Source organism: Schistocerca cancellata, chromosome 12, assembly GCF_023864275.1.
Source record: "Schistocerca cancellata isolate TAMUIC-IGC-003103 chromosome 12, iqSchCanc2.1, whole genome shotgun sequence".
Lineage (NCBI taxonomy): Eukaryota > Metazoa > Arthropoda > Insecta > Orthoptera > Acrididae > Schistocerca > Schistocerca cancellata.
The window spans coordinates 67,326,967-67,471,145 of NC_064637.1; positions in this window are offsets into that span (position 1 = coordinate 67,326,967).

Here is a 144,179-nt window from a genome sequence, read left to right on the forward strand (position 1 = left end):
ACTACATGGAAGAGAAACGGCAAGAGCTGCTGACGTCAGTATCAGCATGAATTCTTTTTTCCAGAATCACTAACATCAGCGTCGGCGCTGGGACACTGACATTATTCCCGGAATTCACCTCTACCCCTTCGGCCAGTGGGCAATGGCGTTAGGGATAGTGCCGCCCGGTGTGGCCGTGCGGTTCTAAGCGCGTCAGTTTGGAACCGCGTGACCGCTACGGTCGCAGGTTCGAATCCTGCCTCGGGCATGGATGTGTGTGATGTCCTTAGGTTAGTTAGGCTTAATTAGTTCTAAGTTCTAGGGGACTGATGACCTCAATAGTTAAGTCCCATAGTGCTCAGAGCCATTTGAACCATTTTTTGCGTTAGGGATATCGCAAAAATGCGGGGTGGCCCATATCATGCAAACTCGATCCGCCACCATTCAAGAAATTATAATTTTACCATCCATCCATCCATCCATCCACCGATCCACCATGAAGCGGCAGCAAGAGCAGCCAGCTGGGAATATGAATGCTATTAGTAAGCCTTTGTGAATTCCTTCGCTATAACAGTTTGGTAACTTTGGTTGCACACATTACAGCAATCCAACGTTATGCTGTCTCATGCATGTGTATTTTACAGATGCTCTGTGATAAATTAATAACGTTTATACTTTTTTGGTGGTATTGTTACATTAGGACACGCAGACATCCTGTGGAGAGAGAGGGCTGCTCCTCTGGTTCAGGCAGGAACTTCATACTGTCCTCGTCTGAAACAGTAACAACAAATACCTAAGTGTAAACGTTATTAATTGATCACAGAGTCTCTGTGAAATACACATGCCTCGAAGCAGTATAACGTTGGTGTGCTGTGACGCGCACACGCTACATAACCAGATTGTTACATCCAAAAGAACTGACGGATACTTACTGGAAGGCTTCACCTTCCTAGCTGACTGCTGCTGCTGCAGCTGCTGGAAGCTGTGTTTCATGCTGGAAGGAGATAACGGAAGAAAAGTCGAGCTCTCAATCATTACATCCATCGTCTTCATCACGTGCTAATTGCTGTCGTAAGTTCAGCTGTAGAAGCCTTTTTATAACAAATAATCCGCCTGCGATTGGCAGAACGAGTCATCATCGCGTAATGTTAACGTTTGTAATGTTACTGGTGTTCCAAAGAGGGTTATTGCATCACTAGACTGCTTAGAAAATACAGGCAAGTGATTAAAATTACACACAACAAAAAATGTTTTGCATCACCCCGGTTCCCAGAACTTCTGAACGTAAACGTTGACTGTAGATATTGTACCACAGAGACAGTCCCTTTGACTGTTCATAGATGTCACTAAACCCGCCCAAAGACGTTAACAACCATGTGTAAGCAGCGCCTATTAGACGGTGGGGGGAGGGGGGTCCAACAGCCAATCAGTTCCAGTCATTCCACCAGGAAGGAGGTACACGGCTCGTGTTGTCTGTAGTTCAACCATGCCTAGAAGTTCAACAACGCGGTTTAGATAGCGTCCGCGTTGTTTCTTTGTGCCAGGAAGGACTTTCAACGAAGGAAGTGTCCAGGCGTCTCGGAGTGAACCAAAGCGATGTTGTTCGAACATGGAGGAGATACAGAGAGACAGGAACTGTCTCCGGAACCGCGGGACTGCTACGGTCGCAGGTTCGAATCCTGCCTCGGGCATGGGTGTGTGTGATGTCCTTAGGTTAGTTAGGTTTAAGTAGTTCTAAGTTCTAGGGGACTTATGACCTAAGATGTTGAGACCCATAGTGCTCAGAGCCATTTGAACCATTTGAACAGGAACTGTCGATGACATGACTCGCTCAGGCCACCCAAAGGCTACTACTGCAGTGGATGACCGCTACCTACGGATTATGGCTCGAAGGAACCCTGACAGCAACGCCACCATGTTGAACGATACTTTCGTGCAGCCCCAGGACGTCGTGTTACGACTCAAACTTTGCGTAATAGGCTGCATGATGCGCACTGTCATTCCCGACGTCCATGGCGAGGTCCATCTGTGCAACCACGACACCAAGCAGCGCATTACAGATGGGCCCAACAACATGCCAAATGGCCCACTCAGGATTGGCATCACGTTCCCTTCACCCATGAGTGCCGCATACGACTTCAACCAGATAGCTTCGGAGACGTGTCTGGAGGCCACCCGGTCAGGCTAAACGCCTTAGACACACTGTCCAGCGAATGCAGTGAGGTGTGTTTTGGGGTGGGCTTGTGTGGGTTCGCCGTATGCTCTTGGTGGTCATGGAAGGCGCCGTAACGGCGGTAGATACGTGAATGCCTACCTCTGACCGATAGTGCAACCATATCGATAGCATCTCGTCTAGGCATTCGTCTTCATGGATGACAATTCACGCCCCCATTGTGCACATCTTGTGAATGACTTCCTTCATGATAACGACATCACTCCACTAGAGTGGCAAGCATGTGCTCCAGACATGGACCCTATTGAACATGCCTGAGAAAGATTGAAAAGGGCTGTTTATGGACGACCTGACCCATCAACCAATCTAGGGATCTACGCCGAACAGCCGTTGAGATGTCTGATAATCTGGACCAACAGTGCCTTGATGAACTTGTGGATGATATGCCACGACGAATACAGGCATGCATCAATGCAAGAGCACGTGCTACGGGGTATTAGAGGTACTGGTGTGTACAGCAATCTGGACCATTGCCTCTGATGGTCTCGTTATATGGTGGTACAACATGCTATGTGTAGTTTTCATGAGTAATGAAAAGTGCGGAAATGATGTTTATGTTGATCTCTAATCTAATTTTCTTTATAGGTACCGGAACTGTCCGAACCGAAATGATGCAAAACTTTTTCTAATGTGTGTACTACACCGCTTCATGAAATGGAATGTACTCATCACAGATTTGCCTAGAATCAATTATTTGTGTATAGGGTAGTGTATAAGTACGTCACAAGCATCTCACAAGGCCAGTTTCAAAATATTTTATACAACAATAGGGAGCAGTATTTCTAGAATGTGTAGTAATATTTTGATATCATGCAAACAAGCATCCCTGGTATAATTTCAGTTGCTACTCCCAAATTTCACAGCAATTAACACCCATTCGCCTGGATGGACAAAACTGATTGCCCCAATATAAATTACTGGCAGCGGTAATTAAATTTGTAAATTAATGCCGAGGTCAATTTAGAACTTCCGATGTATTTTTCACGGGGTGGAGCAGGAGTGTAAAAGAAAAAAAAATTACAGACATGAGCTCATTTGGCGAAAAGCGCAGCACGTTACTCCTTGTTATTACGGAAGACCCGAAATTTCATGAGTAGAGAAGAGCGAAAAATATGTAGTAATGTAGGGGGGCAGACGAGACGAGAGATAGCACAGCCAAACAATGGCGGCAGAAGCAGGCCGCATACCGTCACGAGAGCAGAGGCCGGGGAAAGACCGGCAAGAAACAAATGACCGGCACTGGCGGGGCTGCCAACCTCGAGGCAACGAAAATCACCTCGGCGTGTTTGCGAGCTCGCCTCATTTAGCAGGCAGAATGGCCTCCGGTACTGGAAACAGCGCAGAAACTCGCGTTCGGGGGACAAATGGAGGGTGGGAGGGGGAGGTAGGGGTGGATAGCGACGGAGAAATGGCGCCAGCGATGGGTGCAGTCCCGCTGGATGGGAATCCGGGAGCTCGCGCAGTCACCGTGCTCAAGCTTGCCAACCGGGCTGCACTCGTTTCGATTCCACTCCACGTGCTCCTTGTTTCAGAGATAGTAACTCTCCCTCAAACACGCAGAAGATTTGCAATGTTGTTGCTGTTGAGTCTTCGGTTCAAATAGTGGTTTTTATGTCACTCTCCATGTGCAAGTCCGTTCATCCCGAGTCAGTTCAGATACGAGGCAATCAGCAGACATTAAAACAGCTTTCATTATGTAGCAGACAAAAGGACAGATACGTGATGAAAAATAGGACACAATTTATTTTATTAATAAGAATCGTAGAGGTACTCAGACTAGTAGAGAAAGTTGTAGATGAGGATAAGAAAGGGGGACCAGAAGTTATGGAGCACATCTAAACAATTGTTTCCTGAAGGTAGAACAGAAAGTGCCAATGACTAAAAAAAATGGAGTATTTGACGATCTCGAGAGAGAGGGGGGCCAGAAGTTATGGAGCACATCTGAACAATTGTTTCCTGAAGGTAGAACAGAAAGTGCCAATGACTAAAAAAAATGGAGTATTTGACGATCTCGAGAGAGAGGGGGGCCAGAAGTTATGGAGCACATCTGAACAATTGTTTCCTGAAGGTAGAACAGAAAGTGCCAATGACTAAAAAAAAAATGGAGTATTTGACGATCTCGAGAGAAACGCAAGAAACGTGGGAAAATGAAAATAGGACTAGAAAATAGGAAAAAAATTTAAAATTGTAAATGTTTGGTAAGACAGATAATATAAGAGTTTCAGAAAGGAAATGGTCTGTGTAAGAGATGCAAGGAGAACCGAGAAAACAGATCAAGGACTGCGGAAAATGTAAAGCTTACTTTGCTCGCGACCTCGACCGCGAGATAAGCTTATGGTTTCACATATTGCATGAATTCAGATCAGTCCCTAATGGATCATTTTATTTTACTACTTTCAAAGTAGTGCTCACTTCCAGATAAAAGTAACATCTTAGTCTTTCATTCCCTTTGTCGGTGTTATTTCCTGGTGTGCACGCGCGATATATATACTCCTGGAAATGGAAAAAAGAACACGTTGACACCGGTGTGTCAGACCCACCATACTTGCTCCGGACACTGCGAGAGGGCTGTACAAGCAATGATCACACGCACGGCACAGCGGACACACCAGGAACCGCGGTGTTGGCCGTCGAATGGCGCTAGCTGCGCAGCATTTGTGCACCGCCGCCGTCAGTGTCAGCCAGTTTGCCGTGGCATATGGAGCTCCATCGCAGTCTTTAACACTGGTAGCATGCCACGACAGCGTGGACGTGAACCGTATGTGCAGTTGACGGACTTTGAGCGAGGGCGTATAGTGGGCATGCGGGAGGCCGGGTGGACGTACCGCCGAATTGCTCAACACGTGGGGCGTGAGGTCTCCACAGTACATCGATGTTGTCGCCAGTGGTCGGCGGAAGGTGCACGTGCCCGTCGACCTGGGACCGGAACGCAGCGACGCACGGATGCACGCCAAGACCGTAGGATCCTACGCAGTGCCGTAGGGGACCGCACCGCCACTTCCCAGCAAATTAGGGACACTGTTGCTCCTGGGGTATCGGCGAGGACCATTCGCAACCGTCTCCATGAAGCTGGGCTACGGTCCCGCACACCGTTAGGCCGTCTTCCGCTCACGCCCCAACATCGTGCAACCCGCCTCCAGTGGTGTCGCGACAGGCGTGAATGGAGGGACGAATGGAGACGTGTCGTCTTCAGCGATGAGAGTCGCTTCTGCCTTGGTGCCAATGATGGTCGTATGCGTGTTTGGCGCCGTGCAGGTGAGCGCCACAAGCAGGACTGCATACGACTGAGGCACACAGGGCCAACTCCCGGCATCATGGTGTGGGGAGCGATCTCCTACACTGGCCGTACACCACTGGTGATCGTCGAGGGGACACTGAATAGTGCACGGTACATCCAAACCGTCATCAAACCCATCTTTCTACCATTCCTAGACCGGCAAGGGAACTTGCTGTTCCAACAGGACAATGCACGTCCGCATGTATCCCGTGCCACCCAACGTGCTCTAGAAGGTGTAAGTCAACTACCCTGGCCAGCAAGATCTCCGGATCTGTCCCCCATTGAGCATGTTTGGGACTGGATGAAGCGTCGTCTCACGCTGTCTGCACGTCAAGCACGAACGCTGGTCCAACTGAGGCGCCAGGTGGAAATGGCATGGCAAGTCGTTCCACAGGACTACATCCAGCATCTCTACGATCGTCTCCATGGGAGAATAGCAGCCTGCATTGCTGCGAAAGGTGGATATACACTGTACTAGTGCCGACATTGTGCATGTGCATGCTCTGTTGCCTGTGTCTATGTGCCTGTGGTTCTGTCAGTGTGATCATGTGATGTATCTGACCCCAGGAATGTGTCAATAAAGTTTCCCCTTCCTGGGACAATGAATTCACGGTGTTCTTATTTCAATTTCCAGGAGTATATATATATATATATATATATATATATATATATATATATATATATATCCTCCCATGAACCATGGACCTTGCTGCTGGTGGGGAGGCTTGCGTGCCTCAGCGATACAGATGACCGTACCGTAGGTGCAACCACAACGGAGGGGTATCTGTTGAGAGGCCAGACAAATATGTGGTTCCTGAAGAGGGGCAGCAGTCTTTTCAGTAGTTGCAGGGGCAACAGTCTGGATGATTGACTGATCTCGCCTTGTAACATTAACCAAAACGGCCTTGTTGTGCTGGTACTGCGAACGGCTGAAAGCAAGGGGAATCTACAGCCGTAATTTTTCCCGAGGACATGCAGCTCTACTGTATGATTAAATGATGATGGCGTCCTCTTGGGTAAAATATTCTGGAGGTAAAATAGTCCCCCATTCGGATCTCCGGGCGGGGACTACTCAGGAGGACGTCGTTATCAGGAGAAAGAAAACTGGCGTTCTACGTATCGGAGCGTGGAATGTCAGATCCCTTAATCGGGCAGGTAGGTTAGAAAATTTAAAAAGGGAAATGGATAGGTTAAAGTTAGATATAGTGGGAATTAGTGAAGTTCGGTGGCAGGAGGAACAAGACTTTTGGTCAGGTGATTACAGGGTTATAAATACAAAATCAAATAGGGGTAATGCAGGAGTAGGTTTAATAATGAATAAAAAAATAGGAGTGCGGGTTAGCTACTACAAACAGCATAGTGAACGCATTATTGTGGCCAATATAGACACAAAGCCCATGCCTACTACAGTAGTACAAGTTTATATGCCAACTACCTCTGCAGATGATGAAGAAATAGATGAAATGTATGACGAGATAAAAGAAATTATTCAGGTAGTGAAGGCAGACGAAAATTTAATAGTCATGGGTGACTGGAATTCGTCAGTAGGAAAAGGGAGAGAAGGAAACATAGTAGGCGAATATGGATTGGGGGGAAGGAATGAAAGAGGAAGCCGCCTTGTAGAATTTTGCACAGAGCATAACTTAATCATAGCCAACACTTGGTTCAAGAATCATAAAAGAAGGTTGTATACCTGGAAGAATCCTGGAGATACTAAAAGGTATCAGATAGATTATATAATGGTAAGACAGAGATTTAGGAACCAGGTTTTAAATTGTAAGACATTTCCTGGGGCAGATGTGTATTCTGACCACAATCTATTGGTTATGAACTGCAGATTGAAACTGAAGAAACTACAAAAAGGTGGGAATTTAAGGAGATGGGACCTGGATAAACTGAAAGAACCAGAGGTTGTACAGAGTTTCAGGAAGAGCATAAGGGAACAATTGACAGGAAGGGGGGAAAGAAATACAGTAGAAGAAGAATGGGTAGCTCTGAGGGATGAAGTAGTGAAGGCAGCAGAGGATCAAGTAGGTAAAAAGACGAGGTCTAATAGAAATCCTTGGGTAACAGAAGAAATATTGAATTTAATTGATGAAAGGAGAAAATATAAAAATGCAGTAAATGAAGCAGGCAAAAAGGAATACAAACGTCTCAAAAATGATATCGACAGGAAGTGCAAAATGGATAAGCAGGGATGGCTAGAGGACAAATGTAAGGATGTAGAGGCTTGTCTCACTAGGGGTAAGATAGATACTGCCTACAGGAAAATTAAAGAGACGTTTGGAGAGAAGAGAACCACTTGTATGAATATCAAGAGCTCAGATGGAAACCCAGTTCTAAGCAAAGAAGGGAAAGGAGAAAGGTGGTGGGAGTATATAGAGGGTCTATACAAGGGCGATGTACTTGACAATATTATGGAAATGGAAGAGGATGTAGATGAAGATGAAATGGGAGATACGATACTGCGTGAAGAGTTTGACAGAGCACTGAAAGACCTGAGTCGAAACAAGGCCCCGGGAGTAGACAACATTCCATTTGAACTACTGATGGCCTCGGGAGAGCCAGTCATGACAAAACTCTACCATCTGGTGAGCACGATTAATGAGACAGGAGAAATACCCTCAGACTACAAGAAGAATATAATAATTCCAATCCCAAAGAGAGCATGTGAAAATTACCGAACTATCAGTTTAATAAGTCACAGCTGCAAAATACTAACGCGAATTCTTTACAGACGAATGGAAAAACTGGTAGAAGCCGACCTCGGGGAAGATCAGTTTGGATTCCGTAGAAATGTTGGAACACGTGGGGCAATACTGACCTTACGACTTATCTTAGAAGAAAGATTAAGAAAAGAAAAACCTACGTTTCTAGCATTTGTAGACTTAGAGAGAGCTTTTGACAATGTTAACTGGAATACTCTCTTTCAAATTCTGAAGGTGGCAGGGGTAAAACACAGGGAGCGAAAGGCTATTTACAATTTGTACAGAAAGCAAATGGCAGTTATAAGAGTCGAGGGGCATGAAAGGGAAGCAGTGGTTGGGAAAGGAGTAAGACAGGGTTGTAGCCTCTCCCCGATGTTATTCAATCTGTATATTGAGCAAGCAGTAAAGGAAACAAAAGAAAAATTCGGATTAGGTATTAAAATTCATGGAGAAGAAGTAAAAACTTTGAGGTTCGCCGATGACATTGTAATTCTGTCAGAGACAGCAAAGGACTTGGAAGAGCAGTTGAATGGAATGGACACTGTCGTGAAAGGAGGATATAAGATGAACATCAACAAAAGCAAAACGAGGATAATGGAATGTAGTCAAATTAAGTCGGGTGATGCTGAGGTAATTAGATTAGGAAATGAGACACTTAAAGTAGTAAAGGAGTTTTGCTATTTAGGGAGTAAAATAACCGATGATGGTCGAAGTAGAGAGGATATAAAATGTAGACTGGCAATGGCAAGGAAAGCGTTTCTGAAGAAGAGGAATTTGTTAACATCGAGTATAGATTCAAGTGTCAGGAAGTCATTTCTGAAAGTATTTGTATAAAGTGTAGCTATGTATGGAAGTGAAACATGGACGATAACTAGTTTGGACAAGAAGAGAGTAGAAGCTTTCGAAATGTGGTGCTACAGAAGAATGCTGAAGATAAGGTGGGTAGATCACGTAACTAATGAGGAGGTATTGAATAGGATTGGGGAGAAGAGAAGATTGTGGCACAACTTGACTAGAAGAAGGGATCGGTTGGTAGGACATGTTTTGAGGCATCAAGGGATCACAAATTTAGCATTGGAGGGCAGTGTGGAGGGTAAAAATCGTAGAGGGAGACCAAGAGATGAATACACTAAGCAGATTCAGAAGGATGTAGGTTGCAGTAGATACTGGGAGATGAAGAAGCTTGCACAGGATAGAGTAGCATGGAGAGCTGCATCAAACCAGTGTCAGGACTGAAGACCACAACAACAACAACATTATATATATATATATATATATATATATATATATATATATATATAGAGAGAGAGAGAGAGAGAGAGAGAGAGAGAGAGGGGGGGGGAGGGAGAGAGAGAGAGAGAGTGAGAGGGGTGGGGGGCGGGGAGGTAGAGAGAGAGGGGGGCAAGAGCACAAGCAATTTTTTCCCTAGTAATGACAATGAAAAAACAACGAAATACGAGCACAGTTTGAAGATGATTCCTCGCACACCACACATCCCGCCTAAACCCGACAAACTGATATTACTCTCTAAAGTGTATTGGTTCATGAGACAAATGGAACCAGGTGATCACCAGTAAGAGTCCGAAAGAGAAAGCAGCAACGCCCTCGTGTGAGATTTGTATGCAGAAACTCTGACTGGTAGGCCAACTACACACATCAAATTAAGCTTAGCGTCACACCAGTTCCTAGAACTCCTGAATATAGATGTTAACTGTGGATATCTTATCATAGACACAGTCCCTTTGACTTTTCAGAGGTGTCACTAAACCCACCCAAAGATGTAAACAGCTATGCACGAGCAGCGCCTATCAAATGGAAGGGGTCTGCAGCTGATCAGTTCCAGTCATTCCACCAGGAACGAGGTACACGGCTCGTGTTATCTGTAGTTCAAACATGCCTAGACGGTCAATACCGCGGTTCGATCGCGTCCGCGTTGTTAATTTGTGGTAGGAAGGGCTCTCAACAAGGGAACTGTCCAGGCGTCTCGGACTGAACCAAAGTGATGTTCTTGGGACATGTAGGAGATACAGAGAGACAGGAACGGTCGATGACATGTCTCGTTCAGACCGCCCCAGAGCTGCTACTGCAGCAGATCACCGCTAACAACGGATTAAGGCTCGGAGGAACATTGACAGCAACGCCACCATGTTGAATGATGCTTTTCGTGCAGGGACAGGACGGCGTGTTACGACTCAAACTGTGCGCAATGGGCTGCACGATGCGCAACTTCATTCGCGACGTCCATGGCGATGTCCATCTTTGCAACCACGACACCATGCAGCGCTGTACAGATGGGTCCAACAACATGCCGAACGTGATGACTGGGTGTTGTGTGCTGTCCTTAGGTTAGTTAGGTTTAAGTAGTTCTAGGGGATTGATGACCATAGATGTTAAGTCCCATAGTGCTCAGAGCCATTAAAAAAAAAACCATGCCGAATGGACCACTCAGGACTGGTATCACGTTCTCTTCACCGATGAGTGTCGAATATGCCTTCAACCAGAAAATCGTTAGAGACGAGTCTGGAGGCAACTCCATCAGGCCGAACGCCTTAGATACAGTCCGGCGAGTGCAGCAAGGTGGGGGTTCCCTGTTATTTTGGGGTGGCATTATGTGGGGCGGACGTACGCGAGTGGTGGTCATGGAAGGCGCCGTAACAGTTGTACGATACGTGAATGCCATCCTCCAACCGATAGTGCAACCATATCGGCAGCATATTGGCGAGGCATTCGTCTTCTTGGATGACAGTTCGCGCCTCCATAGCGCACATCTTGTGACTGACTTCCTTCAGGATAACAACATCGCTCAACTATAGTGTCCAGCATGTTCTCCAGACATTAACCCTATCGCACATGCCTGAGATAGATTGAAAAGGGCTGATTATAGACGACGTGACCCACCAACCACTCTGAGGGATGTACGCCGAACCGCCATTGAGGAGTGGGACGATCTGGACCAACAGTGCCTTGATCAACTTGTGGATAGTATGCCACGACGAATACTGGCATGCATCAATGCAAGAGGACGTGCTACTGGGTATTACGAGGTGCATTCAAGTTCTAAGGCCTCCGATTTTTTTTCTAATTAACTACTCACTCGAAATCGATGAAACTGGCGTTACTTCTCGACGTAATCTCCCTGCAGACGTACACATTTTTCACAACGCTGACGCCATGATTCCATGGCAGCGGCGAAGGCTTCTTTACGAGTCTGTTTTGACCGCTGGAAAATCGCTGAGGCAGTAGCAGCACGACTGGTGAATGTGCGGCCACGGAGAGTGTCTTTCATTGTTGGAAAAAGCCAAAAGTCACTAGGAGCCATGTCAGGTGAGTAGGGAGCATGAGGAATCACTTCAAAGTTGTTAGCACGAAGAAACTGTTGCGTAATGTTAGCTCGATATGCGGGTGCGTTGTCTTGGTGAAACAGCACACGTGCAGCCCTTCCCGGACGTTTTTGTTGCAGTGCAGGAAGGAATTTGTTCTTCAAAACATTTTCGTAGGATGCACCTGTTACCGTAGTGCCCTTTGGAACGCAATGGGTAAGGATTACGCCCTCGCTGTCCCATAACATGGACACCATCACTTTTTCAGCACTGGCGGTTACCCGAAATTTTTTTGGTGGCGGTGAATCTGTGTGCTTCTATTGAGCTGACTGGCGCTTTGTTTCTGGATTGAAAAATGGCATCCACGTCTCATCCATTGTCACGACCAACGAAAAGAAAGTCCCATTCATGCTGTCGTTGCGCGTCAACATTGCTCGGCAACATGCCACACGGGCAGCCCAGTGGGCGTCCGTCAGCATTCGTGGCACCCACCTGGATGACACTTTTCGCATTTTCAGGTCGTCATGCAGGATTGCGTGCACAGAACCCACAGAAATGCCAACTCTGGAGGCGATCTGTTCAACAGTCATTCGGCGATCCCCCAAAACAATTCTCTCCACTTTCTCGATCATGTCATCAGACCTGCTTGTGCGAGCCCGAGGTTGTTTCGGTTTGTTGTCACACAATGTTCTGCCTTCATTAAACTGTCGCACCCATGAATGTACTTTCGACACATCCACAACTCCATCATCACATGTCTCCTTCAACTGTCGATGAATTTCAATTGGTTTCACACCACACAAATTCAGAAAACGAATGATTGCATGCTGTTCAAGTAAGGAAATCGTCGCCATTTTAAGTATTTAAAACAGTTCTCATTCTCGCCGCTGGCGGTAAAATTCCTTCTGCCGTATGGTGCTGCCATCTCTGGGACGTATTGACATTGAACGCGGCCTCATTTTAAAACAATGCGCATGTTTCTTTCTCTTTCCAGTCCAGAGAAAAAAAATCGGAGGCCTTGGAACTTGAATGAACCTCGTAGAGGTACTGGTGTGTACAGCAATCTTTACCACCATATCTGAAGGTCTCGCTGTATGGTGGTACAATACGCAATGTGTGGTTTTCATGAGCAACAAAACGGGAGGAAATGATGTTTATGTCGATCTCTATTCCAGTTTTCTGTACAGGTTCCGGAACACTCGGAATCGAGGTGGAGCGAAGTTTTTTTTTATGTGTGTACAGGAATAGTTTAGTATCGAAAGTATAGACTAGTAATTATCTGTACAATTATTACAATTTTTATTTATTAATACTCTACGCTGTCCGACGAGTCTCGGAACGCCCAAAAGTACCGACCGACCGCCATGTCATTCTCAGTCGATAGGCTCTCACGGTCGTTGTCAGTCTTCGTGAAGGCGTAAGACGTGTATATTTCTATTCTCTATTGTCCAACCACAATTTATGAAAGATGTTTATATTCTATTAATAGGATTAAGTAGGAATAATTAATATTTGTCATTTTAGAAATAACTGTAGTAGCAGGGAATGTCTGCACCAATGTATTGTTGGCAGGAGAGACCGCACATTGGTATAATTTTAAAAAGAGCGGGAGAGACCGCGTTTTGATACATTTTAAGAAAAGAGCGGGAAAGACGGTGCAGTGATACATTTTGTAATGGTAGCAGGGATTGCCTGCACCATAAAGCATTGTTGCCGGGAGAGAGACCGCACTTTAGCGTTCGTAGGTAGTCAGTAGTAAGCGAGGTGTGAAGCGAGTCGGTAGCAGGTCTGAAGCGAGAGGTTGAGAGGAGCGGTGTGCCTGCCAGCCACCAGCTACGATTTACAAGAGATCAAAATTGATGTACAGAGACATCAGCTAACGGTTATCATAAGAGGAACTAATATTACTGAATTATTTTTTTGAGAAACTCAAGACTACTGAAGGTATGTTTGCGCAATGCTAGTTGTAAGATTATTGTAAAAAGTAAGTCCCATTTCAACGTTTGTAAAATTATTTCATTCAGAATATAATTAATTTTTGCCAGCAATATTGCATTACTGATTATAATCCATCCCAAAAACCATCAACGTAAAACTTTGCAAAATTTTATTGTTGTCAAGAAAAACTTTAACTATGAATTACCTAACTTCAGTCAAATTAATTAAAGAATAACGACATCTTTGCTATTAGAGAATAACGTCAGCTTTGGTAATAAATACAGCCACTTATTATGAAAGCCCACCAGCAGTAAGGAGTAAGTATATTCATGTTGCAGTTCGATGTACAGTCAGATGGCGATCCAGTAACAGTAAAAGAAGGTAAGGAACAGTTTTGGGTTATTGCAGATAACGACTGAGGGCCACTCGACGGCCGACACATTCTATATTTCGTCGAAATAATCCGAAAATAACTTTTAAAAAGCAGCATTTAAATTTGTATGCGAAGATTGAGAAAGATAATTAATTTCAAAGGGAAGATTTCATTTGTTATTATTAAGCAAGAGATAGAAATCCTAAGGGATGGTTTCATAGGTTATTGTAGAAGGGAAGATTGCGTAACAATATAGATATAGAGGAGACGGGAAGGTTTCAAAGGGAGCTGCTACTACTCAGTTAAGTAGCTCCTCAATTGCCCCCACGACGGGTGAGTGCATCCACTTGCCACCACCGCTCGTTTGACCCAGATGGTCACCCATCCTAATGCTATCCAAGTCCAACAACGCTTAACTACAACGTTCTTACTGGAACGGGTGTTACCACTTGCAAACCTATTGGTGCAGTTTTTATTTATTGTCTGATGGTTCGTCGCAATTCACTAGCTGATAACATATCGCTGATAGAATTTCATGCCTCATTTGTTTTATCAATACGTTCGAACCTTTTACACTATCACTGTATCTATCCTGGGCGTCACATTATCGACTGCTCTGTCTAACTGAATATATCATATGAATATTATTAGATTTTGACGTTCAGAAGGGGTAGTGTTCAATGTAATGTCAGATGTACATGTTATTAACCTTGGAGAATCATTAAAGGAAAGAGGTAAAGTTCAACTTTAGTGTTATTCATTTGTGACCCGTAGTAAACCTGTCTCATTGTTAGCCCAGATATTTCGTGTTGTAGTGTATTTCATTTTGTTGCAGTTTTCTACGAGCTATAGGATTAGCTTCTGTGTGACCGAACTGGTAACTGATAACGTTTACTTTCTCACAGACTGCATTGTTGGAATCTTAAACATGCCGCCATCATTGTACGGCCTCTATTTATTGATGACATCACAGTTTGTGTCAACTGCTTTCAATATTCTTGATTTACATGAGTTTAATGAATTTATTACTTAATAGTTTTCTAAGAAAGTTAAACTAATTCATGAAATTGTGTTTCTTAATATTGCAATAATTTTCTTTAGTCGCGGACGCGGAAATGGCGACCGTTCAAAGGACAAATATTGACCGTATACTAATATTTGTGGTCTTTCTCCGTTGTACGAGGGTGAGTCAAATGAAAACAAATATTTTTTAAATATTATTTATTGTGCAGAAGTGGTACAAAGCTGTATCACTTTTCGAGATAATCTCCCCCACGCTCAATGCAAGTCCTCCAGTGCTTACAAAGTGCATAAATTCCTTTAGAAAAAAATTTCTTTTGGTAGTCTGCCCAACCACTCATGCACCACGTGGCGTACCTCTTCATCAGAATGTTACTTCTTTCCTCCCATTGCGTCTTTGAGTCGTCCAAACATATGGAAATCACTTGGGGCAAGGTCTGGTGAGTATGGTGGATGAGGAACACACTCAAAATGCAGGTCTGTGATTGTTGCAACTGTGGTACGGGCAGTGTGGGGCCTTGCTTTGTCATGTTGCAAAAGGACACCCGCTGACAGAAATCCACGTCTCCTTTTTTTATTGCAGGCCGCAGATGATTTTTTAGGAGATCTGTGCATGATACGCTGGTGACAGTGGTCCCTCTACGCATGTAATGCTCCAAAATGACGCCTTCTTCGTCCCAAAAGAGAGTCAGCATAACCTTCCCTAATGATGGTTCTGTCCGAAACTTCTTTCGTTTTGGTGATGAGGAATGGCGCCATTCCTTGCTCGCTCTCTTCGTTTCCGGTTGGTGGAAGTGAACCCAGGTTTCGTCCCTAGTAACGATTATTGCGTGGAAGCCATCACCTTCTCATTCAAAGCGCCGAAGAAGTTCTTCACAAGCATCAACATGTCGTTCTCTCATTTCAGGAGTCAGCTGCCGTGGCACCCATCTTGCAAACACTTTGTGAAACTGGAGCACATCACGCACAATGTGATGTGCTGACCCATGACTAATCTGTAAACATGCTGCAATGTCATTCAGTGTCACTGGGCGGTTTTCCTTCACTATGGCTTCAACTGCTGCAATGTTCTGTGGAGTCACAACTCGTTGTGCCTGACATGGACGAGGAGCATCTTCCACTGAAGTCACACCATATGCAAACTTCCTACTCCATTCGTAGACTTGCTGACCTGACAAACATGTATCACCATACTAAACCTTAATTCGTCAATGAATTTCAATAGGTTTCACACCTTCACTACGCAAAAACCTAACAACAGAACGCTGTTCTTCCCTGGTGCAAGTCGCAAGTGGGGCGGCCATCTTTATACTGATACTGCTACAGTATGTGAGCATCTGCACTATGCTGCCACCTACACGCAATCTGCACGCTGTTTGTAGCACGCTTACCAACTTTCAGGATAACGGCGCGAAATTTCGATTTGTTATTACAAATTTAAGGTTTTCATTTGACTCACCCTCTATGTAATAAACTCTCACCAAACTCAGAGAAGGAAATATATCAGACATGGCGAAATGTCGATAACTAGCGAGGCGAAGTGCTCCCGTCGGCGGAAATTATAAAAGAGAGAATTTTCATTTTGTCAGTCGTTGGCTCCCTCAGTGTAGTAGCCGCAATTGCAGAATTTTTTATGTGCAAGAATTTTTCAAAAGACGATCTATTGTGAAATGTCATTCGCCGTAATGAGAATAATAGTGGTAGTCTTTGCGCAGAGTCCTGTGAGCAAGAAGCTGTTGCTAGACTGTTTTCAACACTGGCAACCATTACATGGCATTGGATAAAAATAGAAGTTTTGTCAATAGTATTAATGAATTTGTAAACATGAAAATCAGTATATTTATTTGTGAGTTGGCAATTACATTTAGAATTGAATTAAAATGGAACCTGGTAGTGTAGAACACTCACCCGTGAATCATGTCAATGAGACATGCTTAAAAATGCTTAAAAAATTAGAAAGCTTTACTTTGCAATGAAAACCCGGTTTCCAAGGTGAAACTACAAAAGAATTATTAGGAAAATTAAGGATGTTTCTCGGGCACAGAAGGTGTCCTCCCGCGCAGGGAAACAATCATCTAGCTACCAGGAATAAACTAAAGCCAATACCGAAAATGTTTCGAAACAGCGAGAGAGAATTAGCTCCGGCTATTCTGGCCGCAAAAAAAAAATCTTTAAAAGATGATGTGGCCTAATGGCTTCATCCTTCCTGCAGTCGCCGTAACTGGCGGAAGTCGGGGAGACTGGTACGGCAACTCCCAGAATAAGCAGGTTGCGCCCTAATTAGTAACGAGGAGCGTAACAACGGGATGTTCCCAGAGCTCATACCTCGAGTTCTATTGGTGATGGAAACGTAGGAACAAGTGGTTTGGATAGGCCTTGGGCTCGGAACGAAGGGTACACTCGACAGAAGGATCGTGTTGGCGTCACTATCCTGCAGTACAGGATAAAAGTATGAATATTACAGACTTCTATTGCTTAAGCAAATAGAGCAAACAGGTTGGCTCTTTTTGCGTTTGGTGTGATCTACAGTGGGCTCAATGAAATTTATAGAGGCGCCATTAGTTCACGGGCGCTTCCTCCGGAAACTGCAAAAGATGATTTTTCTGCTACATTTTAGCCGTCATCCGAGCATATGCCAATAACCAACAGCAGCAAATCGCTCAAATTTTAACGACATATTATCTACGCAATTATCTAGAACTAACATCTCCCCGCGTTCTATTTTACGTTTAAAAAATCTTTGCGCGTTATAGATAAGCACCGCAAAACATGATTTTTTGGGGAACAAAAACCGAGGCATGGATTCCAAGACGGCTACGCACAGCAAATGGCTGAAACTCTTACGATATGTACCTAAGATCCCAACCTCGAAAGACTTGAAAATGGTTCAAATGGCTCTGAGCACTATGGGACTCAACTTCTGAGGTCATCAGTCCCCTAGAACTTAGAATTACTTAACCTAACTAACCTAAGGACATCACACACATCCATACCCGAGGCAGGATTCGAACCTGCGACCGTAGCCGTGTGCGGCTCCAGACTGAAGCGCCTAGAACCGCTCGGTCACCCCGGCCGGCTCGAAAGACTTCCAAAATAATCATTTCTTTAACCGTTTCGGCAATGCGGAAGTTCGAAGTTACCCCACTTGCCCACGTAAAAAAAAAAAAAAAATCGTAATATTCGGTGTAAGATGAAAATATAGTTTATAAAATTATGGAGCACGGAGAAATATGCTTTTAAATCCCTGTGTTATTATCAGATGGATTCTGCGAACCCATAGTTGTATTACAGAAGCACGTTCAAAATTTGTGTGTTCATGAAATCCGATCTGAGGTGAAAAGTTAGCACATAATTAAACTATAGTAATTTTACTGGCCCATAAAGTTCTTTTGATATTATTGACATGCCCGGGGAATCAGCTAAAAAATGATCCTATTGGAGCGCAAAACACGAGAATGTACTTCCGTTTTACAGGTGACTGAATAGTGAGATACCAGCGGCTTATTCTACTTTTCTCACCAGCTTTGAAAATTTTCCCAGAAATTTTGCCATGCGAACATTTTCACACTATTTATGTTCAGAGAGGAGAAGACAGTGGCTGTGGTAAAGAGGTGGGAAAATAATAAATACTGGGAGATAGTAGACATTGGTGGTGGTGTAGGAATAGTGAAGGAGACAATGAGAATGGAAATGCCGTGTGGCTAGGGCCACCCGTCGAGTAGACCGTTCGCCTGGTACAGGTCTTTCGAGTTGTCGCCACTTCGGCGACTTGCATTTCGATGGGGATGAAATGATGATGATAAGAACAACACAACACCCAGTCCCTGGGCGGAGAAAATCCCCGACCCAGCTGGGAGTCGAACCCGGGCCGTTGGGTATGACATTCCGTCGCGCTGACCACTCAGCTACTAGGGGCGGAGAGGAGACAATGACAGTGTGAGAGAAAGAGAGGGACACGTTGGCAGTTGAACGTGGTTGACAGTGACAGGACAGCGCTAAAAGAAGAGTGAAGGAGAAAGTGCTAGCGGGAGAGAATTAAAGAGGAGGAGGAAGCGGAAGTGGGTGACAGCCAGTTATAATGAGGAGCAGAGTGTATGTCAAGGTCCACGAGGAAGAGAGAGAGATAGTGACAGTGAGAAGAGAGAGAATCAGAGGGACTGAATGAATGATATATTAGCAGTAAGAGAGATCAAGTCGGAGACAGTCACAATGAGACAAGACTGGCTGTGACACAGGAGAAAATGACAGTGTGATACAAAGAGATAACGGGATTGGGTTGGGCTAAATGAGTGATTAAGAAAGGGCAACTGGGAGTGGACGTGTAAGAGCGATGGACTAGTGGATATGAGCGAATTAGAGGAGCTTGTGGGGGTTTGATGTGAGATCCAGGTTTAAAATAAGCGCGAATAAGTTCACATGCCAAATTTTTTGGGAAAAAGTTTTAAAGGTGCTGAGGAAGGTAGAATGAGGCAGCTGGGACCCCACTTTTTAGACTTTTTATAAACAGGGTCATATTCGCCTTTTTCTACTGGTAGAACACTGCTTCAGTACGTTACTTGTTTCAACTATCAGTACACTCATAGCTGTTACAGAAGGTGTTCTACGTCCTTGTCCTTGCATTGTCATGGAAGAGTCGTCATTTATCTGCAGTGGATGACGAATAACGTCACCAACACCCTCGGATCAACTCGTAAATTTTGACAAGACTGTGCCATACAGTGAGTCAGATTTTAACCGTATCAAACAGCGCGCTGTGTTCTTTGCTCTCGAGATGGCCACAGAAAACGCGCTGCCGCAGCTCATACTTCCCACCTTGGACCATGCTGGTGGATTCAACGCAGTCTTACCTCAACAGAAAAATGTGCCGGCAGACCACCATACACCCGCCACGTTCCCCAAACATGGACTGCGGAGTGCGATATGAACCCAGTTTCATCGGGACTTCTTTGAGAGACGGATAGTTCTTGTACGCTCTTGTTTGGCTCCTATTTTGCACCAACGTGCTCATTTTATATGAATTCACATTTAAAGAAGCACAGAACAAAGAAAGTCAACAAGATTTGAAGGTCCTGCGTCAGCCGGCCGATGTGGCCGAGCGGTTCTAGGCGCTTCAGTCTGGAACCGCGCGGCCGCTACGGACTCAGGTTCGAATCCTGCCTCGGGCATGGATGTGTGTGATGTCCTTAGGTTACAGTAGTTCTAGTGCTCTGAGCACTATGCGACTCAATTTCTGAGGTCTTCAGTCGCCTAGAACTTAGAACTAATTAAACCTAACTAACCTAAGGACATCACACACATCCATGCCCGAGGCAGGATTCCAACCTGCGATCGTAGCGGACGCTCGGTTCCAGACTGCAGCATCTAGAACCGTACGGCCACTTCGGCCGACACTAACACGAATTCTTTACAGACGATTGGAAAAACTGGTAGAAACCCACCTCGTGGAAAATCAGTTTGGATTCCGTAGAAATGTTGGAACACGTGAGGCAATACCGACCTTTCGACTTATCTTAGAAGAAAGATTAAAGAAAGGCAAACCTACATTTCTAGCATTTGTAGACTTAAAGAAAGCTTTTGACAATGTTGACTGGAATACTCTCTTTCAAATTCTGAAGGTGGCAGGGGTAAAATACAAGGACCGAAAGGCTATTTACAATTTGTACAAAAACCAGATGGCAGTTACAAGAGTCGGGGGGCATGAAAGGGAAGCAGTGGTTGTGAAGGGAGCGAGACAGGGTTGTAGCCTCTCCCCGATGTTATTCAATCTGTATATTGAGCAAGCAGTAAAGGAAACAAAAGAAAAATTCGGAGTAGGTATTAAAATCCATGGAGAAGAAAAAAAAAAGCTTTAAGGTTCTCTGATGGCATTGTAATTCTGTCAGACACGGCAAAGGATCTGAAAGAGCAGTTGAACGGTATGGACAGTGTCTTGCAAGGAGGATATAAGATGAACATCGACAAAAGCAAAACGAGGATAAGGGAATGTAGTCGAATTAAATCGGGTGATGCTGCGGGAATTAGATTAGGAAATGAGATGCTTAAAGCAGTAAATGAGTTTTGCTGTTTGGAGAGCAAAATAACTAATGATGGTCGAAGTAGAGAGGATATAAAATGTAGACTGGCAATGGCAAGGAAAGCGTTTCTGAAGAAGAGAAATTTGTTAACATCGAGTATTGATTTCAGTGTCAGGAAATCGTTTCTGAAAGTACTTGTATGGAGTGTATCCATGAATGGAAGTGAAACGTGGACGGTAAATAGTTTTGACAAGAAGAGAATAGAAGCTTTCGAAATGTGGTGCTACAGAAGAATGCTGAAGATTATATGAGTAGATTACATAACTAGTGAGGAGGTATTGAATAGACTTTGGGAGAAGAGGAGTTTGTGGCACAACTTGACTAGAAGAAGGGATCGGTTGATAGGACTTGTCTGAGGCATCAAGGGATCAAAAATTTAGTATGGAGGGTAAATGTCGTAGAGGGACACCAAGAGATGAATACACTAAGCAGATTCAGAAGGATGTAGGCTGCAGTAGGTACTGGGAGATGAAGCAGCTTGCACAGGATAGAGTAGCATGGAGAGCTGCATCAAACCAGTCTCAGGACTGAAGACTACCACCACAACAACGACAACAAGGCGAAGTGTCCAGGAGAACAGCGACAAGGGCAGCTGCTGCTTCTGACAACGCGCTAACCCGTATCGCAAATGTCGTAACGCAGAAGCTACACCAGCTGAAGCGGGAGAAACTCAAGCACTCGGCCTGCAGTCCTGGTGTCTCCCCAGGTGAGTTATCACTCCTTAAATTCAAAAATGGTTCAAATGGCTCTGAGCACTATGGGACTTAACTTCTCAGGTCATCAGTCCCCTAGAACTTAGAACTACTTAAACCTAACTAACCTAAGAACATCACACACATCCCTGCGCGAGGCATGATTCGAACCTGCGACCGTAGCAGTCGCGCGGTTCCGGACTGAGCGCCTAGAACCGCTAGACCACCGCGGCCGGCACTCCTTAAATTCCTTAAAGAATGCCTCGAAGGGTCGACGATTTCTGTCGGATGAGGATGTGCAGCATGCAGTTCAGGACTTTTTCACACAGCAGGACAGTGTTTTATCAAACTGGTATTTTCAACCTGATGCATCTAAGGGATAACTGCTTAAACCCTCTCGGCGATTTTATCTGATTACCTGCCGATTCTGGACGGTATGGCTGTCGAATAGAAACTTTTTGATCGCCCCTCTCAAAAACAGTATCTATCCGGTCACTAAATTGGAAGATTTTTTTAATTTATTTATTTACTGTAGCAATATGTGTCAGATGCTTTTCCCCATTATAAGGTGGCAGATCCTATGTTTAGGTAAAATGCATTGTTCCTGCAAATCTAGCAGTATCCAAATACGAGCAAGTCTGCGCTTCTTTGTTATGTACTGCACTGAAGCTTAATGCAGTGTGCACTTACAAACTTCTAAATTTGTCCCCAAAACGCGTCGTAAACAGAAAGGCACTTCAGATTTAGTGGGTCGTTTCTTTGTGTCTTTTAATACGATTTCCTTTTATGTCAGAACATAACTGTTAAGAGTTGGAAGGAGGTGATTAAACGTCCATCAGAGACAGTAATGGCCCTAGCACGAACCCCTGAGGAACACCTCTACGTTGTAGATACTAGCGCAGTGGTACTCATAGCGGTGATAGTGAGGTGTCCAGATAATGCTCACAGTTTCCACTGTGGGGAATGTGTTTGGGCTCCAAGTCCGGGGGCAAAACGCGCCCTTCTGCCCAGTCCCATAACGCTCCATTCCATAGAAACGCGCCGCACCTGTTCTGCTTCTTGCCGCTAGGGCGCTCTGGCGGTGGAGCGGTCATTAGCGCTCTTCCCCCCCACCCCCCACCACACACCCTGACCACCACCCCTTCCCCCGCCCCCGCAGCCAAGCGCTAACAACAAACCGCGAACCGCCACGACAGCTGGCGCTTCCGCTGACAGATGAACATCGCCCGCACCGCCTTTCTTTTGTCGGCGCCATCTGCAGCCGCAGGCAGGGCAGCCAACTGCGCGGCGAGAAACTGCCGGCCGCTGCCGCTAATGGCTTCTGTCCAGCAGGGCCGTTCCAAGCGCTCCAGCCTGGACAACGTCTTGGTTTTTCTTTTATCTCTCTTTTCACTTCAACAGCTATCAGCTACCTTCTCAATATACGACTTAGTTTCAGTATCAATTGCAGCTCGCAACTACCATCCTCTTTTTAGCCACGCAGTTGCAGTAAAATAATTGTTCCTGTCATGAAAATACAATTGAAAACTGACATTTTCCAGCGAAGGCTGCTACGAATGCGTGAATGAATTAAAGAATTCCAAATTTGATTATTCAACATGGTACGACGTGTACGAAATTTAGTATTTCATCTACAGGTACATAGTATGTACATCATCAGGACTTCTTTCCACTGACAGACTGACAATCCTTCCGTAATTTACATCGCCCAGGTGGGTGCTATCTCTGACATCAGCACAATATACACGCTCAAAATTTTAAATAGTTTTCACATTAATATCGTTCAGATGGACATCAGTTCTGATACTTTTCACCAGGTATGCCTTAAGGTGGGGTGTGAATTCTCAAAGCGCGTCAGTACCAGCCGCATCGAAATGGACACCAACTCCGATATGTTTCTTTTCGTTCGTCTATTTGGCCTATCTGTGACGCAGTTTATGCTCGGTAAAGTAAATTTAGCGATTATTAAGGTTGTCAGCTCCAAAATTAGAACAGCCGGACTCGTTGTTCTATTTAGCCGGACTACCTACTTTAAATGGAAATAGAGTCACGTGGGTACTTTCAGTCGTTATAAGTAATCAATTACATCACATCAATTAGATCAACCTTAACCGTGCTTAAATTATAAAACAATCGGAAGACAGACTTATGCTTTCGTAATTACGATAGTAAATAAGTGCTGCGTTTCATGGCTTTGTTCATAAGATATTATCTCAAAATAAACTAAAAGTTTTTTATTAAAGAAAAAAAAGAATTGTCTATTCTTCTGGGACAGAAAACAAGAAGACACTGCGTAAGTGCGGTCATTTCAGTTAGATTTATAGTCAAATAACAATACTCTGTATTTAAGAATTAATATACCTCATTTGAGCCCACTTCACGACATCATTATTTTGGTGATTGTATCGGTGCGTTTCTTTGTCCATTGCACGTTTATAAGACAGAATATCCTTTCGACGTTGAAATTATTGCCAGCAACTTGAAAGTAATATTTTGCCATTTTCAATAATACCAAATAAAATTCATCACGATTTGATTTGATATTAGCTGTCGACTTTTCAAGAGCCAAAGGTTTTTAAATGCAGAAGCATCTTTTATTCCGCGAATTTCATGAAATTTGGCCAGTGATAAAATAATTTAGTCTCACTGAACTTTACATTTTTCCTAGAATGCCCTTTGTTGGTTTATCTGTATATCCTTATGAGATCCCTCCCCATTCTTCCTTAGACTTACTTTTCGCTCTACGTCATCAACGTGGAACGGGCTTTAGTTGTGCTCTCTGTACTTTATCGCTAGAAAGCCGAACAAAAGCCAGGCAGGCCGGACATGCATGTATTTGTCCGGACGCGAATGTAAAAAGTGGGGCACGTCCGACAACAGTTAGACGCCTGACAACCCTAGCCATTACTGCAGTTATTGAAGTCGTTTACACATGATACGCATTTCAAAACATTCTTCTTATACAGGGTGAACTTCACCTCCCTCGACGAAATTTCGGAAATTGTTGAGGGTTATTTTCTGAGCAATCCGGTACGGCGGTATACAAATGAGGGAACTAGTTTCGAAGTTTCTGCCAGTTTGGCCGACATAACAACCTTCGCAGCAGATTTTACATAGAGGTTCTTGACAATTCTTATTAGAGGTTTCTAGGAGTTGTAGAAGGGAACTGAGAGAGAAATTATGTCCGGAAATAAAATATAAAGTAAGATTGAAGATCGGATCACTTTCAAATTTCACACTTCACGGTACACACACGGGGGGGACAATGGAAATCTGGCCGATGTGCTCTAAGCATCTCATGGCAGGGGCAATGATTGGAGTAGTCTTCATCGGGTTCTCTTCTGTGTGGAGAAGGACATCCTCTTCACAAGAGACAGTGCAGGCCGTTCATGGAGCACCACAAACGAACCTGTTAGTTACGAACGTCTCTTGCGGCCGTTTTTATAGCCAGACGGAAATGGTATGTCACGTCATAATTACAATCGCGACTGACGACGCCGTCCTCTTCTCGGTTTGTGTACGTAGTGTGAAGTGGGAGATTTGAAAGTGATCCAGTCTTCAAACCTGCCGGCCGGTGTGGCCGTGCGGTTCTAGGCGCTTCAGTCTGGAACCGCATGACCGCTACAGTCGCAGGTTAAAATCCTGCCTCGGGCATGGATGTGTGTGATGTCCTTAGGTTAGTTAGGTTTAAGTAGTTCTAAGTTCTAGGGGACTGATGACCACAGATGTTAAGTCCCATAGTACTCAGAGCCATTTGAACCATTTCTTCAAACCTGTTACATGTCCAAACGGTGCATTTCCCGACTGGATTCCTTTTCAGAAATCTGTCTCGTTGGGCCCTCCTACAACTCGTAGAAGCCTGTAATAGGAATTTTCACTGCTGGGGGACCAAAAAAGGTCCTGGGGGACCAAAAAAGGTACTGGGGGACCAAAAAAGGTACTGGGGGACAAAAAAAGGTACTGGGGGACAAAAGAAAGTTACTAGGGGACAAAAGAAAGGTCCTGGGGGACAAAAAAAGGTCCTGGGGCACCAAAAACGAGTCCAGGGGGACAAAAAAGAGTCCAGGGGGACAAAAAAGAGTCCAGGGGGACAAAAAAGAGTCCAGGGGGACAAAAAAAGAGTCCAGGGGGACAAAAAAAGAGTCCAGGGGGACAAAAAAAGAGTCCAGGGGGACAAAAAAGAGTCCAGGGGGACAAAAAAGAGTCCAGGGGGACAAAAAGTCAAGGGTACAGAAAAGTCCAAAAAAGTGTTAAATGAGGTAAATGAAGAACAAGAGTAGAATTCTTATTAGATGGTGCAACTGGGTAGTTTGGGAATAATAGATTTGAATTCACTCGTTCACTATCAGTGCAGAATTAATTGTGAAAACTTCTCTTGCGAAACGTTACTAACTTGAAGAGACAATCTCGTTCTATAGGAGTTCGGTGAAAACAATACATCGTGTCGCAGCGAATTTCGACGCTTTACACCGCCAAGAATCCAATAAGCTAGCAATTAGGATAATCACCTGCGTGCTGGTGGTTATACGCTCATCCACAACGCAGGTGACAAGTGTCACAACAGAGCAGGCGAATTCCGGCTGCCGGATTACCGTGTCACGTCAAACGGGGCGGTCTGTCCGATCACATCCGTTTTACGGCCGCAGCGAATGACCACCGCGTGTTTCGTCGAAACCGGCTTCGGGTGGCCTGTGTTGATAGGCTAAGCTGCCAGGTTTTTCTTGCTTACCAACCGCATGCGCTAGCGCATGTACTCTCTAATCTCATTCGGTCGGACTGACCTCTCCGTTCGTTCAACTCTCACAATTTAGCGTCCGACGGTTGGCACTACGAGATTCTGCAGCAATACTGTATAGTTTGGACAACGCTATGCCCACGATATCACTACCACACTAGAAATGAGATATGCGCTGGGAAAATCGGTTTATTTCTCAGCCAGCACCTTTCAGACCATCACACTAGCTCCGTTTTATAATCTTAAAACGCCTATGTGATAAAAAAATTTCATTTAACGACCACCTTGGTAAAATAATTAGCAATTGGCTTTAAAGGCATAATGATGAGAAAATGCACAGTTGACAACCCGAAGGAAACGTAGTTGCTATGAATTTTACAATAAAAAGCACAGACAAAAACGTTAACTTTTTTTACCTGAGATTCACAGTCATTTAGAACTATATAAGAGACCTCATATTTACACCAGTGACTGTAACACTTTCTTTATTGCACGATTGCAACTTCGGCCTTAGGCCATTATCAAGTGCAGCTGAAAAATACACAAAGTTTATAATTTATTTAACAACATAGTCGTGTATCTTGAAAATCGGCCGATTACACAGAATGAAAGATGCAATTTCGTAAGCATTCACTTACATTTTTGTGGAGTTCACCCATGTCAACTTAAAATGAGTTGACACATCCATAGGTCATTGTCATTACTATTAAATACATTCGTGACGTTGTTACATATTGCGAGCACACACATCCGTATGTCGCAGACACTCATGTTCGTTAGCCCATCACTAGTCACATATGCACTAAACTGCAGCGGCAGATTACTGCTTACAGACTACTGGTAGCCGTTTTGGCGCGTAAACGGATTACAGATATTGTTTTGCTCTGTGTCTAATAGGACCTTCTTATGCGTGGTTGTTTACATCTTTGGGCGCGCTTAGTGACATCTCTGAACAGTCAAAGGGACTGTCTCTGTGATACAGTATCCACAGTCAACGTCTATCTTCAGGAGTTCTGGGACGGGGGTGTTGCAAACTTTTTTGATGTGTGTGTAATTACTTACCTTACATCTGATGACTAAAAATCAGAGACGTCTTTACTAAGAAATAACTGCTCAAGTTTCCTTTGCCGAACTCGCTGAGGACAATTATAGTCTATATCTCTCCCCCCCCCCCCCCCCCATGAACCATGGACCTTGCCGTTGGTGGGCAGGCTTGCGTGCCTCAGCGATAGAGATAGCCGTACCGTAGGTACAACCACAACGGAGGGGTATCTGTTGAGAGGCCAGACAAACGTGTGGTTCCTGAGGAGGGGCAGCAGCCTTTTCAATAGTTGCAGGGGCAACAGTCTGGATGATTGACTGATCAGGCCTTGTAACAATAACCAAAACGGCCTTGCTCTGCTGGTACTGCGAACGGCTGAAAGCAAGGGGAAACTACGGCCGTAATTTTTCCCGAGGGCATGCAGCTTTACTGTATGATTAAATGATGATGGCGTCCGCTTGGGTAAAATATTCCGGAGGTAAAATAGTCCCCCATTCGGATCTCCGGGCGGGGACTACTCAAGAGGATGTCGTTATCAGGAGAAAGAAAACTGGCGTTCTACGGATCGGAGCGTGGAATGTCAGATCCCTTAATCGGGCAGGTAGGTTAGAAAATTTGAAAAGGGAAATGGATAGGTTAAAGTTAGATATAGTGGGAATTAGTGAAGTTCGGTGGCAGGAGGAACAAGACTTCTGGTCAGGTGACTACAGGGTTATAAACACAAAGTCAAATAGGGGTAATGCAGGAGTAGGTTTAATAATGAATAGGAAAATAGGAACGCGGGTAAGCTACTACAAACAGCATAGTGAACGCATTATTGCGGCCAAGAGAGATACGAAGCCCACACCTACTACAGTAGTACAAGTTTATATGCCAACTAGCTCTGCAGATGACGAAGAAATTGAAGAAATGTATGATGAAATAAAAGAAATTATTCAGATAGTGAAGGGAGACGAAAATTTAATAGTCATGGGTGACTGGAATTCGAGTGTAGGAAAAGGGAGAGAAGGAAACGTAGTAGGTGAATATGGATTGGGGCTAAGAAATGAAAGAGGAAGCCGCCTGGTAGAATTTTGCACAGAGCACAACTTAATCATAGCTAACACTTGGTTTAAGAATCATGATAGAAGGTTGTATACATGGATGAACCCAGGAGATACTAAAAGGTATCAGATAGATTATATAATGGTAAGACAGAGATTTAGGAACCAGGTTTTAAATTGTAAGACATTTTCTGGGGCAGATGAGGACTCTGATCACAATCTATTGGTTATGACCTGTAGATTAAAACTGAAGAAACTGCAAAAAGGTGGGAATTTAAGGAGATGGGACCTGGATAAACTGAAAGAACCAGAGGTTGTACAGAGTTTCAGGGAGAGCATATGAGAACAATTGACAGGAATGGGGGAAAGAAATACAGTAGAAGAAGAATGGGTAGCTTTGAGGGATGAAGTAGTGAAGGCAGCAGAGGATCAAGTAGGTAAAAAGACGAGGGCTAGTAGAAATCCTTGGGTAACAGAAGAAATATTGAATTTAATTGATGAAAGGAGAAAATATAAAAATGCAGTAAATGAAGCAGGCAAAAAGGAATACAAACGTCTCAAAAATGAGATCGACAGGAAGTGCAAAATGGCTAAGCAGGCATGGCTAGAGGACAAATGTAAGGATGTAGAGGCTTATCTCACTAGGGGTAAGATAGATACTGCCTACAGGAAAATTAAAGAGACCTTTGGAGAAAAGAGAACCACTTGCATGAACATCAGGAGCTCAGATGGAAACCCAGTTCTAAACAAATAAGGGAAAGCAGAAAGGTGGAAGGAGTATCTAGAGGATCTATACAAGGGCGATGTACTTGAGGACAATATTATGGAAATGGAAGAGGATGTAGAGGAAGATGAAATGGGAGATGCGATACTGCGTGAAGAGTTTGACAGAGCTCTGAAAGACCTGAGTCGAAACAAGGCCGCCAGAGTAGACAACATTCCATTGGAACTACTGATGGCCTTGGGAGAGCCAGTCCTGACAAAACTCTACCATCTGGTGAGCAAGATGTATGAAACAGGCGAAATACCCTCAGACTTCAAGAAGAATATAATAATTCCAATCCCAAAGAAAGCAGGTGTTGACAGATGTGAAAATTACCGAACAATCAGTTTAATAAGCCACAGCTGCAAAATACTAACACGAATTCTTTACAGACGAATGGAAAAACTAGTAGAAGCCGACCTCGGGGAAGATCAGTTTGGGTTCCGTAGAAATACTGGAACACGTGAGGCAATACTGACCTTACGACTTATCTTAGAAGAAAGATTAAGGAAAGGCAAACCTACGTTTCTAGCATTTGTAGACTTAGAGAAAGCTTTTGACAATGTTGACTGGAATACTCTCTTTCAAATTCTGAAGGTGGCAGGGGTAAAATACAGGGAGCGAAAGGCTATTTACAGTTTGTACAGAAACCAGATGGCAGTTATAAGAGTCGGGGGACATGAAAGGGAAGCAGTGGTTGGGAAGGGAGTAAGACAGGGTTGTAGCCTCTCCCCGATGTTATTCAATCTGTATATTGAGCAAGCAGTAAAGGAAACAAAAGATAAATTCGGAGTAGGTATTAAAATCCATGGAGAAGAAATAAAAACTTTGAGGTTCGCCGATGACATTGTAATTCTGTCGGAGACAGCAAAGGACTTGGAAGAGCAGTTGAACGGAATGGATGGTGTCTTGAAAGGAGGATATAAGATGAACATCAACAAAAGCAAAACGAGGATAATGGAATGTAGTCGAATTAAGTCGGGTGATGTTGAGGGTATTAGATTAGGAAATGAGACACTTAAAGTAGTAAAGGAGTTTTGCTATTTGGGGAGCAAAATAACTGATGATGGTCGAAGTAGAGAGGATATAAAATGTAGACTGGCAATGGCAAGGAAAGCGTTTCTGAAGAAGAGAAATTTGTTAACATAGAGTATAGATTTAAGTGTCAGGAAGTCATTTCTGAAAGTATTTGTATGGAGTGTAGCTATATATGGAAGTGAAACATGGACGGTAAATAGTTTGGACAAGAAGAGAATAGAAGCTTTTGAAATGTGGTGCTACAGAAGAATGCTGAAGATTAGATGGGTAGATCACATAACTAATGAGGAGGTACTGAATAGGATTGGGGAGAAGAGGAGTTTGTGGCACAACTTGACCAGAAGAAGGGATCGGTTGGTAGGACATATTCTGAGGCATCAAGGGATCACAAATTTAGTATTGGAGGGCAGCGTGGAGGGTAAAAATCGTAGGGGGAGACCAAGAGATGAATACACTAAGCAGATTCAGAAGGATGTAGGTTGCAGTAGGTACTGGGAGATGAAGAAGCTTGCACAGGATAGAGTAGCATGGAGAGCTGCATCAAACCAGTCTCAGGACTGAAGACCACAACAACAACATCTCGTCTAGTTTGAACATTTCTTGGTAGGCAACAGCACTGTAAAATGCAAAAAATATGCAATAGGCTCGTTTCCTGCACTGGTCACTTTACACTTTACTCCACCTTCTCCGTCTATAAAAATAAAGAGTAAAAAAATAACAAGAACAGTGTTTTATAAAGTAACAACCGTCCTCACATTACTGTAAGGAAATGAGCTGTGGGTTATTACAGACGAAAAGAAAGTAAGATTCACGCAGTTGAAACGGGATTCCTTAGGGCTGTGAAGAGCCTGTGGCACAGTAGATAGATTTAGAAACAGTGACACTGACATTATGATAGCATTAAACACATCTAACATAAGAACCAAAACTGAAGACAATAGAAAAAAAAGGAATGGACATCTCTAGTGAATGGACCGGGCCAAAGCACCTTAGTTAGTCATAAATTCTCAGAATGAGATTTTCACTCTGCAGCGGAGTGTGTGCTGATGTGAAACTTCCTGGCAGATTAAAACTGTGTTCCGGACCGAGACTCGAACTCGGGACCTTTGCCTTTCGCGGGAAACTATATATTTCTAAGTTTGGAAGGTATGGCAGAAGTAAAGCTGTGAGGACGGGGCGTGAGTCATGCTTGGGTGGCTCACATGGTAGAGCACTTGCCCGCGAAAGGCAAAGGTCCCGAGTTCGAGTCTCGGCCCGGCACACAGTTTTAACCTGCCAGGAAGTTTCATAAATTCTCATCTACCAAGCACAAGAAATCTGGGATCGGCAAGGAAGACATGGGCACCGTAACAAGAAACTCCTGGTACTTGACAAGAAGAAGAAGAAGAAGAAGAAGAAGAAGAAGAAGACTCCAATGGAGCGATTAGGATAATTGCGAGGATGGAAGCACCGTCTACCATGCAGTCGACACTGGTTTGTAGAGTACACATGTAGAACTTTCACAATTTATCGAGGTAGGCAACTTGGCACTGGATCCCACAGGGAGTGGACAAGAAAGTGGAAACACTGCGGCAAACGCATGCTTGAACATGAATGCAGATGCCAGCAAAGCTTGTGGAAAGTGTCAGTCGTAGTGAGAATAGTGTTCCGTGTAGTTGTGACTGCATTATGTAGAGGCTAACCCAAATCGAACGTGAGGAAATTGTTAGTGTTAGTATGGTGGGGGCTTTGGTAACCTAGGTAGCTGAGGTGTTTCGTGTTTCAAGAGGCACCGTATCTAAGATTCATATAGCATACAGGGAATGCGGAAAACGATCTTCCGCTGAGTCACAAAGCGGAAGGAAGTGTGTTGCGTCGTTGTGACAACCTGTCATTGAAAAGGATTGTGATGAAAAATAGGACGACGACATCTGCAAAAGTCATTCAAGAACTAAATGACACTCTCGCGTACATCACAAGCGTACGACGCAGAATGGTTGCTGGCAAGATTGAAACATGATGTGTGTTTGCTGAGGATCTGGGAAGTCGTATCGTGTTATTCCGTGGGCCTCTTGGTTACTCTGCAAGATCCTATTACTGCCAAGGATTGGGACCGTTTTGACTGATAGGGTCCAACAAATTATAGATTTTTTTCCCTCAATGATGAAATGCCTCTGAGACAACAGGGTCCCTGTTAACTCGCATTTCCATGACTGGTTTTGTGGGCACGAGGATGTACTGTCGCATCTCACCTGGCCATCAGGGTCACGAGATCGCAGTATAACTGAGCCTTTGTGGTCTATGTCGGAGAGGAGGCAGCTTGACTTCTACACAGCTCCACAATCGTTACCTGAACTTCACACTATTTCGCAGGAAGAATGGTATAGGATTCCCTTGAAAACCATACAGTATCTGTGTTTGTCCCGAGACGACTGGAAGCACTTTTGAATGCATACTGGCCTGCTATACCACATTAGGCATGCTAACATTTTGAGTTTTTGTTGTTTCCGTATGCTTTATTCATCCCCTGTGAGTGATTAATAACGTGTGGTATCGGTGTGTATAAAACGCAATTAGTACTTTGCAAAAATGTCTGAACTTTCATAGCCAAGCTTTACCATTCTTCAGCGTGGAGAGGGGGAGAGGAGAAGTGGGGGAGAGGGGGAGTGGGGGAGAGGGGGAGAGGCGGAGAGGGGTGGAGGCGGTGAGGGGGAGAGGGGGAGAGGCGGAGAGGGGGAGAGGGGGAGAGGTGGAGAGGGGAAGAGGGGAAGGGGGGAGAGGGGAGAGGGGGAGAGGGGGAGCTAAGTTGCGAAGTTACGTTTCTGTCAAAGATGACAGTGGAGGGGTCCTTTATTTGTTGTATTTATTTCGCCTCTAGCTGCCCCAGTATGTAGCCAACATGAAGATCAATTGCGCATTATGACGGAATGAATAATATCTCGAAAAGAGGATATAAGAGGAACAACAACGAAAGTGAGCTATGGCTAATGGAGTATAATTGAATTAAATGAGTCGATGCTGGTGGAATAAGAAAAAAAAATGAGGTAAGACGTAACCTTTGATACTCCGACAGCGAAAGGCCTGGTGATAGTGGACCTAAAGGTAATGTAAAAAGTAGTCCGGTAATAGCACGAAATGATTTTCTGGTAAGGAGAAATTTGTTAACAACGATCACAAATTTAATTTTGAAAACGACTCTTATGAATAAGACATTTGAATGAAATGCAGCATTATACCCGAAGTGAAACGTGAGCAACTAACATTACCGAAAACAAGAGAACAGAAGCATGTGACATATGATGTTACATACACTATGTGATCAAAAGTATCCGGACATCTGGCTGAAAATGACTTACAAGGTCGCGGTGCCCTCCATCGGTAATGCTGGAATTCAATACGGTGTTGGCCCACACTTAGCCTTGATGACAGCTTCCACTCTCGTAGGCATACGTTGAATCAGGTGCTGGAAGGTTTCTTACGAAATGGCAGCCCATTCTTCACGGAGTGCTGCACTGAGGAGAGGTATCGATGTCGGTCGGTGATGCCTGACACGAAGTCGAAATTCCAGAACATCGCAAAGGTGCTCTGTAGGATTCAGGTCAGGACTCTGAGCAGGCGAGGCCATTACAGAGATGTTATTGACTTGTAACCACTCTGCTACAAGCCGTGCATTATGAACAGGTGCTCGATCGTGTTGAAAGATGCAATCGCCATCCCCGAATTGCCCTTCAACAGTGGGAAGCAAGAAGGTGCTTAAAACATCAATATACGCCTGTGCTGTGATAGAGCCACGCTAAACAACAAAGGGTGCAAGCCTCTCTATGAAAAACACGACCACACCGTAACACCACTGCCTCCGAATTTTACTGTTGGCGCAACATAAACTGGCAGACGAAGTTCACTGGCATTCACCGTACCCACACCCTGCCATCGGATCGCCACATTTTGTAGCGTGATTCGTCACTCCACACAACCTTTTTCCACTTGTCAGTCGTTCAATGTTTACGCTCCTTACACCAAGCGAGGTGTCTTTTGGCATTTACCGCGTGATGTGTGGCTTATCAGCAGCCGCTCGGCCATGAAATCCAAGTTCTCTCACCTCCCGCCCATCTGTCATAGTACTTGCACTGGGCCTTCATGCAATTTGGAATTCCTATGTGATGGTCTTGATAGATGTCTGCCTATTACACATTACGACCCTCTTCAACTGTCGGCGGTCTCTGTCAGTCAACAGACGAGGTTGGCCTGTACCCGTTTGTGCTGTACGTGTCCCTTCACGTTTCCACTTCACTATCACATCGGAAACAGTTGGCCTAGGGATGTTTAGGAGCGTGGCGATCTCGGTTACAGACGTATGACAAGTGACACCCAATCTCCTCACCACTTTCGAAGACCGTAAGTTCCGCCCCATTCTGCTCTCTCACGATCTCTAATGACTACTGAGGTCGCTGATATGGAGTACCTAGCAGCAAAATGCAGCGAATATGAAAAACATATGTTTTTAGCGGTGTCCGGATGCTTTTGATCACATAGTGTAAGCAGGCTGGAGATTATACGGATAGGTAGGACAGCTAATGAAGAGTTAGTGAATCGAGTTGAAGATAGAATACTCTTAAGGGGCAATTCGACCGAAGTAACGCACCGGTTGAGACGACGCATCCTCAGGCGTCAAGGAATAGAAGTTTACTATAGAAGAGAGGCGTGATTGGGTGGAAACTGGGGAAGGTGAAAGGATGAAAATTGTAGAGGGAAAACAAATGGATGAATACAGTAAGAAGATTCAAATTGATGCAGATACTAGTAGCTACACAGATAGGGACAGGAGATACTATTGCGTAGATCTGCATCAGACTAGCCATGTACTGAATACTGCAACGACAGCGACAACAACAACAACAACACAACTTTTCTCCAATATTTACCTGTTCTCAAGGTTTGGTTCAAATGGTTGCAATGGCTCTGAGCACTATGGGACTTAACATCTGAGGTCATCAGTCCCCTACACTTATAACTACTTAAACCTAACTAACCTAAGGACATCACACACATCAATGCCCATGGCAGGATTCGAACCAGCGACCGTAGCGGTCGCGCGGTTCCAGACTGAAGCGCCTAGAACCGCTCGGCCACCAAGGCCGGCTTCAGCGGTTTGTACGGCCGATTCTGTTAGTAACACAACGTGTTATACCCACGCTGTTCGGTCATCAAAAATTGCAGTCCTTGCAGCGACCGAAAGCTTGGAACCACCCGTGTTCAGTATGTACCAGTCATGACAGTTACGACCCGGTTCTGAAAGTGAAGAGGATTTCATTTCACTTGGGAATACGCATTCTTCAGTTGTATGACCATCACGCACAGTATAGTGAATTTTTGAAGAGATTTCGTTTCATTGGCGCCGTATGTCCTCTGCAAAACTGATATTAACATTGCGCCATCGGGTGTTCCAGGATTTCAACATACTGTATGATACTGGTAGCAAGGCCCTGGGTTTCTTCAATAAATATAACTTGGTCTGTATCAGATTTCGTAATCCAGGTAATTTCCAATGTAATGGATGACTGATATGTATCGGTCACATAAAGCTTTCGTCTCGTAACGAGTGAAGCAAGTGCCAATTCGTCTTGCATGACAGATACGGGTGTCGTTTTAAAACGCCCTAACAGAACGACGTTTTAGAAATTTGTACGGTTTGATACAGGGAACTTAAAGCTGAACATATAAAATAAAGTTCCTACAGCCGCCATAAGGATATTGAAAATCAACGCACTACCTTTACGAGAAGACCGGGTGACGTTCTCAATGAACATTTGTGCTGAATTTCTTCGAGATAACCTTGTTGGATCACACATCGTACCAGATCATTGAATGGTATTTGAATGTTGTAGAGAATGCCTTGCATGAACTTCTGGAAGACTTTCCTTTGCAGTTGTGCTCTCGTCTGCGGTTTCTTATGCGTCTTTGCAGCCCTTGTAGACTGCCATTTGGAAAATTTGTGGCATCTTGGTTTCGAGCGCTGCTTCGATTCTGTGGCTGGAATGCGCAATAGTCCTCCAGCGAAGCCTGGCGCTTAGGTAACCTGTTGGACACAGCCGCTGAGGGGCCAACAGGTCCCTCTCCTTTTAATCGGCTCCCTACTTGTTGCTGCTTGGACGCAGTCCAACTGTTCTTGCACGCAGCCCAAAGAGAACGACATTTCTGCTCACCGGGTCTAGAGGCCTCTGTCTGGAACAACGAACGCAACCGAGGACACTTTTTGGCACCCATTTTATCAATTATTTGTTTCTGTGGCCTTCCTCGATGTACAGAATGAACAGTAGGGGCGAAAGGCTACATCCTTGTCTTACATCCTTTTTAATACGAGCACTTCTTTCTTGGTCGTCCACTCTTATTGTTCCCTCTTGGCTGTTGTACATAGTGTATATGACCCGTCTCTCCCTGTAGCTTATTCCTACTTTTTTCAGCATTTCGAACATGTTGCACCATTTTACATTGTCAAAAGCTTTTTCCAGGACGACAAATCCTATTAACGTCTCTTGATTTTACTTTAGTCTTGTTTCCTTTATCAGCCACAACGTCAGAGTTGCCTCTCTCGTGCCTTTACTTCTCCTAAAGCCAAACTGATCGTCACCTAGCGCATTCTCAATTTTCCTTTCCATTCTTCTGTATATTATTCTTGTAAGCAACTTGGATTCATGAGCTATTAAGCTGATTGTGCGATAACTCTAGCACTTGTCAGCTCTTGCCGTCTTCGGAACTGTATGGACGATGCTTTTCCGAAAGTCAGATGGTATGTCGCCAGACTCATACGTTCTACACACCAACGTGAATAGTCGTCTATTGCTATTTCCTCCAATGATTTTTGGAAATTCTGATGGAATGTTATCTATCCTTTCTCCCTTATTTGACCGTAAGTCCTCCAAAGCTCTTTTAAATTCTGATTCTATACTGGATCCCCTATCTCTTCTAAATCGACTAATGAAGTATTTTGACATGAACTCTGGTAGACAAATATTCCATGCAACGGAAACTTAGTCTGTAACAAGTTATTACCAATAGTAATGTTCTCCAGAGACGTAGTCCTTAACAGCAATGCACAACTAGGAGTGTGGTGGTTCCAATAACAAGCTTGTTTACTAGCATGGTAGGCAATGGCCTTGCCGCAGCGAATGCACCAGTTCCCGTGAGAAAACCGAAGTTAAGCGCGGTCGAACGTGGTCAGCGCTTGGATGGGTAACCATCCAGGCCGCCATGCACTGTTGCCATTTTTTGGGGTGCACTCAGCCTCGTGATGCTAATTGAGGAGCTACTCGACCTAAGAGTAGCTGCTCCAGTCAAAGAAAACATCATAAAGACCAGGAGAGCCGTGTGCGGACCACACGCCCCTCCTATCTGCATTCCTCAACTGAGGATGACACGGCGGTCGGATGGTCCTGATGGGCCACTTGTGGCCTGAAGATGGAATGCGTGCGTTACTAGCGTGGTACGTTCCAGTATGCCATCTCTCAGCAGTCCACTGCACTGCCTGGTCACTTCATAACTGAGACTGTTGACTGCAGAACATGACTCTCGACTGTACACCCCACTCCACCATGTCTTTACAGCCCATGGGACGCTGGTTATAACATCATGCAGATGGCTGCACTGGGTCGCATGATTGGCTGACGTTGACAGAGATAACAAGCTCTTCGCCCTTTGCCCTCCTAGCCAGGTGGCATCATCGCCTCCCCTGGTTGGTGTCTGCGGGAGGTGTGGCAAAGTAGTTCCTTCCGCAAAGGCGACCTCTGGTTGAACAGCCGCCGAGACTTGTGTCGGTCCCTTGCCTGCGGATCAGGCAACCCGGAACACAATGATGTAGGAAGAGATGTATCCGGCAGGGGTACCTGGAGGTTCCAACAGGTTGGTAACTGTTTTACTAAATAAATAAATGGGTCACCCAGCATCAGTTGCAGATTGCCTGTCTAATGGCTTCCAGAAGCTACCAGAATTGATTTCGGTGTTTCATATAATTATTGATAGAACCTAAAAATTTAAAATGCTGTCATCACCTAGTCATTACGGAGCATTACTCTTACTTTGGAGATTCAACTCAGTAAGACAAGTATTACTGTTCGAAACTATGTATATGCTTTGAGGCAGCAAAACTCATATACGCGAATAATCCGAACTACATTCATACAGTGTTTAGTCAACCTGAACTCGTCTCTGCGCCTTACTCAAACTTCCAACGTCAGGCTTGTATCAATTTATCACTGCCAAGCACTCCACTCGAAGTTCTCCCACAACACGGAGTGACGGATAGAATGGAATAGAACACCAGTACTTGGGGGCTTGAGTCGGCGTGGGACTGCAGCTTACCCTGACATAAGCTATGTGTAGTCGACTCTGGATAATTGAAAGGTCAAGCCACGTCAAAAGAACTTCGAATGACTGAAAGTTCCATTTAACGGTAGCTTGACCACGGTGGAATCATGTAAAAGAGAAAACAAGATAGACGAAATACCTGTTATGCTGTAAAAGTGGAAATTGACTCCACACAATGTAAAGTATGAACTCATCCAGATGGGAAATAAAATGAATCCGCTAAATTTTAGTTACGCGGCAAATCACACAAATCCTGTAAACGGATCTAAATACCGTAGTTAGGGATTACAGTTACGAACAACTTGAATTGGAACGGTAAGATAGATATTTTTGTGCGGAAAGCAAATGAAAGACTGTGGTTTACTGGCAGAACACTTACAAAATGTAACGGGTCTGCTGAAGAGGTACGTTTACCTCACCCCTCATGGTAATGTACATGTGCGTCAGTGAAAAAGACCAATAAAAAGGTGTTAGCATGTGGACGTAATGTGTTGCTCCAGTCTCTTCTGTACCTAAGGTCCATCACCGTTCCCTTTGGATCCCTACATAATTCGGTGCTCTCCGATACACACGATCGAACAGCGGAGGAGTGGTACTCAAGCGTCAACTTTAGGTTACAATATCTCCGGATATAATTAACATTTTACAATGCAACAAACGGCACTGATTACGTATTTATTTATATGTTCAGATGTGCTAACTAAACTAACGGGGTTCCATTTAAAAAGCGTAGGTTTGTGTTAAAAATATACTTCCGTGCATTTTTTTATGGTTTGTATTAACCAATTACACTAGCCCCTCTCCTCGCGTTCGCTCTGTGGAATCGATTCGTCAGTATTTGATGTGGTTTACGAAATATAGCCAGCGGTAACGTCAGGTGACTCACCCTATATATATATATATATATATATATATATATATATATATATATATATATATATATATAGGGTGGTTCAAAAATGACCGGTATATTTGAAACGGCAATAAAAACTAAACGAGCAGCGATAGAAATACACCGTTTGTTGCAATATGCTTGGGACAACAGTACATTTTCAGGCAGACAAACTTTCGAAATTACAGTAGTTACAATTTTCAACAACAGATGGCGCTGCAAGTGATATGAAAGATATAGAAGACAACGCAGTCTGTGGGTGCGCCATTCTGTACGTCGTCTTTCTGCTGTAAGCGTGTGCTGTTCACAACGTGCAAGTGTGCTGTAGACAACATGGTTTATTCCTTAGAACAGAGGATTTTTTCTGGTGTTGGAATTCCACCGCCTAGAACACAGTGTTGTTGCAACAAGACGAAGTTTTCAACGGAGGTTTAATGTAACCACAGTACCGAAAAGCGATACAATAAAGGATCTGTTTGAAAAATTTCAACAGACTGGGAACGTAACGGATGAACGTGCTGGAAAAGTAGGGCTATATACCGGTCATTTTTGAAACACCCTGTATATATATATATATATATATATATATATATATACACTCCTGGAAATGGAAAAAAGAACACATTGACACCGGTGTGTCAGACCCACCATACTTGCTCCGGACACTGCGAGAGGGCTGTACAAGCAATGATCACACGCACGGCACAGCGGACACACCAGGAACCGCGGTGTTGGCCGTCGAATGGCGCTAGCTGCGCAGCATTTGTGCACCGCCGCCGTCAGTGTCAGCCAGTTTGCCGTGGCATACGGAGCTCCATCGCATTCTTTAACACTGGTAGCATGCCGCGACAGCGTGGACGTGAACCGTATGTGCAGTTGATGGACTTCGAGCGAGGGCGTATAGTGGGCATGCGGGAGGCCGGGTGGACGTACCGCCGAATTGCTCAACACGTGGGGCGTGAGGTCTCCACAGTACATCGATGTTGTCGCCAGTGGTCGGCGGAAGGTGCACGTGCCCGTCGACCTGGGACCGGACCGCAGCGACGCACGGATGCACGCCAAGACCGTAGGATCCTACGCAGTGCCGTAGGGGACCGCACCGCCACTTCCCAGCAAATTAGGGACACTGTTGCTCCTGGGGTATCGGCGAGGACCATTCGCAACCGTCTGCATGAAGCTGGGCTACGGTCCCGCACACCGTTAGGCCGTCTTCCGCTCACGCCCCAACATCGTGCAGCCCGCCTCCAGTGGTGTCGCGACAGGCGTGAATGGAGGGACGAATGGAGACGTGTCGTCTTCAGCGATGAGAGTCGCTTCTGCCTTGGTGCCAATGATGGTCGTATGCGTGTTTGGCGCCGTGCAGGTGAGCGCCACAATCAGGACTGCATACGACCGAGGCACACAGGCCCAACACCCGGCATCATGGTGTGGGGAGCGATCTCCTACACTGGCCGTACACCACTGGTGATCGTCGAGGGGACACTGAATAGTGCACGGTACATCCAAACCGTCATCGAACCCATCGTTCTACCATTCCTAGACCGGCAAGGGAACTTGCTGTTCCAACAGGACAATGCACGTCCGCATGTATCCCGTGCCACCCAACGTGCTCTAGAAGGTGTAAGTCAACTACCCTGGCCAGCAAGATCTCCGGATCTGTCCCCCATTGAGCATGTTTGGGACTGGATGAAGCGTCGTCTCACGCGGTCTGCACGTCCAGCACGAACGCTGGTCCAACTGAGGCGCCAGGTGGAAATGGCATGGCAAGCCGTTCCACAGGACTACATCCAGCATCTCTACGATCGTCTCCATGGGAGAATAGCAGCCTGCATTGCTGCGAAAGGTGGATATACACTGTACTAGTGCCGACATTGTGCATGCTCTGTTGCCTGTGTCTATGTGCCTGTGGTTCTGTCAGTGTGATCATGTGATGTATCTGACCCCAGGAATGTGTCAATAAAGTTTCCCCTTCCTGGGACAATGAATTCACGGTGTTCTTATTTCAATTTCCAGGAGTGTATATATATGACGTACCAAAATCCTGGCATAAGCTATAAGCTGACTCGACAAGTGCTTTACAGTCTCTTATTTTTGAGCTCAACTGAAGAAACAACTGTTAATCTGTTACCGCACGATGTACTGAGAGCCGAGAGGTCTCAGCAGAGTGAAACAACTGCGCCAACAGATTCATCCACAATGGATACTGGGACATGTTGGTATTAAGGAGAACGAACGTGCAAAGCACCTGGCAAAAACAGTGGAGAATACTCTTCCTACCGACGTATCCCTATGGTACAGTGGTTTCCGAATAATGTTAGTGGACATGGACCATAATATCAAAGTCTCGTGGTACTGGCCGATCCAGCAACAGGTTGTACGACACCGTCTGCTTCTCATCTCGGCGTTCTCGAGAAAGGAAATTGTTAATGTCAACACACTTCAACCAGGTCACATTAAATTATAAAGTAAGCAAAAATTAGTTACAATTAATGCCTGCTTCATTGATGAGGACTTTGTACATATACTAATGGATTGTGATAAACACGACCAACCTAGAAAAAATTACGCTTTACAATATTTCAAAAACTGAGGATTACTTTTCTCTTAAAGTTGACAATAAAAGTATGTTTAAGATTTTTTTGACTTATCTGACTTCCATGAAGATCATCTGTGAAAGATACATTAGCAGATTCGTTTTTCTTTAAAAACATTTATTGCGTATTCATGTTTTCTGACATCATCTACGACCTGGAGGTTCTACTCACTATGGATCTGCTGCAACGAAAATTACATCTAATATCATCTAATATAATCTGGGAAAGAAAGATGAAAATTTTAGATGTGGACGTGACGAAGGCTGGAAAGATTAAGTTGGATGGATGAGGTGAAAAAAAAATGGAGAAATACTGAGTACAGTGGCAGAGCTGTGACACTTAGTGAACGTAGAACTGAGAAGGTAAAGGAACTGGATACGAGATATAGTACGAAAGAAAGATGGGTATAGGAAGACGTGCGGAAGGAAACAGGCGAAGAAGCTGGAAGAGATTTCTGGTTCAGACGATATACTGGACGCCAGCGTTAGAAAGGAAGCGATGGACTTTCGGAAAGGAAACGCGAAGGATCCGCTACTACAGAAGAAAAATGTCAACGGTGTGGATTTCCTCAGGAGAATTCCAATGCAGCTCATACTTGATTTATTTTCTCCGGAATAAGTTTTTTGCCACCATTCTTCCTTAGGCTCTAGAGCATGGATACTACGACAGTTGCCGGCCGGAGTGGCCGTGCGGTTCTAGGCGCTACAGTCCGGAACCGAGCGACCGCTACGGTCGCAGGTTCGAATCCTGCCTCGGGCATGGATGTGTGTGATGTCTTTAGGTTAGTTAGGTTTAATTAGTTCTAAGTTCTAGGCGACTGATGACCTCAGAAGTTAAGTCGCATAGTGCTCAGAGCCATTTGAACCATTTTGAACTATGACAGTTACTTTCTTTCTTTCTTCCTTTTGCTGGTGTCTTGTCCCGCGGTTTCGCACTGTCGGCACGGTTAGGAACGGATTTGCCGCCACCCCATACCCCCCCCCCCGCCCCCCCAGGGATGGAATTAGTGTACCCCAACTGTCTGCATCTAGAGTAATCCATGGAATAGTGCGAACGTGTTCAGTTGTCTGCGAGTCGTGTAACTAAGGCGGAACGTGGCGACCAGCCCGGTATTCACCTAGCTGGATGTGGAAAACCGCCTAAAAACCACATTCAGGCTGGCTGAGACACCGGCCGCCGTCGGTAATCCGTCGGGCGGATTCGATCCGGGGTCGGCGCGCCTACCCGAGTCCAGGAAGCAGCGCATTAGCGCTCTCCCCTAACCTGGCGGATCAGATTTTACGACAGCCACTGCTCTCGGAAATTGATCGGCGGTACTGTAATCGAACACTAGAGGTTATTGAACTTCCTGGCAGATTAAAACTGTGTGCCGGACCGAGATTCGAACTCTGGACCTTTAAGGTAGGAGACGAGGTACTGGCCGAATTGAAGCTGTGAGGAGGGGTCGTGAGTCGTGCTTGGGTAGCTCAGCTGGTAGAGCACTTGCCTGCGAAAGCCAGAGGTCCCGCGTTCGAGTCTCGGTCCGGTACACAGTTTTGATCTGCCAGGAAGTTTCATATCAGCGCACACTCCGTTGCAGAGTGAAAATTTCATTCTACTACCGATTATTTCTTCCTGCTCAGATGCAATACTTTACCTCCTCTGAGGGTCGACTGCCTTTCCCTGAGCCAACAGCTCATCCTCTGCAGGTCCCACTAAAGTTTTACTTGTGCGACAGAACGCCCGGCACTGGTGGCATGTTGACCCCGCAGCCAGAGGACCTGTTGGACACACGGAGCAGCGCAGCGCCACAGGTTTCAGTACGCTGTGGGCTCGTCGGCGATGGGCCGGCTCCTCTCTTATCTGGAGGCTACTTGTTGCTATAACGTGGCAAACGTCCAACTGGGCCTCTCTCCAAGCCGGAGGAAAAGCTACAGGTTGCAACCGCCGCCTCCAGTGTGTGCCAGAGGGCAATTACGGGCCGCTGGTTCCCGGAAATCTGGTGTCCTGGTGTACGCAGGACCACTGTGCACCATTCCAGGAGGAGCCTACCGAATATTAAAGTAAAATAATGGTAACCGTCAACTGACAGTAACTCAAAGAAGGTTGCGCTCCAAAAATTTCTTCCTTAAGTAATACTAACTGTTGTGAATTGACAGGAGCCAATTCACGGGGTTTGGAGGAAGCCGAAAGGCACGCGTTTAAGCTCACGCAGGCTGGCGTGAGGTCTGGAACAGGTCAGAGAAATAAGACTAGCAAAACAGGAGGTAACTGGTAGAATACTTAACTTTAATTCACAATTGGTGAACATCTCTCTTGACTGTACATGCTTCACAAGATAAATATCAAATGCTATGGCGCCTTGCTAGGTCGTAGCAAATGACGTAGCTGAAGGCTATGCTAACTATCGTCTCGGCAACTGAGAGCGTAATTTGTCAGTTCCATCTCTAGCAAAGTCGGCTGTACAACTGGGGCGAGTGCTAGGACGTCTCTCTGGAGCTGCCGTGTGGCGGCGCTCGGTCTGCAATCACTGACAGTGGCAACACGCGGATCCGACGTATACTAGCGGACCGCGGCCGATTTAAAGGCTACCACCTAGCAAGTGTGGTGCCTGGCGGTGACACCACTCTAACAACAGAAGACTGTAATGTAACTGTGGTGTCACAGCCAGACACCACACTTGCTAAGTGGTAGCCTTTAAATCGCCCGCGGTCCGTTAGTATACGTCGGACACGCGTGCCGCCACTATCAGTGATTGCAGACCGAGCGCCGCCACACGGCAGGTCTAGTCTAGAGAGACTCCCTAGCTCTCGCCCCACTTGTACAGCCGACTTTGCTAGCGATGGTTCACTGTCTACATATGCCCTCATTTGCCGAGACGACAGTTTAGCATAGCCTTCAGCTACGTCAATTGCTACGACCTAGCAAGGCGCCATATTCAGTTACTACGAATGTATTCTGAACAGATAATACTGTGAATCATGTACCGTCAAGAGCGACGTTCATCATTAATGGATTAAAATTAAGTATCAAACTAATTATGTCCGCTTTCTCAATTCTAATTCCTTGTCATGTTCCAGACCTCACGTCAGTATAGTTCTTCCCTCCTCACGCCAGCCTGCGTGAGCTAAAACGCGTGCATTTCGGCCTCCTCTAGTAACACGGTGTTGGCTCTTCTGACAACACAACAATAACACCATACCTAAAATGACTATATGAGTAAATAATATATATATGAAACAAACATATATTAGAGGTCACTGAACATGATTCAGAAATAAAAAGATGCGAAATCCGGATGGCACAAAACAAACAGCCTTCCATTTAGACTCACAGAAGGGACCACACCTCCAAGAATTTGGATACCTGTTGTTTACTATTTTCATGTTCTATGATTTCAAGGAAGTGATCTAACATTTGGATTTATTCCTTACTCTCAAGCATTGTCTACTCGTATATTGAAGTTGGCAGTCCACTTATAATAAAAATATTCACGGAAGGGTGGGAGGTGGGGCGGGTCAGATGGCATTGGACACTTTTCGAAGACAGAAAGGGGAAGTGGGTTGAAAAACGTCATGAGTCACGTTTATAAATCACTTAAACCCATAGTGGCCGAGCGGTTGTAGGCGCTACAGTCTGGAACCGCGTGACCGCCACGGTCGCAGGTTCGAATCCTGCCTCGGGCATGGATGTGTGTCATGTCCTTATGTTAGTTAAGTTTAAGTAGTTCTACGTTCTAGGGGACTGATGACCTCAGAAGTCGAGTCCCATAGTGCTCAGAGACATTTGAACCACTTAAACCCGATGGCAGGGTGATTCCTTCCTACATAGCCCAGACGTTTTGCTTCTCTACCCTTCTAGAATTGTGGCTGTATTAGGTTATTCGGGTCAACGGAAGCGTCCGATTCAACCCGTCAGCTTTGATCCATGGCGTAAGCGTGTTGTAGTGTTTGACGTCATTACGGCGCGGAGTTTATGAGTTGGTAGTGTTTGTAGACGTCGTCTTGCGTTTGATGGCGCCTTCGGGATGTGTGTGTGTGTGTGTGTGTGTGTGTATGTGTGTGTGTGTGTGTGTGTGTGTGTGTGTGTGTGTGTGTAGTGACATCATAGGCACCGTATTGGAAACGCTTAGAATAGCCATTTCCGCCATATTGATGACGTCAAGATTCAAGCAGTCGGACACTTACGTAAGTCAAAACAAGGCTTCAAATCTAATCTACCTTTACTACTCGTCGTCCGCACAGACTGTACAATGCTATTGCATAAGACCGTTGATGGGAGATGATGAACATGGTATGAGAGTTGAGGGAAATATAGAAGAGTAAGGAACGTGAATAACGAAAACAGCGATGCTCATGTCTGAACTTACGGCAATTGACTGATGAATAGTCACGTTTTGTGTTAGATTCTTGCAGGTAAGTATTGTTTGTAGGCTATCCGCGATGCTATTCAAGCTGTCTATTGAGGAAGCTGTCAAGGAAACCGAGGAGAAATCTGGAAATGGAATCAGTGTCAGGGCGTAAACATAAAACCTGTGATATTGTAACTGTGAATCGTGTCAGGGAAGGCAAAGGACGTGGGAGAATAGTCGAATGGAAATGATAGCTCCCTGGTAGCGCCTAAGTTATAAGGTGAACATCAACACAAATCAGACAAGGTGAACCGATATGCAAATGTATCCGGTGATGCAAGTATAATTCACACACCGTCGCTTACGAGCCTGGCGCACTCGATCAAGACGATCGAATATAACACACTGTTTCAACACTGAATATCAGGAGAAAAAGTCGTGCCAATATAACAAGAGCGGTTGCAATGCTCGTTGCTTTCACAAAATACTAAGTAAATCATCCTTGAAGTTGGTCACTGTGCACAAGGACAATGCGAACAGGTTAAGATAAGCAAGTTTGGTATACGACATGTTACATGATTTTTAATGGGTAGCGTAACCATGACAGGTTGCAGGGCAGATTAAAGAATCTTGAAATCCAAGTCAAGACTGAGATTAACTTATATTTACACTTGCCCTCGAAAGTCAAAGGTCCCGAGTTCGAGCCTCGGTCCGGCACACAGTTTTAATCTGCCAGGAAGTTTCATATCAGCGCACGCTCCGCTGCAGAGTGAAAATCTCATTCAAGGTACATGTAGTTTCAATGAGCCTGCTGTCTGTGTGTAGAATAAGGAAGGTAACGCATCTACATTCCTCTAACTACCTGGCCTAGAAGCTCGGCACACAAGTTTCGGAAACTACACGACTTCTCGGGTGTTCGAGGAATCCTGTAGTTAGTGTGTCGGTGAAACTAATGGGATACCACTCCCAGACGTCGAGGGGTTAGGGGCCACGCCTCATTACAGACGGACGTCGTAGGCTGGGCAGACTGGTAAAACAAGACAGGCGGTGAACTCTGGCTGAAGTAACACCAGACTTTAATGCTGGAGGGAGAACAAGAGCATGGGAATACACAATGCACTGAACAGTCTGAACGGTGGGCCTCGGAAGCGGACGACCCGTGCATATAGCGGTGTTACATCACGACATCGGCTACTACGACTGAAGTGGGCATATGACCATCAGTACTGAACGTTGGCGCAGCGGCAGAGTGTTTCATGGTCTGATAAACCCCGATACTACTTAATCCTGCCGATGGGAGGGCCGGAACCCATCATTTTCCAGGGGAACAACTCATTCACTGCGGGCCTGAGACAACCCGGCGACGGTTCCATTATGCTCTGGGGAACATTCACGTCGGCACCCACGGCTCCAGTGAAGCTCTTGCAAGGCACCATGGCGCCTAATTAGTATCGTACACTGGTTGCACGCCAAGTACACCCCTTCATGAATATCACGTTTTCTTAAATCCAGCCTAGTCGTCAAATGTGGGCTGTCTAGAAAACCTGCTTTCTCGGATCGCGACACAACATTCGCGCAAATCGTATGAGTGAGTTCTATCACGAAAGGAAAAGATTACAATACTTTGACTATTACACAGAAGTGCCGTAAGCAAAGGGCGACATGCAAAATTAACCATGTTCTTCAGTATAAACAATTCCCAAGTCCGTGTTATATACACTCCTGGAAATGGAAAAAAAAACACATTGACACCGGTGTGTCAGACCCACCATACTTGCTCCAGACACTGCGAGAGGGCTGTACAAGCAATGATCACACGCACGGCACAGCGGACACACCAGAAACCGCGGTGTTGGCCGTCGAATGGCGCTAGCTGCGCGGCATTTGTTCACCGCCGCCGTCAGTGTCAGCCAGTTTGCCGTGGCATACGGAGCTCCATCGCAGTCTTTAACACTGGTAGCATGCCGCGACAGCGTGGACGTGAACCGTATGTGCAGTTGACGGACTTTGAGCGAGGGCGTATAGTGGGCATGCGGGAGGCCGGGTGGACGTACCGCCGAATTGCTCAACACGTGGGGCGTGAGGTCTCCACAGTACATCGATGTTGTCGCCAGTGGTCGGCGGAAGGTGCACGTGCCCGTCGACCTGGGACCGGACCGCAGCGACGCACGGATGCACGCCAAGACCGTAGGATCCTACGCAGTGCCGTAGGGTACCGCACCGCCACTTCCCAGCAAATTAGGGACACTGTTGCTCCTGGGGTATCGGCGAGGACCATTCGCAACCGTCTCCATGAAGCTGGGCTACGGTCCCGCACACCGTTAGGCCGTCTTCCGCTCACGCCCCAACATCGTGCAGCCCGCCTCCAGTGGTGTCGCGACAGGCGTGAATGGAGGGACGAATGGAGACGTGTCGTCTTCAGCGATGAGAGTCGCTTCTGCCTTGGTGCCAATGATGGTCGTATGCGTGTTTGGCGCCGTGCAGGTGAGCGCCACAATCAGGACTGCATACGACCGAGGCACACAGGGCCAACACCCGGCATCATGGTGTGGGGAGCGATCTCCTACACTGGCCGTACACCACTGGTGATCGTCGAGGGGACACTGAATAGTGCACGGTACATCCAAACCGTCATCGAAGCCATCGTTCTACCATTCCTAGACCGGCAAGGGAACTTGCTGTTCCAACAGGACAATGCACGTCCGCATGTATCCCGTGCCACCCAACGTGCTCTAGAAGGTGTAAGTCAACTACCCTGGCCAGCAAGATCTCCGGATCTGTCCCCCATTGAGCATGTTTGGGACTGGATGAAGCGGCGTCTCACGCGGTCTGCACGTCCAGCACGAACGCTGGTCCAACTGAGGCGCCAGGTGGAAATGGCATGGCAAGCCGTTCCACAGGACTACATCCAGCATCTCTACGATCGTCTCCATGGGAGAATAGCAGCCTGCATTGCTGCGAAAGGTGGATATACACTGTACTAGTGCCGACATTGTGCATGCTCTGTTGCCTGTGTCTATGTGCCTGTGGTTCTGTCAGTGTGATCATGTGATGTATCTGACCCCAGGAATGTGTCAATAAAGTTTCCCCTTCCTGGGACAATGAATTCACGGTGTTCTTATTTCAATTTCCAGGAGTGTAGATTGTAGAACAAAGGAAACTAGTGTCGATGTTGCTACAGAACTTGCTAATCTTGAAACTATTCTTCAACTGGGCCGCCACCAGTCGGGCGCGGCCTTATGCCCTCTTCGCATAGGGGCCGTTGCTGTCGCATTGTCGTCCTGGAGAGCAGTCGGTCAGCGTGAGACTGGCTGACCTCTTCTCACAGCTATCCCTTCTCTATCGTGTAGGAGTCAGTTGTATTCACTCTAAAATTTTTGATTCAGCCAATAGTACTGCGTTGCCCTCGACAAAATTCCTCACGCGAAAGGTTGGTCGATCATGAAGACACAACCACGGCCAAGTGTCAACTTCATGTTCAAACATGGGTGTCTTGTGCATAAAAGGAGAAAGTAAAGAGCGCTTTCCCCTGCTTTTCCATGTGCTCCACAACAATTCTGTCCTGTCACATTGGCCACTGCATCACCTCCGTGTATAGTTTTCTGGCGTGCCGGAGTTTGACTTTACACCGTAGCATGGTTCCCGACGGCAGTGGGATTTTTCAGCGAGACAGTGCGCCATGCCACAAGGCCCAAGAGTGTGATGGAGTGGAGAACGTGGCGGCAGAACTCATCGCCCACTCCCCGGAATTAGGTAACTTGAGTTTGCAGATGCGGTGCCAACAGTGACCTACCAAGGCCTCATTGCGTCCGTTCCATGAAGCGTCACCGCTGTTATCCGTGCCAAAGGTGAACATATCGGCTATTAGGTAGGTGGAACTTCCTGACAGATGAAAACTGTGTGTCGGACCTAGTCTCGAAGTCGGGATCTTTGCCTTTACTCTACCAACTGAGCTACCCTAGCACCTCTCACGGCCCTCCCTCACAGCTTCAATTCTGCCAGTCTGGCCTCCTACCTTCCAAACGTCACAGAAGCTCTTCTGCGAAAGGTTCCGAGATCAAATCTCGGTCCGGCACACGTTTTAATCTGCCAAGAAGTTTCATATCAGCCCACATTCCGCTGCAGAGTGAAAATGTCATTCTACTAGGTAAGTGGTCATAATGTTCTGGCTGATCAGTGTATTTGTTCTAATGACTGACATAAACCACAATGACACTAATAGAGGCCACAGTTTCGTATAATTCAAATTTAATTATGAAATAACGCTAACACAGTGGGGGGTATCAAAAACTGTGGAAGGCTATATGCACCAACATCTGCTATCAGGTTTTCTCGCCTGATCAGAGTCAACATTACATCTACATCTACATCCATACTCAGCAAGCCACCTGACGGTGTGTGGCGGAGGGTACCTGCAGTAACCTCTATCGGTTCTCCCCTCTATTCCAATCTCGTATTGTTCGCGGAAAGGATTATCGGTATGCCTCTGTGTGGGCTCTAACCACTCTGATTTTATCCTCATGGTCTCTTCGCGAGATATACGTAGGAGGGAGCAATATACTGCTTGACTCTTCGGTGAAGGTATGTTCTCGAAACTTTGACAAAAGCCCGTACCGAGCTACTGAGCGTCTGTCCTGCAGAGTCTTCCACTGGAGTTTATCTATCATCTCCGTAACGCTTTCGCGATTACTAAATGATCCTGTAACGAAGCGCGCTCCTCTCCGTTGGATCTTCTCTATGTCTTGTATCAACCCTATCTGGTACGGATCCCACACTGCTGAGCAGTATTCAAGCAGTGGGCGAACAAGCGTACTGTAACCTACTTCCTTTGTTTTCGGATTGCATTTCCTTAGGATTCTTCCAATGAATCTCAGTCTGGCATCTGCTTTACCGACGATCAACATTATATGATCACTCCATTTTAAATCACTCCTAATGCGTACTCCCAGATAATTTATGGTATTAACTGCTTCCAGTTGTTGACCTGCTATTTTGTAGCTAAATGATAAAGGATCTATCTTTCTGTGTATTTGCAGCACATTACACTTGTCTACATTGAGATTCAATTGCCATTCCCTGCAGCATGCGTCAATTCGCTGCAGATCCTCCTGCATTTCAGTACAATTTTCCATTGTTACATCCTCTCGATACACCACAGCATCATCTGCAAAAAGCCTCAGTGAACTTCCGATGTCATCCACCAGGTCATTTATGTATATTGTGAATAGCAACGGTCCTATGACAGTCCCCTGCGGCACACCTGAAATCACTCTTACTTCGGAAGACTTCTCTCCATTGAGAACAACATGCTGCGTCCTGTTATCTAGGAACTCCTCAATCCAATCACACAATTCGTCTGATAGTCCATATGCTCTTACTTTGTTCATTAAACGACTGTGGGGAACTGTATCGAACGCCTTGCGGAAGTCAAGAAACACGGCATTACAACAAGAAGGCACAGATACAAGTAAAATAAGCAACACAAGTTGAGCGGGGAAGTAAGCTAGCGACGAGCTGCACAAAATGGAAATGACCGTATGGCGTCAGTGCCCGGGAGTTCCCAGTCGGGAAGTTCGACCGCCAAGTGAAGGTCTAATTGAGTGCGACGCCACATTGGGCGACCTGCGCGTCGACAGTGGGTATGAAATGATGATGAAGTCAGCACAACACTCAGCCCCTGAGGGAAGAAAATCTCCTTCCCCAGGCGGGAATCGAACCCGAAACCCTGTGCGTGGCAATCCAACGCGCTGACCATTCAGCTAATGGGGCGGACGACGAGTTGGACAGAATGCGCGGGTGTGGCCACCACAGTTATGCTTTACATTAGTGACATGCTCTCTATCGCCACAGAGCAGAACGCTCTCCCCATGATGACCCGAAAATAATGCCCAGAATACAAGTTCACGGCCATCAAATCTGTACTCTCCAGAAAACTATACACGGAGGTGATGCAGCGGCCAATGTGACAGAATTGTTGTGGAGCTCATGGAAAAGCAGGGGAAAGCGCGCTTTACTTGCTCCTTTTGGTTCAAATGGCTCTGAGCACTATGGGACTCAACATCTTAGGTCATAAGTCCCCTAGAACTTAGAACTACTTAAACCTAACTAACCTAAGGACATCACACACACCCATGCCCGAGGCAGGATTCGAACCTGCCACCGTAGCAGTGCCGCAGTTCCGGACTTTAGCGCCTAGAACCGCACGGCCACCGCGGCCAGCGGAGGGAGGGAGGGTCACTGACGATGTAGTCTAGTGATACCAGACCTAATTACACTTTTTCATTGCCGTATGTCCATTAAGATTGATTTTGGTAATAGACATCTGTACTAAAGGAAAGAATGTACTATCTTGCCTGATGCATATTTGACATTTTTTATAATTAATAGTGAACCTTATGGAACTCTATTAGCATTATGTTCCCCCATTGAGAAAAATCTCCACTACCCACACTCAGTGACTTTCATAAAACTATTTTGTGCGTACTGTTTCGTTCCGAACAGCGTCAGCTACAGTAATGATTTAAATTTTTAAGATACTTTCGTTCATTACACAGTCAAATCGTTTCGCTAAGCCACAACATGTAATGAAGGAGGCTTTCCGGACTGCGCGCCTAGAACCACTAGACCACCGCGGCACTGCAGTCCGGAACCGCGGGACTGCTACGGTCGCAGGTTCGCATCCTGCCTCGGGCATGGATGTGTGTGATGTCCTTAGGTTAGTTAGGTTTAAGTAGTTCTAAGTTCTAGGGGACTGATGACCACGGAAGTTAAGTCCCATAGTGCTCAGAGCCATTTGAACCATTTGAACCGGACTGCAGCGCCAGAACCGCTAGACCACCGCGGCCGGCACTTTCTCCTTTTATGCACAGGACACCCATGTTTGAACATGAAGTTGACACTTGGCCGAGGTTGTGTCTTCATGATCGGCCAACCTTACGCGTGAGGAATTTTGTCGAGGGCGGCGCAGTACTATTGGCTGAATCAAAAATTTTAGAGTGAATACAACTGACTCCTACACACTGGTCGGACGGCCAAAGTAGAACAGCTCCACCCACTCAGATATAGCAACAATTTTTCTGAGAAGACAGGAGGTTAATGAGGCGCTTCCAGCGGCACACAACCCACATAGGTAGCTGCCTTCTCAGACACACCGCTCCAGTATACTCACTAGATGGCTGCGAAATAACCGCAGAAAAGTAAAGTAATATCGCATAGCGATTTGTGACAGTAACTTAGCACTGTGACAGTAACGTCAAAATGAATAGTTGGGTGTAGTCGAATTAAATTAGGCGATGTTTCGGGAGTGAGACCAGGCAATGAGTTCTGCTATTTGAGCAAGAAAATAATTGACGGTGAGTGAAGTGTGGATGATGTAACGTGTGAACTGGCAATTGCACGAAGCTAGTTTGCATAAAAGAGAAGTTTATGAAGATCTATGACAACTTCAAGTGCCAGGAAGTCTTCTCCGTAGACCTGTGTGTGGAGTATAGCGGAAGTGAATTGTGGACGATTAATGTTTTTATGGCACAACTTGACTAATTGAAGAAGTCGGTTGATGGAATACATGCCGATGCATGGCGTAATTACCACTTTGTTAACGAAGGGAAATGTGGGAGTAAAACCTGTAGAGGATCAGCAAAGGTTGAGTACAGTAATCAGATTCTTGCGGATATAGGTCTGAGTAGTTATGCAGAGGTTAACGGGCTTGCATTGGCTACGTCGAACCGACCTTCAGATTTAAGATCACGACATCAGAATCAAGGGTTGGCAGATGTCACGGTATATCTAAGCAGCAGCAATTACGACTGACGATGGATGCCCCCTCCCGATTTGACTGACCCCAAAAGCAACAATGGTCTTAAGCCGTCCTCCCACCGAACACGTTTGCCCCCCCGTGAAGCACACCAAACACGGTTGTCACGGTTGTTGCTGCGCGACCAGAAACAAGTGCTACGTCACAAAGAACATGCTCCTCGATATAACTGACTACCTCAGAGGTCTCAGGCAGCGGTTGTCGTCAGTATCTGTCGCACATACCACAGAGTTTGTTCACGAAATCACATAAACGAGCTGCGTTTCTTCAGTTAGCGATCGATGAACATGAGAGGAGAGAATCGCGAAGATATAATAGTTTTGCACATTTAGAAATTTGCTTCGATATTTCGTTTGGGTAATTATCTCCAATCAAACACATTTTACTTTTGAGAATAAGCGGGACGGCATCCCGGCTCAGCAATATTTCAATATTTATTCTTTTGGTTGTCACTTCAAACTTTATGGAAACACTGGTTTCCTTTCAATGATTTATCAAATGGTTCAAATGGCTCTAAGTACTATGGGACTTGCCCGCCCGGTTGGCTGTGCGGTCTAACGCACGGCTTTCCGGGCGGGACAGAGCGCCTGGTCCCCGGCACGAATCCGCCCGGGGGATTTGTGTCGAGGTCCGGTGAACCGGCCAGTCTGTGGATGGTTTTTAGGCGGTTTTCCATCTGCCTCGGCGAATGCCGGATGGTTCCCCTTATTCCGCCTCAGTTACACCATTTTGGCGATTGCTGCGCAAACAAGTTATCCATGTACGCGTACACCGCCATTACTCTACCACGCAAACATAGGGGCTACACTCGTCTGGTGTGAGACGTTCCCTGGGGCGTCCACCGGGGGCCGACCCGCACAATAGCCCTGGGTTCGGTGTGGGGCGGCGGAGGGGTGAAGTGGACTGCGGTAGTCGTCGTGGAGTTGTGGACCACTGCTGCTGCGTCGTTTCTAGGTCCCCAGTTAACATACAATACAGTACTATGGGACTTAATATCTGAGGTCATCAGTCTCCTAGATTTAGAACTACTTAAACCTAAATAACCTAACGGTATCACACACATCCATGCCCGAGGCAGGATTCGAACCTGTGACAGTAGCAGCAGTGTGGTTCCGGACAATGATTTATCAATTCGCACATTTGCCCCGATACGTATATGCTGACCTTGGTTTTTTTTTCTCTGTCTGTACTGACATTTAAAGAGATCGGCCAGCGAAGTAGATACAATTCTTGCACCTTACCACTTACACATGTTATTTTATTGGTCTACTAAAGGTGTAGAAAGTTTGAAGTAAATCCGTGATCCCAATGTCGTGGTCTCCCCCTTGTAAGTCCTGAACACGTAAAATAAAGAAATGAGATGTTCCGTGTGCAGAATGGAACAACATGCAGAGGAGTGAGAGAAACGAGATGCGTAGTAGGATGAGGGGGCAGGCGCCGGAAGCCGGGGCGCGTTCACAAGAGGCGACAGCGGCCGGACGGCGGTCCGCTATTACCCTAATGGCTAATCTGTTTGGCCGAGTTGCTAATCCCGTCAGCGCATTAGCGGCCGGTGGCGGGGGCAGCGCCTCGAACCCCGGCCGCACTTTGGCCGACAGTGTCAAACCTCCCGCTGGCCCTCTCACAACTTCTGCGCACGGCGCAGCTCTGACCGGCATCGAGCAGTGCTGTTCAGCCTGGCCCGCTCGTGACCAAAAGTAGCTGTAGGTTTAATTACTGAGTCACTCGTTTATGATGCAAAGACGAGTAACGGAGCGAATACAGCTACCAATATCTACCTGTACTCCTTTCCTGTTCCACTGACAAAAGAGCGAGTGAAAAACTACTGACTGACTGTACACCTCCATATGAGCCCTAATTTCTCCTATCTTCCATTCGCGGTCCTTACGCACTATGAATGTTGATCGTTCGGCATTCAGCATCAAATGCCGGTTCTCTTAATTTTCTCAATAGCGTTTCTCGAAAAGAATGTCACCTTCCCTCTAGAAGCTCCCATTTGAGGTCCCGAAGCATCTCCGAGTTGTTCGAACCTACCTGCATCTATATATAGATATATATATTCCGCTGGCCACCAAGCGGTGTGTGGCGGAGGGCACAATTCGCGCCAAAGTCATATTCCCCCCCCCTCCTCCCCCCCCCCTCCTCACCACTGTTCCACTGTTCCACTCGTGGATCGCACGTGTGAGAAACGACTGTCTGAACGCCTCAGTACGAGCTCTTACTTTCCTTATGTTTAAATGACGATCATTACGCGGATTGAAACTTGGTGGTAATAATATATGCTCTACATTCTCGGTGAAGATTGGATTTCGGAATTTAGTGAGCAGCCCCTTCTGTTTAGCGCGTCGTCTAGCTGCAAGTGTGTCCCACTTCAAACTTTCTATGAGATTTGTAACGCTCTCGCGATGGCTCAATGTATCAGTCACGAACCTTGCCGCTCTTGTTTGGACCTTCTCAAATTCTTGAATCAGACCCAACTGCTAAGGGTCCCATACAGACGGAAAATACTCTAATACTGGACGAACCAACATATTGTAAGCTACTTCATTTCTTGAAGGACTGCATCGCTTCAGGATTCTACCAATAAACCGCAATCTAGAGTCCGCCTTGCCCATTACTTGTGTAATCTGATGGTTCCATTTTGAGATCATTTCGAATAGTCACACCCAGATACTTGACGGATGTTACCGCTTCCAAAGACTGGGCATTTATTTTGTACTCGTACATTAATGGGGATTTTCGCCTTGTTATAGGCAGTAGGCTACACTTACTAATATAGAAAGATAACTGCCAGTCATTACACCACGCATTTATTTTCTGCAAATCCTCATTGATTTGTTCACAACTTTCATGTGATACTACTTTCCTGTAGACTACAGCATCATCGGCAAACAGTCTAATGCCGCTGTCAATACCATCAACCAGATCGTTTATGTAAATCGTAAAAAGCAGCGGACCTATTACACTGCCCTGGGACACAGCTGAAGTTACTCTTGTTTCTGTTAAAGTCACCCCGTTCAGGACGACATACTGCTCCCTGTCTGGTAGAAAACCGTTAACAAATCTACCATCCCATCTCTGAATTGCTTCGATTTTTTCCTGCAGTCCACCTGGTACGGATCCCAAACACTCGATCAGTACTCAACAATAGGTCGAACCAGTGTCCTATATGCGGTCTCCTTTACACGTGAACCACTAATTCCTAAGATTCTCACAATAATCCAAAGTCGACCATTCGCATTCCCGACCACAGTTTTTACATGCTCGCTCCATCTCTAATCGCTTTGCAACATTATGCTCAGATATTTCAACGACTAGGCTGTCTCAAGCAAAACACTAGTAATACATGTTTCTTATTCTTACTCGTCCGCATTAACTTACACTTTTCCACATTCAGGGCTAGCTGCCATTCAACACACCAACTGGAAATTTTGGCTAAGTCGTCTTGTATCTTCCTACACTTACTCAACTTCGACACCTTACCGTACACCACGGTATCTTCAGGAAACAACCGCAATATATATCTGCTTTGGCGGATAGGGTGGGGAACAAACTGCGATTGTTTCCTGAAGATGCCGTGGTGTACGGTAAGGTGTCGAAGTTGAGTAAGTGTAGCAAGATACAAGAAGACTTTGTCAGTATATATATATATATGTATATTAAATAAACAGAACAACCGCCGTTGTATCACACTTCCCTGGAGCACTCCTGACTACACCCTGTCTCTAATGAACACTCGCTGTCGAGGACAACTCACTGCGTTCTATTATTTAAGAAGTCTTCGACCCATTCACGTATATGTGATCTTATCCCATATGTTCGTACCTTAGTTAACAGCCTGCAACTGCCTGCAGCTAACTAACTCACCTTACACTATACATCAGGGTCCTTCTGAAACCACTATCTATTCCCACCATCACTGTTCCAATGGAACCCCGCCGTGCCTACAAGCTGAAAAACGTATTACTAGTTAACTATCGTACTAAAACGAAAGTCCCAATTCTGTCGGTGCACACCAGAAATAGAAATGACTGAACTTAATTGCAGGGCAAGGAGCCTAGAACGATTTTCCTTAGTACTGGAATCCGTGAAAAGTCCCCATTTGAGAATAATACAAATCTTTCAATTCGACAGAATAGCTTCAGCTGCCGTAGTTGTTGTTGATGCTCGTTGTGCTTGACGTTGAAAAGCGTATGATGTTGGCTGAAAGTTTCATTAGTCTTGAAAGTGTTTAAATACAATATGTTAATTTTCTTCTCGCAGTCAGTATTGTGGCACAATTCTTATATTCAGTAACAGCGTCACTGATCAGTTGTGGTCTCAAACTGACGTAAGGAGGTATTAAATGTATCTTCTTTAAAATGAAACAACAGAGTTATTCTGTTATGTATTGTTCACTTTTAAATAACGATAAGGCCCTTTTTTGTGCTTCATGAAACATTATCAGTATAATCCACAATAGTACATCAGAGAAGAGTTGCATTTCCATGTCTATCCATCACAGCTCACATCCAACTCTCTACATCTACATATACTACTACTACGGAGCCGTGCTTCGGCTCGCGTTGCTGATGTTTGTAAGTTTCCATCCTCTTTTGCAGCCCAGACCATATCGTTTAGTTGGTATGGTTGCGATTGTTTGTCTTCTTCTCGTGTTCACTGGCACCACTTCGTTTCGCAAGCGTTGCCTGTCCGCTAGTGGTAGCAGCGGCGGTTATCGATATGTAGTAACTATGGCCCCATGTTCGGGGCGACGTCGTCGTTTTTCTGGGCCGTGTGATTGTGTCGGTTCGGTAGATAGTGTCGGAAGTTCCATGCGGCTTTTCGCGGATGATGCTGTAGTGTACAGAGAAGTTGCAGCATTAGAAAATTGTAGCGAAATGCAGGATCTGCAGCGGATAGGCACTTGGTGCAGGGAGTGGCAACTGACCATTAACATAGACAAATGTAATGTATTGCGAATACATAGAAAGAAGGATTCTTTATTGTATGATTATATGATACCGGAACAAAAACTGGAAGCAGTTGCTTCTGTAAAATATCTGGGAGTAAGCGTACGGAACGATTTGAAGTGGAAAGATCATGTAAAATTAATTGTTGGTAAGGCGGGTGCCAGGTTGAGATTCATTGGGAGAGTCCTTAGAAAATGTAGTCCATCAACAAATTAGGTGGCTTAAAGAACACTCGTTCGACCTAAACTTGAGTATTGCTCATCAGTGTGGGATCCGTACCAGATCGGGTTGACGGAGGAGATAGAGAAGATCCAAAGAAGAGCGGCGCGTTTCGTCACAGGGTTATTTGGTAACCGTGATAGCGTTACGGAGATGTTTAACAAACTCAAGTGGCAGACTCTGCAAGAGAGGCGCTCTGCATCGCGGTGTGGCTTGCAGCCAGGTCCGCGCAGTGCTAGAACACGCCGGGACCGCTGGCGGCGCGCATGGACTGCCGGATCGAATGCCTGTGGCCATGAAGCTGCACGACCTCGTCGTAAAACGCATCGTGCAAGCTTTAAGTTGAGTGCTTTTCGATTCAAGTAGAGAATCATCCACCATTGTGAGATCTTCCGGTTCTCCAGTGACTTGGGATGCGTGTTGATTCTCGTAGTGTCGCCGAGGCGAACAGTAGCGAGTGGAGTGCTTGGGGAAGGCGTATTTGATTAGCTTTCCTGAACTTCTAATTACTATTTATTACTTCAGTTACGAGGTGCATTCAAGTTCTAAGGCCTCCGATTTTTTTTCTCCGGACTGGAAAGAAATAGAAATATGCGCATTGTTTTAAAATGAGGCCCCGTTCACTCTCAATACGTCCCAGAGATGGCAGCACCGTACGGCAGATGGAATTTTACCGCCAGCGGCGAGAATGAGAACTGTTTTAAATACTTAAAATGGCGACGTTTTCCTTACTTGAACAGCGTGCAATCATTCGTTTTCTGAACCTGCGTGGTGTGAAACCAATTGAAATTCATCGACAGTTGAAGGAGACATGTGGTGATGGAGTTATGGTTGGGTCAAAAGTGCGTTCGTGGGTGCCACAGTTTAATGAAGGCAGAACATCGTGTGACAACAAACCGAAACAACCTCGGGCTCGCACAACCCAGTCTTGACGACATGATCGAGAAAGTGGAGAGAATTGTTTTGGGGGATCGCCGAATGACTGTTGAACAGATGGCCTCCACAGTTGGCATTTCTGTGGGTTTTGTGCACACAGTCCTGCATGACGACCTGAAAATGCGAAAAGTGTCATCCAGGTGGGTGCCACGAATGCTGAGGGACGACCACACGGCTGCCCGTGTGGCATGTTGTCGAGCAATGTTGACGCGCAACGACAACATGAATGGGACTTTCATTTTTAGTTGGTTGTGACAATGGATGAGACGTGGATGCCATTTTTCAATCCAGAAACAAAGCACCAGTCAGCTCAATGGAAGCACACAGATTCACCGCCACCAAAAAAATTTCGGGTAACCGCCAGTGCTGAAAAAATGATGGTGTCCATGTTCTGGGACAGCGAGGGCGTAATCCTTACCCATTGCGCTCCAAAGGGCACTACGGTAACAGGTGCATCCTACGAAAATGTTTTGAAGAACAAATTCCTTCCTGCACTGCAACAAAAACGTCCGGGAATGGCTGCGCTTGTGCTGTGTCACCAAGACAACGCACCCGCACATCGAGCTAACGTTACGCAACAGTTTCTTCGTGATAACAACTTTGAAGTGATTCCTCAAGCTCCCTACTCACCTGACCTGGCTCCTAGTGAGTTTTGGCTTTTTGCAACAATGAAAGACCCTCTCCGTGGCCGCACATTCACCAGCCGTGCTGCTATTGCCTCAGCGATTTTCCAGTGGTCAAAACAGACTCCTAAAGAAGCCTTCGCCGCTGCCATGGAATCATGGCGCCAGCGTTGTGAAAAATGTGTACGTCTGCAGAGCGATTACGTCGAGAAGTAACGCCAGTTTCATCGATTTCGGGTGAGTAGTTAATTAGAAAAAAAAATCGGAGGCCTTAGAACTTGAATGCACCTCGTACTATTTGGCAAGTTCAGCCAGCGTCATTTTTCCTGCCTCGTGGCCGCTAACGCCCCAGTTATCTACCCTGTGGGGTTAGTGTATTTAACGGCAGTGTACTTTTCCTCGCCTTGCCGTTGCTGTCCAGTGAGTCGTGTAGTTTTGTCAGCTCTCTTGATTGTAGGTTGGTTGGCGATTCTTCTACTCTGGTGGTAGTGATCCCTTTCTTGTTCCGGGCGCTCTACGCAAAGTGCGGTCGGAGTCCAGACCGCCGGTTCCGGCTTTGGCCTATTTTACATCTTTGCATTTGGTTTACTGGACGTCGGGTAGCTTCAGCAAGATAATCATTAGTCATTCGTTAGACTGCCGCTATTCTGAGTTACCATCTTGTGAAGTGAATGCAATTCTTGGCTGCCTATCTCGTCGCTCTCGAAAGTGTTTTTGCCGTACCTACTCAGAGGTCGATTCCTGCTGTACCGTCTGTGACTGGCCCCCCTTGTGTTTTATTATAGTATTTTCTGTTTTATTGTATGTTTCTAAAAATTTTTATATATAATTGCCATTCTTGGCGTTACAGCAGGTTTAAATGGTTGTGCAACCAAGTTTAGCATCATTTTGTCTCACCCGTTTCGTGATCAGTTGCCCGACTTTTTAAATTAACGTTTGCTATTGCATTGCTGTTTTACAGTATGTTTGTTACATCTTTTTTATGATTTCCGTTCTTGGCGTTAACGGCCTTCGGCCGTGACTGTGGTGTGTTTGGATCACATTGGATTGTTTTTAAAACATTATTTGCTGTGTCTGTATTTTATGCTGATTTGGTAAATTGTAACGCATTGAAAGCACTATTAATCACAGAGTTGTTTATTCCTTCATTAATAACGTGTGATATCTTACTTATTGCTGAGTCTGGAAGTACCGTTTTAAAATGAATGTGTGTAACTGCAAAAGGGAAGCAATAGTAACTGATTACGGTCCCGTCCACAGTCGTAAGCGAATCCTGCCTTCCTTGACTTCTAGGTAACTACAACTACAACTACAACTACAACTACAACTACAACTACAACTACAACTACAACTACAACTACTTCTATTCGCCAGAGGATACATAAGGTTTACACCGATAACTCTGAGTAGAGCACATATCGGTTTGTAAACATAGATAATACACATCGTACACTAATTACGTTTTTATCAAGTTTTGAACAGTCATTTAATTTAGGGAAGTCTTTCATAACAAAAGAAGATAAATAAACATGACATGAAAATTATGTCCGGCCTCTAACTGTCACCATCGTTGCCGAAACCGATATTATGAAGAAGAGTCCAAAACATAACTTCGCCGGTGTGGTCGATTGGTTCTAGGCGTTACAGTCTGGAATCTCGCGACCGCTACGGTCGCAGGTTCGATTCCTGCCTCGGGCATGGATGTGTGTGATGTCCTTAAGTTAGTTACGTTTAAGTAGTTCTAAGTTCTAGGGGACCGATGACATCAGAAGTCCTGTAGTGCTCAGAGCCATTTGAACCATTTTTTTGAACATAACTTCTCTGCCATATCTTACATTAGCAGTGCCATGAGCACATGTTGACTGTTCCACGATCTTCATCACTCCTAAACGATCAGTGTGCTCGTTTAAGCGACTGCCTAATAATTCAACTGGCGAAGTAATACTAATATGTTCAAGAATGGCTCTGAGCACTATGGGACTCAACATGTGTGGTCGTAAGTCCCCTAGAACTTAGAACTACTTAAACCTAACTAACCTAAGGACATCACACACATCCATGCCCGAGGCAGGATTCGAACCTGCGACCGTAGCGGTCACGTGGTTCCAGACTGAAGCGCCTTTAACCGCACGGCCACACCGGCCGGCAATACTAATATGTACTCGAGAGTTCTTCCGTACTGTAATGTCCCCACGGAAAATTACCCTCTACCACGCAACAATTAATCATTGTCAATCAAACCATCCACATTTATTTACTTTGGAAAAGTATGTGATCTGATTTTCTAGTAACATATGCGGCGACAGCTCGTCGACGCCAAAGTATTTTCTAGTGCGTTTATTCTTTGGAATAACAGAGATACATGTATGTATTCTCTATGGTTGTTAGACTGGTAACTAGGACAGCTTCGGAAGTATCTGTTGAAAGATTGACGGGTTTCTAAAAGATACATATTTGCTTTTCTTCTCGCTAAAGCGAGCTATTAACATTTGTGCCACTAGCGGGTTGTTTGAAGAGAAAGAAATTGTAACGGAAAATAATTAAGACTTGGAACCAACAGAGATCGGGACATGTAATGGAGATGGATTGAATATACAATTTCCTTCATAAATAAGGTTTGTGACCCCTTTTATTCTGGAGTGAATGAACGAATGAGTTCTTTGTCTGAATCATTGATGATCGCGTTGGCCCTGTAATTAGTGGGGAAGTTTCAGCTGTGTCGAAGAGAGCCTGCAATCACCGAGTCTTGGTTAAATCGTCCAAAAAGGCTTCGTACACATCTGGAATTCGAAATCTTTCGTAAAAGGAACGAATTGTTCAAACGATTGATTTTCCCAACTGAATGCAGCGCTTAACAATAATAATAAATGTAAAGATCTCTTACAGCAAACCAGCCGCTGAATACTAAGACGAAGGGCTCCACCAGAGATTCAATTTGGCTGATTTCACGTAATGAAATATTATATCAAAAACTGTACATAGATAAAGGAGAGAGAGAGAGAGAGAGAGAGAGAGAGAGAGAGAGAGAGAGCGCGAATGAAAATTAGAGAAAATACTAAGAATCCTCCATTAGTCTAATTTTTCGCCTGTCTTATCACGGATCAGCCTAAAGATAAAACGGGAGGCCCTTACTTTACTGTATAGATTTATGTGTGAAAGTGAAGGGATCTTAAAGGCAACAGATACACGTCTATACAGACAAGACATTACACAAAGTTAGCGGCAAGCTGCGTGCATTCATCATTCAGCATCTATTCTCCTTACATTAATACATTATAGTACCTCAGAGTCTTTGTCGGTGTGGCAGTGCTAGACCAGAGTTACCGCCAGCTGCAGCTGTGGCCCTCAGCCCCCCTCTAGCTCCTTCCTCCCTCCCTCCCTGTAACCACACCTCACCCCTATCCTTACCCGGCGGCAGCGACACCGGGACGATACATCTCCATCGCCGGCACCAGCTGCCACCGTAGCCATCAGCCCGCCACCCCCGCAGCATCCTGCCACCCCTTCGGCACCTCCCCCTACAACCGCAGACTCCACACGGCGCCCCGGCCATCGGCAAAACAGCGCGGCCTGCGCGCACCGCCCGTCACCTCCGTAGACCACCGGCCGCCACTTGCAGAACTCTCCTCCGAGGAGAGGCGCGCCATTGTTCTTCCGCGCGTCCCGAACAGGCGCCGCTTTTTTTTATTTATGTATTTATTTTCGCGGCAGTAGGCGCCGCCATGTCCGCTGGACACGTCCCACGAGCGACAGAAAAGCGGGCCGAAAAAAATTTCCCTGCCCTCGCCGCGGCGTATAAATCTCCGCAGACGTGTCGCTGGGGGGAGTATGCGGTCACAGCGAAACTTTCTGCTGCTTCTGCGATAACACCGGGGGACAGCCGAAGCTGGTTTCTGTCTGAGAGAGACCGAGAAAGTGTGGGATGTACGAATACTGCGACCAGTGAAATTTGCACACATCAAATAACCTGCGAAATTAGCGTACAGTACCCCTCGAAACTACGAAAATTTTGAAAAACATAGCCCTCAGTCGCGAACACAATTAATTTGTGACCCAGGTTTCGGTGTCACAAGGGACACCCCCTTCGGACAAAATTAGAACTAAACGTTACAGCATAACGAACCAAAAAATACGAAAGCTGCGGTCATACCTGACCGCGTCAGAGACTCAGAAATAAAGTAAGATGCAACAGAGGTGCAAGCCACTAGGGGCTGCCACGTGTCCTCCGCTACAGTCAACACGAAACTGAAACATCATGCCACTCGAGCGCCACGGCAACTTCAAGACAATACCGCCATCTGGTGGCTAATAGGTAAAACAAGCTATTTTGTAAACATCTCTCGTAACTGCGGAGAGGGAAATAAACTATCACCTGAACGGTGTACATGAAGTAATTACAAAAGCGGGATACTGCATGATATAAAATAGAACTAATGAATGACTGGCTGCAGTACAAAAACTCCAGAATAAATGCATAAGAAGACACATACGAAATAATCCATTAAATGACATTACAGCTTGCTATAATAGATACGTTATAAAAACCAAAAAAGTTTTTTTTAATTTACGTATATGAGCTGTAAAAAGTAGAAAGAAAAGGTATCTGTGAATCTGCCACAAGTAGTTGCTACTTCGAAGTGTTAGATCTCGTCAAGCAGCGGCTTTTTTTTTTTTTGTTTTTGGTCATCAGTCTACTGACTGGTTTGATGCGGCCCGCCACGAATTCCCTTCCTGTGCTAACCTCTTCATCTCAGAGTAGCACTTGCAACCTACGTCCTCAATTATTTGCTTGACGTATTCCAATCTCTGTCTTCCTCTACAGTTTTTGCCTTCTACAGCTCCCTCTAGTACCATGGAAGTCATTCCCTCATGTCTTAGCAGATGTCCTATCATCCTGTCCCTTCTCCTTGTCAGTGTTTTCCACATATTCCTTTCCTCTCCGATTCTGCGTAGAACCTCCTCATTCCTTACCTTATCAGTCCATCTAATTTTCAACATTCGTCTATAGCACCACATCTCAAATGCTTCGATTCTCTTCGGTTCCGGTTGTCCCACAGTCCATGTTTCACTACCATACAATGCTGTACTCCAGACGTACATCCTCAAAAATTTCTTCCTCAAATTAAGGCCGGTACTTGATATTAGCTTTATACCATTGAAATAACTTCTTCCGCGCAACTGCACCTGTTCGTTGAGAAAAAGTCCGTCATTGTAAAGTAAATGCTTGAAAATTTCCAGCTCCTCCAAAATATCAAGTTTACGCCCTTTTCTTCAACATGCAAAATTTCCAACTTCTCAACCCCTTTAGGAGAGTGCCCTGTGATTAACAGGTGATGTGCAAAAGAAGAATTAGGGGGACACGAACCGTTTTCCCTCAGAAAATGTTCTTTATAGCGAATTGAAAAGGCACGTCCTGTTTTACCAATATAATAGGCACCGCAAGTGTCACATGAAATCTTGTAGACCTCATAATTTTCAGAGGGCTAGTAGTTCTCTTTAAATTATGGATGACATTTTTTCTCAAGTTGTTATTTGTAGAAAAGGCTATATTACATTTGTATTTAATCCGAAGCAACCTTTGAATCTGGTATGACACTGGACCTAAAAATGGAATTGAGAAGAATTTTTTCTCCGATTCTTCTCGGGCGCAGCTACGAGAGATGTCTACAAAATAGCTTGTTTTACCAATTAGCCACCAGATGCCTGTATTGTCTTGACGTTGCCGTGGCGCTCGAGTGGCATGATGTTTCAGTTTTGTGTTGACTGTAGCAGAGGACACGTGGCTTGCACCTCTGTTCCATTTTATTTTATTTCTGACTCTCTGACGCTGTCAGGTATGACCGCAGCTTTCGTATTTTTGGAACGTTATGGTGTAACATTTAGTTCTAAATTTGTCCGAAGGAGGTATCCCTTGTAACACCGAAACCTAGGTCACAAATTAATTGTGTTCGCGACTAAGGGCTGTGTTTTTCAAAATTTTGTGTTATGCAACAGTCGCTGATTGACAGCCATGTTAAAAACCTATTCACTGTCGTAGTTTACGGGCTACAAGACGCGCTGTTTTCTTCGAAGAACTATCTCCAAAATTCAGGTAGGTCTTATACTTGAAATTAATATAAAAATGTCCAGTGTTTGATTTAAAATTCCCGCCAGTCTTAAAAATGGTCATATATTCCATGCCGTGGGAAACCTACCTCTACGTGACAATATTGAACTGACAGCAGCTGTGCACCGATGCGACGAACAGGAGCTGCGGAGATTCACAAACTTGCTGACACTGTCTGCCTACCATCCCGCCATCACAAGCACAGAACACTGTGTAGCCTATGGTGCGTCATTGCAGTGATGGCATACACTCCTGGAAATTGAAATAAGAACACCGTGAATTCATTGTCCCAGGAAGGGGAAACTTTATTGACACATTCCTGGGGTCAGATACATCACATGATCACACTGACAGAACCACAGGCACATAGACACAGGCAACAGAGCATGCACAATGTCGGCACTAGTACAGTGTATATCCACCTTTCGCAGCAATGCAGGCTGCTATTCTCCCATGGAGACGATCGTAGAGATGCTGGATGTAGTCCTGTGGAACGGCTTGCCATGCCATTTCCACCTGGCGCCTCAGTTGGACCAGCGTTCGTGCTGGACGTGCAGACCGCGTGAGACGACGCTTCATCTAGTCCCAAACATGCTCAATGAGGGACAGATCCGGAGATCTTGCTGGCCAGGGTAGTTGACTTACACCTTCTAGAGCACGTTGGGTGGCACGGGATACATGCGGACGTGCATTGTCCTGTTGGAACAGCAAGTTCCCTTGCCGGTCTAGGAATGGTAGAACGATGGGTTCGATGACGGTTTGGATGTACCGTGCACTATTCAGTGTCCCCTCGACGATCACCAGTGGTGTACGGCCAGTGTAGGAGATCGCTCCCCACACCATGATGCCGGGTGTTGGCCCTGTGTGCCTCGGTCGTATGCAGTCCTGATTGTGGCGCTCACCTGCACGGCGCCAAACAAGCATACGACCATCATTGGCACCAAGGCAGAAGCGACTCTCATCGCTGAAGACGACACGTCTCCATTCGTCCCTCCATTCACGCCTGTCGCGACGCCACTGGAGGCGGGCTGCACGATGTTGGGGCGTGAGCGGAAGACGGCCTAACGGTGTGCGGGACCGTAGCCCAGCTTCATGGAGACGGTTCCGAATGGTCCTCGCCGATACCCCAGGAGCAACAGTGTCCCTAATTTGCTGGGAAGTGGCGGTGCGGTCCCCTACAGCACTGCGTAGGATCCTACGGTCTTGGCGTGCATCCGTGCGTCGCTGCGGTCCGGTCCTAGGTCGACGGGCACGTGCACCTTCCGCCGACCACTGGCGACAACATCGATGTAGTGTGGAGACCTCACGCCCCACGTGTTGAGCAATTCGGCGGTACGTCCACCCGGCCTCCCGCATGCCCACTATACGCCCTCGCTCAAAGTCCGTCAACTGCACATACGGTTCACGTCCACGCTGTCGCGGCATGCTACCAGTGTTAAAGACTGCGATGGAGCTCCGTATGCCACGGCAAACTGGCTGACACTGACGGCGGCGGTGCACAAATGCTGCGCATCTTGCGCCATTCGACGGCCAACACCGCGGTTCCTGGTGTGTCCGCTGTGCCGTGCGTGTGATCATTGCTTGTACAGCCCTCTCGCAGTGTCCGGAGCAAGTATGATGGGTCTGACACACCGGTGTCAATGTGTTCTTTTTTCCATTTCCAGGAGTGTATATAGGAGAACATGGAAACAGAGCAGCTGAACGGCTTTTCGGCCATCCACCAACAGAAAAAAAGCATTCGCGATTGGCAGGACTATTAAAGAAGAACTCAAAGCATGTGGAAGAGCCAGCTGTTTGGACGAGCGGCTCTAGGCGCTTCAGTCCGAAACCGCGCTCCTGCTACGGTCGCAGGTTCGAATACTGCCTCGGGCATGGGTGTGTGTGATATCCTTAGGTTAGTTAGGTTTAAGTAGTTCTAAGTCTAGGGGACTGATGACCTCAGATGTAAATTCCCATAGTGCTTAGAGCCATTTGAACCATGTGGTTGGTTGGTTGATTTGGGGGTTTGATGGGGGCTAAACATCGAGGTCATTAGTCCCCTGTTCTAAATAGACAGACTTGTAAGAGGCCTATACAGTAAAAGCGTAACCTCTGCACCCAGAGGAGTACAGAGCTAAAATGAACACCGCAATAACACAAAATAGAGGACATTTAAAAGGAGCAGAGCAAATAGTTGACTAGAGTAAAACAGACTACAGTGGTTGATGGATCACGTAAAAGGTCAACCACTCAACTACAAACGAAGAACCTCCAGCTGGAAAACGTTGATAGAGGTACCAACACAACTTGTTACCATAAAATACAATATTTTGGTATCCACGTCACAATTAAAAGTCGCTGGAGTGGGTGTAGCCTGAGAAATCATGCGAGAGCGCCCACACTAGAGTGAGCTATAAAACCCAGCAGCACGGATGAAACGTAAAACCGAGTCAGCTATAGAGGCATCGTCACCTAGAATTACAGGAAGTGCAGCTGGTAAATTAAAGGTCTGCCGCAAGGGGGCTAAAAGGGGGCAGTCCATCAGAAGATGGACCAGCCCTGCATCACAGCGACACTTGGGCGGGCTCTCACGATAGCTGTGGGTCAACCGCGTATGTCCAGTTCGGAGACGGCAGAGAACAACTGAGTCCGTACGCGTGCCCCTCAAGGATGAGTTCCATACGGCTTTGGACGACTTGACCATGCGGACCTTATTTGGCGTGTTCAAGACAGACCATTCAGAGTTCCAGACATCGCGGACCTTGCGATGTGGTGCTGACCGGTGGTCTCTTTCCACGAGACCAAGCTCCAGGGGTGGCGAAGTGGTGGTCTGCTTGGCCAACCGATCGACACGTCCGTTTCCTGGAATGCCGATGTGGCCCGGGGTCCACACAAACGTCGGTGAACACTTGGCGAGAGCAAAAACAGCATCCTGAATACCGCGCACCAAAGGGTCCCGAGAAAAACCTTGGTCCAGTGCTTGCAATCCACTCAGGGAGTTACTGCATATGACAAATGACTCCCCAGGGCAGGAGGAAACGTGAGCGAGTGCACGATAAAGAGCAACTAGCTCCGCAGTGAAAACACTGCTCCCACAAGGCAGGGGAATGCTGCTCAACTTAGTCGCCGTGGATGAAAGCAAAGCCAGTGCGTCCATCGACCACAGAACCATCGGTGTAGATTACATCTGCATCGCGAAATGGGGCAAGAAGAGCCAGAAATTGTTGACGAAGACTGGCAGGGGAAATGTAGGACTTGGTGTAGCAGGACAAATCCAAGCGAAGCCGCAAGCGAGGAAGGGACCAAGGAGGGGTAGAAGAAGAGGGCCGGAAGGATGGAGGAAGGGGAGAGGACTCGAGTGACAAGAGAAGGGAACGAACGCGGACCGCGATCGGGAGATCCGACCTAGGTCGCCGTCGTGGGGAGGGGAGTGCAGAAGATGGAAAAAGGAGCCTGCGGTTTGGGTGGTCGCGCGAGGCACGGACGCGGGCGATGTATGACGCAAGCAACTGTTGTCGGCCGAATCGTAGGGGAGGGATTCCGAACCATGTGGAATGCTAAATGCACCAATAGAAGACTGAACGGAAAATGGCGAAAACTAGAAGTTAACAATTGAAATGGATTCAAGGACACCGTCAAAATGGCATTGGAATTAATACAAAAATGATCGAAACACACGCTCATAACAGCCTTACAGTGGAATTTAACAGACTTTAAGGATGGAGTTAGTTTGTGCTGCAGCTTTATGAAGCGTCATGGATTTATTATCTGAACTAAAACCGAAATATCTTAGAAATTGCCACAGGAGTATGAAGAGAAAATATCTTTCCATCGCTTTATTACTCTACATAGAAAGAAAACCAGTGAGGAACCAAGCCAAATAGCGATTATGGACGAAACTACTCTGACATTTGATGTACCAACCAGCAGAACTGTTGCCATGAAAGATACTAAAACTGCAGCTACAAGAACAATGGGACATGAAAAAATGCCGTACACTGTTGTGCTTTCATGTTGGGCTCACGGTACTAAACTTACTCCAGTTGTTATTTTCAAGAGCAAAACAATGCTAAAACCTTCTGAAATACTGCTAGGTTTCTCGGTTCAGAATCCGTGAAGTGAAAAGCCCGATCGAGGTGTTCGCACAGGTTTCCCGTTTGGGTTCGAATGTGGGCAGTTCGGTAGCCAGGAGAGTATGGTAAATCCATCCTGGTTCTCTTCGAACCATGCACGTACACAGCCAGGTGTGCGACACGTTGCATTGTCGTGCTGGTAGATGCCATCGTGCACAGGAAGAAACAAACTGCATGTAGTGGTGCACGTGGTCGCCAAGGAGAGATTCATACTTCTGTCGATCTATTGTGACTCGCGGAATGACGAGATCACCCACGGAATGCCACGAAAACATTCCTCAGATCACAACACTCCATCCCCCGGCGTTGACCCTACCGACTCTTGTTACAGGGCCGTTCACAACCATCTGTCAGGTGGAGCATAAAAAATGGTTCATCTGAAAAGGCCACCTGTTGTCACACAGTTGGCGTCCATTTCTGATGTTGGTGTGTAAATTCCAGCCTTCGTCGGCAGCTAACAGTAGTCAGCGTGGGCGGATGAATTAGCTGCCTGCTACGGAGGCCCATATACAGCAACGTTACGTAACAAGAAACGAAGAAATTTTGTAGGTGGAAATGTAGAACAGTCCTGCAAAATGATGGTCACGTCCTGCAGAAAGTGTCATCACTTCTGTCTCTAAGCTGGTCGTAGGTTGTGTTCCAAAAATGAACAGCTTAGAGACAGAAGTCATAAACTTCCTGCAGGACCTGACCACCATTTTGGAGGACAATGGTGAAGCACGTACAGTGCAAGCTGTTACTGATTTGTGTGACTGATGGGGCTGCTAAGTGCTATACCACTTACTGCACTCCCCTGACTTAAGCCCTCACAAGTTCAACTCGATTTCTGAACTGAAGGAAACACTTCACGGCATTCGCTTCAGAACTGCTACAAATTCGTCGGGCGATAGACCGCGCCACTCGAACTGTCAACACAACTGGCACTGCTAAGAGTATCCTACGACTTCCACATCGCTGGCAACGGGTTATACAAAATGCTGGTGACTGCTTTGAAGGACACTAAAACCTTGAAACACCTGTCTATTTTGCATGAGCTGTAAATAAATAGTAGCCACTATTAGAGTTTCAACCCTCGCGCATCGCATCTACCCATTCGGATAATTCCTTCGTGGTGCGCCTTATTTTTTTCTTGGAGTGTATTTTACGAATTGATCGAAAGCTGTTATGGGTATGCAAGGTGTTTCGCCATTCCTGTCATGGGCGCCTATGAGTTGTCGAGGTATCTTAGAACATTAGGTTTTCATAAGGAATCAATGTCCGTACATGTACGGATGGATATACAATTGCTTCGAAGATCAGATTAGTTTCGAAGCTGCACACAAACTGAGAACAGGATCCCGTCGTCAGCCCCCTGCTATAATCATGACATCACATTCCATTTTGGTGCGGCGCTTGTATTATGGCGTGTAGGAGGGTTGACTGTGGAACTCTACGGATGCGCGGCATTCGCGACTTTGAAGGAGGCCCCCTTCGTAGCACAGAAGAGAACAGGGCGACGAGTACTCCAGACATTGCCCTGCGACAGACTGTTGCAGTGCACACAAGTTAGATCTCATTGTCTTCGCTGTGTGCGTACCGTCAAGCGCGATATTTTAAAATGATCACCTGTACTTTACATCTGCATTGTAGACGAAACAGCTTGCCAGTAAAATAACCCGCCCACATGTTGCCAAGTTTGTTCCTAGCACGTTGCAGAAGTTTCGCTGAGAACCACTCACACATCCTGCATACGGTGCCAAGTTTCCTCTCCTCATACCAACCCCCCCCCCCCCCAACCAACCTCCACCATGCGATTTCCCGATTTCCGTACTTTCGGAGCCCTGAAGAAAGTTATTCGCGGGCGTCGATTTGTTTCGGACGAAGAGGAGCGTGCCTGGGAACTACCATGTTTGCGCAGGCAAACGTAAGCATGTTCCCGTGAAGGTATTCACCGTTTGTCTGACTGTCGCATAAATGTAATAACATTATGAAGCTGCTATCTGTACAGACATCATTAGTGATCTTGCAGGCCTAGAAGAATGAAATTGTAATGAAATCAAGAGCTTTAGCTGCTTACAGGCGTTGATAAATATCAACGGGGACAGTTGAAAAATGTGTGCCCCGACCGGGACTCGAACCCGGGACCTCCGGCAGGGGTACAACAACTGTAATGTGTGGACGGAAAGTTGGAAAGTGTGGGTCTCACGGGGATCGTGCCAGAGATAAGTCCCTGCAGTCGCACTGTCGCCCGTGTGATCGCTGGCTCAGCCGGATAGAGCGTCCGCCATGAAAGCAGGAGATCCCGGTTTCGAGTCCCGGTCGGGCCACATATTTTTTAACTGTCCCCGTTGATATTTATCAACGCCTGTAAGCAGCTAAAGGTCTAGATTTCATTATAATTTAAACTGTAATAACAGTTACGCTGATTAGTTTTGAAATAATAAACAGTTTACTTATTTTCTTTTCCATCTATTTCTTTTTCACTTGACTACACATTATAGTTCTGGTTAGATTGAACGATGGCGCCAACTCTTGTCAGACGGTGCCAAAGTAGCCGCTATACTTTACAGGGCCAGCCGCGAGCACCGAACTGAAGCATAACAGTACCCTTCCACTCGTGTATTTAGGGCCCTCACGCCCAGACGGTATCAGGTTTTCTTCGAGCTTCCAGCGAGTTGTCTACGATTTGTACGAGAGTATCATTGACAACTCTACAGTGGTCTACCAGTGTCTACCTCCAAGACGATACCGAGCAAGTTGGTGACCTAGGAATAGACTGAGAAAGGCGAACAAGCATACTACTTTGTTTAAGACGGTCGCCAAGTCGTGATTGTCCGCAGCCCGTGGTCGTGCGGCAGCGTTCTCGCTTCCCGCGCCCGGGTTCCCGGGTTCGATTCCCGGCGGGATCAGGGATTTTCTCTGCCTCGTGATGACTGGGTCTTGTGTGATGTCCTTAGGTTAGTTAGGTTTAAGTAGTTCTAAGTTCTAGGGGACTGATGACCATAGATGTTAAGTCCCATAGTGCTCAGAGCCATGAAGTCGTGATTTGTGGTCTTGGGTATTTTACGCTGATACTCTTCATAGCAATAAGGTTCAAATGGCTCTGAGCACTATGGGACTTAACATCTGTGGTCAAGAGTCCCCTAGAACTTAGAACTACTTAAACCTAACTAACCTAAGGACATCACACACATCCATGCCCGAGGCAGGATTCGAACCTGCGACCGTAGCGGTCACGCGGTTCCAGACTGAAGCGCCTAGAACCGCACGGCCACACCGGCCGGCCTAGCAATAAGGACTGGAATTATTTGTAACAGCGATTCTGATTCGGTTCTATCACTTCGTAATTGTGTAGAGACCTCGATAAAGTGAGACAATATCTTTTGCGTGAAATACAGTGCAAGGTTACGACAGTCAAAGTAAGGTCATGATTCGGGCCTTAATTTGCTAAAGTAATACGGCGCAGTTCCGGAAAAAAGCCACCTTTTGAAATAAAATCTTCGTCCAGTGTTAACTACAAAAAGTTTTCAAGCTTATTAACATAGCACTAGCGGAATGTGAAGTATAAATCATAGTAATCGTAGGGTCAGTGTGATCTTGTTGACAGCAGATTAAGAAATACTGTTTAAACCTTACTCTTAATGAGATAAAGAAACCTTTTTAACAAATACTACACAAAAATTTTTAAATAAAAATAGCCGTTTTCTGTTTTTAATTATTAGGTTGATGCGTAAGTTCGTCGCAATTTTGCGTGTTGGCATTGCGGTTGCTATGGGACTGTTTATAGATTGTCAGTTTTTATGTGTAGTTCTCCGTTGTTTTTGAGCTTACATATTGTCATTTTGCTATCAGTGGTGGTATGGACTCTAGAAAATGGTGTGCCAAGTGAGTAAATCGGAACATTTCCGACGTACCGACGTATTATTCTGTTTGAGTTCAGTAGGGGGGTGACAGCATCGGAGGCAGCCAGAAACGAACTGGGAACCTAGAAACGATGGAGAGGCTTCGTCCAGCCGTAGCCCTCAGTTGTTGACAACCCCACAACAGGCCACAGTAGTCCACCCACTCCACCGCCGCCCCACACCGTACCCGGGTTTATTGTGCGATTCGGCCCCCAGTGGATCTCCCCGGGAGCGTCTCATTCCATGCGAGTGTAACCCAAATGTTTGCGTGGTAGAGTAATTATGGTGCACGCGTACGTGGAGACAGAGTTCACGCAGCAAGCGCCGCCATAGTGTAACTGAGGCGAGGTAAGGGGAACCAGCCCGCATTTGCCGAGGCAGATGGAAAACCACCTAAAAACCATCCACAGGCTGGCCGGCACGCCGGACCTCGACACTAATAAACCGGGCGGATTCGTGCCGGGGGAACGGCACGCCTTTCCCGCTCGGGAAGCAGCGCGTTAGACCGCGCGGCTAACCGGGCGGGCTGTATGAGGATAATGCCATTGGACAGTGCATAGCAAGAATATGGTTTTCTCCTTATAAGGAGTATCATCTTACCATTAGTGGCTCTCGATGTTCAGGAAGAACTTGGGAGTTTGATGATCGTTTGAAGACATTAATCCGCAATTATCCATATCAGTGTATTCGAGAACTGGCAAATGTAATAATTCCACTATCGTGAGATATTTGCGTGGAACGCGGAGGTTATGCTCCAAGCCAACATCACAGAAATCAACGAGTGGCCGTATGTGCACCTCTGCTTGATCGTCGTTAACTGTCTCGAAAGTAACACTATCACTCCCGACCTGTACCGTTACTGGTGACGAGAAATGGTATCATTACGCTAACAAAGTAAAGAAAGGAATGGTTATTCCCAACTCCCCGTACAAAGATCTGCGCGCAACCACGAAACATAACGTTATGCATCTGGCAGAACAGCGACGGTGTGGTGTTCTAACCTTCTGCGTGGTGTCTGTCTGTTCTATATCGTGCCTCCCTACCACTTTCGCGCAACGACGCTCTGAGCGTGTTTTTTAGGGAACTGACTAGTTTGAACCTGGGACCTGTTGCTGGTAAGGAGACGTCAGACCACACATGACATGTAGAGTTCAGAAGAGTTCAGTGAGACTAGCGATGATATAACCAAATACTTAATGATTTCAGCGTCAGGTCCACTGCACTCCCTGTAAAAGAATCTTAATACTAACTAAATTTAGTGGAAGGGGTTCACGGCTTTCCTATTTTTAGTTAGCTGGTAAAATAACGTCGAAAAAGCAGTTAAGTTTACCATTGGAAATTTTATTCTACTCACAAAACATTGTTTATAAATTGCACTATTGCTAAAACGAAATGTTTTAATACAGGATGGTAAAAACCAACTGCGTTCAACAAAAATGTGAACAAATATTTCCCTGAATGGGTTTCCAAGTTCTACAATGGATCGAAGGATGACCTATGCCATATCACATCTATAATCTAGGTTTAAATTAAGTTTCACAAAAGAGAAAACTATCAAAATGGTCTACAGTGACCCTCAATTATCTTTAATTACTTATCTAACTTCTCGTAAATTACAGTGGCTGATGTGGCTTCTCAATAACTATACAACAGAAAAATCATCGCGTTTCAGATTTTTACTTCAAGTGGCAAATGTGAACACCATGAGCTTTAATTGACGATCGACACTAGTATTACGCAAAAAGGGGGTGCAAGAGATGAGACTTCTGCAGTTCTGAGTGAAGCTTTATGCACCGTTATGTGGCATCACGTGCGTTCATTACCATGTCGGTGTTCGTCAGGGGGCGGCGGCATCACAGCTACGCTCACCTCACCGTCTCGGATGCAACTCGCTCCTAACTTCTCCTTACTACAATTTACCGAAGTTGGTTTAAAAAAACTATCTGGCTGTGTTTTCATCTGACCAATCAGGGTCTCAATGTTACCCTTAAGCTGCGCCTACAAAAATTCTGTCTATCCAATGAGAAACGTTATACTTTTCGTGGTGGGGCAATGTTTTTAAAGTTTACAACGTAACAGAGATGCGAAAAAGTCTCACGCTAAAACTTGCACCTGGTGTGGTCCTTTTAGCGTTATCGTAAGATCTATACTGTTGTTCTGGAGGGCTCTAGCTTTTAACATGGGCTGGGGGGTGGTCCTGACGTAACAGAGACGCGAAAAAGTCTCACGCTAAAACTTGCGTTTGGTGTGGTCCTAGCGGTTAGCTGGCGACGTGGGTGTCCGTCCCTTATCGTAGGGCCTTCCAGCTTAACACGGTTCTGCTCTCGGCTTCTGTTCTCGTTTCTCCCCTCGGAACTGCGTCTGTCATGCATTTAGGCATTCTTGTGTTAGTCAGTGGTATTCCATTTGCTCACTCGTTACTCGTATTACTTTGGTTAATTTAATGTCACGATTTATTCGGAGCTATGTGGCATACTACTGGATTTGCTTATCATATCAGGGTTTTCATGGAAGGTGTTGGATTTGCCTGACACCTTACAGTGTATTAGGAATAGCTTCCCCGAGATGTAACCATTACTGGTGACATTTCTTGTCAACAACTGAGACGTATAGGAGGCGTAGTCCAAAAGTGAAGACCTGCGAGATTGCTTGAAGTTATGCTACTCCACGATAACGCCCACCCGCATTCTGATTGACAAGAAACACTATCCAGGACTTTGGTTGGGAAGTCGTTGGTCACCCAAATAATTCACTTTACGTTGCGACTCAGATTTTCACCTTTTCGGCTCTGTACCGAACAATCTTCAAGGAATTTCCTTTCTGGATGAAAATATGCTCCGAACATGACTCGTCGACTTGTTCTCCTCAACATGTCGAGAAACGAGGAAGTGTTCGATTTTCAGTTTGGCGTTTCGCATTTTTGTACAATTTTAATTTACTCGCATGTTCGTACAATCAGTAATAGAAAATAGAAGGACGTATTATTATTTCAAAATACATGATTCAGTATTTCGTTGAATAGCATTTCCATTCGTTAATAAGTACGGACCATAAATAATGGTAAAAAATGTTTCAGTCAACGTGATTCGAACCAACTACTCTTTACAGGTACTAGAGTTCTGCGCTAGACACGTTTTTCCAGTTTTATATACACTCCTGGAAATTGAAATAAGAACACCGTGAATTCATTGTTCCAGGAAGGGGAAACTTTATTGACACATTCCTTGGGTCAGATACATCACATGATCACACTGACAGAACCACAGGCACATAGACACAGGCACCGGAGCATGCACAATGTCGGCACTAGTACAGTGTATATCCACCTTTCGCAGCAGTGCAGGCTGCTATTCTCCCATGGAGACGATCGTAGAGATGCTGGATGTAGTCCTGTGGAACGGCTTGCCATGCCATTTCCACCTGGCGCCTCAGTTGGACCAGCGTTCATGCTGGACGTGCAGACCGCGTGAGACGACGCTTCATCCAGTCCCAAACATGCTCAATGGGGGACAGATCCGGAGATCTTGCTGGTCAGGGTAGTTGACTTACACCTTCTAGAGCACGTTGGGTGGCACGGGATACATGCGGACGTGCATTGTCCTGTTGGAACAGCAAGTTCCCTTGCCGGTCTAGGAATGGTAGAACGATGGGTTCGATGACGGTTTGGATGTACCGTGCACTATTCAGTGTCCCCTCGACGATCACCAGTGGTGTACGGCCAGTGTAGGAGATCGCTCCCCACACCATGATGCCGGGTGTTGGCCCTGTGTGCCTCGGTCGTATGCAGTCCTGATGTGGCGCTCACCTGCACGGCGCCAAACACGCATACGACCATCATTGGCACCAAGGCAGAAGCGACTCTCATCGCTGAAGACGACACGTCTCCATTCGTCCCTCCATTCACGCCTGTCGCGACACCACTGGAGGCGGGCTGCACGATGTTGGGGCGTGAGCGGAAGACGGCCTAACGGTGTGCGGGACCGTAGCCCAGCTTCATGGAGACGGTTGCGAATGGTCCTCGCCGATACCCCAGGAGCAATAGTGTCCCTAATTTGGTAGGAAGTGGCGGCGCGGTCCCCTACGGCACTGCGTAGGATCCTACGGTCTTGGCGTGCATCCGTGCGTCGCTGCGGTCCGGTCCCAGGTCGACGGGCACGTGCACCTTCCGCCGACCACTGGCGACAACATCGATGTACTGTGGAGACCTCACGCCCCACGTGTTGAGCAATTCGGCGGTACGTCCACCCGGCCTCCCGCATGCCCACTATACGCCCTCGCTCAAAGTCCGTCAACTGCACATACGGTTCACGTCCACGCTGTCGCGGCATGCTACCAGTGTTAAAGACTGCGATGGAGCTCCGTATGCCACGGCAAACTGGCTGACACTGACGGCGGCGGTGCACAAATGCTGCGCAGTTAGCGCCATTCGACGGCCAACACCGCGGTTTCTGGTGTGTCCGCTGTGCCGTGCGTGTGATCATTGCTTGTACAGCCCTCTCGCAGTGTCCGGAGCAAGTATGGTGGGTCTGACACACCGGTGTCAATGTGTTCTTTTTTCCATTTCCAGGAGTGTATATAGGGTGGTCCATTAATAGTGACCGGACCAAATATCTCACGAAATAAGCATCAAACGAAAAAACTACAAACAACGAACATCGTCTAGCTTGAAGGGGGAAAGCAGCGTCATTCACCAACAGCGGTAACGTAAACCGGCATAATATGCAGTATTCGGCAACAGAAAATCCACGATGGCTGCGACAAGTGCAACATCAGCGACCTTGGCGGGTAAATGTATGGTGAGCCATTATGGGGGGGAAGGATAATTCGTGAATGACGCTTCGTCACTAAATAGAACGCGTGCAAAAAATCTGTTATCGTCCCGTAATTTCTCTTGTGCCCAGTGGCAGAACTGTACACGACGTTGAAAGTCGTCGCCATGCAATTCCTGGTGCATAGAAATATGGTACGGGTGCAATCGACGTTGATGTAGCATTCTCAACACCGACGTTTTTGAGATTCCCGATTCTCTTGCCATTTGTCTGCCACTGATGTGCGGATTAGCCGCGACAGCAACTAAAACACCTACTTGGGCGTCATCATTTGTTGCAGGTCGTGATGACTTTTCACATGAGGCTGAACACTTTGTTTCCTTAGATAACTTAACTATCCGGCGAACGGTCCGGACACTTGGATGATGTCGTCCAGGATACCGAGCAACAAACACAGCACACGCCCGTTGGGCATTTTGATCACAGTAGCCATACATCAACACGATATCGACCTTTCCCGCAATTGGTAAACGGTCCATTTTAACACGTGTGATGTATCACGAAGCAAATACCGTCCGCACTGGCGGAATATTAAATGATACCACGTACTTATACGTATGTGACTATTAGAGCGCCATCTATCACAAAGCGAAAAAATGTGGTCCAACTAAAACATTCATATTTTTTTACGTACTACACGAAATTTAATAAGAAATGGGGGTTCCTATTTTAAAAAACGCAGTTGATATCCGCTTGACCTATGGCAGCGCCATCTAGCCAATCATAGCGCCATCTGGTTTCCCCCCATCAAGCTACACGAATTTGGTTCTTTGTATGTTTTTCGTTTGACGCTTATTTCGAGAGATATTTCGTCCGGTCACTATCAATGGACCATGGACAACCATATATATCATAATGAGTCTAACACTGAAATGAATCATTTAAAAGTTTTAAAAATCCACTACAAATCCATAATTCACAAACAGACTGTGCACAGTTATTACTTCTGTCCTGGCAGTTGTGGAACTTGGCCGGATTCGAACCAAACATCTATGGATACCTCTCATTCATGCACAGTCTAGTGTTCTCCCAACATATTCTTTTATAGACAGCTACCGCAACTATTTTGTCAATGTGGGAATTTATTATACCTAACGAAGGGCGGCTAATTTCTAATTGTCAGATGAGGTTTTTCGAGGCTTTATGTATTTATGTCGAGAATTGCATCGCACTGGTTTAAGGTGTAGATCTCCGAGCACTAGGCTCCAGAATGCAAACGCACTAGAACACAGAAAGTGGCTTCTCATGCATTCAGTGATAATCATTGGCGTTAATTCATTCACATTAAAGATGAACCGTATCCAGGATTTACGTTTTATGAAGATATTGATTGATTTATCCCACCACTGCCCTGTCCATCTGTATTCTTACGGACGACGTAGGAAACAACGATAAAAAAACAGCAAATACCATATGCAAATACCGCCTATATATCGGGCTTTTTAGAGGTATTCAGTGGCCTTTCCTTTTCCCGCGGCAAGTCGGAACCAATCCTCTTTGGCCCGGTGGTGTTTCCATTCTGATCCCCCCCCCCCCCCCCCCCTTTGCGGGCAGATCTTTGTTCTGAAGACTGTTTCCCCTGGCGGAATTTGAAAATTCCCCTGGCGAGTAGCATTGTGTATCGGATAGGCGGGCCGGCACTGCGGGCGCTATATACCGTTCAGTATATGTGGGGGCGGTGAGGGGGGGGGAGAGAGGAAGGGAGCGGAAGGGTAGTTGCGCCAGGGCCGCACGCGGTATTGTATTGTTTCCACCGTGGGAGAGCTTTGTTCGCCGATATTGGCGCCTCCCACCAGAATCTACACGTCGCAGCGATGGGCTCCCCTGCTCCGTATGCAGGCCAATGCGAGCCGTAACTTTCCTCCGGAACCTTCACACACACACATACAAACACACACACACACACACACACACACACACACAAAACGTGGTAAGCATGCGCTGCAACCAATGATACCACCTTCCTCTACATCTGAATTCTGCAAATCACTTTGAAATTCGATGCATACAAGTTGCTTGTCTTTCTTATTGTTGTTGACGCTAATGTTGTCTGAAGAATGGTTAGGTGCTGTCCATCATTTCCTGACCCTTACAAGCCGGCCGGGGAGGCCGAGTGGTTCTAGGCGCTACAGTCTGGAACCGTGCGACCGCTACGGTCGCAGGTTCCAATCCTGTCTCGGGCATGGGTGTGTGTGATGGCCTTAGGTTAGTTAGGTTTAAGTAGTTCTAAGTTCTAGGGGACTGATGACCTCAGAAGTTAAGTCCCATAGTGTTCAGAGCCATTTGAACCATTTTTTTCTATCCCTTGCAAGCCTATACATCCCTGTTTAACAACTGCAACCTACAGCCATTTTAACCTGCTTATTTCCCCTCTCGCTACAATGTTTACCATGAACACTTTCTTCTACTAGTAAACTAATTACACTATGTGATCAAAAGTATTCGCACACCGCAAAAAGATACATTTTACAGATCAGGTGCATTTTGCTGCCAAGTACTCCATATCAGCGACCTCAGTAGTCATTAGACATCGTGAGACAACAGAATGAGAACCTCCGCGGAACTCACGGACTTCGAACGTGGTCAAGTGATTGGGTGTCACTTGTGTCATACGTCTGTACGCGAGATTTCCACACTCCTAAACATCCCAAGGACCACTGTTTCTGATGTCATGGTGAAGTGGAAACGTGACGGGACACGTACAGCACAAAAGTGTACAGGCCGACCTCGTCTGTTGACTGACAGAGACCGCCGACAGTTGAACAGGATCGTAATGTGTAATAGTCAGACATCTATCCAGACTATGACATAGGTATTCAAAACTGCATCAGGATCCACTGCAAGGACTATGACTGTTAAGCGGGAGGTGAGAAAACTTAGATTTTATGGTCGAACTCCGGTAAATGCGAAACGATGCCTCGCTTGGTGTAAGGAGCGTAAACATTGGACGACTGAACAGTGGAAAAACGTTTTGTGGAGTGACGAATCACGGCACACAATGTGATCCTATGGCAGGGTGTGTGTATGGCGTATGCCCGGTGAACGTCGTCTGCCAGCGTGTGTAGCGCCAACAGTAAAAGTGTCCCGAGCACGGGGTCCCGGTTTCGATTCCCGGCGGGGTCGGGGATTTTCACCTGCCTCGAGATGACTGGGTGTTTGTGTTGTCCTCATCATTTCATCATCATCCAGGAAAGTGGCGAAATTGGACTGAGCAAAGATTGGGTAATTGTACGGGCGCTGATAACCACGCAGTTGAGCGCCCCACAAACCAAACATCATCATCATCATCATCTCAACAGTAAAAGTCGGAGCAGGTGGTGTTACGCTGTGGTCGTGTTTTTCATGGAGGGGGCTTGCACCCCTTGTTATTTTGGGTGGCTTCATCACAGTGCAGGCCTACAATCATGTTTTATGCATCTTCTTGCTGTTGAAGAGCAATTCGGGGATGGCGACTGCATCTCTCTACACCATAGAGCACCTGTTCATAATGCATGGCCTGTGGCGGAGTGGTTACACGATAACAACACTCTTGTAATGGACTGGCCTGAATCCTATAGAACACCTTTGTGATGTTTTGGAACGCCGACTTCGTGCCAGGCCCCACTGACCAACATCGATACCTCTCCTCAATGCAGCATTCCGTGAAGAATGGGCTGCCATTCCCCAAGACCCCGAAAAACCTTCCAGCACCTGACTGAACGTATGCCTGCGAGAGTGGAAGCTGTCGTCAAGGCTAAGGGTGAGCTAACACCGTATTGAATTCCAGCATTACCAATGGAGGGCGCCACGAACTTTTAAGTCATTTTCAGCCAGGTGTCCGGATACTATTGAGCACATAGTGTATATACTGATGCCTCCGGATGTGTCCATTCGAGTGATTCCTCCTTTTAGTCACGTTCTGCAATAATTTTTTTTCCCCAATTCGATTCAGTAACTTCCTGTCAGTCGTCAGCCACACCCATCTACTCTTGAATATTCACCTCAAACACATTTCAAATGCTTCCATTTTTTCTTGTCTGAACTCTTTATCGGCCACGTTTCTTTCGTCTAAGGCGCTGGAGTCATGGACTGTGCGGCTGGTCCCGGCGAAGGTTCGAGTCCTCCCTCGGGCATGGGTGTGTGTGTTTATCCTTAGGATAATTCAGGTTAAGTAGTGTGTAAGCTTAGGGACTGATGACCTTAGCAGTTAAATCCCGTAAGATTTCACACACATTTGAACATTTTTGAACACGTTTCTTTTCCGTACAAGGTTACACTCCAGATAAATACCTTTAGGAACAATTTCGTAAAATTTAAATCTATATTCAATGTCAACAATCTTTGCCTTTTTTGGAGATAGTTTTCTTGCTGTTGCTAGTCTGTATTTTAGAAGTTCCCTTCTTCGGTCATGGTTGGCCGTTTTAGTGTCATCTAATTCCCTCACCATTAGTGCTTTTTATTGCATTTAACTTGTTTTAATGCTGCTTATGTTTATCTTGTAATTTAAGTACCAGAAGCTATACATGACGGTAAAGTACTTTCGAAGTCCTTTTCCGTCTCTGAAAGAATTTCATCATCACAAAAGCTCAAAAATTTTTATTTCTCCTCCTTGAATTTTAACTACTTCCCAACTTTTTTTCTTTTTTTTTTTTTTACTACTTGCTCAAGGTACAAATTGGATAACATCGTGAGCCAGCAAGAACACTTTCTCACTCCCTTCTCAACCACTGAGTCTCTGTGTCATGTCTTCCCACTCATAAATGTAATTTGGTTACTGTAGATGTTTTAAACAACTTTCCGCTCCTTGTATTGAACATCTCCTACTTTCACAATTCCCAAGTGTGGAGGGAGCCTAGTCCACGCCTTCTAAGATGAATCGTAGAGTCAATATTGCCTCCCGTGATCCCGCATTTCTCTAGAACCCAAAATAGTTTTCACAGAGGTCAGCTTCTACCAGTTTTTTCCATAGTTGCGTAAATTATGTGCGTCAGTGTCTTGCAAACTTTTGCTTAATAAACTGATAGTGCAATAATGTTCAGACTAGTCAGCATCCGCCTTCTCTGAAATTAAGATTGTTAGGTTCTTCTTGGGAACTGACAGTATTTCGGCTGTCTCATATTCCTTGCACACCAGGTGGATTACTTGTGTCACGACTGGTTTTCCTAGGCATCTCAAGACTGGTACTAAGAATGCTGACGTCCACAATACTTCAAGTAATTTACATCATTTCACGATGTACGGACCTTCGTGCTTGTTCAATGCTACTGTATTTCTACAACGAACAGGTTCAGTTCTGACGATGACGTGTATGTGTATCGGAGGATTTGAAAGTTTTACAAGTGCTGAAACAAAATCTTTCGTACTACCATTTGATACTGGATCTGTGAAATTAATATTCTCTACTGTCAACGGCAAAGATGAAGTCCTTTAAAAAGTACTTGCTTTATTTTCCGTGCCGGAGCAAGAGGACACAAATTTTTTTTCTTCCAAAACTCAGCAGGTTTAATAGCCTTGTCACTGTTTAAAGCGACGTCCATCCGCGGAAACATAAGCAAATGTTCAATCGTTTGTGTTCGGATTCACACTTGTCATCTTCAGAGTAGTCCCAGTTACCCATGACGCTTTGCGTTTTGCGACTCCTGTTCTGAGTCGATCTAGTGCTGTCCAGGTGTAGGTAGTTGCTGCCCTTGTTTGTTTCCTCTTAGGGGTGGAGGTTTGTATTCTGCTGACAGTGCACCCATGAAGATACGTGATAAAAATGGTTCAAATGGCTCTGAGCACTATGGGACTCAACTGCTGAGGTCATTAGTCCCCTAGAACTTAGAACTAGTTAAAGCTAACTAACCTAAGGACATCACAAACATCCATGCCCGAGACAGGATTCGAACCTGCGACCGTAACGGTCTTGCGGTTCCAGACTGCAGCGCCTTTAACCGCACGGCCACTTCAGCCGGCGATACGTGATAGTTCTCAGGTTGGCCTTCTAGTTTACGGTGGGTGCGACAAAGCTCTGTCTCGACTTAAGATGAATTGAAGCTGTTTGGTGCTTATACCAGGTTGGTGCAGAAGTACGTATCGTTTTTGTTTTGCATGTTGGTATCTCCACTGATATGGCTGTATTTATTGACTGACATTATTATTTACTGAGCAGTGTTGCGGCTCGCATTGGTGCCGTTGGTAGGTTGGCATCGTGTAGTAGAGATAGTGGCGTCTCGTTTTCTTCTTGTGTTTACTGGCGCCACTACGTTTACTAGCATTTTCTGTCTGCGAGTGGCAGCAGCAGCAGCGGTTATCGATATCTAGTAGGGTGGTTCTATCTTTGGACGGACGTCAAGTTCCTTCTGGGTCAGAGTGTGTCGGGGAGTTAAGTTGGGACATAGCAGCAGTGAAGTCTGGCAGTGTGAGGACACGCCGGGACCGCTGACAGAACGCAGGCACTGCCGGATCGAGGGGCTGTAGTTGCGAGGGCCACAACCTCGTTGTCCACCAGACCCCGGACGTCTAAGTTCGACAGTAGTGAAACCTCCACTATTTTGAGATCATACAGTTTGTTCGTGTGTTGCTGCTCGAAGGGTCGCTGAGGCAATGAGCAATGAGTGGAGTGTTTGGAGTTGGCGAAATTAATTATCCGTCCTCCACTGTCTATTATTAATCATTTAATTCCTTGTTATTGGTGAAGTTCAACCAGTATTTTTTTTTTTTTTGCCTAGTGGCCGCTAACGCCCCAGTTACCTGCCCTGGAGGTTAGCGTATTTTCGCGGCAGTGTACCTTTCCTCGCCTTGCCGCTGCTGTCCGCTACGGCGTGTGGTTCGACAGCCTCCTTGATTGTGGTTCGGATATTTTGTTTCTTTTGCACTACTTTGGTCGTAATGGTTCCTTCTACTTCTGGATGTTCTAAACACCGGATTCTGCAGATGCAGTGCTGTCCGCCGGTTGCGCCTTTCCTGGGTTATTCCAAGGTTGTATTGGTTATCAGACGTTTAAACTGTCACTAGTTTAAGTTGCCATCAGATTAAGTGAATAAAACTCATGACTGCCTGTCTCATCGTTTACGATGAGCGACTTTCCCGGACCAATCCTTGGAGCATTGTCTGAGGCCAATTTCTCTCTTGATTTGGTCAGATTGTGATGATTGCTTTCTTTACATAACAAAAAAAAAATATTTTAATTTTGAATTATTACTGTTTGAGCCTTCAGCCGACAAAGAGTTTGAATTTCTTGTTAATAAGGACTTCAGCCTTGAGTGTAATTTGTCTTAAGAAAATTTAATTAGACTAAGTATCTTAACACTGAAATGTTGATGATTATTCTTTAAATATCTCAAAAAGAAGTTAAATTGCTTCTCAAAAATTTGTTATCCAGGCCTCTAGCTGTCAAATTGTTTGAGTTATTACTATTGGGGCCTTCAGCCGACAAATAATTTAAATTTCGGGTCAATAAGGCCTTCACCCGTGAGTGCAGCTTGCTTAAGAATTTTTTGATTAGGCATTGTGTTTTGACAGTCAAATTTGGTAATTGTTACTTATTGTCAAATTTATTTGCAGTTGTTTCCAAATAAAGAGCACGTGATAAAAAAAACTGAGCAACCAACGGTAACTGATTATCGCCCCCTCCACACTGAATCCCGACTTTCCATGAGTATAAGGTCACATTTATAGGTCAGGATTACTGTTTGAGTTTACATACTGACATTTGGAGATAGCGAAAAAATGGTACAAATGGCTCTGAGCACTATGGGACTTAACATCTGTGGTCATCAGTCCCCTAGAATTTAGAACTACTTAAACCTAACTAAACCAAGGACATCACACACATCCATGCCCGAGGCAGGATTCAAACCTGCGACCGTAGCAGAGATGTTCCATAGTGCTTAGAATCATTTGAACTAATTTTTCTGTTATGTGTGCCTGTTGCGTTCATTAAACTTTCTGGAAGACAGGCAAGACAGGCAAGTCTGTTGTAATGTTGTTACTTTAATTTGGTATGCTGATATCGTAATATTGTTACTTTAATTTTGGTATACTGAAATCGGTGCTAATAGACTATAAAAGCTGGGTTAAAAGCCGTGATCTGTCTGGGGACGTTAACCGTGGATTACTGGGCAACTGTTTCATCAGATATTTAGTCTAGGTTTACCCAGCAGACTAACATTAATGATAATCTTTTAATAGTCATACAAAACCGGTAATATATATATATATATATATATATATATATATATATATATATATATATATATATATATATATATATATATAAAGGAGAATTTAAATAAAAGGAAAGAAATCAGTTTATATTTGGAAATTTATTTTAAGATTGTTCATTGAAATTTCAGCATATTATACGTGAGTTATAACTGAGCTGGTGCCTTATTTACGATTAAAAAAAATGTGAGATTGTAATTTTACGGAACACATAAAATATGGACCCAAGATTGGGAGACTGGATACAACACTGCATTCATAAAATAACACACGAAGACCATTGAAACATAAGCAAGAAGAAATTAACCACAACCAACAGATTCAGTTTTTACCCAAAGAAATTACGTTCAGACCACAATCCTGTCCGTCATGTAATTACCACACACTGGTATACTAAATTCATATTAACTCTTTGTGAAGACTTCGCAAAAAGAATAGCTGAGGGCTACTTTGATGATTACACCACATGCTTCACGTGGTCAACTTGGTTTACACAAAGCGTACAACTCCACAATAATTTTGATAATTAAAATACATTAGATCGAAAAGCAATTGACAAAAGAAAAACCTTGAACTGGTTACTAACGTCTTACTATTAACCTGATGGGTCAAACAGTTATATAAGCACGTGGTAGTGGTCTCGCAAAGTACACCCCACGTGAGCTGAACATAAAGAAAAGTTGCTATATTGAAAATATGGTCAAGACGAGACGTTATAATCACACAAACATTCGCATTTAAGATTGATGAACTTAGTTAGAGTTACTGATCAACACGTGGTTCCACTTTACTCACAAAGTAGTAACAAAGCAACTACCGCAAAATAATCTGAATTTAACACGAGAATTACACTCCGCTGCACTTTAAGATAGCATTAGATATTTTAGAGCTAAACCTGAAATCAAGGTGATTAAATTTTCAGTTAGGCTGAACTTAAGAAATCCATTGTCCTACGGACTTAACAGACACGCGCTTAGCCGGAGATCTTACCACTTCAGACGCTCGCCACGGCCACACTGCAACCGCCCTACTGCCCAGCGTGCTTCCTGAGGGTGGCTCTCAAAGACCAACGGAAGTGGCCAGAGGGGCAGCTTCCTATACCAACATGAGAACGGACGGACAGGACCATACTAAGGATAGAAACCTCTTTGCTTTTAGGAAGCGTAGCTACCTGTTCCGACGTTGGTCCTACTGTTCTCTAGCAGACAGCCTTGTCTGCTACCCTCAAGCATGCAACTAGCAATACATATGCTCATTCATCCTCTCACACAAAAGGGAAGGGGGATGACAGTATCTTATCATATACAGTATATAAAAGAAGGCGGATGTAGGTTCCGTATGAGACTGTGTGACATGAATTACATATAAGAATTACATATAAACTGTGCTTTAAAGTGTAGTAGTGTGACAGATCGTTCTTGTTTATGTGTAAAAGTAACACGTTTCACTGCTCAGTCTCCTCCCAGATAGTCAGAAACGCCACAGTACATTTAGAAGAGGAATTTATTCCATAAATGACAACAGATTTAAGAAATTAAACATGAAAGGAATCCAACAGAGACCTTTCACTGTTGGACTAAGTGCCCTGGATCAGCCTGCTGTTCTTTCTTCTTTATTTCACTGGCGTCTTTGGGTCTAATATTTGGTGGTGCTATGAGAGAAAGTGGGTAAATTGCGTGGCCAGGTGTAGGCCTCAGGTATGCGGTGACACTCCTGACAGTGTCGTTCGAAGCGACCGACGTCTACATGTCTGGGCTGGGAAGACGCCTCGCACACCGCTACCGCGTGTTCTCCGCCTCCGAAGCACAATCCCACCACTTCCTTTATTACACTACTGGCCATTAAAATTGCTACACCACGAAGATGACGTGCTACAGACGCGAAATTTAACCGACACGAAGAAGATGCTGTGATATGCAAATGATTAGCTTTTCAGAGCATTCACACAAGGTTGGCGCCGGTGGCGACACCTACAACGTGCTGACATGAGGAAATTTACCCACCGATTGCTCACACACAAACAGCAGTTGACCGGCGTTGCAATGGTGAAACGTTGTCGTGATGCCTCGTGTAAGGAGGAGAAATGCGTACCATCACGTTTCCGACTTTGATAAAGGTCGCATTGTAGCCTATCGCGATTGCGGTTTATCGTATCGCGACATTTCTGCTCGCGTTGGTCGAGATCCAATGACTTAGCAGAATATGGAATCGGCGGGTTCAGGATGGTAATACGGAACGCCGTGCTGGATCCCAATGGCCTCGTATCACTAGCAGTCGAGATGACAGGCATCTTATCCGCATGGCTGTAACGGATCGTGCAGCCACGTCTCGATCCCTGAGTCAACAGATGGGGGCGTTTGCAAGACCACAGCCGTCTGCACGAACAGTTCGATGACGTTTGCAGCAGCATGGATTATGAACTCGGAGACCGTGGCTGCGCTTACACTTGACGCTGCATCACAGACAGGAGCGCCGGCGATGGTGTATTCAACGACTAACCTGGGTGTACGGATGACAAAACGTCATTTTATCCCATGAATCCTGGTTCTGTTTGCAGCATCATGATGGTCGCATCCATGTTTGGCGACATCACGGTGAACGCACATTGGAAGCGTGTATTCGTCATCGCCATACTAGCGTATAGCTCGGCGTGATGGTATGGGGTGCCATTGGTTACACGTCTCGGTCACCTCTTGTTCGCACTGCCGGCAGTTTGAACAGTGGACGTTACATTTCAGATGTGTTACGACCCGTGGCTCTACCCTTCATTCGATCCCTGCGAAACCCTACATTTCAGTAGGATAATGCATGACCGCATGTTGCAGGTCCTGTACGGGCCTTTCTGGATACAGAAAATGTTCGACTGCTGCCCTGGCCAGCACATTCTCCAGATCTCTCACCAACTGAAAACATCTTGTCTATGGTGGCCGAGCAACTGGCTCGTCACAATACGCCAGTCACTACTCTTGATGAACTGTGGTATCGCGTTGAAGCTGCATGGGCAGCTCTACCTGTACACGCCATCCAAGCTGTGTTTTACTCAATGCCCAGTCGTATCAAGGTCGTTATTACGGCCAGAGGTGGTACTGATTTCGCAGGATCTATGCACTCAAATTGCGTCACAATGTAATCACATGTCAGTTCTAGTATAATATATTTGTCGAATGAATCCGCGTTTATCATCTGCATTTCTTCTTGGTGTAGTAATATTTATGGCCAGTAGTATATTTCTCCCGAAACTCCCCCTGTAAGTTTCGGTAGGGGTACAGAGATGGTTTTTTCATGAGACCCAGAAAATATTAGATACAGGCTCCTAGGTAGATGCTATTTTCCTCGACTTCCGGAAGGCGTTCCATACAGTTCCGCACTGTCGCCTGATAAACAAACTAAGAGCCTACGGAATATCAGACCAGCTGTGTGGCTGGATTGAAGAGTTTTTAGCAAACAGAACACAGCATGTTGTTCTCAATGGAGAGACGTCTACAGACGTTAAAGTTCCATGTGGCTTTTAGCGCATGATGCTGTAGTATACAGGGAAGTTGCAGCATTAGAAAATTGCAGCGGAATGCAGGAAGGTCTGCAGCGGATAGGCACTTGGTGCAGGGAGTGGCAACTGACCCTTATCATAGACGAATCTAATGTATTGCGAATACATAGAAAGAAGGATCCTTTATTGTATGATTATATGATAGCGGAGCAACCACTGGTGGCAGTTACTTCTGTACAATATCTGGGAGTATGCGTACCGAACGATTTGAAGTGGAATGATCATGTAAAATTAATTTTTGGTAAGGCGGGTAGGTTCAAATGGCTGTGAGCACTATGCGACTTAACTTCTGAGGTCATCAGTCGCCTAGAACGTAGAACTAATTAAACCTAACTAACCCAAGGACATCGCACACATCCATGCTTGAGGCAGGATTCGAACCTGTGACCGTTGCCGTCGCTCGTCTCCAGACTGTAGCGCCTAGAACAGCACGGCCACTCCGGCTGGCGGTAAGGCGGGTGCCAGGTTGAGATTCATTGGGAGAGTCCTTAGCAAATGTAGTCCATCAACAAAGAAGGTAGCTTACAAAACACTCGTTCGACCTATACTTGAGTATTGCTCATCAGTGTGGGATCCTTACCAGGTCCGGTTGACGGAGGAGATAGAGAAGATCCAAAGAAGAGCGTGTGGTCACAGGGTTATTTGGTAAGCGTGATAGCGTTACGGAAATGTTTAGCAAACCCAAGTGGCAGACTCTGCAAGAGAGACGCTATGCATCGCGGTGTAGCTTGCTGGTTTCGAGAGGGTGCGTTTCTGGATGAGATATCGAATATATTGCTTCCTCCTATTTACACCTCCCGAGTAGATCACGAATGTAAAATTAGAGAGATTCGAGCACGCACGGAGGCTTTCCGACAGTCATTCTTCCCGCGAACCATACGCGACTGGAGGTAATGACAGTGGCACGTAAAGTGTCCTCCGCCACACACCGTTGGGTGGCTTGCAGAGTATAAATGTAGATGTAGATGTACAGACTCGTACGGGATCCACTGGAGACACCATCTGCACCGAAGCAGCATTCGCACTGACGACCACAACAAGAACGACGGCTGCGGTGGCAGCGAGTACAGCAGCCAGTGTTCACCGCGGGCTGGTAAGGCAGACGAGACCGCGAGATCGGAGGCGCCCGTGTAGCGCGGCTGTGAGCTCTCAGACAGACCGCAAGCCAAGAGACAGCTCTCTGTCTGTCTGTCTGTCTGTCTGCGCCGCGTCGACGACAAACAACGCCTGGGAGCGGGCGGGGCTAATGGCGCCGCCGCCGCCGCAGTCAAAGCGAGCTCCCAGCTATCTGCAAGAGCGGCGCAGTCACTGCGCAGCCTCTACTGTTAATTAGGCCCAGATATCCGCCACCGCCACAGGCTCCTCCAAACCCCTCATTTGTTACTAATCACGTCTCCACTACCAGTCACGCTGTTCGCGATCGCAACCTCTAGGCGGCGACGTACCGAAAGAGCAACTCTGCCTAGCGGCAACTTCGCTTATTACGCAGCGCTGGCCTTGTGGGTTGTACCAATTCACTCAGACAATAATTACAACCACACACATTTACGAGGCCTATGCGGAAAGTGAGGAACAATCGCTCGCGAAATGGAAACCACTGTGAAAAATTGACGAGGCTTTTCACGCCGGCCGGAGTGGCCGAGCGGTTCTAGGCGCTACAGTCTGGAACCGCGCGACCGCTACGGTCGCAGGTTCGAATCCTGCCTCGGGCATGGATGTGTGTGATGTCCTTAGGTTACTTAGGATTAAGTAGGTCTAAGTTCTAGGGGACTGATGACCTCAGAAGTTAAGTCCCATAGTGCTCAGAGCCATTTGAACCAGGGTTTTCACAGATGTTTTGGGCAGTGTCTGTACGAGGTGCATTCAAGTTCTAAGGCCTCCGATTTTTTTTCTCCGGACTGGAAAGAGATAGAAACATGCGCATTGTTTTAAAATGAGGCCGCGTTCATTGTCAGTACGTCCCAGAGATGGCAGCACCGTACGGCAGATGGAATTTTACCGCCAGCGGCGATAATGAGAACTGTTTTAAATACTTAAAATGGCGACGTTTTCCTTACTTGAACAGCGTGCAATCATTCGTTTTTTTAATTTTCGTGGTGTGAAACCAATTGAAATTCATCGACAGTTGAAGGAGACATGTGGTGATGGAGTTATGGATGTGTCGAAAGTGCGTTCGTGGGTGTGACAGTTTAATGAAGGCAGAACATCGTGTGACAACAAACCGAAACAACCTCGGGCTCGCACAAGCTGGTCTGACGACACGATCGAGAAAGTGGAGAGAATTGTTTTGGGGGATCGCCGAATGACTGTTGAACAGATCGCCTCCAGAGTTGGCATTTCTGTGGGTTCTGTGCACACAATCCTGCATGACGACCTGAAAATGCGAAAAGTGTCATCCAGGTGGGTGCGACGAATGCTGACGGACGACCACATGGCTGCCCCTGTGGCATGTTGCCCAGCAGTGTTGACGTGCAACGACAGCATGAATGGGACTTTCTTTTCGTCGGTTGTGACAATGTTTGAGACGTGGATGCCATTTTTCAATCCAGAAACAAAGCGCCAGTCAGCTCAATGGAAGCACACAGATTCACCGCCACCAAAAACAATCGGGTAACCACCAGTGCTGAAAAAATGGTGTCCATGTTCTCGGACAGCGAGGGCGTAATCCTTACCCATTGCGTCCAAAGGGCACTACGGTAACAGGTGCATCCTACGAAAATGTTTTGAAGAACAAATTCCTTCTTTCACTGCAACAAAAACGTCTGGGAAGGGCTGCACGTGTGCTGTTTCACCGAGACAACGCACCCGCACATCGAGCTCACGTTACGCAACAGTTCCTTCGTGATAACAACTTTGAAGTGATTCCTCATGCTCCCTACTCACCTGACCTGGCTCCTAGTGACTTTTGGCTTTTTCCAACAATGAAAGACACTCTCCGTGGCCGCACATTCACCAGCCGTGCTGCTATTGCCTGAGCGATTTTCCAGTGGTCGAAACAGACTCCTAAAGAAGCCTTCGCCGCTGCCATGGAGTCATGGCGTCAGCGCTGTGAAAAATGTGTACGTCTGCAGGGCGATTACGTCGAGAAGTAACGCCAGTTTCATCGATTTCGGGCGAGTAGTTAAATAGAAAAAAAAATCGGAGGCCTTAGAACTTGAATGCACCTCATAGTATGTCCGTTAATCGTATCAAGACGCTCTTGTGAGTTGTGAGCGCACTGTGAACGAGTAAAGGTGCCCAGAACAACGACGTCTCCCGCCAAGTAGGAGGGCCCGCTGAGAAGCTGCGCCTTAATGAATGCAGCCCACCTGACACAACTGCCACGCACTTCATTCTTCACGGCTATTCCCTGCTGCAGGGGCAGTAAAGACGCTCCTGCAGCCTTTTCGATGGGAAGTGTTCGATCACCCACAACACAGTCCTAACTGGCTGGTCTTGAGTATCATCTCCTGTTCACATGAAACGCTGGATACGAAGACAACACTTGGGCGCAGGCTACGCGCTATGGACCAGCGTAGAGAATTATCGAAAAGCACAGGCGGCTGCCTTCTATGACGATGGTGTTGGAAATTTGGTATAATGCTCCGAAAATTAAGTTGGAGCGGCGACTGTGTAGAGAAGTACCTGGAAGGTGTAGCTAAATGTGCAAAGAAAACAGTTTTGATTTTCACTGTGGTTTCGATTTCGCGACCGATCCTTCCTTAATCTCCGAACAAACCTCGTATTTTCCTAAACTTATATACTATGTCATATAGCCGTTTCACAGCATACGTGCGGACTGGCCTTCTCACCGCAGGTAATGACAGTAATTCTGTGTGGTTCAACAGGCAGACTTTCTGTCGGACGCAACGTGCGCAACAACAATAATAGATTCACTGAATCACAGCCCGCATCTCGTGGTCGTGCGGTAGCGTTCTCGCTTCCCACGCCCGGGTTCCCGGGTTCGATTCCCGGCGGGGTCAGGGATTTTCTCTGCCTCGTGATGGCTGGGTGTTGTGTGCTGTCCTTAGGTTAGTTAGGTTTAAGTAGTTCTAAGTTCTAGGGGACTGATGACCATAGATGTTAAGTCCCATAGTGCTCAGAGCCATTTGAACCATTTGAACTGAATCACATTTTGCATTATGGAAGACTTACTCAACTGAAAATCCTATTTACAGTTTCATTCACCAAATTTTCGAACAGCAGATACATGTTCGGAAATAGGAGTTACAAACTTCTAAGAACTGCAGAATGGTGTACGTAACACATTGAATAAGAACTGGTGGCTGGGCGAGGTGGCGCTGTGGTTAGCACACTGGATTCGCATTCGGGAGGACGACGGGGCAATCCCGCGTCTGGTCATCCTGATTCAGGTTTTCCGCGATTTCTCTAAGCCGCTTCAAGCAAATGCCGGGATGGTTCCTTTGAAAGGGCACGGCCGACGTCCTTCCCCGTCCTTTGATAACCCATAACTGTTTGTCTCTTCCACCAAAATCAGTCAATCAAGAACTCGTGTCCTACAACGCAGCCGGCCGGAGTGGCCGAGCGGTTATAGGCGCTACAGTTTGCAGCCGCGTGACCGCTACGGTCGCAGGTTCGAATCCTGCCTCGGGCATGGATGTGTGTGATGTCCTTATGTGAGTTAGGTTTAAGTAGTTCTAAGTTCTAGGGGACTGATGACCTCGGATGTTAAGTCCCGTAATGGTCAGGGCCGTTTGAACCTAAAACGTACTGTTTCCGCTCAATGACGGTTTCAGTTCAGATGCTTAACGCGCCCTTGTCTTCTAAGGGAAAGTGATAAGTCACAGAGTTGCTTGTCGTGGTATGCAACAGCATAGACAGGATGACGTGAGCTACGTCAGATTGTCACCTGGTGTCACTTTATGTCTGTCTTGCTGTGAGACTTATTCTATGCCCGTGCATCTCTGATGCAGTGAAGATATTTCGGTTCACGTTTACGGGATACACAGTCGTGCTCCTTGTGAGTGGCGAAGCTGGAGATAACGGAAAAAACTGCTAGTTGGCTGTACCACGGACATTTTCTCCAGAGTAGCAAGTGCCATGGCGCGAAATGTTTGCCCACATTACGCAGCGGCTCCGATGAACAGGTAGCTTCGGCGTGGTGCGCCAGGACTGTGGTGCTCTACGCCAATGCCACAAGCTCGGTTCTGTTCGCAGATGAACGTAAGGTTACCTGGGACAGTGTTCTGACTTGGCGGAACACCCATGTCTGGGCAGACGAAAACCCTCGTGCCACACATGTTCAGGGACCGGTTTGGTACTCACGTGAGGGCAGGTATTCTCGACGTTCACATGGTTGGGCCCTGCCTCTCACAACTCAACGTAACAGGACCTACATACTTGGTCTTCCTACAAAACGTACTGGACACTTTCGTGGAAGCTGTGCCACTGAATGTCAGCCACGAAATGTCGTTTCAGCTTGATGGCGCACCATCTTACTTCTCACTTGCGGTTCGGAGACATCTCAGCAGACGATAAGAGCGAAAGATGGACAGATAGAGGTGGTAAGATGCGTGGCTGCCTCGATCGCAGAGGCTGTCTAGGTTTTCGTATTGGTAACGCCACGTAGCGCTCTGTATGAAAATCACTGGCTGTGCTGTGTGCAGTCTGTGGCTAGTTTGCACTGTTGTCTGCCATTGTAGTGTTGGGCAGTTGTCTGTTAACAGCGCGTAGCGTTGCGCAGTTGGAGGTGAGCCGCCAGCAGTGGTGGATGTGGGGAGAGAAATGGCGGAGTTTTGAAATTTGTAAGACTGGATGTCAGGAACTGCTATGTATATATATATATATATATATATATATATATATATATATATATATATATATATATATATTTATTATGACTTTTGATGACTATTAAGGTAAATACATTGTTTGTTCTCTATAAAAATTTTTCATTTGCTAACTATGCCTATCAGTAGTTAGTGCCTTCAGTAGTTCGAATCTTTTATTTAGCTGGCAGTAGTGGCGCTCGCTGTATTGCAGTAGTTCGAGTAACGAAGATTTTTGGTGAGCTAAGTGATTTGTGAAAGGTATAGGTTAATGTTAGTCAGGGCCATTCTTTTGTAGGGATTTTTGAAAGTCAGATAGCGTTGCGCTAAAAATATTGTGTCAGTTTAAGCACAGTCATGTATAATTTTTCAAAGGGGACGTTTCAAATTCAACTCGTATGGACTACTTCTTGTGGAGTCGTATGCAATGTTTAATTTACGAGACTCCTGTAGAGACAGAGGAAGATCTGCTGGCACGAGTTCTGGCTACTACTCTACAAACTGAAGAGACACCAGGTGGGATGAAGAGTGTGTACCGGAGCATTCTTCGTATGTACAATGTCCGTAACAACGTTGGTGATCGCTCCATTGAGCCGCTGTTGCGATGCTTCAGTACTGTTCTTTACGTAAAGTACAACGTAATGTTTAAGTGTAAATACAAACAAATGTGCCGCTCGGGATTAACCGAGCGGTCTCGGGGAGGGGGGGGGGGGGGAGAGGGGGAGGAGAGTGCAGTCACGGACTGTGTGGCTGGTCCCGGCGGGAGGTTCGAGTCCTCCTTCGGGCATGGGTGGGTGTGTTTCTCCTGAGGATAATTTAGGTTAAGTAGTCTCTAAGCTTAGGGACTGATGACCTTAGCAGTCAAGTCCCATAAGATTTCACACACATTTTGAAACAAATTTGCTTAAGTGATAAATGGTTGCTTCGTTATGTTTCCTTTCGGACTTTTACCAAATAGTCTACTGCGTCACACCTAATTCAGCTACTCAAGCAGAAGTGTATGAGTTAAACGTCTGAACTGCAACCGTCCTAGGATGGAAATGGTACGTTTTCGGACATGGGTAACTATTCAAAATACTATGTACTCACGCCGCTCTAGATGTCCAAGTTACAGTAGTTAGTAACAGGAATTCTGAAATGGTAAGACAGAGATATCACAACCACACTTCAGATTGCGAGACATTTCCAGCGGTACATGTCGACTCTGAGCGCAGTTTATTGCTTATGAACTGTGTAACAGAACCAAGGAAACTACTAAAAGGTAGGAAATTAATGCGATGCGACCCGGGTAAGTTGAAGGAACGAGAGGTCGTTGAGAGTTTCAGAGGATGCCTTGCGCAACGATTAACTAGAACAGGAGAAAGGAATAGAGAAGAAGAGGAAGGGATAGTTCTGAGAGATGAAATAGTGAAGGCAGCTAAGGATCAAATACGTAAACAGACAAGGCCTGGAAGAAATTCTTGGACATGAAAGGAGGTATTAAATGCGATTAATGGGAAGGAACGTATAAAAAGGCAAAATGGAATACAAAAGTCTAAAACATGAGATTAATTTCACGGAAGGCAGATAACGGCAGGAAAATTAAAGACGCTTTAGAAGCAAACAGAAACAGCTGTGTGAATATAAAGAGCTCAAACGGAAAGTGTGTACTAGGCAAAGAAAGGATAGATGGAAGGTGGAGGGTCCATAGAGTGTCTATACAAGGTAGATGAACCTGAAGGCAATACTATGGAAAGAGAATTTATTTGAAGATGACATGGAAGTTATGATATTGCGAGAAAAGTCTAAATGACACTGAAAGATCTAAGCCGAAACAAGGCCTCTTGAGTAAACGACATTGCTCCGAAACACTTATAACCTTGGGAGAGCCACCCATTACGAAACTATCCCACTTGGTGTGCAAGATGGATGACAGAGGTGAAGTACCCTCACACTTCAAAAAAAGAATATAATAATTCCGACTCCAAAAGAAGCAGGCGCTGACAGATGTGAATATCACCTATCAATCAGTTCAATAAGTCATGGTCGCGAAACACTAACACGAGTTATTTACAGACGAATGGAGAGACTTATAGAAGCTGACATCAGGGGAAATGGTTGGATTCCAGTGAAATGTAGGAACACATTAGGTAATACTGATGCCATGACTTCCCCTTAGAAGGTAGGTTAAGGAAAGCCGAACCAAAATTTATGACATTTGTAACTTAGAGAAAGATTTTGACAGTATTGACTGAAATACCTCCTTTGAAAGCTGAAGATGCAAGTGTTAAAATACAGGGACCGAAAGGCTATTTACAATTTTTAGAGAAACCACACGGCAGTTATAAGAGCATGAAAGGGAAACAGTGGTTGAGAAGGGAGTACGACAGGGCTGTAGCCAATCCCAATGTTATTCTATCTGTACCACGAGCAAGCAATAAAGGAAACGAAAGAAAAATTTGAGGAAGAAACTGAAGTTCAGCGAGATGAAATAAAAACTTTGAGGTTTGCCGAGGACACTGTAATTCTGTTAGAGGAAGACATGGAAGAGCACTCGAATGGAATGGATACTGTCATGAAAGGAGGATCTAAGATAGATACCAACAAAAGCAAAACAAAGATAATGGGATGTAGTCATATTAAATAAGGTGATGTTGAGAGAATTAGATTAGGAAACGAGACCTGAAAGTAGTACATGGGTTTCGTTATTTGGGTAACAAAATAACTCATGATGGCCAAAGTAGAGAGGATATAATATGTAGACAGGTAATGGCAAGAAAGGTGATTCTGAAGAAAAGGAGTCTGTTAACATCGAAGACAGATTAAAGTGTTAGGAAGTATTTTCTGAAGGTGTTTGTCTGGAGTGTAGCCATGTACGGAAGTGAAATATGGGCGACGAGCACTTTAGACTAGAAAAGAATACAGGCTTCTTAAATGTTGTGCTACAGAAGGATGCTGAAAATAAGATGGCGTAGCCAACAAGGTGGTAATAAATGGGATTGGGGAGACAAGAAATGTGTGGCACAAATTGGTTAGAATTAGGGATTGGTTGATAGGACGCATTCTTTGACATCAAGGGATGAAAAGTTTAATATTGAAGAAAAGTAAGAGTGGGGAAGGGAGTAAAATATTAAGGAAAACCAAGAGATGAACTGCACATGATATAGTAGCACGAAGAACTGTACCATTCCAGTCTTCGGACTGAAGACCACAACAACAACAAACAACAAAATAGAAACGGCTGGTATTATCTGAGTCCTTTCTAAGATGTTTCACTGAGTGAATCACAGTATCCTCCTAGAAGTTCTGAGAATTTTTCTTGGAATTGATGCTATAGTTAATTAAATCACAGTCACAAATTAAACTAAAAGAAAGCAAAATCACCGAAAAACTAAGCTGGCGAAGTTCTTTTCACTTAGTACAAATCACTTGTGGGGTTCCACAAGACTCAGCCTTACGTCCACTGCTATTTCTCACCTCTTGACAGGTAACACTACTACCGTAATCATTTCAAATTTAAATACATCGACAGAAGAAATCGTAAATAATGTTCTTAATGTTGTGTCACCGCCAGACACCACACTTGCTAGATGGTAGCCTTTAAATCGGCCGCGGTCCGTTAGTATACGTCGGACCCGCGTGTCGCCACTATCAGTGATTGCAGACCGAGCGCCGCCACACGGCAGGTCTGGAGAGACTTCCTAGCACTCGCCCCAGTTGTACAGCCGACTTTGCTAGCGATTGTTCACTGACAAAATACGCTCTTATTTGCCGAGACGATAGTTAGCATAGCCTTCAGCTACGTCATTTGCTATGACCTAGCAAGGCGCCATTACCAGTTACTATTGATGCTGTAAAACATGTACCGTCAAGAGCGATGTTCACCATTTATGGATTAAAGTTAAGTATTCCACAGCTACGTCCTTTTTTGCTAGTCTAATTTCCTTGAGCTGTTCCAGACCTCACGCCAGCCTGCGTGAGCTAAAACGCGTGCCTTTCGGCTTCCTCTCACACCGGGTTGGCTCTCTTGCCAATCCACAACACTTAATATCATTATTGGGTGAGTTTCCGTAAATGGCATGACTATCAGTTTTGAAAATGCATATTCAATTCTGCAAACCTAGAGATATTACACAATGATAAACGTGACACATAGTGAGGGAATAGTTAACTTTGCGTAGAAATTTCAAACTTTTTAGGTATTCATGCTGAAGATTATGTAAACCGGAGAAAATACGTTTTTGAACAATTGAATCAAATCAGTTCAACCACATTTGCGCTAGGAATCTTTGCAACTCTTCGGAAAAGAGAGGTGTTCACATATGTTGAATATTTTCATTTAATTATGTCGTATGGAATAATGCTCTGGAATAACTCCCGTTGAATAAAGAAAGTTTTCATTGCTCAAAAACATGCTGCGAGAGTAGTTTCTTGTAGAATAATTTGTGGTACTCACCCACGATCGTGGGGTAGACATTTATTAAAGGAGCTGGGCATTCTGACTACCGCTTCACATTATACGGTTCTGAACGGTCCCTGGTGGTTCCAACATGCACACTACAGCAAAAACCAAGGACACGCAACCGAGTACAGGTTTCCGATTACTTTCAGTGGGGTCGCAGGCCCACGATGTCCTTCCAGAAGTCTGGGCGTTATAAGCAGGGTCAAAAGGGCGTCGTCATGTTAATCACGGCACTGCGAACTGTCGTTTTCGCCGCGAAATGTGTTGAAATCAACAGCCCAAGGAAAGGAGTGGTTATCGAGAAGGATGTATATGCAAGGTTACTGGAGCATTTAAATTCACATAATTTGCTGTCAAATGTTCAGTTTGGTTTTAGAAATGGTTTAACAACTGAAAATGCTATATTCTCTTTTCTCTGTGAGGTTTTGGACGGATTAAATAAAAGGTTGCGAACGCTAGGTGTTTTCTTTGATTTAACGAAGGCTTTTGACTGTGTTGACCACAAAATGTTACTGCAGAAGTTGGACCATTATGGAGTAAGGGGAGTAGCTTACAATTGGTTCGCCTCTTACCTTAAAAATAGAAAGCAGAAGGTAATTCTCAGCAATATTGAGAGTAGTAGTGATGTTCAGTCCCGATGGGGCACTGTTAAGTGGGGCGTTCCCCAAGGGTCGGTGCTTGGACCACTGCTGTTTCTTATTTATATAAATGATATGCCTTCTAGTATTACAGGTGATTCAAAAATATTTCTGTTTGCTGATGACACCAGCTTGATAGTGAAGGATCTTGTGTGTAATATTGAAACAGTATCAAATAACGTAGTTCATGAAATAAGTTCGTGGCTTGTGGAAAATAATTTGATGCTAAATCACAGTAAGACTCAGTTTTTAAAGTTTCTAACTCACAATTCAACAAGTACCGATATTTTGATCAGACAGAATGGGCATATTATAAGCGAGACGGAACAGTTCAAGTTCCTAGGCGTTCGGATAGATAGTAAGCTGTTGTGGAAAGCCCATGTTCAGGATCTTGTTCAGAAACTAAATGCTGCTTTATTTACCGTTAGAACAGTATCTGAAATAAGTGACAGTTCAACACGAAAAGTAGTCTACTTCGCATATTTCCATACGCTCATGTCGTATGGTATTATTTTTGGGGTAATTCTTCTGATTCAATAAGGGTATTTTTGGCTCAAAAACGGGCTGTTCGAGCTATGTGTGGTGTAAGTTCTAGAACCTCTTGTCGACCCCTATTCAATAGTCTGGGAATTCTGACATTGCCCTCACAGTATATATTTTCTTTAATGTCGTTTGTTGTTAGCAATATTAGCCTATTCCCAAGAGTTAGCAGCTTTCACTCACCTTAATACTAGGCAGAAATCCAATCTGCATGTGGAATGCACTTCCTGGACTCTTGTGCAGAAAGTAGTGCAGTATTCTGCTGCATCCATTTTCAATAAGCTACCACAAGAAATTAAAAATCTTAGCAGTACCCAAAACTCTTTTAAGTCTAAACTGAAGAGTTTCCTCATGGCTCACTCCTTCTATTCTGTCGAGGAGCTCCTGGAAGAGCTAAAAAATTAAGCAAATTCCAGTGTTACATTGTTGATTTTCTTTATTTAAATTTACGACTTGTCAGCTGAATATGTTTTTTTATATTTCATTTTATCTGTTTCTAATATCGTGTTATAATTTCATGTATTAACTCGTTCCATGACCATGGAGACTTCTCCTTAATTTGGTCCCACGGAACAATAAATAAATAAATAAAAATAAAATCACTCATGACCTTTATACCACACCTCCTTATGCCGTTTGGTGTCGTTTCCGGATGGGGGCCATATGTGAAATGTCGGGCCCGGTCACTCGCTACAATCCAGTCTGATTCCAGCGCTGGACGTAGCACTTACAAACTCCATTGCAGACTGTCAAAATAAGCCGTGAAATGTGGGTAAGAGGGGGTTTGACGACCTTTCCATCCAACTTTGGCGTTGGACAATATTGTGGCGAAATTTGGTGCCAATGTGACACCATTAATCCACCTTACAGCTCAAATATGGCCTTTTATACGCATGTGTGCATACCCTGCTGTTTGAAACATCGTCGAGTCTTAGCATGAAGTCGCAGGGAGCCACGCTTTTACATGACAACAAAGGAAGATTGTAGGCACCCTTGATTAAAATCTTAAACTTCCGCGTCGCAATGAGGTACAATTACGGGATTCCGAGAAGTTAGCCTTTAACCCTGTAGCACAACGTACTTTGGAACTCGTGTACTTGCTCTTCTTTAAAAAATGGTGCAAATGGCTCTGAGCACTATGGGACTTAACTTAAAAGGTCATCAGTCCCCTAGAACTTAGAACCACTTAAACCTAACTAACCTAAGGACATCACACACATCCACGCCCGAGGCAGGATTCGAACCTGCGACCGTAGCAGTGCCGCGGTTCCGGACTTCAGCGCCTAGAACCGCACGGCCACCGCGGCCAGCGGAGGGATGGAGGGTCACTGACGATGTAGTCTAGTGATACCAGACCTAATTAGACTTTTTCATTGCCATATGTCCATTAAGATTGATTTTGGTAATAGACATCTGTACTAAAAGAAAGGATATACTATCTTGCCTGATGCATATTTGACATTTTTTATAATTAATAGTGAACCTTATGGAACTCTATTAGCATTATGTTCCCCCATTGAGAAAACTCTCCACTACCCACACTCAGTGACTTTCATAAAACTATTTTGTGCGTACTGTTTCGTTCCGAACAGCGTCAGCTACAGTAATGATTTAAATTTTTAAGATACTTTCGTTCATTACACAGTCAAATCGTTTCGCTAAGCCACAACATGTAATGAAGGAGGCTATTTCATCGCTTCATGCTCGAGAACGCCCCGCGACGCATAATGGGATCACGAAAGGGACAGGGCGGAGGAAGTTTGTGGGGACACGGGGGCGAACCTGAAGACATTACATGACAGGACGGAAGGGTAGGGTAGGGTAGGTGGGAAAGTGAGAGAGGGGGGAGGAGGGGAATCCCCTAAGGCGGTGTTGGCGCTGCGTCGGTACGAGGCCCCACCTCGGGGGACGCGCTCCGTTAATTGAGCCGCCACTCAAGGCGCAAGATGGCCGCGCCGAGATGGAAGGCACCCACTGCCGCGCACCGCCGACCCAATGAGATTTCTCCAGCTCGGCACGCGGGCTGAAAATGCATCGCCAGCTCGGCGAATAATGCAAGAAAATCCTTGAAGTGGTTTCTTCACTCCAGAATTTCACTCCGTAGATTCTGCCCTTACGTTGATGTCTCCAGAGTAAAATGCATCAGGATTCGGAAACTAACTTAAATCCGGACAAATGAAACTTTTTAAAAGGCAACTTAATTAAAATAACAAACAAATGAAAATTAGAATTCTCTTACATATAAGTAGTGGTATCTTTCAAAACTAACATTACTCGGTGTATCGCCGTTCAGCCGCAATGACCGCCTGCAATCTTGTCCTAAAGACTCTTTCAAACAACATTGTCTGTATTCGCGAATGCTGCTTCGATAGAGGTGCATAGAGATGCGACATTGGGGTGCCTCGTTTTGTTGGTAACTCTTTATGCTACGCTACAAACATAGTACTCGAGGGGGCCCAAATTCGGGCTATTTGGGGTACAGAACAACTTTGGCCAGAAAATGTTGAAACGTCCCCTTAGTTTTGGTAAACATTTTTGGAAAACAGTGATCAATTAATTATTATATTTTGACTAAAGTTCAGTCTTGATCACACCATTTATGTTTTAATGACATAGGTAACCGGTTTCCGTTCTTTTTACAAAACCATCATCAGACCTGTGGATAAATTTTAGGAAATACCAGAAACCAATCTTTAAATAGAATGAAAGTGTCTAATGATGTCAAAATTTAACAAGATAAGATAAAATTAATTATACCCATGGCTCCCTTAGGAGCCATTGATTATTATAAAAACTATTAGATCGATAAATTTTAAAAAATAAAAAAATAAAAAATTTAATCAGCGGTCTCATCAGTTATTCAGACATACATAATGCGGAACATACTCTTGGCTGCTACCCTACTGCTATAAAGAATATTGCTATGAAAACTATAGTTAAAGTAAGACGATTCTGCAGCATTCAACAAAGATGCAATTGTGATGTAGGCGACTCGGTATAATCGATATATACCACAACTCCAAGGACTTTCACATCTTTGATGTAACTGACACTGTAATAGTATTAAGGTTGCCCGTAGAGGGCACAACTATTACACATCGTAGTTTACTGTTTTTATCTAAAATATAAATAAGCTGTACACATACTAACTATCTGTTAATCAGACATTTAAATGAATCAATTTTATGTTATTAGTGTATTTCCTACTTTTATACTTTGACGATGGCCTCATATTATGAACGCTGATTGGCAGTTGTGAAGTAATGTGAGAGGAAGTAGGCGGAGCCTCTGCATATTTAAGCTCGTGCTCAGCACTCATAACCATCAGTTGACTTCGTAGCAGCTGAGGAGAGCTCCGCCTACCATCCTAAGGGAGCCATGGGTATAATTAATTTTATTTTATCTTGTTAAATTTTGACATCATTAGACACTTTCATTCTATTTAAAGATTGGTTTCTAGTATTTCCTAAAATTTATCCACAGGTCTGATGATGGTTTTGTAAAAAGAACCGAAACCGGTTACCTATATTATTAAAACATAAATGGTGTGATCAAGACTGAACTTTACTCAAAATATAAAAATTGTGAGTGACAGTGCTAGTAAACCTCTTACGTTATTTGAGTTTCAAACAGGTGAGCAAAACTGGACGTACTCAAACTGTTCTCTCTTTACTTATTCGGATCATCACTAAACTGACACACAATATCTTTTAGCGTAACGAAATCTGACTTTCAATCAGCCCTATAAATGAATGGCCCTGAGCAACAATAACCTATACATTTCATGAATCACTTACCTCACAAAAATCTTACTCGAACTACAGCAATATATACAGGGTGTTACAAAAAGGTACGGCCAAACTTTCAGGAATCATTCCTCACACACAAATAAAGAAAAGATGTTATGTGGACATGTGTCCGGAAACGCTTAATTTCTATGTTAGAGCTCATTTTAGTTTCGTCAGTATGTTCTGTACTTCCTCGATTCACCGCCAGTTGGCCCAATTGAAGGAAGGTAATGTTGACATGCGACTCATTGCTCTACAGTACTAGCATCAAGCACATCACTACGTAGCATCAACAGGTCAGTGTTCATCACGAACGTGGTTTTGCAGTAAGTGGAATGTTTACAAATGCGGAGTTGCCAGATGCCCATTTGGTGGAGGGATTAGCACGGGGCAATAGCCGTGGCGCGGTACGTTTGTATCGAGACAGATTTCCAGAACGAAGGTGTCCCGACAGGAAGACGTTCGAAGCAATTGATCGGCGTCTCAGGGAGCACGGAACATTCAGCCTGTGACTCGCAACTGGGGAAGACCTAGAACGACGAGGACACCTGCAATGGACGAGGCAATTCTTCGTGCAGTTGACGATAACCCTAATGTCAGCGTCAGAGAAGTTGCTGCTGTACGAGGTAACGTTGACCACGTCACTGTATGGAGAGTGCTACGGGAGAACCAGTTGTTTCCGTACCAAGTACAGCGTGTGCAGGCACTATCAGCAGCTGATTGGCCTCCACAGGTACACTTCTGTGAATGGTTCATCCAACAATGTGTCAACCCTCATTTCAGTGCAAATGTTCTCTTTACGGATGAGGCTTCATTCCAACGTGATCAAATTGTAAATTTGTAAATGTGTGGGATGACGAGAATCCGCACGCAATTGTGCTATCACGTCATCAACACATATTTTCTGTGCACGTTTGGGCAGGCATTGTTGGTGATGTCTTGATTGGGCCCCATTTTCTACCACCTACGCTCAATGGAGCACGTTATCATGATTTCATACGGGATACTTTACCTGTGCTGCTAGAACATGTGCCTTTACATTTACAACACAACATGTGGTTCATGCACGATGGAGCTCCTGCACATTTCAGTCGAAGTGTTCGTACGCTTCTCAACAACAGATTCGGTGACCGATGGATTGGTAGAGGCGGACCAATTCCACGGCCTCCACACTCTCCTGACCTCAACCCTCTTGACTTTCATTTACGGGGGCATTTGAAAGCTCTTGTCTACGCAACCCCGGTACCAAATGTAGAGACTCTTCGTGCTCGTATTGTGGACGGCTGTGATACAATACGCCATTCTCCAGGGCTGCATCAGCGCATCAGGGATTCCATGCGACGGAGGGTGGATGCATGTATCCTCGCTAACGGAGGACATTTTGAACATTTCCTGTAACAAAGTGTTTGAAGTCACGCTGGTACATTCTGTTGCTGTGTGTTTCCATTCCATGATTAATGTGATTTGAAGAGAAGTAATAAAATGAGATCCAACATGGAAAGTAAGCGTTTCCGGACACATGTCCACATAACATATTTTCTTTCTTTGTGTGTGAGGAATGTTTCCTGAAAGTTTGGCCGTACCTTTTGGTGACGTATATATGACATCCATCTTTACAAATTTCCTTTTTCTGACGGACACACGTCCAGATCGTCCGCTCTCAAAACTCTTCCATCTCTCCCCCCACATCCACCACTGCTGGCGGCTCATCTCCAACTGGCCAACGCTACGCACTGTTCACATCGCACTGCCCAACACTACACAAACGAATATTCCAACAACGACAACCAGCCACAGACTGCACACAGCACAGTCTGTGATTTTCATACATAGTGCTACGTGGCGTTACCAACATAAAAAACTAAACTGCCTACTTACAATGTCAACGTTATCAGAGAGCCAGTTTTGGACTAAGTGGCTCTTATGGGGTCCTCCTTTGTCATCCGACGCAGTGTTCACTCGCTGACATTCAGTGCTGACGCCAGTTTCCTCCTCAGCGATTGCCGTATTTGGCAGAGCAGTTACATTTAGCTTTCAGCTGACCAATGTTGATACCGAATATGAACTTACTTAGTGCAACAGCATTAACATTCTCGCCTTAGGAGCAGTAGAGGGGACCTAACTAAACTGACATTGGCAGGCGCTTGCAAGAGACTTGCGGGACTGGTTAGGTGGCTGTAAGTGGGAAAAACATTGCCCCCACGCGACTCTTTAAAACCCCTAGATCTCGCATTTTGACGGAGTTCTCAGTCAGAAGATCTCGGCGCCGAATCCGCATCCGTCGACTCCAGTCTCTGTCCAGCTCCACGCAAGTCTGCTCTCTCACTTGGAGTGCCTCAGTGAACAGTGTCACATTCAGTATGTCTTGTTTTGCAACTAAGTTGTTGACTTAATACGCTGCTAGTGTCTGCTACTGCGGTTAGCAACCACTCCTGGGACTTCTGCACTGGCTTCCGTGGTAACAGCGTTATTCATGCTTTTTCTAACCCTAGACCTAGCCTCCGGTGTATTAGTTAGTCCTGTGTGGAATAAACAACTATTTCAAAAACCCTGTTTGTCCAAGAGTCTCCACAACGAGTTCAATAAAAGATTCAAAAGGCTCTGAGCACTATGGGACTTAACTGCTGAGGTCATCAGTCCCCTAGAACTTAGAACTACTTAAACCTAACTAACCTAAGGACATCTCACACACCCATTTCCGAGGGAGGATTCGAAACTGCGACCGTAGCGGTATCGCGGTTTCAGACTGCAGCGCCTAGAACCGCTCGGAAACCCAGGCCGGCACAACGAGTTCCCTACCATGTCTCACCATCTGCATTTCTAGTAAACGCCAGTACCAGTGTTGGCTCATATAGAAGAAAACAATTAAATACTTCCACTGTGAATTGTCCTCCTGCCTTCTGCTCTGTACCGCTCGGGAGCGCCGACTGACCATCATCGCCTTTTCTCCCTCTAGCACCTATGTCAGGACATGACAATGTACAACTTAGTTTATTTATCTCTGTTCCATCCCAGGCATGACCACGCGCTATCACTAACCGGTATAGTTATGTTTCAGCTTCTATTTATGATACTAGCTGTGCATGTAGAGTAGTTTGCAATATGCATGATGCGTAAAGGATACAGTTTATTAATTTTCGTACTGACAATTTGTACGTACACACGGTCCGGCCACAGTAATGTGACCTACGCCTATGTTCGACGTCAGCGTGCAGTAACCACTCACAGCCAGCAGGTGGCAGCACTAGCAGTGTAGGGTACATAAAGCGTGGGGGAGGGGGTAAAGAAGGGGAGAGTGGAAAATAGAGCAGTCGTTGTTGTTGTGCGGAATCAGATATACCTGACACCCAAAAGGGCATGATCATTGGCTTTCGGGACAAGGATGGAGGAATTTCTGAAATCGTTAAATCTGCAAACTGTCCGTGTGCCGCTGTGCCTAAGTTATACCGTGCACGGGAAAATGGCGCGATCCAAAACCAGCGAAGCGGCAGCAGTGGTGTACTATGTTGCTGTTGTTGTGGTCTTCAGTCCTGAGACTGGTTTGATGCAGCTCTCCATGCTACTCTATCCTGTGCAAGCTTCTTCATCTCCCAGTACCTACTGCAACCTACATCCTTCTGAATCTGCTTAATGTATTCATCTCTTGGTCTCCCTCTACGATTTTTACCCTTCACGCTGCCCTCCAATACTAAATTGGTAATCCCTTGATGCCTCAGAACATGTCCTACCAAGTGATCCCTTCTTCTGGTCAAGTTGTGCCACAAACTTCTCTTCTCTCCAATCCTATTCAGTACTTCCTCATTAGTTATGTGATCTACCCATCTAATCTTCAGAATTCATCGGTAGCACCACATTTCGAAAGCTTCTATTCTCTTCTTGTCCAAACTATTTATCGTCCATGTTTCACTTCCATACATGGCTACACTCCATACAAATACTTTCAGAAATGACTTCCTGACACTTAAATCTATACTCGATGTTAACAATTTTCTCTTCTTCAGAAACGCTTTCCTTGCCATTGCCAGTCTACATTTTATATCCTCTCTACTTCGACCATCATCAATTATTTTTCTCCTCAAGTAGCAAAACTCCTTTAATACTTTAAGTGTCTCATTCCTAATCTAATTCCCTCAGCATCACCCGACTTAATTTGACTACATTCCATAATCTTCGTTTTGCTTTTGTTGATGTTCACCTTATATCCTCCTTTCAAGACACTGTCCATTCCGTTCAACTGCTCTTCCAAGTCCTTTGCTGTCTCTGACAGAATTACAATGTCATCGGCGAACCTCAACGTTTTTATTTCTTCTCCGTGGATTTTAATACCTACTCCGAATTTTTCTTTTGTTTCCTTTACTGCTTGCTCAATATACAGATTGAATAACATCGGGGACAGGCTACAACCCTGTCTCACTCCCTTCCCAACCACTGCTACCCTTTCATGTCCGTCGACTCTTATAACTGCCATCTGGTTTCTGTACAAATTGTAAATAGCCTTTCGCTCCCTGTATTTTACCCCTGCCACCTTTAGAATTTGAGAGAGAGTATTCCAGTCAACATTGTCAAAAGCTTTCTCTAAGTCTACAAATTGTAGGAACTTAGGTTTGCCTTTCCTTAATCTTTCTTCTAAGATAAGTCGTAAGGTCAGTATTGCCTCACGTGTTCCAATATTTCTACGTAATCCAAACTGATCTTCCCCGAGGTCGGCTTTACTAGTTTTTCCATTCGTCTGTAAAGAATTCGTGTTAATATTTCGCAGGTGTGGTGTACGATAGGTAAAGGGAATGCCGTGTGGATAGGGCCTCCCGTCAGGTCGACTGTTCGCCTGGTGCAAGTCTTTCGATTTGACGCCACATCGGCGACTTGCGTGTCGATGGGGATGAAGTGGTGATGATAAGGACAACACAACACCCAGTCCCTGAGCGGAGAAAATCTCCGACCCAGCCGGGAATCGAACCCGGGACGTTAGGCACGACATTCCGCCGCGCTGACCACTCAGCGACCAGGGGCGGACAAGGTGATAGGGGTGAACAACGGATGCGCAGATATGTACAGGCGAATAGGCGTTCAACTGTTGAGCACCTGACAGCTCAGATGAACCAAGGGGGTACCAACAGTGCTGCATGTGGGCTTCCATAGCAGGCCCCTGGTACATGCACCCATGTGGACAACTTCTCACCAGCGACGAAGGTCAATACTGGAACTGGATGTCCACTGAGTGTCGAGTGGTTGGACTTTTCAGATCACTCACGTTTCATACTTCATCCGAGAACAGCGGTTGGTATCCACATTCCTGTAATAATAATCTGAAGGATCCCTGCCGAAGGAGAAGGCATCATCATCTCGGTTATGTTTCCGTGGCATTCCCTTGATGATCTCGCCATTCTGAAAGGCAGGCTGAATCAACACAAGTTTGCGTCTGTCCCTGGTCATTTTCTTGCAGGACAATGCAACGGGTCACGCTCACAGTGAATCCGTATTTGGAAGAGCACCGGTGCGAGTTAATTGTACTTCCCTGCCCGGATTTAACCCCATTCGAGAATCTGTGGGACCATCTCGATCAGCTCGCCACGACAATGGAATCGGCATGGCTGCACTTACCAGAACCTCACTGACACTCCTTCTGCACGTGCAGCAGCGGTCCGCACTACAAAACGTGGTTATTCAGGCTTTTAACAGGTGGCACATTAATATGACTGGGATATACATATTATATGTTGTGGCGTTGCAAGACAGCCACGCCACTCGGAAGTAGGCGAAATGCACGCGTACACACACGCCGGCTGGCGTGAGGTCTGAAACAGGAAACTTAATGAACGCTATAAAGAAAAGTACGGAGCTTCTGTTTACTTAACTTTAATTCATCCTTGTGGTACATCGCTCTTGACAATACAAGTGAGACTCTCAGATATGGTTAATGGCGCCTTGCTAGGTCGTAGCCAGGGACTTAGCTGAAGGCTATTCTAACTGTCTCTCGGCAAATGAGAGAAAGGCTTCGTCAGTGTAGTCGCTAGCAAAGTCGTCGTACAACTGGGACGAGTGCTAGTACGTCTCTCTAGACCTGCCGTGTGGTGGCGCTCGGTCTGCAATTACTGACAGTGGCGACACGCGGGTCCGACATGTACTAATGGACCGCGGCCGATTTAAAGCTACCACCTATCAAGTGTGGTGTCTGGCGGTGACACCACATTATATATAATCGACAGTAATTAGAGAGACAGATAGATGTTGAAATGAAACAATTTGCAGGAGAAGTTTTGTACTTCCATGACTGTTGACACCACTGGGAAGAGCTTAGGGATGAAAATTGTTTTAATTGTTTTGCAAATAGTCTTCACGGGCTTGCCACCGGTTCACGTTGTGCACATTCCACAATACTTCCTCGGAGCAACTGTCCGACATTTTCAGGTGGTTCAGCCTTGCTGGTCGGATACAGTCAGTCGTACCTACCCACCAGGAAGATTGAACCACCTGAAGATGTCGGACAGTTGCTCTGAGGAAATATTGTGGAATTTGCACAACGTGATCTGGCGGCAAACCCGTGAAGACTATTTACAACACATCCACCGGGAAAGCTTGAAGAAAATTGTTTTGTTTATGACCTCAATACACTTGCCTTGAACAACGTTCAGTAACCAGGTTTTGCAGTCTGAAGGGGATATACCGGCCTCATTCATTTCTCGAGTGACTTTAGGCTATGGTGGAACTTATATGAACCGCACATAGTGTCTTGTGTGTGTAGTACAGATCAGAAACAAACGAACCACAGTGCCTGACTAACATCGTTCTGGACAGCAAGTTGCAGCGTCATATACTTCGTTCCAAACCTGCATTGACGACGTTGTTCGTGAAGACCGATGTGTTACAGTTGGACGTATAGCAAAAACAGTTGTAGTAATCGTTGGCACAGTTCATAATGTTATCTGTATGAAGCTTAAGTACAGTAATACAAGTGCAAGGCTCTAACCACTATGGGACTTAACATCTGAGGTTATCAGTCCCCTAGACTTAGAGCTACTTAAACCAAACTAACCTAAGGACAACACACACATCCATGCCCGAGGCAGGATTCAAACCTGCGACCGTAACGGTCGCGCGGTTCCAGAGAGAAGCGCCTAGAACCGCTCGGTCAGCACGGCCGGATATCTCAGTGACAAGTATACGTGTTAGGTTGAGAGTTATGTCACACATTAAGGTCTACGATCTCCTAGCGATGTAAGAAAATGAATCTTCTGAGGACAATGAAGGGATAAGGCCAGTTACGTCACATATTTTAATGCTCGCAAAGTCCGCCCCCTAGTAGCTGAGTGGCCAGCGCGACGGAAGGTCAATCCTAAGGGCCTGGGTTCGATTCCCGGCTGAGTCGGAGATTTTCTCCGCTCAGGGACTGGGTGTTGTGTTGTCCTAATCATCATCATTTCATCCCAATCGACGCGCAAGTCACCGAAGGGGCGTCAAATCGAAAGACTTGCACCAGGCGAACGGTCTACCCGACGGGAGGCCATAGTCACACGACATTTATATTTATTTATATATTCGCAAATTCACACATCAAAATCTACAGCGTACTTACCGTCGCCCTACAGTTATGGAATTCGGCAAGAACCAAGATTTCACACTATAACCAAATGGAAAAAACAAGAAAATTTTTGATTTGTAATCACATCAGACGGAAAAATATTTGTTTTGTCATATTTTATCTGTCTGGTAGCTTGAAATTAAAAATTCTCGAAAGCCTTGGAATCCCCCGCAACGATGTCTTAGCAGTATCACTAACGATGTCGGAAACATCGCCGAGACCCTCGATACCCGAAATGGATGACCAGTGTATACACGTAATTATGTTTGTACGGAATCCTTTGTGTGCGAGTGCTATTCGCACCTGGCGAGTTTTTCCCTGCTTCAGTTTGTCTGGTAATTATTGGATTCCGCTCCTGTGTAAATATGGGCTACTTATGTATTTGTTTACGTACGTATGTAGGTGTAAATATGTATCTGTGTAAATATGAACGTGCGTATGTGTGTGTGTGTGTGTGTGTGTGTGTGTGTGTGTGTGTGTAAATTTTTTTAAGACCACTATGATGTTAATATTTCATCCTTATTCGGAGAACGTCTACACAAGGGGGCGTGTTCTTTCGAGACATTACTGAGTTGAAGACACTACAAGGAGACAAGACAGAAGGACGAAGTGTGTTTTACAAATTAAAACACATTTCAAGTAACATTCGATAAAGTTACAGAAATTAGTGATAAGATACACTACTCGCTATTTGCCCCAAACGCAAACTTCCACAACTAAAGGCATACAGAGACAGCGCGCTTTTTGGTCGCAGCGACGTAGCAGTCACATTCTTTTGAACAACAGAAGTATTTTGGTCGCATTGGACGAACTTTGTATGTTTTCCGTCTGAAGGGTAGACTACAGAATCGAACTTATTCCAGGTACCACTCTTCCTGTGATGAAACACCTCTGTGATTTTATACACTTCGTTACTTAATTTTGCGGTGGCCGTGCGGTTCTAGGCGCTGCAGTCCGGAACCGCGGGACTGCTACGGTCGCCGGTTCGAATCCTGCCGCGGGCATGGATGTGTGTAATGTCCTTAGGTTAGTAGTTCTAAGTTCTAGGGGACTGATGACGTGAGATGTTAAGTCCCATAGTGCTCAGAGCCATTTGAACCATTTGTTACTTAATTTTCATGAACAGCTTTGGTGGAGGCCATATGATCCTCACAAGTGGCCTGTCATTTCACCCTCCCGCTGCTATTTGACAACAGCAACATCGCACAAGCAACTTCCGTACTGATTCATGACTAGCCATACACTCTTCAGGCTTGAGTAAGAGGTAGCGAGACAACGAGTATGAAATGACAGCAGCGCCACCGTCTTTAGACTCGTCATATTCGCCGAAGTCAAGCGGGAAGGAAAGAATGTAGCGTAGCGAGTACGTAACGGTGGCACCTTCATTTCTAAGATATGCAACCCTCAAGAACATAACTATCGCACACTCTCGAAAATAAAAAATAAAAAAAGACGCACTCCAGATCATCATTCCTGGTTCTCGGGCCATACAGAAGCGAGTCGTCTTGGTATCCCACGGCTGCCTGGGGCGTCTCCAGACACCTCTTCGGCCTGGAATCTCATTGACTGGAGTATAATTGTCTGGAGTGCAGTGATGAATGCCGCTTCGAACTGAGCCCCACTATACAGCGAAGTCGTGTCTGCAGACACCTTCATTAGCGGTGGCCTACCAACCCGACTGTCCCCCGCCATACGGGGTGATGGACTGGGGTGCCATTGCTCTTTGTACAGGGGACCAGTTGGATTATCATCCGCGACACCATTACAGCACATCGATACATCAATGGTATTCTATGCTTTTCTTTGGTCTTCATGGCAAGCGATCCTAGGCTTACATTTCAGCAATGTAACGGCCGCCCGCACACGGCAAGAGTTTCTGCCGCTTGTCTTCGTGCTTGCAAACCCTACCTTGGCCAGCGAGGTAGCCACATCTCACCACAATTGAGAATGTATCGGGCATTAAACAGGTCTGCGACATAAAAATTGTTTCAAATTTATTAAGTAATTTTTATAGTGTTTTTAACGCTGATTTCGAGAAAAATAGTGAAAAAATTCCATCACGTACAGTTATTTCACAAACTGCTTGTCTAGTTTTAGCTTTTTTCGATATTTCAGCACTCTAGTCAGTTTGAATTTTGTTTTTTAGGTTCTCCATAAATGTTATTTAGCCGTTTTTGAACTAGATATACGCAAAATAAAGAGTAATTAGGAGAAACCAGCAGTATTTTCATGTCAGTGCCTGTCTGTCGCGCTGCCCCTTCCCCCGCCATCACCATGCAGTGAGCTTCTGCTGTTGTCCTTCAGTTCACAGCACCTCTTCACTCTGTGCTATTCACGTATTGTTGTCACTAGTGCTTTAAAGTAGTGAATGTTTTCTTGTGTTGTGAAGTTGTTTTATGGACAGTGGACAATGGATACCACAGGATGTATAAACTCGCCAGATTGCCTCTGCTACATTTGTGGTAAATATACCGTTAAAAAGCAACAAATAAACGTTTTCGATTTTGTTGAAAAAGTATATTTCGCCTACTTTGGTGTTAATTTAGGCGAGCAAGATAAGACTTGGGCCCCTCACATAGTTTGATCAGTGTGTGTTGAAGAATTGAGGCAATGGTTTCAACGTAGAAAGCAGTCCTTACGTTTTGGAATACCAGTGGTTTGGAGAGAGCCCAAAAATCGTAGGGATGACTGCTATTTTTGTTCTTGCATTGTACGAGGTTTCAATTTGAAAAACGAGAGGGATATTTCTTACCCCAACATTCAATCAGGCATTAGCCCTGTTCCTCAGGGTCCTGAAGTACGAATACCCTCTCCCCCACATTCTTTGGACGTTATAGATGCTGACGAGCCATTGGCTCAGCAAGGTGATAGTGCTGAATTGAAAGATTTAGTTAAAGACCTAAGCCTTTCTAAAGAATCGATAGAGGTTTTAGGATCTAGATTGAAAGATAAACATAAGTTGGCTCCGGATACATCCTTTTCTTGGCATCGATCGAGGAAAAGGGAGTTTGTATCTTTCTTCTCTCAAGAAAGTTACCTGGTGTTTTGCAGTGATATTCCTGGACCTATGGCACGGCCGGCCGGTATGGCCGACCGGTTCTAGGCGCCTCAGTCTGGAACCGCGCGACCGTTACAGTCGCAGGTTCGAATCCTGTCTCAGCCATGGATGTATGTGGTGTCCTTTGGTTAGTTAGGTTTAAGTAGTTCTAAGTTCTAGGGGACTGATGATCTCAGATGTTAAGTCCCGTACTGCTCAGAGCCATTTCAACCATTTTAAACTTATGGCACGTTTCAAAATACAATATGCTCCTGAGGAGTGGAGACTTTTTATTAATTCTTCAAAATGGAAGCCATAAAGCAGTACTTCCACACAATGGCAATAAGTATGCTTCTATACCAGTTGAACACTCCGTACACTTAAAAGAGTCATAAGAAAACCTTGAACTGGTTTTAAGCAAACTCTGCTATTCAGACCACAGATGGACTCAATGTCATGATTTAAAAGTGATTTCAATGCTGATTGGTCAACAAAGTGGCTATACGAAGTTCCCTTGCTTTCTCTGTGAATGGGACGGTAGAGACACAGAGCAACACTAGATAAAAAACGCTTGGCTTTTGAGAAAAACCTTACAGGTAGGGGTTAAAAATGTTGAGAGGTAAAGCCTTATGGATCCAGGTGTTACTTCCACCACTTCACATTAAGTTGGGGCTGATCAAACGATTTGTTAAGGCATTACCAAAAGAAGGCCAGTGTTTCAGATATCTTTGTGGACAGTTTCCTGGTTTATCCGAGGCAAAGCTAAAGGATGGAATCTTTGTCGGACCAGACATTAGAAAACTAATGACAGATCCCAACTTCGTGGGCAAAACGGAAACAAAAGAAAAGGCAGCATGGACATCTTTTACATTAGTTGTTACCGGTTTCCTAGGAAAGAAAAGAGATCCAAACTACGAGACAATCGTCGCAGACATGCTCGACAACTTTAAGAAGCTGGGCTGTAACATGAGCATTAAGTTCATTTTCTCCACTCACATCTTGACTACTTCCCTGCAAACCGTGGTGATGTAAGCGAAGAGCAGGGCGCAAGATTCCACCAAGACATCAAAGAAACGGAAAGAAGATATCAAGGAAGATGGAACGTCAGCATGATAGCGGACTACTGCTGGATGATAAAAAGAGATGATCCTCAATGAGTCCACAGCCAGAATAGCAGTAGAAGAAGCTTCGACAGAAAGCGAAATCGTTATTACAAGGACTTACGAACTTAAAGAGGAACGGAAGTGTACTGGAAATGTAGTTTAGAACATGATTTATAAATAAAATAAAATTTCACAATATTGGAAAAAATGTGATAAATTGCTTAAATTTTGTTATTACACCCAAAAATACTTTCTTTTTGTGAGAAAACTTGATCTGATATTAAAAAAATGGATTGCATTTTCTAAATCAGCGCTTAAGGGTATATAAAAGTCAGTTATCAAATTTCAAACAATTTTCAAAAACTATTTTTTTGCAGACCTGAGTTATGAGCACGGCACTCCAACCAACTAGGCATTTTGACGGTCTAACGCGCCAGTTGGACTAAATCTGGCTCTAAATGGCTCAGGAGATTATCGAATAACTCTGTGAATCAATGCCATGCCGAATAACGGCTTGCATAAGAGCTCAGCACAGGTTGTAGGGTTATTTCTGCACACCTTGTCTTTAATATAGCCCCCCACAAAAGGAGTGGCATGAGTTCGGATGCAGAGAATATGGGGGTCCATCGAGGCCCATGCCAGTGGCCTCTTTGTGCCCCAAAGCAAGAATGCGGTCTCCAAAGTGCTCCTCCAGGACATCAAACACTCTACTCCTGCCACGTGATCGAGCTCCGTCTTGCATGAACCACAACTTTTCTAAATCTGGATCTCTTCGGATAACAGAGGTGAAATCATGTTCAAAAACCTTCACCGACTTTCTCAAAAAAATAGTTCAAATGGCTCTAACCACTATGGGACTCAACATCTGAGGCCATCATACCCCTAGACTTAGAAACTACTTAAACCTGACTAACGTAAGGACATAACACACATCCATGCCCGAAGCATGATTCGAACCTGCGACCGTAGGAACAGCGCTCTTCCAGACTGAAGCGCCTAGTACCCCTCGGCCACAGTGGCCAACGTGACTGTCTCTATTCGTGAAGGTCTCTCTCTTCAATAACTCATCCAACTGTTTTCTGAAATTGTAATCATTTGTTTGTCTGTGCATGTACACCACATCTACCGATTTCCGTCCCATTCGCCTAATTCCTTCGTGGTGCGTCGCCTTTTTTTTTTATTTTTTTTCCTTCTCTCTTAGAGTGTATTTCGGACTTCTGTGAGCGCTGGTGTTCTGAAGTGAGCAAACTTTTCCTGAAGTACCACAACTTTCCACGCTTCAGCAGATGGGCTATTATGGTTTACACAGATTTTATATTCGGTCGCCGAAGTTAAGAACTGCTGAATATTATATGAGAATATCTGAAGCATCTGCTCATAAACAGAAAATATTAGATACAGGCTCCCAGGCAGATGCTATTTTCCTTGACTTCCGGAAGGCGTTCGATACAGTTCCGCACTGTCGCCTGATAAAGTAAGAGCCTACGGAATATATCAGACCAGCTGTGTGGCTGGATTGAAGAGTTTTTAGCAAACAGAACACAGCATGTTCTTCTCAATCGAGAGACGTCTACAGACGTTAAAGTAACCTCTGGCGTGCCACAGGGCGGTGTTATGGGACCATTGCTTTTCACAATATATATAAATGACCTAGTACACAGTGTCGGAAGTTCCATGCGGCTTTTCGCGGATGATGCTGTAGTATACAGGGAAGTTGCAGCATTAGAAAATTGTGGCGAAATGCAGGAAGATCTGCAGCGGATAGGCACTTGGTGCAGCGAGTGGCGACTGACACTTAACATAGACAAATGTAATGTATTGCGAATACATAGAAAGAAGGATCCTTTATTGTATGATTATATGATAGCGGAACAAACAATGGTAGCAGTTACTTCTGTAAAATATCTCGGAGTATGCGTGCGGAACGATTTGAAGTGGAATGATCATATAAAATTAATTGTTGGTAAGGCGGGTACCAGGTTGAGGTTCATTGGGAGAGTCCTTAGAAAATGTAGTCCATCAACAAAGGAGGTGGTTTACAAAACACTCGTTCGACCAATACTTGAGTATTGCTCATCAGTGTCGGATCCGTACCAGGTCCGGTTGACGGAGGAGATAGAGAAGATCCAAAGAAGAGCGGTGTGTTTTGTCACAGGATTATTCGGTAAGCGTGATAGCGTTGCGGAGATGTTTAGCAAACTTGAGTGGCAGACTCTGCAAGAGAGGCGCTGTGCATCGCGGTGTAGCTTGCTCGCCAGGTTTCGAGAGGGTGCGTTTCTGGATGAGGTATCGAATATATTGCTTTCCCCTACTTATACCTCCCGAGGAGATCACGAATGTAAAATTAGAGAGATTCGAGCGCGCACGGAGGCTTTCAGACAGTCGTTCTTCCCGCGACCCATACGCGACTGGAACAGAAAAGGGAGGTAATGACAGTGGCACGCAAAATGCCCTCCGCCACACACCGTTGGGTGGCTTGCGGAATATAAATGTAGATGTACCATTACAAAACTATGTCAATATCTGCACGCTATTTAACACATTATAGTGCAAGTGTTGATATTCTGGCTACAGACAGTGTTTTGATGATGATGATGATGATGATGATGGTGGTGGTGGTGGATTTGGGTTGAGGGGGCGCTCAACATCACGGTCATCAGCGCCCTGACGAAAATTCAACAGGAAATCTCATGGATGGGGACGAAGGCTGTCCCCACATGCAGAGCAGTTTATAACGTACTAAAGTAACGTACTATAGTCTGCCGCCCTTTCTCACCAGTTTAGGGATGAGGCCTGATTGTTCACAAAATTTCACCACTCTGTTAACACTCATATCTGCGAGGACGGTGGGCAGATCTCCAGCGAGACCAAGGGCTGCCCTATTATCAGTATACAGGACACACGTAGCCACAATATGCTGAACTGATAGCGACTCGCCACAAACTTCACAGAAAGGTGGACCCTCCCCCCGGAGGATGAAGCCATGTGTGAAAGGGCCGTGTCCGATGCGCAGTCTGGTAAGCAAAACCTCCTTCCAGCGGCGAGGCTGACACGAAGTCCGCCAAGCTTTTGTGGTCGGTTTGAGCGACCGCAGTTTGTTGTCCCACAACTGCAACCATTCAGTCTCCCACTGACGCATGATGCATCTGTCAGAAAATGAGATAATGGCGTGCTACGGGATGGGACACTGATGGACAGCACCATCCCAACATGCTTCCTTGGGAGTTTTATCAGTCATGTCTTTACCCTGATGGCCCACCAATACCATTATTTCTACAAGGACTGCAGTGGGTCTGCATCTTTGATGGCCCACCAATACCATTATTTCTACCAGGACTACAGTGGGTCTGCTCTGTGATGACCTACCTACCAATATTCTTCAAAACGTCGAATGACTCTGCTGTGGGTTTGCTCTGTTGTGGCCCATTACCTGTCAGCATGTCAAGAGTCAGCACTGTCTTTCCGTTGGAAGGACAACACTACTTCTTCAAGACTGCTTCTGTGTGCATTGTCTTTTACTGCTCAGACTTTGACGTGGCCAGGTACCCAGCAAAATATCACCTCCTTGCCACGGCGCTGGAGCCGCTGTAAGCATTCATGGATGAGCTGAATCAGCGGGTCTACCGGATACACTTGGTGAAGCGCTTGCAGTGCACTAACAGAGTCGGAACAGACAAGAAAACTCGTACGGTGACGACTGTGAACCCTCTCCAGTGCCTTTAGAATGCCATATAACTCCGCATCATAATTTGTAAATCCTTCTGGGAGACGCACATTAAAGACCCTATCAGGGAAAACCACAGAACAACCGAGAGCATTCCCATGCCGAGATCCATCTGTATAAATAACAATAAAACGATGGCACATAGTTAAAATAGACTAAAACAGTGTTGTAAAACCCAGAAGTGGAGTACAATTTTCCGGGTACTGCGTCAAGCTTAAAATCACTTTGGGCCTCCGAAGACACCAAGGCGGCAGTGCGTTCCATCCCTGGGTGTGTATTTTCATGCCCGAGAGATCCAGATCTTTCAGGCAGGCCGTAGCTCGTATACCAAATGGCTGGGTCGTGTGGGGCCAATTCCTGAATAGTCGTTCGAAGGCGGGTTGGGTCACTGAACTAAATGACACACAGTGTTTTGCCGTCCCTTCGTATGTCCTTAGGAAGGATACATTGCACGCCTATGGTAAAGATAAACTGACAAAATAGCCGTTTATAATTATTGAGTTGCCCCTTCCCCGTATGTGTGTGTGTGTGTGTGTGTGTGTGTGTGTGTGTGTGTGTGTGTGTGTCTGGCATAATGAACATCGATGATCTCTACGTGCTATTGCACATCAAATAACGTAGATCTACATCTACATCCACACTCTGCAAGCCTCCTGACGGTGTGTGCCGGAGGGTACCTTGAGTACCTCTATCGGTTCTCCCTTCTATTCCAGTCTCATATTGTTCCTGGAAAGAAAGATTGTCGGCGTGCCTCTGTGTGGGCTCTAATCTCTCTGATTTGATCCTCATCTTCGCGAGATATACGTAGGAGGAAGCAATATACTGCTTGACTCTTCAGTGAAGGTATGTTCTCGAAACTTCAACAAAAGCCCGTACCGAGCTACTGAGCGTCTCTCTTGCAGAGTCTTCCACTGGAGTTTATCTATCATCCCCGTAACGCTTTCGCGATTACTAAATGATCCTGTAACGAAGCGCGATGCTCTCCGTTGGATCTTCTATCAACCCTATCTGGTACGGATCCCACACTGGTAAGCAATATTCAAACAGTGGGCGAACAAGTGTACTGTAACCTACTTCCTTTGTTTTCGGATTGCATTTCCTTAGGATTCTTCCAATGAATCTCAGTCTAGCATCCGCTTTACCGACGATCAACTTTGTATTATCATTCCATTTTAAATCACTCCTAATACCTATTCCCAGATAATTTATAGAATTAACTGCTTCCAGTTGCTACCTGCTATATCGTAGCTAAATAATAAGAGATGTTTCTTTCTATGTATTCGCAGCACATTACACTTGGCTACATTGAGATTCAATTGCCATTCCCTGCACCATGCGTCAATTCGCTGCAGATCCTCCTGCATTTCAGTACAATTTTCCATTCTTACAACCTCTCGATATACCACAGCATCATCCGCAAAAAGCCTCAGTGAACTTCCGATGTCATCCACAAGGTCATTTACGTATATTTTGAAAAGCAACGGTCCTACAACACTCCCCTGCGGCACACCTGAAATCACTCTCACTTCGGAAGACTTCTCTCCATTGAGAATGACATGCTGCGTTCTGTTATCTAGGAACTCTTCAATCCAATCACACAATCGGTCTGATAGTCCATATGCTCTTACTTTGTTCATTAAACGACTGTGGGGAACTGTATCGAACGCCTTGCGGAAGTCAACAAACACGGCATCTACCTGTAAACCCGTGTGTATGGCCGACTGAGTCTCGTGGACGAATAGCGCGAGCTGGGTTTCACACGATCGTCTTTTTCGAAACCCATGCTGATTCCTACAGAGTAGATTTCTAGTCTCCAGAAAAGTCATACTCGAACATAATACGTGTCTCAAAATTCTACAACTGATCGACGTTAGAGATATAAGTCTATAATTCTGCACATCTGTTCGGCGTCCCTTCTTGAAAACGGGGATGACCTGTGCCCTTTTCCAATCCTTTCGAACGCTACGGCCGTCTAGAGACCTACGGTACACCGCTGCAAGAAGGGGGACAAATTTCGTTGAAAGTGAACGAGTTTAAGAGAGAGGTGGTGTCGATAATGGGTGAAGAATGCAGGAGAGGGAAAGTGGAGTTTGTGTGACATAAGTATGGATCGCGGCTGGTTTGCCCTGACTGATTGCGCTGGCTACTTTGCAAGCGTGTACAGAACTTTGAGGCCGGGCACCTGGTAATCCGGCCCGGAGTGGACTTAATCGAATTGTTCCCGGGCGCCCCGGCGGCCGACAGTATTTCATCAGGCTGAAAGCCCGGGATAAACGTTGCCGCTAGGCAACGGGCGCCCGCTCGCCAAAGTTGACGAGCATCCATCACGACCGAACTGTCCGCCGCTTCATAATTATTTGCCATAGGGTGGAAACCAAGTCCACGCCGGGTCGGGCCGAAGTTTTCGCCGAAAGCACAAGTTCGGTAATTTTGTTCCGCTGAGAGGCACCCACATGCCTTGCTCATACTGTGGCATCAAGCAGTCAGGCCTGCAAGATGAGTGGTCTGCCATGCGAGTGGGCTCATTCTTATTTATCGAGTAACGTGAACTCTAGTACTCGCAATTAAGTAACAAGTTATTCTTCTGTTTGAATATTACGCAACGTAAACGCACATCTGACTATTAGTAATTTACACAACACGGACTGTTCACTAAACACTGGCAACAGCATATTTTCTTTCTTTTTTAACGGCTTTTATCAACACGTGGCCATCGCACTGAATAAGAATTGCGCACACATTATAAATTCTGGATATCATGACAACATACAATTCGAAGGAAAAGGCCACCAATCTTTTCCTTTTTCACTATCTTGTTTATTCCGATAAATTCTATAACCTAAACACACAAATTCTCTAACGTACAACAATAACACATGAGAAATTCCGCGCAGTGGGCTTGGCTTTACATTGGTGATTCTCTATCTTATGGTCTCGTAATTATTTAATGCTACAGTGCACTTTCTGGATAGGATGGTGGATCTTTTGCTATATCTCACACTTCGACTCTTCAAATGGTTCAAATGGCTCTGAGCACTATGGGACTCAACTGCTGTGGTCATTAATCCCCTAGAACTTAGAAATACTTAAACCTAACTAACCTAAGGACATCACACACAACCATGCCCGAGACAGGATTCGAACCTGCGACCGTAGCAGCAGCGCGGCTCCCGACTGGAGCGCCTAGAACCGCGCGGCCACCGCGGCCGGCCAGTTCGACTCTCACAACCATTATCACGAAACTTTCCTCCAGACCGAGGGGTACAAAAGGAACATGCATAACCCACTACCTCTGAAACTACCTTGCTACTCTCCCATGCAAACCACACATACTTAAATTACATGACATACACCACACTACAACATGGAATACAACACAAGGAATAGACACAACATTATAATCACATAACTTTCAGCTTTCCCACTTCAATTAGTATTCATCCCAGTTTCACAGGATTCTGCCCCACTTCGTAACTTTTCTTTCCTACTATGTACTCTGGAGGATATATGCACGTCTTCCTGTGCAATGCAAGCCAAGTGGCGTTGCTGGATAGTCGGCTGACTCACCTTGCTTCTCTCTCATAGTATTGTAGTTTGAATCAAGCGTCACACGGAAACATAACGCGCAAAGTAATATTAAGAACATATTCATCACACATGCGAGTCCTCAACTGATACCATGGACGAGTACTTCTCCTTATCCTTTGTCTCATACACAGATTGAGGCTCTCACAGTACTCACCACGTGCAAGTACTCGTCTCTAATTTCAAGTCCTGCACACGCCATTTCTTAAATATTTCCAACTTATAGTACACACGCTAGTAATTCAGCTTAACTTAAGCACTCGGAAGTATTTCAACTTATTGCTACACGTGGTTTCATTGTGACCGTTGGTCACTTCCGAAGATTACTACGATTCCCTTAATATTACCTGCCTGACATTTAATTCTCCCCACAAAAGTTCCTGAAATAGAGAAATTATTATTCCAAATTACTGTTATTTCACATGCATACCATGTCTCCACTCTTTTGTCTTTACGGAGCACACCTAAGTCAGGTCTTATGAACACTAGATCCCGCGGCAGAGTGCTGAAACATGGCCGTTCTTCAGGTCCTCTCGCACCTCTGCCGAAGTGGGGAGCACCTTGCTACCGTATTGGTCAGCCACATTTCAGGCGCTCAAAGCTCCGGTAAGTTTCATCTCCTTGGTTCCACCAAAAGGTGACAAAAGAACGTCTCAAAGATGATCATATATTCACATTCACTATCTGCAGTTAGCAGACGACCATACATTCATTCATTTCACAGATCTCACCAAACTGGATGTAGGGATTTATTTTGTGGGAGTGCACATGTGATCAATTAAATAAATAGTAATTCTTTCCCACACTGGTATCCGGCTTCGCTGTATTAATTGAAATTGAGTTGTTATTAGAAAAAATATGTTGTACTGACAAGAATAATGAAGTATGTTGTAGCTATTTTGAATGTCGGATGGTACTGTACCCTTTCACCGCCACCATCTGTTTCTTCCTAACTAGGACGCGCGCGAGAGTGTGGTGTGTGAAATACGAGGATAATCCCAAAAGTAACGTCTCCTATTTTTTTATAAATACACAGACTTCTTTATTTCTGCAATGCTTTACATCAGTTTACAGCTTGAACATTTAGCTATTTTTCGACATAATCACCATTTCTGTCGATGCATTTTTGTAGACGCTGCGGCAGTTTTAGTATGCCCATGTCATACCAGCTCGCCGCCATGTTTGTTTAGAAAATTATGAACCACCTCTTTCACCTCTACGTCGGAGCTGAATCGCTGGGACCACAATTAACGCTGACAGGTACTGTGAGACTCGGAAAAAACTCAAACGGTCAATTCAGAACCGGAGAAGAGGAATGTTGGGCAAGGGCGTACACGTTCTCCATGACAACGCTCGCCCACACATCGCTCGGCAAACCGTTGCTCTCCTGCAACAGTTTCAGTGGAACATAATCACCCACCCACCCTATAGTCCTGACTTGGCGCCCAGTGACTATCACCTGTTCCCTAGGTTAAAAGAACATTTGGATGGAAAGCGATTCAGCTCCGACGACGAGGTGAAAGAAGAGGTTCATAACTCTCTGAATAGCATGGCGGCGAGCTGGTATCACGTGGGCATACAAAAACTGCCACAGCGTCTACAAAAATGCAATGACAGAAATGGTGGTTAAGTCGAAAAATAGCTAAACGTTCAAGCTGTAAACTGATGCAAAGCATTGTAGAAATGAACAGGTCTATGTATTTATAAAAAAAATAGGAGACCTTCCTTTTGGGATTATCCTCGTGTTATGTCGTGCCAGAGTTGTGCCAAACCAACATACGGAACTACTATGTAACTTGACAGTTACGGTAGTTAATCAAACTTTTAATACAAGTCTGTCCCCACATAGTTTAATTCAAATACAGAGTCATAATTCTTGAACCATATGAAATAAAATCGTCGAAACTTTAGAACGATTTGCTTTATGACGTTCAAACTGCAAGGTTTGCTGCGAGGCATGACGGGAAATAGTAGACACTGCATGGTTAGGCTTAGCGACGAAGCCCACATTCATTTGGATGAGTTCGTTAATAACCAAAACTGGCGCATTTGGGGGAATGAGAGTCCGCATTTCGCAATCGAGAAGTCTCTTCACCCTCAAAACGTAATTGTGTGGCGTGCAACGTCCAGTCACGGAATAATCTGTGCGATATTCCTCGATGGCACGGTGACTACCGAAAGATACGTGAAGTGTTTTGAAGATGATTTCATCCCCATTATCTGAAGCGATCCCGATTCATGCAAGACGGAGATCGATCACATGGAAGGACGAGGGTGATTGATGTCCTGGAGGAGCACTTTGGGGACCGCATTCTGGCTCTGGGATACCCAGAAGCCACTGGCATGGGCCTCGATTGGCCCCCATATTCTCTGGATCTGAACGCATACGACTCGTTTCTGCAGGGCTGCATTAAAGATAAGGCGTACAGATATAACCCAAAACCAGTGCTGAGCTGAAAACAACCATTCAGGAGGTCGTCGACAGCATCGATGTTCCGACACTTAGCGGGTCATGCAGAATTTCACTATTCGCCTGCACCACATCATTGCCAATGATGGCAGGCATATCGAACCTGGTTCAAATGGATCTAAGGACTATGGGACTTGACATCTTAGGTCATCACTCCCATAGACTTAGAACTACTTAAACCTAACTAACCTAAGGACATCACACACATCCATGCCCGAGGCAGGATTCGAACCTGCGGCTGTAGCAGCAGCGTGGTTCCGGACTGAAGCGCCTAGAACCTCTCGGCCACAGCGTCCGGCTATATCTAACATGTCATAACCCAAATCCGAATATCTGTAGCGACGTTTATACGTTGCATGAAACGTGTGCTCGCCGCAGTTTGGAATTAATTTACGTTTTTTTTTTATTCGTGTATTTCAGTAATTGTCACCCTGTATGAGATTTTTTTGTCGTTGTTCTTGTCTTCAGTGTGAAAACTTATTCAATGTAGCTTTTCACGCAAGTCCAAACCGTGCAAGCTTTGCCGTCTGTTAAAAACTACTGCAACCCGCATCCATTTCAATCTGCTTACCACATTCGACCCTTTGTCTCCTATAATTCTCACTCCTCCCTATCCCGCACGAATATCTCGCCAGTTCTAAAATGACAATTCCTTTATGTCCTATGAACTGATCCCTTCGTTTGGTCAAGTTGTGTGACAAATTTCTTTTATCCCCAAATCGGTGCAAAACGTAATTATTTAACTGAACTACACACTTATTCCTCACTTAAAACTTCCGGGCTGACAGGCCGTGGTCGAAGTATAAAACTGTCTCCTGACGTTTCGTCTCCGACTGCGGGAGACATCCTCGGAGGTAAAACGGCGAAGCGTGACGATCGATTACTTTCAATCGAGAATGTTGGCATCACCAGAGACGGTCTCATAGCCGACGCCACGTGATCGACTGTGGCGCCCTCTGTACTGCTTATATAATCAACGCTTCCTCGAGTTCTCTTCGCAGTTCGCCGTTTTACCTCCGAGGATGTCTCCCGCAGTCTGACACGAAACGTCAGGAGACAGTTTTACACTTCGACCACGGCCTATCAGCCCGGAAGTTTTGAGTGAAGACAATACCGGCCGTGAAAGCTTACACTGTATGATAAACGTTTATTCTTCAGCTTTCTACTGTAGTACCACATTTTCAAAAGTACACGAACTGTATTCCTAGTTTCCAATACCGACAACCATCAGCTGTTTTAGGGAATGAAGACATTCAAAATCTATGTAGGACCAGGACTCCTACTCCGATTTTCCGCTTTACGTCAGCCGTCGCCTTAACCTCTTCGGCTATCAGTGCACGAATCACGGCCAGACCCAAACATCCGCATGCCATCTTACAGGCGTCAGAACCTGTACTCGCGCACACGTAACGTTGATTCCCGTACAGGGGAGGACATTTTGATTGGAAGTCGCTGTCTGATATCGGCGAATAAATACAACACTGCAGTGCCTGTGTTGTTAAGAAGAACGATGCAATATTTCCTTCGGTCACGCATGCACCGATAACCAAAGCGGTTAAGGGGACATTGTATGTCCTATGCCGCCAGTGTTAAATTATCGAATTTTCTGACCCATTATCTTGGAAATTTTTTAAGACACCCTCTTACAATTTTCCATAATTACTAAATGCACCTTTCTAGACACACTGAACTAGAATTATTACTAAAATTGTATTGTGGAGCATGTTTTATTTATTTATTTTTTTTCAAACACTCAATGTTTTGACAGAATTTTGTGAACAAATGAACTAAATAACTCAAGATATTTTAATTATTCTAGTTCCATATGTGTCGAATCTCACACTTGGCATGCTATGAAAATTTCATGTCTCTACCATCAGTACTTTATTTCAAAATGGGTCATTTATTGCAAAAAATGTAGTTCAGAGATGCTGAGGTTTAAAACTTCTCTCTCTGACTTGCACATTGAGAAGTTACAAAAATCGAAGTGACATGACCACCTTACCAACAGAAGGCTTGAGCTGCTACCAGCGTAGACTTTGCTTCCAGTAGCCCTCGATTTCTACAACTAGTAGATAATTACCAGCCTGTGCAATCGTTTAGGCGTCCAGTAACTTCCCGTCGTTCTCCCCTCCTTCCTTAGTGTTCACCACCCAGGTGTCGGGTCGTTGACCTTTCACCGCCCCGTTTGGCAGTACCACCCTGCTCTACGTCTCAGATCCAACGTGCTGTTTATTCGCATTCGCATTCGCACCAAAATCGTTCACAAACTAGCGAGCTCGTCACCGTGTTAATAAAGGAAAGAAATGAAAGTTATACAAGTTATACGGAGCACCGCACTCCCTATCACCGTGATTACAGCTGATCAGTAAACATTCTCATTCATATTTTTCTCTCGTGTCTGTCTCTGCAGTAAACATTCTCATTCATATTTTTCTCTCGTGTCTGTCTCTGAATTACCAAATCGCATTCTAATTTTCATGAAAATGGCATGCAGAATTAGCTGCTGCATTTCACCGTGTCTGAACTTTTACACCTTGTCCAAATTTTTCTCTGGCTTCTGTCTCGCTTCCCAACCACTGCTTCCGGTCCACAGCCCTCGACTTACACAACTGCAGTTTGATTTCTGTACAAGTTGCAAATAACGCTTCACACTCTCTATTTGCAAAGATGGCACTCGAAGGTATTCAGTCAGTCACTCGTTTCCATTATCGAATACAACAGGGCAAGCAGAAGGTACAACTGGGCAACATGGTGTGTTGAATGTCCAAGAATTTCGACGACCTAAAACCCATGGAACTGGGGTAGCGTGTCGTATCCTCGAATAGTGGGACCCATTTCCCTCGAAATTTAAGTGCACAGAGTTGTCAAGAATGTTAAACAAATTTAGAAAGAAGGCAGTGCGTACAGAAGAGAATATGGAAGTTTTGGCGGATTGTGGTTATACAAGGCAAGGAGGCTGTCACTGAATCTGTTCATCGTATATGACGAAGAATTGACAGGTAAGGTCGCAGATAATGGAAGAGGCACTGCAATTGGAAGAAAAAGGGTAAAGTTTGTAAAATACGTGGATGTTCAGTCGGTGCTGGCAGAATCGGATGAGGAGCTATAACAGATGCTGTTAAGAGTATTGCAAGAAGAGGGAGGAGTATGAATGAAGATAAATATAGGAAATACAAAAGTGATGATAAAAAACAAGCAGAAAGTTCCAGTTAATATATGCCTGGACTGGAAAGAGATGGAACAAGTAAAATCCTTTTTTTGCCTGGGAAGTTTAATGAGATGGAATGTACAGAAGAAGAAAGGAGCTGGATATCTACGTGACAGAGAAGATTTGAGAATGTCATGCATTTACTAATATCTAGAAGAATTCGAGTTTACTTGACGAAAAGATTCGCTAAATATTATGTCTGAAGTATTATGTCTGAAGTGTTATGTTACATGCAGTGAATCGTCGTCAGTTAAAAGAAAGAAAAAAGGTGTTTACGAAGTTTAGAAATGTGTGTATGGAGAAGAATGCTTAACATAAAGTGAACTGACAGACTCAATAATGAAGATGTAATTAAAAAAAATAAGCGAAGAAAGAAAATTATTTGAAGTGACCAGAAAGTAGAAAAAGTCTTGCCTGGGACATATACTGCGTAGGAATGCTGTACAACGGAGAATGACAAGGGAAAATGTGGAAGAAATAAGAGGAAGCGGTAGGAGGAGAATTGGAACGGTAGGATGACATTAGAAGAGCGCGAACATACAAACAGATGAAGTAATAGGCTCAGAACAGGACACGATTGAAAGCCTCCATTTCAAGCGTGCGTTAAGACCGGTATTCTACAGCGAAAAAGAACACCACTGCATGGATTATTTCTCCCCTTGAGGCAGATGAAGATTACTGTTGGTTGCAGCAAGACGGCCTTACTTGTCACAAATGTAATGAAAAATTTATTTCGAATTAGAGTTTTTTGCTGATCGAATAACCTCTAAAGGATTATAAACCTACGTTCTCCCAGTTTAACGCCTCCAGACTTCTTCCTGTGGGGTTCAACTCAAAGAGAGGGTCTACAAAAAAGAAGACTGCACGCACTGACGGAACTAGAGATCAACGTAAAAACGGAGATTAGCAGCACCAGTGCAACATCTGCCGCAAAGTATATTCAAACATTGTAAAACGAGTTCGTGGATGTGTTACTGAACATGGTAAACGATGCTACTATGTGTAACGAACAGAGAGAGAGAGAGAGAGAGAGAGAGAGACAGAGAGAGAGTATGTACACTTTACGATGAGTTAGACGTTTTGAGTAGTCTGAATTTCTATTCCTTGACATCTATTGTCTCTTTGTTGTTGTTAACTTTCCTATTTATTCGATTTCTTGGTGTGCCATTATGGCCAAACTCACTGTCTAAAACCTGAGAGAAAATGCCTGGAAATAAGGCATGAAACTTAAGCAGTGCTGTGCGTAATCGACAGTGAGTTTTGTCTTTGAGAGGCTACAGTTCGATAGTTAAGTTTTAGCTTTGACAAGCATTATAAATGCAGATAACGTGTAAACTTCTACCACGCTCTGTTTTCACCGCCTTACATCACTCTCCGACGTCTGGACTGTCAGTCGGCAAGACTGAACAGAAATAGGACCACTTCTGATGATGTCCAGCGCAGCTGTGGACGAAACACCAGGAACGAAAAAGTTTCACGTACCACGACCACACAACTTGGAAGATTCACCAATGACTGGATAATTTTACGTTACGTAGCCGTGTACTGCTATTTCTTAAGCCTCTCTCAGCCGTCCTCACGCGGGTGTGACGAGGGCGTGTTTGTGAGGCCACTGGCGCAGTCAGCCGGAATCTCTGGAGAGCCCCTGGACATGCCAAGCGCTCCAGCACGGCCACCGGCAGGACTCGGAGGAATAAAACTTGAGAGGCCTCCAGATCCCACGCCTGCACCGATCGGCACGTAGTGTTGGCAGCCCTGGCTGACGAGCCGCGCTCACGTCCACCGCCCCCTCCTCCATCACCCCCTCCCCCCAGCTCCCCCACCACCCACGTCGACCCTCGTGGACCGAGCCGCGCCTGCGAGACGGCGATAACGCCCCCGCAAACAGTTGGCCGAGCACCGTTCCCGCCGCCCCTACAGTTTCACGGGCAATCCCCTACCGCTAACATTTACTGCCGGAAAGGTTCCCACACTGCTGCCGTTCTCGAGACGTGCACCTATGTGTGTCCTGGAATTTCAGAACTTTTCATAAATGTCCAGACAGCGGTACTACAAGTGATAATTGCCGGACTCAAAAAATTTCCTGTCATCTTTTAGAGCAGGGAAATTCTCCAAATCTACCACAAGGTGTACAGATGATGATGATGATGTTTGGTTTGTGGGGCGCTCAACTGCGTGGTTATCAGCGCCCGTACAATTACCCAATCTTTGCTCAGTCCAATAAGGTGTACAGAAGAAATAACAGATGTCCTGCCCAGTTTCCTGACAAAGGGTAAAAATTTAATGAAATGTAATTCACGTTTCCGATCGCAAATCGAGTGAAACAGGGCACAGGTTGACCTGATAAATATTTTGAGAAGTCGGTGGAATTAATTGTTAAGGCAAGCCGGAGTGGCCGAGCGGTTCTAGGCGCTATAGTCTGGAACCGCGTGACCGCTACGGTCGCAGGTTCGAATCCTGCCTCGGGCATGGATGTGTGTGATGTCCTTGGGTTAGTTAGGTTTACGTAGTTCTAAGTTCTAGGGGACTGATGACCTCAGAAGTTATGTCCCATAGTGCTCAGAGCCATTTGAACCATGTTTTGAACATAACTTCTCTGCCATATCTTACATTAGCAGTGCCATGAGCACACGTTGACTGATCCACGATCTTTAGCACTCCAAAACGATAAGTGTGCTCGTTTAAGCGACTGCATAATAATTCAAGTAATACTAATATGTACTCGAGAGTTTCCTCCAGCAATTAGAAACCACAAAAGCCTCGTCTGGTTAGAACACAGTCGATTCCGGAGGGGGGGGGGGGGGGGGGAGGAGATGGAGTAGTTTTCCGATCCGCCACTTAATTACCCGTGATATTTTGCAAGATGGCGAAATCCACAAAGGCTGGCCGAACCGTTAGTTTGAAATTCTTGCCACTGCTAGTTTGCGGTGGAGGGACACTAGAACGTCCAGACCTTCTCAGAATTGTTGAAATTCCAGTACCGCCAACATCTGCGCTGTGAGGTCTGGCTTCACTGGCGGAAACAAATCATAAATGCCACTTTGGTTAGGGTGCCCCTGGACGACGCACACTGCGGCGAGGTGTCAGCGTTAACAAAAGTGTATCGAGAGGTGCCCGCCGTCTCAGTGGATCGCAGTTATTGGTTGGGGCAGGTCGTTATCCTCCCTAGAGCGGTTGCTGCCGCCATTTTCTATCTGTGCGCCGTGGATTGCCCAGCCTGTGTTAGTGCAGGTTTGATCACTTACACAGGCGCGAGAATTTCGGTTGCGATTTGCTAGTGATGCAACAGTTAGCACCCCGATAGCTAACTCGTGCTGCCCGTTGGCCACTAATCATTTTAACGAAACTGTCACTGCACACACACACACACACACACACACCTTGTGCTGAGTCAAAACTCACGGGTTGTGTTAGCCTTTACAACTGATGAGAATCCGACCCGATAAATGACTAATAACACCTGGTGGTTACTATAGATATACGCGTACGATGTATTAAGGGCGACAAAACATATTATAGATGATCCGAGAGCGTCGACGGAAAAAACAGGCGGTGATCGCAGGCGACTTGAGCGATGCAACAATTCGCCATCGCTGGGTCCAGAGATGCCTGAGCGACGCGCAGCAGCCGGTCGCTGTCGTAGAGAACCGACAGCATCAACGATTAATTAATTAATTGTCAAAAGTTGGCTTGGCGCTGCGTGTCCGTTCGTGTAAATGGTTCCTATTGTAGTTAGTTCCCGAGTAGACCCCTTACCGACTAAGTTGATATATCGTGGTACGTCTAGGTCGGATAGAATACCGAACCATTGCGTGGTGTATTGAGGCACAGCAATTGGTGAGGGAAAGAAGTTTTGCTGGTAGAACCAGTATCTTATTTCGGTGCAGTTCACGGAAGCAGCGTGAATACTTTGTCTTTTAGGTCCCTGTTCATACACATGGCTGTGACGGTAGTTTTGGCCCAAAGCTAAGCTACGAAATGTACGTAGGTTCTGTGCGATTTTTTAAATAGTCGCGGATGGGAGACTAGTTTTGGTGAATTTATGTGCTAGGGCGATCGTTATTGTCGTCCTGTGGACAGTTCGGTAGTGAGGAACAGTTTACTGTGATAGATACAGCGTGAGCCGGATTAGAGAGGAGGAGATTTGCAGTTGATGAGTTTTTGGGAATCGTTGGAACCGATATCCTGTTCGTGGTGTACGATTAGTGGTCGCGCCTCGCCCAGAGGTAATTGGGTTGTTAGTTGTTTTGTTGGAGTAGTTTGGTAGTGGTTGGTGTGTATCTAGAAGGGAGAGCCTCGAACACATGTTTGTTGTTGTTGTTTAAATACCACAATCACACAGCGGACCTAGAACTGGCTTGTATATATTCGGACTGGCTCTGAGCACTATGGGACTTAACATCTTAGGTCATCAGTCCCCTAGAACTTAGAACTACTTAAACCTAACTAACCTAAGACATCACACATATCCACGCCCGAGGCAGGATTCGAACCTGCGACCGTAGCAGTCCCGCGGTTCCGGACTGCAGCGCCTAGAACCGCAAGACGGGATACATTCGGACTGTTTCACCTGTTTCGCACCAGTAGTTGAGTTGATAAGCGACGAGAAAAAAAAGGAACCATTTACAAGCAACACGCAAGTAAAAGAAAACTTTTTGGTGTAAGTGACGAGTGGCCTATTTCAATTTAGGGAATTTAGCGGGTCGCGTTCTGCTAACGCCTGAAGAGGCTTAGAATTGTGTTAAATTGTTACTCAAGGTTGAGTTAAAGAGGCGATTGCGCCTAGGAGTTTTGTTTATTGATTTATTTATTTTTATTATTATTATTGAATTTCCGTTCTTCTGGGGTGTGTTAGTCTTTGTTGGCACTGGCTCGCTTACGAGAGTTAAATTGTATTGAGATACCTAGACCCAATAAATACCAGTTTTCTTGGGTTAAAAGAAACCTTTACGTGTATTCAATTAGTAACAGTTGTGTGTGGCTATATTTTGTGAGGAAAGTAAAGGTTTAGTTTCAGAGATATTAACAACGCTTTGCATGACACAATTTTACGATGGTCTTTGTAAGTTCTGCCTGATCAAAATGTTCATTCATTGAGTTTATCCACCCTAAAATGTACAGAGGGTAGATATGCTGAACATTTAAAACGACTTCATTTACGGAAAGAGTGTACTAAGTAACTTCAATTAGAATTGAAGTTGTAGAAAGTTATCACGGAAAAGTCAGCGATTATACTAATAACAAAGATTGGTAAATCTGTGGAATAAGTTACGTCGTATTATTTACATAGCAACGCTGGACTAAACAGAAAGAGATTTAATGGTAGCATCAATTATTATAATCCTTATAGATATCGGTGAAAGCAACTTAAAAGCGAATTCGTCGTAACCATATATTGGATATAAATATTCTAAGAAATTAAAAGATTCCGAGACTTTTCCAGAGATAGTGTGATGCGTAGTGAGAATTTAGTGGTGTGTGAGAACAGTGGCAAGCTAGAGGTAACATTAAGCTTGACGTAATATAAACAGGTATTGTATTTAAAGTGGTCTGGTGTTTTGTTTTGTCCGATGGTACGATAACGGGAGTTGTTATCGAAATCTGCCTGTCTCGTAAATGCTGCTCGATATTGTTAGCTAGTGTGATTGGAATCTTTTAGCGAGTGTGTTCGTGGTGTAATAGTGTCACGACGTTGTGTATAGTAAAGGTGTTGTTTATTATTATTCGACATTTGAGCCTGCCGTCTCATTAATGTTTATGATTGCTGCATATTAATTATCCGAGAGTTGATCTGTCTTCAATTAGTCTTTTGAGAGTGCAACTACGGACCGAGCTAGACTTCGAGTACTTGCCAGACGCTCCGCTACGACTGGAATCTTCTGAAAACCAATAGCGATCCACAGTCATAATATCGACTGTAAAATTAAAACTGTACCAAATTCATGCTGTAGTGGTCGATTGGTTCGCTGAAGCAATTTTGCCCGGCAGGAAGCCATACATCAGCGGTATAGCGACGTTGGTACAGTACGATCCGTTGTCGTTGTGAGTTCAATCTTGAGTACCGTCAGTTGGCACGATACAAAATGCGTTATTCAGCCGCTCGTCTACGTTTCAGTTAATTGTTTTATCTGTAGTGATTCGCAAGAAGACATTTTCACGCCAGGTTTGACTTACATATAGAGTAACTGTTTTTATACTGTAAGAAGCTACCTCCCATTACAATTTGTTTTTGAAACAATATATTTAAATTTTTACCAGATTAGTCTGTCTTCTGGTCTTTAGAATTCCCCCGTTGCCTACTATAAATGATGTTTCTAGCTGTCTGGAAACCCTGCAAGACTAAACAGAGCCTATTGCCGACCATGGTCGAGAGAGAGAAAATTAGCAGGTGAGAAACATGTCTTCCAACTGAATGGGTATCAGCAGGTAGACAGCTTCAGTAATTCACCAACCATATAGCTATGTTCAACTAGCAAAAACAACAGCATCTACATTGTCTCGGATTTTGAAGTCGTGACTCATTAATTGTGTGCTTCCGGGTGACGGCGAAAACATTACACCACATATACTGATAAGCCAGAACATAATACTCGACTAGCATTCGTCAGGACGACGGTTCATTTCCGCGTCCGGCCATCCTGATTTAGGTTTTCCGTGATTTCCCTAAATCACTCCAGGCAAATGCCGGGATGGTTCCTCTGAAAGGGCACGGCCGACTTCCTTCCCCATCCTTCCCTAATCCGATGAGACCGATGACCACGCTGTCTGGTCTCCTTCCCCAAAACCAACCAACCAACCATAATGACCACGGACCTACGGTCGATATAAACGCGTCTAGACGATAGCAGCGTCACCTGGCGAGCAATGACTGCTATTGGGACACAATTACAGTGGATGTCTTATCAGTGAGCGTACCGTCCATATCTAGAATGGGGAAGGCGCACCATACACCTGAGTTTGACCGAGGACAGACTGATAGCCCAGAGGCTCGGCACGAGCATTTTGGAAACTGTACAAGTTGGTGGGGATTCAGGGTATGTTGTGGTGTCTTCAACAAGTGGCGAAACCACGGTGGAACCGCGTCCAGACGTCGCGGATTTGGGCGGCCGCCCCTCATTACCAATGTCAGACATCGTAGGCTGGGCACTCTGCTAAAACAGGACAGACTGGGAGCTGTAGCGGAACTGACAATTGACTTTCATGCTGGGTAAATTCCAAGTGTGTATGAACAAATAGAGCATTGAACAGTCCTAACGATGGGCATCCATAGGGGAAGACCGATGCATGTTCCACTGTTAATACCACAGCAACGCCAACCGCGGCATCGCCAACCGCGGCATCGCCAACCGCGGCATCGCCAACCGCGGCATCGCCAACCGCGGCATCGCCAACCGCGGCATCGCCAACCGCGGCATCGCCAACCGCGGCATCGCCAACTGCGGCATCGCCAACCGCGGCATCGCCAACCGCGGCATCGCCAACCGCGGCATCGCCAACCGCGGCATCGCCAACTGCGGCATCGCCAACTACGACTGAAGTGAGCACATGACCATCAGCACTGAACATTGTCACAGTGACTTGGAGTAGCACTGTCTGATGAATCCCGATACCTTAATCCGTTGTCATACAGTGGAACAGCCCCTTGACACCTGTACTGCAGGATGGAGACAACCTGGCGACAGCTCCATTATGCTCTGTGGAACATTCACATAGGCATCTATGGGTCCAGGGGAGCTCGCACGAGCCATCATCATGGCGAAGAAGCCTCGTACTCTGGTTGCAGACCACGTACAGCCTTCACGATGGTCATTTTTCTGACAACAGTGGCATTTTTCAACAAGATAATGCCCCATGTCACAAGGCCATAAGTGTGATGGAATAGTTCGAAGAACATAGTGGTGAGTTCCAACTGATGTGCTGCCTCCCCCCTCCCAACTTGTCAGATCTGAACCCGATCGAACACATCTGGAATTTAATTGCGTCAGAGCTCATTGCTCTTCTCCCCGCCGACTCCTCTTTCCAACGATCGATCTACCAGAGACTCATTGCTTCCATGCCAAAACCCATCACCGCTGTGATCTGTGCCAATGGTGAACATACCGGCTATTAGTTAAGTGATTGTAATGTTCTGGATGATCACTGTCTAAGTTTCAAATAATTTGACTTGCCTAAGTTGTGTTTTTTTTTTTATTTATCTACATTTCGGATTCTGAACTAAAAGTCATCTTTTCCTATACATGAAATACAATCTGAGAAAACAATTTTACGTTACTACTCCATGTGTGGGCCCGTTAGAACTACAATGACAGCATAGGAAAAGCTGCATGGAAGTGGCTATGTTTTGATTAGGCAAAGATGGAATGTGCATGTAAAGTGTGGCAATTCAAGATGTCAATTGCAACTTTATTCTGACAGCATTGTTGAGCAAACTTTCAAGATATGTATTTAATTTTTATTTAGCATTTCACTGTTTGCTAACTGTTGCAAGTGTATGTTGATTTGTGTGTACTTGTGTGTATTTAACATCTATGTACAGAAAGTACAGCTCTCGATTAATTTCCTGGTTCCTTTAGATGTTCTTTCCCCCAGAACCATACAGACTATTTTCGAAACCGGTAATGTTGAGAGGTGGCATGAGCCCCCTCTCATATTTCTATATTACCATTTTCCTCTCTAATTGCATGTGGTGAAAAGTTGCTATTCCTTCACACGCAGACTTCCCACGCGGACTTCCCACGCAGCGTCGCTCGTCACCCAGGTGGTCCGGTGACAGGCGGGCTCTGCTGACCTTGAAGGGGTAAATCGATGGGTGTGAGGGAGTCGAGTGAATGCTTTCCAGACGCCGACATTGTAGAATAGCGGTAGAGACACGCTCACAGGGGCCTGAAGTAGCGGCTGGGCTAGAGCTTCCATTACTTCGCAGAAACTTAGCGAAAACACTTTCTGGCGGGCTACCAGTAAGGCGTGGGAATGACTTGTGTACCCAGGCAGTTTTGGCGGGCAAATTCCAGCGCTTTCTGCAAAATCGTAACTGTGATTGGCTTGGTCAGGGCATAGCTCTGTGACGTAGCAAAATCGGCGCAGAAATTGGCGCCAAGAATCTCCATTGGTGGAATGGTAGTGCTCTGGCAATAGAGTGGAATTTTCAGCCAGTTTTCGAGTTGCTGATTGGAATGGTTAACCACGGCCACTGTCGTAGGGGCGGGAATGTTCTGTGTTCGGTTTGTGCAGTTGCTCTTGTGGGGAGTCGGCTCTCACCTCTCGGTCGAAGTAGGTTATAAGACTGAGCTCTCGCTGCTCTGGTGAGCCTGCCTTCCATTGGCTGTCTAATATACTTTTATTTAATTGTAACTGTTTGACGAAGTTGCTGAAGTTTCGACTTCAACGTAACTTTCCGAGTACAGTTGGCAATTGAGCGTTCTGCGTACAAGAGGCCTATGTTGTCTGTCTTGAGCAGTTTTGGCTAAAGTTGACTTTGTCGGAGTTACTGTGTGACTTCACTTGTTAAGGGGCTCCGGAACGCCCTATACTTGCAATGTTAAAATAACGCTTATAAATTACATCTTTCCTCACAAAGTATTTGAGGTAGGAAGTTGAACTTTTTACAGATTATTTATTGGAATATGGGCTACAACTTAACACAGGGATTTTACAAAATTTTAGTTCAGTTATTAAAGATGTTTTTTTTCAATTGTAATGAAAATTCACAACATTTTTTGCAATTTTTTATTTATATATTCAAAAATATACAGTTTTTTGGAAAAAGGCTGTGTTAAATTATGCAGAAGGTACTGTTTAACATTTACTGAAAGTTTGAAACAAATATGTTTGGAAGATCCTTAGAAAACATGTAATTAGTATGAGAAAATAAAAGTTTTGGGAATCGAGCGACAAAGATTGGATTAAGTTTTTAGTGCATTCCAGGTCCATAGGATGGATTATCTTCATCCTCTGCAAACTCCTCCTCCAGCTTCCTCTTGTTCCTCCTCCTGTTTACTCTTGCTTGTATTTCTAGACTCTTTACAGCCCTGTCTGCAGCCCAAAGGCGTTCCTTGTCTAAAGCAAGCATCGCTCGTACCATGTTAGAACCTATTGAAAGGTCTCTGTTGGATTCCTTTCATGTTTAATTTCTTAAATCTGTTGCCATTTATGGAATAAATTCCTCTTCTAAATGTACTGTGGCGTTTCTGACTTTTACACATAAACAAGAACGATCTGTCACACTACTACACTTTAAAGCACAGTTTATATGTAATTCTTATATGTAATTCATGTCACACAGTCTCATACGGAACCTACATCCGCTTTCTTTTATATACTGTATATGATAAGATACTGTCATCCCCCTTCCCTTTTGTGTGAGAGGATGAATGAGCATATGTATTTCTAGTTGCATGCTTGAGGGTTGCAGACAAGGCTGTCTGCTAGAGAACAGTAGGACCAACGTCGGAACAGGTAGCTACGCTTCCTAAAAGCAAAGAGGTTTCTATTCTTAGTATGGTCCTGTCCGTCCGTTGTCATGTTGGTATAGGAAGCTGCCCCTCTGGCCACTTCCGTTGGTCTTTGTGAGCCACCCCTCAGGAAGCACGCTCGGAAGTTGGGCAGTTGCTGTGTGGCCGTGGCGAGCGTCTGAAGTGGTAAGATCTCCGGCTAAGCGCGTGTCTGTTAAGTCCGTAGGACAATGGATTTCTTAAGTTCAGCCTAACTGAAAATTTAATCACCTTGATTTCAGGTTTAGCTCTAAAATATCTAATGCTATCTTAAAGTGCAGCGGAGTGTAATTCTCGTGTTAAATTCAGATTATTTTGCGGTAGTTGCTTTGTTACTACTTTGTGAATAAAGTGGAACCACGTGTTGATCAGTAACTCTAAGTTCATCAATCTTAAATGCGAATGTTTGTGTGATTATAACGTCTCGTCTTGACTATATTTTCAATATAGTAACTTTTCTTTATGTTCAGCTCACGTGGGGTGTACTTTGCGAGACCACTACCACGTGCTTATATAACTGTTTGACCCATCAGGTTAATAGTAAGACGTTAGTAACCAGTTCAAGGTTTTTCTTTTGTCAATTGCTTTTCGATCTAATGTATTTTAATTATCAAAATTATTGTGGAGTTGTACGCTTTGTGTAAACCAAGTTGCCCACGTGAAGCATGTGGTGTAATCATCAAAGTAGCCCCCAGCTATTCTTTTTGCGAAGACTTCACAAAGAGTTAATATGAATTTAGTATACCAGTGTGTGGTAATTACATGACGGGCAGGATTGTGGTATGAACGTAATTTCTTTGGGTAAAAACTGAATCTGTTGGTTGTGGTTAATTTCTTCTTGCTTATGTTTCAATGTTCTTCGTGTGTTATTTTATGAATGGAGTGTTGTATGCAGTTTTCCAAATCTTGGCTCCATATTTTATGTGTTCCGTAAGATTACAATCTCACATTCTTTTCAATTGTAAATAAGGCACCAGCTCAGTTATAACTCACGTATAATATGCTGAAATTTCAATGAACAATCTTAAAATAAATTTCCAAATATAAACTGATTTCTTTTTTTTATTTAAATTCTCCTTTTTATATATATATATTTTACCGGTTTTGTATGACTATTAAAAGATTATCATTAATGTTAGTCTGCTAAATATCTGATGAAACAGTTGCCCAGTAATCCACGGTTAACGTCCCCAGACAGATCACGGTTTTTAACCCACTTTCATTGTCAATTAGCACCGATTTCAGTATACCAAAATTAAAGTAACAATATTACACACCAGCATACCAAATTAAAGTTACAACATTACACTATCTTCATTCCCATATTTCTAAATACCTTTGGCTTTCCAACATTTCTCCTTTTCTTAAAAGCCTTCAGAGGATTTCTAATAACTTTACTTTTACTCATTATTATACTTCAAGAAAACAGAGACTCAAGAAACAGAATTAATTACGAATATTTTCGAGATAACGACAGAGTAAATAAACATGAAACAATCGACAATCACACCAGTGATATATATTGAACCATCACAGGTTAGCCACAACACATACTTAATCTCACATCACTAAAATGTACCTGATGAACACGGACGTTAATAATAACACCATTTGACAGCAGTTTAACAGCGCCACAGTGAGTCACGCCCATGTAGAACACATTTCAAAAAAAAAATTTAAAAATAGTTGTAGTCTTCGGTATTGAATAAATTATATATCTATTAAAAGGTAATAGTCTGCAGATTCAGAAAACGCAAAATAGTAAAAATTGAACTTTTCGTGATTTTGAGCCTTTCCGGAGCCATTTAAAATGAATCACTGTACCGTCAGTGATTGTGTGGCGAGCTTTCTTCGTCTCCCTCAGAGGCGCATTTGTATTGCTAGGATGTCTTTAGTCTGGAACAACCAGGCCAGGATAATTTGTTTCGAGCTATACTCGCGACATTATCATCAGCACGACGGGACGTCGAAGCAACCAGCCATCGCCCCTGGTATGCCAGATCGTGTCCGTGCAGTTAAGAAGACAGCTTGGTAATGTACGTCCGCAGCACCAGCAAAGCAGGCAATTTTGCTAGGTGATAATCCGAGCACAGGAGAGTGCGCCTGTTTGTCTTTTCTAACTTTGATCTGTCTTGGGTGTTCATTGTCTGAGTTCTCACTAATGTAGCAGCAATTAATGCTGGGTTGGCTGTGTGTCTCTCTTAAGACTTGA